We start from the raw sequence: 139,706 nt of genomic DNA on the forward strand, positions 1-139,706 counted from the left end.
CAGCTACAGAGTCAGTTCAGCACTGAGACGAGTGGCCATGGTAACAGGCCACAGCTGCAGTCAGTTCAGCACTGAGACGAGTGGCCATGGTAGTAGGCCACAGCTGCAGTCAGTTCAGCACTGAGACGAGTGGCCATGGTAGTAGGCCACAGCTACAGAGTCAGTTCAGCACTGAGGCGAGTGGCCATGGTAACAGGCCACAGCTACAGAGTCAGTTCAGCACTGAGGCGAGTGGCCATGGTAACAGGCCACAGCTGCAGTCAGTTCAGCACTGAGGCGAGTGGCCATGGTAACAGGCCACAGCTGCAGGCAGTTCAGCGCTGAGGCGAGTGGCCATGGTAACAGGCCACAGCTACAGAGTCAGTTCAGCACTGAGGTGAGTGGCCATGGTAGTAGGCCACAGCTACAGAGTCAGTTCAGCACTGAGGTGAGTGGCCATGGTAACAGGCCACAGCTGCAGTCAGTTCAGCACTGAGACGAGTGGCCATGGTAGTAGGCCACAGCTACAGAGTCAGTTCAGCACTGAGGTGAGTGGCCATGGTAACAGGCCACAGCTGCAGTCAGTTCAGCACTGAGACGAGTGGCCGTGGTAGTAGGCCACAGCTACAGAGTCAGTTCAGCACTGAGACGAGTGGCCATGGTAACAGGCCACAGCTGCAGTCAGTTCAGCAGTGAGGCAAGTGGCCATGGTAACAGGCCACAGCCACAGAGTCAGTTCAGCACTGAGACGAGTGGCCATGGTAACAGGCCACAGCTACAGAGTCAGTTCAGCACTGAGACGAGTGGCCATGGTAACAGGCCACAGCTGCAGTCAGTTCAGCACTGAGACGAGTGGCCATGGTAACATGCCACAGCTGCAGTCAGTTCAGTGTGGAGGTGAGTAAACCTCGCAGAGTAGTGAGCCCTTGGCCTTGATGCCTTGATTAAATCACACAAATAGTTTAAGAAAAATAAAGGAAAGCACATGGAATACGAACTGCAGTGTCCCCAAAAGTCAGCTCACAGCTGCAGAGTACGTTCAGCACCCAGGCAAGTGAAGCACATCCAGGAGCCCGATGGCTGCAGAATGATGACTACTTCCGAACCTGGTAGTTTGGGACCTGCCCAATAGTAGTAGTGAGAAAAGAGGGAGACTGATCAAACACAGACAGATGGCACTGAGCACCTGTTTGTTTCCTTGATGATTTTAATCTTGCGCGACGCTTTAATCAGCATGGAGCAATGAAGCTGACTGAGGGTTTGTCTTCCGCTATCACGTCTTGTTGCAGTGTCCACCCCAGCGATGGTTTTCCTGGTCGTACCGGCACTCTTGTGAGCTGTCTGCACAGCGTCACCATTGGTCACTGGCACCATCTTGACACCTCTACATGTTTTCAGCCAACCTGACAACTTTGCACTCACTGTTTCTACTTAATGTCCACTGCTTTCCTCAGGGCTTTTTGTGTCAAAGTCACAATGGGGAGATTTTACACCATGTGTATGAAGATTTCTATAAATCATTGTTGGAACAAACAAAGACACCTGCAATGAACTGACAACTTCAATTTTCTTCTGTCTGTATATTTCCCGCCACTGCCTGTGAGAAGTTTGTACGTTCTCCCCATGACCACATGGGGTTTCCTCTGGGTGCTCTGGTTTCCACCCACAGTCCAAAGACATACCAGTTGGTAGGTTAATTGGTCATTGTAAATTGTTCTGTGATTAGGCTCGGATTAAATCAGGGGACTACTGAGGCAGAGTGGCTCAATGGGCCTATTCTGCACTGTGTGTCAATACATAAATAAATTTCAATTATGTATGGATTCGTGAACTTTTTTGGATATTGCCTTTAATTCAAAGGGGAGATCATTGTGATCTTTTGATAATGTAAACCAGGTGCAAGTGCAGCAGTCAATCCTCAGAATAACTTGTAAACCCATGTTCCTAGGTTTCAGTGAGTTCTGGGCACAATATGACCAGAACCTTCACCTTTATGCCCACTTCCTTGGCAATAAATTTTTCGGCAGCACCACCACCTTCACTGACTCTCACATCTCCACTTGGGAAATGCTGGAGATCATCAATGGTCTCTATCCCGGGCTTGTAGTTTGTCATTTCTAATTCTGTACGTGACATTACCTTTGCCTCAACACTCTCCCACCCTTCATGCTACATCTGGCTCTATCTACCTGCAGCTTCACTCCTGTCCCTCACCTGGTTCCTCCTATTGCCTACCGGCCTCTGCCTTACCCCTCCTCCTCATTTCCAGATATTGTCTGACACTCAGTCCTGGTGTGGGGTCAACCATCCATCTGCTTCCACGGTTGCTGCACGACCAAGTTCCTCCAGTAATTTAGTTTTTGCTAGAATACTAGACTGATTTTCATAACCTGGTTTTCACTTCCATTCAGGCCTCTAAATCTGCAAAGCTAGAAATAATTGTGATGTTTCTTTTTCCAAACAAGCAACTTGAATATGGATTTTAAGCACAACCTAATTTAAAACGGTATGTAGTGCTGGAACAGGTTTGGTCTAGCAACCTGTGTTGAAATTCTAGTTAGCTTCTGAAAGGAACCTTTTCACGCCAGGGCTAACTGAAAGATTATCAATGAAAATTAAACCAGGGCTTTCCGTTTGTTTAGAGTTACCATTTTTTTGTTCATTGATCCTTTGGATAATATCAGATTCCAGTACCTCGTCGCAACACAATTGCACTTCAATGTTATATTTTAGTTAAACTATTTTAACTTGTAAAAAACCACTGCTATTTCAAATTTATTAAATACTCTAGTGTCACATTAAGTAAGTTTTTTGGGAGCCATTGATTTGACCTTAACACAAGACTTTCAAAGATCTTACAAAGAAAGCATGGCAGTGCCTCTACTTCTTTAGGAGTTTGAGAAGATTCCACGTGACATCTAAAACTTTGATAAACTGCTATAGACATGTAGGGGAGAGTACAGTATATTGACTGGCTGCATCACTGCCTGATATGGAAGCATCAAAGCCTTTGAATGGAAGACCCTACAAAAAGTAGTGGATACTGCCCCGTCCGTCACGGGTAAAGCCCTCCCAAACACTGAGCACATCTACATGAAATATTGTCACAGCATCTATCGTGAGGGACCCCTCCATACAGGAGAAGCTCTCTTCTCGCTGCTGCCATCAAAAGAAGGTTCAAGAGCCTCATTGCACACCACTAGATTCAGGAGCAGTTATTACTCCTCAACCATCAGGCTCTTGAACCAAAGGGGATAACTTCACTGGTCCCATTATTGAAGTGTCCCCACAAACAATGGTCTCACTTTCAATGACTATTCATCTCATGTTCTCCATACGTCTTGATTATTTATTTCTTTTTGTATTTCCACAGACTTCGGCACTCTGGTTGGTGTTCTTTCAGTGACTCTGTTATGCTTTTTATTCTATAGATTTATTGAGTATGCCCACAAGAAAAAGAATCTCAGGGTTGTATATGGAGACATATATGTACTTTGATAATAAATCTGCTTTGAACTTTGAAGTGAAAGAGGTAATCAAACACAATGCAAAGCTCTTGTGAAATTAAGTGCACAGTTCCTTATTTGCATGTATGTACTTACCCCTAGCAACAAATTCTCCTTGTGTTTGGTCACAGACTATACAATACAGGAGCTTACCTGTGATTAAAGATTAACCCAATGGATCATTATTGTTTAGTGAGTTCTCAAGTAACTAAACATGTGTGATATATCAATAGACATTTTACTTTGGAATTATATAAACATGATGCATCAAAACAAAATACTAAAAGGTGGCAGATATTACATTCATTTTAGAGGATGTAGGCAAGGCAAACACCTATTCTCATTGCTAATTGCTCCTGTGAAGTCTGTTGTGAAACCACTTACTGAGAAACTGCAAACTCTTTGTTAAGATACTCCCACACTGCTATAGGTTAGTGAGCTGCAGGACTTAGGGCCAATCCAAAAAAAGAACGATGATTTATTTCCAATTCAAATGGATGTGATGTTTGGAAGGGAACTTTCATGGGGTGGTATTCCCAAGTGATTGCTGCCTCTGTCCTTGGGTCATAGGTCGGGGTGGCGATTTCAAAGTAATCTTTGAACCACACTCCCTCCATCAAGAATATCTTGCAGAGGTGAAACCTCAAGAAAGTGGGATTCATCGCTAAGGATCCTTTCCCTTCAGAACATCCCTGCTTTTCATTATTACCCACATTCAGTGAAACAAAAGCAGCTTCTTCTCCTCCACTATCAGATTCTTAAATGGTCCTGAATGCTATGTCATTATTCTTTTTTGTGTACCATTTATTTTGAAATTTATAGTAAATTGAAGTCTTTGCAATATACTGGTGCCTCAAAACAAATCTCACATGTGAGGTAATATTCAGTTGACAGAAGTCCAATCGCAATGTTAGTCATTGCTGGACAATTGCATGATCGTAATAAGACAAGAAATTAGATGAAAAACTATTAAATAATTAAATTGATGAGCATACTATTGTGTACTTTCACTAAGTTGGCACTAATTTCTCCTGCAGGGGATTTTAAGGCTTAGAGTTCACTGACGTGAATGCTTTTATAAAGAAGTATCAGTGAAAATATAAGATTAGATTTCCTTGAAGTAGTGAAATCTAATTTTAATTTCAGAGTTCTCAGAAATCTATGATTTGGAAAACTTTACCTGGTTTTCTGACAAGTACATCATAACATACATGTTGAAATCCATTGTTGTATCACTTGATGAAAAGTCACTGATGGCGAAGATGATAATCCTGTCAGTCTTGCCATCTTCTACTCTATTGTCGCAGTAAACTAATGTCCCTTTAAACTTGAAACAAACTAAATTCTGCTTTCTTTTGCTATCCTGTTTGCTTGCCTATGGTTGATGTAACACAAACCAGTTTAGCAGGCTAGAAGTACATTTGGAGCCAAATAAGGGACAAAACCCATTTTGTTTTAATACGGAGATGAGAAGATCCCAGTGTTGGCCTTGAGCCATTGTTCCCATAGCAACTGGCCAATATGCAATTGTAGAAGCGAACAATGCTGAGGTTATTTCATCTGAGTCTTTTTTTAAAAGATCATTAAGGTATCATGTTCCTTACTAAAGAATTTGAAGAAAGTGAAAACAGATTTAATTAAAAATTAAACAAAGATGTTTAATTGCTTCCAAGTTTTAACATCTGTGAGGAAATTTCAACAAATTGGTCATGCTTGTACAAAATTTTAAGTCAATGTTGTATAGTGATGTTTTCTTTTAAATGTGAACAAATAAATATAATCCTATAGCTGCAGCAAATTTGGTCATCAAATACAGGTCGACCTTCTATAATTCGGCCCTACTGGGACCTAAAGAGTGCCAGATTAGTGAAAGTGCCGAATTACAGAAGGATCACATTAAGCAATAGCTAACTGCCTCATCATACCTTTAAAATATCATGTAAATAAGTACAAGTTAGATAATAATGAAACAGAAATATTAAATGAGTAGCAAGTGAAATTTTAATAAAGTAATATACTGTACAGGCACAGATAAAATAAAGGGTACAGGTAAATGTACAGGACTTAACTTATACAGAACAGTTCCACTTCTAAAGTGAGACGTTTAATATACCTTCAGGCAAAGTTACATGTCTGCAAGTGTGGGGTTGTCAGGATCATCAACATCTTCATCTTGAAAAATGAGTGAAGCATCAGGAACTGGTGCTGAAACTGGCACAACAGTTTCTTCAAAAACTGTTGATGATGGTGGCAGCACATCTGGGTGAGCAGAAGCAGAAATTGGAGAAAGGAGGCCTTCTATACGCCACATTTCACGCGACCGCCAGGCGGCCGGGGATTTGGCACTAGATCTTCCCTCTTCACTTGCAGTTACTGAGGAAATCCTCGTTAGTTTCATTTCCTCCGCTTAGTAATATGCTTAAATTCAACCGGTCACCACATCTGATCTAAGGTCGTGGGCAGAAGAGAACGGAACGCCGGATGGGCAATGCCAGAGGGTGGTGCGCAAATGCCGGCAGGCGTGTGAGAAGGCGGACTGAACCCCCGCCGCTGTGGGTGAGATGGGTGTGTGCTGGGTGGCTGTGCCTCACGAAAATGATATTAATAAATGCAGGAAAACAAGCAGGAATCACCTGTCTGTGCTTACAAGAGTGCGCCAACACATGAACAGATCTAGCGCAACCAAAACAATGCGCAGCAGATTGGTACGGTGGCCTGGGAAATTTGAAATTACAGTTGCGCGGAAAATTTGAACTCAGTGCCGGATTATCAAAGGAACCGGATTACAGGTAGTCGGATTAGTGAAGGTCGACCTGTATTTTCTTTAACAATCATCTCCGAGAATTTGCCATAAAATATTATTCACAGCCTTGTTCATTCCTGCCATTTCCTAGGTTCCTTATCACAAATCTTATCAGAAGTTTCAACATTATTGATTTAAATCTTTTAAGAAAATTTTATCCTAGGTATAGTATGTTACTAAGCAGATTTTAAAAGGAGCATTTTATGTAACTCTTAAAAACATTGTTTTAAAAACAAACCTGTATCCTGACTCTGTATCTTTAGTACCTCTCAAATAATATAGTGTGAGAAATTCTGGACCTCAATCAAGGATTCGGTGTCCATGGCATTACTTTTCAAATGTCTTCACTTCCTGCCTATGACTTCATTCAATTTAGTATAAATTTTAACGTTCAATGAGGATAAACATGTAAATGTATAATCCATCTAATTAAAACACCATAAGACGCTTTTTAAAAACGTCTGAAGTATAATTGATGACTGAATCCCACAACATGGTAGTTTGTTTAATTAATATAATTACCATTCAAAATCCTCCCAGCACGAGGAAGAATGCATCTGGGTAATACAATATTAAAACAAACAAGTCCTGAGTGATGTGGTGCAAATGCACATGGCACTTTCCACTTCGGGACGTTTTACAGATCCTGCTCTGACCTGTGAGTGGAAAGATTCCTGAGTTCTGAATGCCTTCAAAAGACTGATGGTTTGTGAAGAACAGTTTAATGCGTGGCACTTGAGGAAATGTAATTCCTGAAATTATGCCTTAGAAAAATAAACCCGTGCATTTCACCTTTCTGCCATTTGGTGCATTTGGCAGTGGGAACAATTTGATGTATATGTGATTATTTGTTTTAAGCCTGGTAAAAAATCTCAGGGTTGTACATGGTGACATATATGTACTTTGATAATAAATTTCTCTGAACTTTTGAACCTTTTCTTTTGAGAAACATGTAATTATCCCGAAATTGTCTACTTCAATTGTCTTTCCTGGGCAACTGATTTTGTAACAATCGGATCTTTAAGAGGAGCCTCCTGTATTCCACTTCTAACCTTCTAATTGGAGTGCTTGGTTCTTTGAATGATTCATCATTATAAGCAATTTAGCTGAACTAATTTGTCAGATTCTTTTGTAACTGGAAACTTCAGTTAGGTCACTTCAAAGTCTCCCTTCCAAATTGGGTAAGCCTAATTTACTTAATCTATCTTCACTAATTAAATTGCTGACACATGAAATTACTTTTAATGCTTATGTCAACTGTAATAGCACTTTCCCCATGAGTCTAACTGACCAAAGACTTAAACTGCATAAGAAAACTGCAATAATCCATTTTGCATTTTTTCTTTTAACTAGCTGTACTGATTAGACCACTGTGGATAGTTTATGATCATTACACATTAATGGTAAACACCTTGTTTTTAACACATTTCTCAAAGAAAATGTTTAACAAGTATACTTTGTTAGTCCAATTAACGCTCTCATGAAAAATAAACAATTCCAATTGAAGTTAGATACGAATCAGGTTTGATGAGGTTTTAGCATGCCATTACTTCCTACAAGCTGAATCTTAACATCACGAAAGGCTGTGATGCTTCACTCCCAAGTGAGCTAACCATCTGTTATGCATGCTTTTAAAAGGAGAAAATAAAACTACATTTGTAAGAATCGCCACAGCATCTGGAGACCCTGTAATCTCTGCCTTGGAGGCCGACGTCAGAAGGTGAACCCTCTCAAGGCATCCAGCCCAGATGGTGCACCTGACAGAGCATTAAAACTCTCACTGCTGTAGTCGGAGGTTCCTAGCTACTTCTAAAGGAAGACAACCACACCAGTGTCCAAGAAGACTAGTCCCGTTGCACTCACACCTGTGGTGAAGTGCTTTCAGAGGCAAGTTATGGCCAAAGTGATTATGGACTTCAGGAAGGGGACGTTGAGGGAACACATACCAGTCATCATCAGCAGTGGAAAAGGTGAGTACTTTCAAGTTCCAGGGTGTCATCATCTCCAAAGATCTATCCTGGGCCCAACATACTGATGCAATTACAAAAAAGAAATGACAGCAACAGTATTTCATTAGGATTTTGAGAAGACTTTGGTATGTCACCGAAAACTCTCACAAATTTCTACAGATGTACCATGGAGAGCATTCTAACGGGTTACATCACAGTCTGGTATGGAGGAGCTGCCGCACAGGATTGGGAAAAACTGCAGAAAGTTGCAAACTCATGAGCACTAGCCTCCCCAGCATTGATGACATCTTCAAAAATGATGCCTCAAAAAGGCAGCATTCATCATTAAGGACCTCCATCACCAAGGACATGGCTTTTCTCATTCCTACCATCAAGGAAGAGATACAGGAGCCTGAAGACACACACTCAACATTTTAGAAACAGCTTCTACCCCCACCAGCTTCAGAGTTCTGAGAGGCGAACAGAAATGGGGAATGGTGAAGGCCAAATACCAGATGTTTGACAAATCAATGTTCATGCCATCAAGTTGGAGGCTACCCAGATGGAATATAAGCTGTTGTTTCTCCAACCTGAGTGTGGCCTCATCGCGACAGCAGAGGAGGGCATGGACTGATTCCTGTTTCCCCCTTTCATCTTATCTCCTTACCAGAGGAAGGTGATGGGCTCTGGTACTCCTCCTCCTTACTTTTCTTCCATTGTGTTCTACCCTCTCCCATCAGATTCACCCTTCTCCAGCTCTATCTTTTTCACTTCCCAACTCTTTACTTCTTCCCCTCTCCCTCTCCCGGTTTCACCTATCACCTACCACCCACCACCTTGTACTTCTTTCTCCCCTTCCTTCCCCACCTTCTTACTCTGTCTGCTCATCTTTTTTCCAGTCCTAGTGAAGGGTCTCGGCCCGAGACATTGATTGTTTACTCTTTTCCATAGATGCTGCCTGGCCTGATGAGTTCCTTCAGTATTTTGTGTGTGTTGCTCAGATTTCCAGCATCTGCAGATCTTCTCATGTTTGTATATGTAGGATGTTTATTTTGAAAATTTGATGGTGTGCTACACAATTTTATATTTGATGTCAAATTTGATATTGCACTTGACTTTTACATGTTTCTGCTTGTCGTTGTAATTTACCTTTCAGTGCATTAATAGTATCTACAGAGGGTACTGACTCATGAAGGTTACATTCATTATCAAAGATCCCCACCCTCTGGGCTATTATATCTTTACACAGCTACTATTGGACAGGAGGTACAGAAGCTTGAAGACTCACTCCACCAGGTTCAAGGACAGCTACTTCCCTCCAAGACCTTAATCACTACAGAGGACTTCACCTGTGAGTCGGCTGGTGTGGTATACTGCATCCGGTGCTCCCGGTGTGGCCTTTTATATATTGGTGAGACCCAACGCAGACTGGGAGACCGTTTCACTGAACACCTACGCTCGGTCCGCCAGAGAAAGCAGGATCTCCCAGTGGCCACACATTTTAATTCCACGTCCCATTCCCATTCTGATATGTCTATCCATGGCCTCCTCTACCGTCAAGATGAATCTAAACTCAGGTTGGAGGAACAACACCTTATATACCGGCTGGGTAGCCTCCAACCTGATGGCATGAACATTGACTTCTCTAACTTCTGTTAATGCCCCTCCTCCCCTTCTTACCCCATCCCTGACATACTTAGTTGTTTTCCTGTTCTCCATCTCCCTCTGGTGCTTCCCCCCCACTTTCTTTCTCCTGAGGCCTCCCGTCCCATGATCCTTTCCCTTCTCCAGCTCTGTATCACTTTCACCAATCACCTTTCCAGCTCTTAGCTTCATTCCACCCCCTCCAGTCTTCTCCTATCATTTCGCATTTCCCCCTCCCCACACTACTTTCAAATCTCTTACTATCTTTCCTTTCAGTTAGTCCTGACGAAGGGTCTCGGCCCGAAACGTCGACAGTGCTTCTCCCTATAGATGCTGCCTGGCCTGCTGTGTTCCACCAGCATTTTGTGTGTGTTGTCACTACAGGGGAGCAACTTTGTGATCACTTTGGCAATTTCACTAAAATGGACATCTAATTTTGTTCTAATTGTATTCTTTCTTGTAAAAATTGTGTATGATTTATGTTTCATTTATTTTTTTTCTTCTGAACGCAGCTCATGTGAACCCACAGTATATATTTGTGATTCTACTGCAAGTAAGCTTCTAATTGCACCTGAGCATACATTTACTTGTGCATATGACAAGGTTGGCTGACTACCTAACTACTCGAGCACAGGTAATGAATTTAAACATACGCACCTTGGGCAAGGCACTTGCAAACATCTTCAATGTTATGGTGTAGATGTGTGCATTTTTTTAATGTTAAGATGAAAATGGGCGTTGGGGCAAGGGGACAGATGAGACTTTGGCTCTTCAACTTAACTCCAAATTATCTTCACGATTCAACACTGTTTATTGTCGCTCTTCGGTATTCGAGTGTAAAAAACAAAATGATTGTTGCTCTGGATCCGACACAGCACACAAAAACAAAATAAGCATAAAACACAATAAATAAAATATAAAAGCAATTCTATAACACACAAACTGTTGAGTGTGGTCTTATATATATAAGATTAGCTTCAATACATGGTCTGATTGTAAGTACATAATGTGATGCCGGATGCAGGAGTGTCTGTACATAATGTGAGTCTGACAGTAAAGGGCAGGTGGGTAACAACAGGACATATGAAAACTCAGTAGGATAGTGATTGTGTCAGTGTAGGTGTGAGGTGTGGAGCGTAAGCTCAAAGTGGCAGTGCATAATGGAGGAGGAGGGTTGAAGGGTGATGATTGGCTGATGTGGATGCAGTGGTGGTGGGGTGGGGTAATGGGCAGAGGTGTTGATCAGCCTGATGGCTTCGGGAAGTAACTATTTTTGACTTTAGTGGTCCTGTCGTGGACGCTACCTAGCCTTTTTCCTGATGAGAGGGACAAACAGTCCATAAGCAGGATGAGTGGAATCCTTCATGATATTGCTGAACTTTTTATGGCACCTTTCTGTATAATACATCCTTGATGGTGAGTAATTTGGTGCTAGTGTGTTTGACAGTTTTAACTATCCATTGTAGAGCCTTTCTATCGATCTCAGTGCAGTTTCCATACACACAGTGATGCCCTATGTTAGGATTCTCTCAATGGCACATCTGTAAAAGGTTATGATCGATTTTAATGTTTTATAAAATTAATTTTAATGTTCAAAACTTGCCTGTTATTATCCTAATATGATGTCTTCAGGACAGACTATTGCAGAAAATCCTTTAATTAACATTAGAATGCATTGTTTGCAAGGGCAAAGCATCGCCGCAGAAAGCTACACCAGAAGAAGTTTATAATGTAAGTTTAGCCATGGGTGTAACCAAGCACTCTGACAAAGAACCACACAGTTGATAATGAAAGGGTGAAGAAAATTGACAGTCAGCCAGAATTGGAGGAACAAGAGGATCTAAATTCACGTTTAAAGTGCTACAGGGATAGGAATAAACCCAAAGGTTGTAGGCACATTTGAACATGAATTTTTTAAAAATTATGCCATTGGAAATTATTAAGGCTTAGCATTTTCCATAGGAGCTTAGAACATTGGAGACAATGTATTCTTTTCATTTAAAAGTTATTGGCTTTCTTTTACTAATCAAAAGTCAATTAAAGGCATGATGAGTTTGATATTTTTCAATTGTATGATTAATCACAAGTTTTCTAAATCTCTTGACAGACTGAATTTGAAAGCAGACTTTAATCTTCACGAATGACAGTGGGATTCTCATCTAAAGTGTTAAGGAATTTCCACAGCTTTGGCTGGAATCCATGGGAACTCCCTATGACAAGGGGAGCAGCCAATTTTTAACCCTCAGTTTTTAACCCTTTGTGTGCCCTCTCAGGTTTTATGTGGAGAGAGGGAAAAGTAAATAAATCATCACAAAATGTTTTTCGTTTTCAACTCACATTTCTTGAAACATGCTCAGCGACATTGCTTCATGTTATGAAAAATCATGTTAGGACCCATTTTCTAGGAACATGTCCCAATCCCTCCTCCATGTAACCTGAGGATCCCCTGTGTAGTTCAATGGCTATTCACGGTTCAGCTGTACTAGCCACCATTTCCTAGCAAGAGATTTCTATGTTTATTTAAAATAAAATACATTCATGCCAATTAATCTTATTTGCAAAATATTTTAACTGAATTTGGATAAATTATTAGTTTTCATTAGCACTGTAAGAAATAACGCTTTCTTTTATAAATTGTAGAGAATCATCAACATTTTACTATATTTCGCTAAAGTCTACAACATTAACGTTGTTTTATAATTTTATATGTAAATGTCTGTAATATCAAAACTTATATTAATTGTTCTTAAGTCCTTCATTTGAGATAATCTGCTACAGATTCCATTCCTGAAAATTTAAACCTCAGTTTGTGATCAAAAGACATTTTTTTACTATAAGCAGAAAAGTTTTGTTAGATGAGCCGTCAATCCCTTTTAAGTGTTCTACAGCTGAACTATATCAGCTGATGCACAGATACCATAGCACTGCGTCCCTTGACAGATAGGACACCATCTGTTAGATAGATTTCCAGTTAGCATTATATTAACCCAATTAGGAAACTCAAGCTAACTGAAGCAGATGCACAAATGGGTCCTCTTGAGTCATCGTAAGCTCTACACAACATACAGAATCCCGTCTTTCTGCACTGCCATGACATCTGCATTTATATTAGAGAAAGGTCCTGTCTGCATTGCTCTGGACAAAAACAACATTGCAAGAATAATTTAGGGGGTGATTTTAACACTCCTTCAAACATCAGGAGGCAGGGAGTTAAACATCCCAAAGCAATTTGCCAGTTCTGGAATTAACAAGATGATATCGACTTGTGACTTTCAACTTACTGTCCAGAGAAATCAGAAAGGACGCTTGGTTCTTTTGCTAGGAAGGTATCTCATGCCCAGGCAAGTGAGTTGATCCTGCTGTGTGCATAGCAATGAGCAGTCTGACTTCCTGTTTGTTTGGTAGCCAAACCTGTCGGGAGATGGACCAGCCTTGTAGTGCAACTGCTCAAATTACATTACTTTTGGCCTGATCTTTGTGACACGAGAGTAGATTTTTAATTCTCCTCACCACCTGTAATCTGTACTGGGTCAGATCATCTGCAGAATCTCTTGTGTTTGTATCAGATATTGCAAGGCAAAGTTCAGTTCTCCATGTTACTGCAGGACTGTACAAAAGTCAGCAAGTCTGAGATTTCTGCACACACAGGTGATTTCCCAAGTTTACCTTGCTTAGACATTGGCAGTTTAGCATTCAAGCACAATGTTCCTGCAACTCCCTATCTTTATATTTTGGAAACTCAGCTCAACAACTGAAGACAGACAGTCATAATTTGGATAAGTATTACTATTTCTGATATTTTGTTTCTGAGTTTTTCAAATGTTAAGTGCTTTTAAATAATTTTCCACACTTTAAATGTTTCTGAATGTCTGAAATATTCTAAATACTTTATCAGCCAGCAATTCCGAATCATGTCCATTCACATCACTATTTCATGCAGCCACCAAAGTGGCAACACGTGAGGTGGTCAAGTCTAACCTTGTACACAAGATCGGGAAAAAGAATCTGACAGTAGGCACTGGCAGTATCAGATACGACTTGAACTACTAGGAGTATGAAGCACTCAAACTTTTTCATAAAACTGTCGAAGTCTAAGTTAACAAATGACTGGAAAGAGACTTTTTTTTAGATTTTAGCAACCAGAAAGGTAAAAATCTTTCTGAAGTAACATACTGTTTATAATCTGCTCTCTGTGAGAGAGGACTCTTTGTTCCTCCTTGTATTTGGTGCGGATGGTTTTGTACCAAAGTTTTGTGCTTGTCAACTTTATAAATATTCAGTAATTAGCAGAAGTCCATGCTCCCTCACTCAAATCACACTGATTTGAATGTCAGAACACACCCTGTGCATTTGCTTTGAATTGCTGATTCATAGCTGCAGAAATGTTAAAATTGTTGTCAGCTCATTTTTGTCATAAAATGCAGGTCATTTGTTAATTTCATTGTTATAACATAGAAATCTTGAACCCCAATGATTAATGAATTTTGTATTTCAACTTCAGTGACAGAAAATTATCCTTGGTATTGATGGATTCAGCCATTATTGTGTATATTAGTAATCTTTACTTTATTATTAGTTAATATTATCATAATATTTATTATTTATTATTATTTCTGTGTTTTTTTTAATGTTACTGCTGTAACAAAATAATATCCCACTCGGGATCAATAAAGTACTTATTATTATTATTATTATCCAGACCATTATTATGGTGTGTGGATGAATTGAAATGATGCAGACAAGCTTTGACTTAATAAATTCATTTTAATTAGTAATACCCAGAACAGAACAATAAATCCAAATTTCAGAATTTTCTTAAAAAACTAAATGTCTTCCACATTTGATTGTAAAAATGTGTATAAAAATAAAATTAAATACTAATAATAGAAAAATACATCAGCTATCAAATTTAGCACTGTTCTACAGTATAAAAAGAAATGATCTGAACAAAGATTCACACACAAAATTAATTTTAAACATTATGTGATTCATCAAACACGTTTTTAAACAGAAATACAAATAGAAATAAGCTATCTGAAAAATTTGGGTTGTTATTAACTCAGGTTTGGAGCAGGGGAGAGATAAAATATCAATTAGGAAACTTGGATAAGTTTTCAATGGTATACCTGTAAAATATTGAATATTAATTCGAGGATTGGTGTGGACCTGTATGTCACAATATCAATTGGAATATTTAAAGAAGCAGTCCAAAGTTGGAATTTGCAGGAATTGAGAGAAATAAGATACTTTCTGGATATAAGGTGGACAAGGCTCTCCTCAGTTTCAAAGATGTATTGCTTAATGCAGTGAGGAACTTCCATACATTATGATAACTATGCTTGCTGTTGTACCAAATACAATGTGGCTGAGTAGCCATGAAGCTTCCTCTATCGAAACATGTGCCACAATCTTGGAATTGTAATGACCTGGCTGACTCAGAAAGATGAATACAGCGACTGGTGACTGTGTCCTGTCGTCCAACCCCATCTTTCCACAACACTGCTTTGTCAATTCCATTCCATCAACAACTTCCTCAAACCAGCTTATCTTGCAAACACAACCATAAGGGTCCTTAGAAACTTTTCTTATATCTCTTTGTTTGACCTTCCTCGAATTTCTATTCATGAATTTGCTCCCAGCACTTGCTCTGATCCTCATACAGTTTGATGCATTTTGTTGGTGTTCTGCCTGACCAATTGTACAGCACTCATTAGAACGTGTACTCTTACACTCTCCAAAAACCTGTTATTTCTCCCAGGAGCAACGGGCAAAGCAGGAGAGAGGTGAAGAAATCTTCAACTGTGGAGAGTAGCATAAAAGAGGGAGCTGGAGATTTGTGGCCCTTGGCCAACAGAGTTGGAGAGATTGGAGTGTCCCCGTGATCCAGGCTACACTGCATTGTCATGTTGACTTGATTTTTCATCATGAATTTGGAATGCTTTAATTATTTGACATCTCCTTGTCTTCCCTCCAGAGCCTTCGTATGCATATAAGTAGTCAGGGGTTTGGAAATTCCATTCAAAGTACTCCTACTTCTCAACCCTTCATCTCAGCTCCACCATCTGTGCAGGCTGAAACCTCTCTGGTGGAGGAGTCTGCAATGATGCATCCACAAGTTGCTCCACCCAGTGGGAGGCTGGGAGCATCATGAGCAGAGACCCAAGAAGCCTGCTTTAATCTGTTGAACTACAGGAGACTAAAAGGAAGAATAAAGCTTTGCAGGTGCAAAAGAATTGCTCATGATAATTTTTGAGTGGATGCATATCTGCTGAATAGCGTGGCCATTGAACCACTTACTGTTTATGAACTCTCCTGGTTTATGCGAGGGAGCGCAGGATGTTACTTATGTTGTCTGTGGCACCCTGCCCCAGTGCAAGTCAATCAGGGGTACAAGTAGTCATGGAATTGTCCATCCTAATGTTGAATGTTGGAACTCAGTACACAAATCATACTTGCACCACAAGTATTTTCCACAAACTCTTTCCCAGAGGTAACTAAGAAAATGATTGTGAGCACTTAATATTAATTGCTGCTATGGATCTGTCCTTTACTGAAGACCATGCACTGGTTTTCCATTCCCATCTTACTTTCAAAGACAACCATCGGAAAGTTTGGGGAAAACCAAGCCACTGGCATTCAATTTAAATGCAAGCTAAATATAATTGTAATACATTGCTTTAAATATTCCAATTGATAACCCAACTCTCTAGAGGATGTTGCATGCACACAGCTGAAGTTGCTCATATTAATGCAAGCAATTGGGGTAGATTCTGTATGTCCTAATGGTTTTCAGTTCATTTAACCTCCTACCCACCTCAAACACGTGCTCATCAATGTTAAAGTTCTTCACAATCCCTCTTGCCAGATTCGTGTGGTTCAAAGTGCTTGGTGTACATTAAGATTGAACAATCAGAATAAGCAGGTTCAGTAGTCAGAGTTTGACCTACAAAACTCTGAGAGGTAGATAGAATTGTTCCAAACCCCAGTGATGCCTTTAGGTCTTCTCCTACAAATTTATATCTTTAGTTCAATTCTGTGATCATCAAACCTACATATTAAATCTATAGAAACAGCTTAATTTACCAGATAGTTCTTAAAAATTGAATATATTTCCAGTAGATTGAGATTTAATTTCAGAATCAATTTTTGGATGAAATCTGCAAAATACAAGAACAATATTAATTTCTAGTGCACTTTTGTTTTCATATAGCTCTTTCCTCCTAACTCTCAGTCAGTGGAAATAAAACTGATGTACCAAGATAGAATAAATTGTGACCATAGGTTACAAAATAATCTCTTATGCTGGAGAATTCCCAATCTTAGTTGAATTCTTCTATAAAGGAATGAAAAAGTAGCCAAAACCTAGGTACGAAAGAGGGCAGGGTTCAAATACTACATGGGTAAGATGTTTGGAAAGCTAATGCTGAAACAATAACAATGAGCTTAGTATGGACACAAGAGACTGCAGATGCTGGAAATCTGGAGCAACACACAAGAAGCTGGAGGATCATGAAGGGTCAGCCATCATCTACAGAAAGAAATGGACAGTTGTTTAAGACAAGACATATCATCAGGACTGGAAAGAAACAGACGGAATAGCCAGTAATTAAAGAGGTGGGAAAGGGGTGGAGCAAGAGCTGGTGGGTGGGTCATAGGTGGATCCAGGTGAGGGGTTGCATTTAATATGTTTTGTTTTGGCTGCAATTTTTTAGGATTCGTTACCAGGCCTAGTGAAGAGTGGGCCCCTGAGAGGCACTTAATACCAAGGCCTCCTTCTCTCATACTGGCTGACTTGGGATGACATTGCAAAAGGGCCGCAAACTAAATGCTGATCAGACTATCCTATCATCCAGAATAAGTGCAAAATTTAGATGAAACGTTTGCATTAGCACACATAATATTGAACATTTTCACAATTATATCATAAACAAAAGACTTTGGTGCATTGACAACAACACAGTTGTTCATATCAAGCTTTTTTAACATTCAAGCACAATGTGAAATGATTTTATTACGATAACTAGATTTAACAAAATGTGGAATCAATAAATCTGTAGTAACCTAATTAGGTTTGTAGGAAATGTTCTCCCTACCCCCTTCATTGCTTTTGAAAATGGGCATGCTCCATACATCATGTTTAAAAATACACTGCAACAAGAAATAAAATCCAACTTTGATTTTGATCTTGTATAAATATGCTATAAAGTGTTCTTTTATAGCATCCAGGAAAAAGTACCACCTCTCCATTCCTACATTTTAAATGATCATAAATACAGTTTCCCCTCACAGTAAAAGGAACATTAAGCTTTTCTACTGAGAAACTGGGCACTCATAAATAGGAGCACGAGATCTGTGCCTGTTCATGCAGGTATACATTAGAAGCAGTGTTCAATATGCCCGATGTGCCTGTTGTGTTTGGAATGTTACCTTAAATGGCAACTTATTTGGGCCTGAACATTTTTTGCTTGGATTGAAAACAACTGCAGGCTCATTCCTGCCACAGCTGATATCAAGGCTCCAAATCTTAAGTCAGGGCACTGGTTGAAAGGCATTTTGAAGGAGGAAGGGAGCAGAGATCCATTTTTAAGATAAACTTTATGGATGTGTGGATTGCAGGAGGCATCCTCTCTTAGCTGGAGTGGAAGAGACAGCCTGTCAATCAGAACTGATGTGAGAGAAGATAGCAGGAAGTCATCTGTGCTATCTTCCTGCAAGTAAACATAGGACAACTGGGAGCAATGTCAGGCAGAATTCCCTGACTGGACCAGAAACGTCAAGATGAGTGTTCAGGGCTAGAAAATGTATCTGCTTGCACTGTCTCTAAGCACAACTGGCTGCAATCTTCATCCCTATGAGGCATATATCATCTAGGTTTGAAATTCTCCACTGAAATGTTACCATTTACCCTTATCGCACAAGCTATTCCACAAATTCGCAACAACTACTTGGAAAGAAAATGTTTTTTTTGCCTACGTCGTTCAGGACTCAGAACCAGTTGGGCTGGAACGCTGAAAGTGCAGAAATATGAAGCTACTGTGTCATTGCAAATCGGATTAAAGTCCCAGCTTTAATACCAGTATTGCCAGGCCAAAACAAGTTGGACTATAGAAGAGGCAGAGTGGCTGCAGTTAGACAAAAACATTTGAAAGCTAGTGTGTGATCTCCATAGAGGAAGGAATCACACCTACATACTGCCCTCATGGACTCCGATGGAGACTACAGATGGAAACAGTGATATGGGTGCCTGGCTGAGAAAATCCCAGGGTGGTCAAGAAGCACGGGAGCATGCTTCTCCAAGCTCTCACAGGAGTCTCTGCAGAGCTGGGAATGTAAACCTGATTCTGATTCGGATACTGGTCTTGTCATTCCCAAGGGGCAATGGGTCAGAGTAATACAGTATGGAAACAGGCTATGCCAGTAACAGCATCTTCCCTGCTCGTCCCAGTGCCCACATTTGGCCTGTAACTGATCAAGCACGCTCCCTCCCCCCCCCACTGCCGTTTACCTATCCAAACGCCTCTTAGCAATTTCCTACTACCACGAAAGCACAAGAGGAAGCCATCCAAAAGCTTTGGGTTTCTGTGAATTCTCACGCCACTTCCATTAGAATTCTTCTTAGCACTACCCTAAGTAGGTAGTTCTTAACCAAAGGTAATGTACTAGCTGCTGGGAGCAGGCTTCTGCAGGAACAAAAAGTTCAAGTTGGGTGCTGTTTGTCCAGAGCACAGCAACTGTCCCATCGTATTGTTTAAAAGTTTTAGTTTCCAGATCTACGTGCTCTGGATTGTTTACTCATGACGAAGCTAAAGAGGTAACATCTTCCAGAAATAAGTTCCCACCTGTGTTCTGACATGAAAAATCAATTCTCTTTCTCTTTCCACAGATGTTGCCTCACCAGAGTGTTTCTTGCATTCTGGTTTTTTTAAATTTCAAGTTCCCTATTTTGCTTTCAGCAGAAGGAAGCAGAAGCCTAAATTCAATAGTCATAAAAAAAATAGGAAAGGGGAGATCGCTGGACAAGTAAACTCCGTCTGCTCGTTGAAGTGCAATCTAAACTTATGTTGTTTTATAATGTTGGCAAGATATATGGATTTCCTCTAAAAAGATATTCAGAGGTGATGTTATGAGATATTCGAATACAAAACCTATCACTGTATCCAAAATAGATTTTTAGACTTAAGGTTTTGAAATTAATGTAATATAAACTTTGTTGTTACACAACTAATTATGACATATGTTGGAAAAAGAAACATTTTAGCAGCTCTCTGAATCTTTTCTCGCTTTGGACACTTTAGAAAGAGGAACACAAGCACATTACAAATCTGCAAAAAGGATAGGAGACTAACAAAGAGAATGTAACTCTTTGAGTCTGTTGGTGTGCATGGGTAAATAGTTTATGAAATGAGTCTGGTTGCGATGTCTTTTCTGGTAATAAACTGGGAGCCCAAGCTGACCGTGGCCATTATGGGCCCAGGTGGTTGTGAAATTGCTTCCATGCCCAACTCAGTCATTGCTGGGTGTATAGCATTTACAAGGTGCTGTTTGGCTAGGGAGCTCATTCTATTCTAGATGTCTCTGACCACTTTTTCTAACTTAAATTAATGCAAAGATTAATTCAGTCAATAGCAAACACTATATCCTGAAAGAAATGATAATCAGACAAAAACACAGGAGAAGTTAAGAGCATAACAGCATGAACAGGGCAAAATAGCAGCTCACACTTAAAAATGCATGTGGTCTTAATTTGTACACGGACAGGTGGGTGAATCTTTCAACCAGAAAGCACAGAAATGTATTTTTCTTTCAGCAAATAATATAGTGAAAGTGATTATATGCCTGCACAATAAAACCATCTACAGGATTGTTAGAAATCTATTCTATCTAAATAGATTCTGATTTGTACATTCCATTAGCAAATATTTGATGGTAAGTGAATAATAACCTGCTTGGGAAAGTAGAGTAAAATTCACAAGATAATTTTAATAGCTAAAACTTCTGAAATTTTGGAGATACACCAATAGAGAACTAGGAATTAGATGTTTGTTGAGGCTCTGAGTGAGAATATGTTTGTGTTGAAAAACGTGTCTCAACATGGTTTTGACATTTTATCAATATTTTCTGATTCTCCAAAGATTTTGGATCTTGATATGAAATTGTGATATCTAAGGAAATGGTTGAGAGGAATATTAAAGAACTTCATATTGTGCAAGCTACAAAAATGACAAATATTTATAGGAATGGAATAGCAGGGAGGGCTAGAGTTCCAAAGCGGAATCGGAAACAAGTAAGCAAAACTGCTGTGAACTACTCTTCTTTCAGTAATAGTATCCATTTAAATCAGATTAAAACAACACAATGTTCTATTCCAGAATAAAGGGCACTTATCCTCAGCAGTGAGTAGTTAACCAAAACAACTCCTGCAGTGTGAATTTTCCTAAGAAGAAGCTATGGAGAGCAAGTAGATGAAGCCAGTGTGAACAATAGAGAATTGAGCTGACATCACGTTCATACCACTGAAGTCTATGGAACTCAAAAATGTATTCAGGCGAAACATTACTTACATCACAATGGTCACAGCTGATTATACTAATCTATCATCATCAAAGGCCAAAGATTGGCTCAGAAAGGTAAAGCTAGACTAGGAAAATGTATACAGCCAGCATGTGTGCTACAAAATGACACTTACACTTGCAGTTAGAAAAGTCTGCAGGAGAGCTCACAAACCTTACACTTCTCAGTGTAAACCTTGAAGGTCCAAAGAAAGAAGAGTTAGGTGACTGGGCAACACCAACTGTGGCAATGCCAAACGTGGACATTCCTGTTTGACACTGGACCAAGAAGTTGATGATGAGCACCATCTATTGCCTGCTTTGTAGGACTTGCGTACAGAGCTGACATGAGCCCAAGTTTTCACCAGACTAGAACTTCCCAATGTAGCTACTTTCTGCTCAGCTGAATATAGATTTTTTAAAAAGAGTGAAAAATATGTGGCTATTAATAAATTTCAGAGAATGTACACTAATATAAAACTACTTTATGATATGAAATTATCAGAGATATTTTCAATCAAAAAAGAGAAGGTACTACAAGATATAGAATGCTATCTATATAATCAAGATGATACACTAATAGCCATATGCACCAAGGAAAATCTTCAAACGTTCAAAGTTTTCCAATGGCAAGAGAAACACTATGTAAAATTCTAAAACATGTAGCTTCATATAGAATGTGGTTAGCCTTGAATTTAAAATTGCAAAGGTATTGCAACCAGTTAAAGAAAAAGCGGAAGCAATTGCAAAGAGAGGAAACAAGAAGTTAGATCATTTTATGGTGCTATCCAGACTGTTGCTGCATCTTCCATCGGTAGTGATGCCATTATGAGTTACTAAAGACAACAAAAAGAACTGGGGCAAAGAACAAAAAAGTCATTTTGACATGTACAATGGAAAAATAGGAAATGAATCTGGTAACTTAGTACAATATAACAAGCATACTGAAACTAGTTCTGTATTATTGAGATGTTCTAAATAATTTGCATGACTGCCATGAAAACAAAATCAAACGCATTCACAAAGTGTGTAAGAAATGCTCAAAGTGAGAAAGAGGCATCAGGACTTGTCTTTGAAGTCAAAAAAAATCAACATATCTGCTTTGGGCTGAGAAGGGAAGAAAAGGATCAGCCATGATTCAATGGTGGAGCAGACTCGATGGGCCAAATGGCCTAATTCTGCTCCTATGCCTTGTGGTCTTAAGTCACAAACCATAATTATTTTGTTAACAATCTTTAGTGCAAAGTCAGCCAATAATGATTGCATTAAGAATACAAAGGTGTACTCTTTTCTTAGCTCAGTATGGTGCACAATCAAGTCTACAACAAAATGTAGGTTCAAGTGTGTTGTAAGTGAGAATTCAGTCGCAGGAGGTACAGTAAATCTTCATGTTGAAAGAAGCAGAGGATGGACTTTCTGTTTACAGCATCATGAGAAAGCCAGGTAGGCACAAAGATATTATTCCCAAAAGAGTATGTAGGAAAGTTTTAAAAGTATGGACAGTAGTCCAGACGAAGTTGTAGAATGTAGTACGGTATCCATAGAAGAGTTGAAGAACAAGGTTGTGCTAAGTTGGGACACAGATTGCATAACATCTCAATAGATACATTAAGATGACAATGTTTTGAAATATTTCACTAAAATTCAGTCAGAAGTTTTATTGCCTGCAATTGGGCAAAGATTTTAAATCATTAATCAATTAGAGTACTAAGCAGCATTGACATCTTTACAAACCCGGAAATGGCCAACGGGTCTTTTTGTAAGTAAACATATCAATTGTTGTGAGGAGGGAAACTGATAATTTCTTAATAGACACTTACTTGAAATGGATCAGGGTGATAAGTGTTGGTTGCTCCACCACAAAAGACTGGTGTCAAAGAATTGAGCTCCATTTCCTATGTTACAGCTTAGTGGAATGACTTATTTGAGATAACAGTTGAGGACTTTATAAAACAATGATCATAGGCTCATATTTCCATAAGACCACAATATATACTGTAGGAGCAACATTAGGCCATTTGGCCCAGCAAGTCAGCTCTGCCATTCCATCATGGCTGATTTATTATCCCTATCAACCCCATTCTCCTGCCTTCTTTCTGTAATATATGATATTTATAATGTTATTTCAAAATATTATCCCACTTCAAATGACGCAGCTGTGGTTTCGGTATGAATTACCAGTAAAAGTGTGATGGGGAGCTTGTTTTATAATAAGCAATTGATTAGTTCACATTTTAGTAAACTACCGAACAATCCAGTTTATATTCCTGCTGAGTTACTGATGTGTAAAAGACTCAACGTGACTGAGCTTCAATTCAGTAAATTTTGAAGATAGAATGCAGAAGAGGCCATTAAAAAGGAAACTAAATTATGGCTCGGGATGGCAAAGTGGAGATGCATCTCTACCAAAGGAGGTGTAAGGCATTCCTTCCCTCTGCTAGCCTGCAGGTCACCCTTGGGCAAGGTGCTTAGCCTCCTGATCAAGGTCGTGTGAAACCAGTGGAGCAGGTGGTGCATATTACAAGTCCTGGTTACGTGACCACTGTCACCAGGTGGACAACGTCTGAAGAGTATTGATAATGGCTGGGTTACCCGTCTTGCAAAGGCACTGCCCAGAAGAACACGCTTCTGTAGAAAATTTGCCAAGAACAATCATAGTCATGGATAGAGACAGATTAAAGACAGATGGAAGACCATGATCACCCACGCAATGTGACACAGCACATAATAATGATGAAATTATGGCTCAAGCTATGGAGAGAAACAGTTTAAACAATATGATAGATTGCATATTATCATGATTTAGGAAATCTAACATTCAGAAAGGAGATATTTTGTGATATGTAGAATATGAAGTATAGAAACTCCTTGTACATGGGAAATAAAGTCAAAGCACACACATAAATTACTTAGTTCCTACAAAGAACACTCAAGAGAATATGACAGAATTTTGTGATTGAGTGCATTCCAGAAGTTGATCCATTGGAAACTGAAAAAAAATGACACGACACTCTACTGACATCATCAAGTTAACAAACGGATACAATCCACTTAACACACATTCCTTTGAGATAATAAGAAAACCTGTGAATTGATTAGATCTGTAAGTACTACATAGGTATGAATCTGTTGTTCTTTTCAAAAAGGAGAAAGCAATGTGGGCTGTACACCAGTGGCCACTTGATTAGCTACAAGAGTAGAACCAGCTGTGGTCTTTGGCTGCTGTAGCCCATCCACTTCAAGGTTTGATATGTGCATTCAGAGATGTTTTTCTCACATCACTGTCGTCATGTGTAGTTGCCTGAGTTACTGTCACGTTCCTGCCAGCTTGAACCAGTACGGCCATTCTCTTCTGACCTCTCTTATTAACAAGGTGCTTTTTCACCTACAGAACCACCACTCACTGGGCACTTCTCATTTTTCAGAGCATTCTCTGTAAACTCTAGAGACTGCTGTGCATGAAAATCCCAGGGGATCAGCAGTTTCTGAGATACTCAAACCACCCTGTCTAGCACCAACAATCATTCCACAGTCAAAGTCACTTAGATCACATTTCTCCCCCATTCTGATGTTCAGCCTGAAAAACAACTGCATACTTTTTATGCTTTGAGTTGCTGCAACGTGATTGGCTGATTATATATTTGCATTAACAATCAGGTGTTAAGGTCATAGAGTCACATAAAAGTACAGCACAGAAACAGGTTCTTCAGCCCATCTACTCCATGATGAACTATTTAAACTGCCTACTCCCTTTGGCCTGCACTGGGATGATAACCCTTCATAACCCCACCATTTATGTACCTGTCCAAACCTCTTAAACATTGACATCGAGCTCACATGCACCACTTGTGCTGGCAGCTCGTTCCACACTCTCACAACCCTCTGAGTGAAGTCTCCTTTCATGTTCCCCTTAAGTGTTTCACCTTTCACCCTTAACCCATGACCTCTGGTTGTGGTCCTGCCCAAACTCAGTGGAAAAATCCTGCTTACATTATCCCCTCATAATTTTGTATACCACTATCAAAGCACCCCTCAGTCTTCTACATTCCAAGGAGTCAAGTCCAGACCTATTCAATCCTTCGTTATAAATCAGGTCCTCCAGTCCCAGGAACATCCTTGTAAATTGCCTTTGTACTCTTTCAATTTTATTTACATCTTCCCTGTAGGTAGGTGACCAAAATCATGTGGTCACTTTTTTAAGGTATATTTAATAAAGTGACCATTGAGTGCATGTGCATAGAGGAAAAACGTCAAAGTTTGAAAAAAAATCCCATGGCCAAAGTTCTGGCAGCACTGGTTGGTTGATGTTGCTATATTATCTGCATTGTTTGGTGCAAAATAAGGAATGTGTGAGCACATAGACACATCACAAACAGCAAACGTTTCACACTATGGGGATAAAATATTTGAACTTACTCTTAGATAATACTACATGTCTTTGCCTGATTTCTGGAAGGTTCTGGATCTTCTGTAGGTTCAGGTTCTCTGTGGGAACAGTGAAAAACTGAAAATGCAACCTGTTCCGCGCTAATTAGGTAGATTAGTTGGTCTATAATACACAAATAAATTGGAACATGATAGAAGGTAGGTAGAACATCCTCAGGAGGAACACGTAACTTTGAACACAAGTACCCACAGCTTTCAGCCTGCCTAGTTTTCCTTCTTAAGTTAGATGTAAAACCCTTGTAAAGAGACTGATTGCCATATATAGTCACCAACTCAGTTACGCAAGCACTAGAAACTAAGCAGCCAAATGCGATGGACCTTGATCTTTCCTTATTTATTTATTGTCTACAGCCCCTATGGTTCACAAGCTCTAGAACTCTGGTGGAAATGTTTGTTCTACCTCATAATTTACCAGCTTTAATAAGTATTTAAAACAAACTTAATATTTCCAAAGCAGGAAATAAACCTAACTGTTGAAGGACTAAGGTGATTTGTAATGATCGTAACTCCTGTGTTTGATACCCTGCAGCTCCTTATAAAAAATAATTTATTAAAATTCAATTTTATAAGGTCCCATATATCAAATTAATTTTAATTTATCCATCTCAGTTTGACAGAATAGATAGTCATTATTTTCGATAATCCATAAATGCATTGTGTTACTCCAAATTGATTTTATGACTAAAAACACAGGATCCAACTTTATTCTGAAGGAAATCACATTATTTTACCTCTAAGGGCTCAATACATAAACCATCAACAATTCAGTCCTTGCTAGCAAGGATCTGATTATATCATAGATGATCTTCAGAGCGTAAAAATGAAACATTTTGATATGGAAAAACTGGATGGTACAAGGGATCAAGAGTTAGGGGTCTGAAACAACACAGTCTTTAAGTTGCAGCCCTCCTCTCACAGTAATCAGAAAAATGAGAGCTGAAGGTAGACCACATGACTCACCTGGCTCTCTTCTGAAAACTCAATTTACTTTCTCTATTATTATGCTTCGTAGATGAGACAAATGCTCAAAACATGCAAGATTATGTAAATTTGTACTTTATATAATAGCAACGTAATACTGATGATGCAAGAATTCTTGGTCAATGAATGTGTGCAACAGAGAGAAAATCAAAGCTTACAGGAAAATAAATTTCCAGATTGTTGGAATAAACTGTATTTAATACTGTTTATTCAACAGATTAATTGCAAAGAGTATATTAGTATGTACACACAAGTGGTTAGTTGAATTTTCTGCATTTTTTCCCCAGTTTTACTTGCTCATTTTCTGCAAGAAAAGCTTGGAAATTTAGGACCACAGGCACATGTACAATCCGAAAGCTCTCTAGGCAGTCAAAGGAGTAATGAGTGGAGGTATTTATATTTGTTAAGCCATGACAAAGTTCATCTCAACCTTCAGAAGTTTTGCTTGCCCCTTCTGAAGTTGGAATTAGTTAAAATTTAGTTTATTTTTAAATTGCTGCAGTATATTAATTCTTCAGGTTTTAATTCTACAAATTTTGTAAGCTTGTCTTATTGCTATATCCAATAGAGAGAAGAAAAATTGGGATATGAAATAGTTGGGAGCCAAGTTAAAATGCCATTCATGTCAATGGCGATTAATTGTAAAAATAATGTTAGGGCATTTGAGGGGATTTGATTTTGAATGCTGTTGAGATAAGAACGAACATTAAGATACTCAAGTGGAAGCTACCTATTTCTCTGGTCACAATAATTGTTGCAGGGAATAGTTCCCCAAATCCAAGTTTCAAGAAAATCATTTACTGAAAGAAATAGCTTGCAATTGTATTTAAAAACTAGTGTTGAGAAACAATATAACTACAGTAATAGAGCAACCAAATTTGCAAGAGTCAATGCAATGACAAGAAATAGATATCCCAGAAGATTTGTGCAAGGAAAACTTGGATTATTTCTTTTTAATAACTGAAACCTATATACCATGTAATGTAATAATAGCCTAGAAGCATAGAGGTAATATGAGTCTTAGGCCATGAATCCAGGTACATACAAGGTGTGTATTCTATACATGGAAAGAAATATTTTTGCCACATGATCAAAATTCTAATCTACAAAGCTTAATACTAAATAGGGGCCAACGTGTAATGAAGTGATTTAAGATTTGGAAGTATATGAGCAAAACTCTACATGTTAACCTGTTACCAGTGTAACTAAATAAGATGCCCATAAAAAAGACAAATTGCTTCTTGTGCTCTTTAATCTATTTTTGAACACTATTGTACTTCCTCCAGTCTTTAAGTATGGTAAATTCTTGCTAAAGGATTATTTGATTCAAGAACTGAGGAAAATGTGGTTTAAACTGAGAGCCACATTGCCTTGCAATTAGCACAGAACTGGATAATTTACTTTAATAAACCTGTGATTACTTAGGCCATCATGCAGCCAGGGTTTTTTTTTGGGGGGGGGGGTTAAGCTACCCAAATAGAACAAAGGAAGGAACTGTATATCAAGATTGAACTAGAGAAATGGTTTCCATATTTGAGGGCACAAGGTGGTATGATTGGTTATTAGGTAAGTATCATAAATACAAGTCAATGATAATTAAACAAAAAATGTTCTTTTCAGAGAGCAAGACTGAATCTTCCTTCCAAGAATAGTTAAGTTGAATATCAGAAGGGAAGTTAGTGCAATGGAGGAGGGAGAAAATAATAATGGATTACACTAGTAGGGAGACACGAATTAACATGTTAGAGGCAATTTATGGAATATCAGCACTCAGACCAGTACAGTGAATGTCCCATTTCCATGTTGTTAATATACTGCCTTGATTACAGACAGCACTTGTGAAGACAGCTTAGAAAGTTAATTTTGTTTTAACACTGACCATTGTTAGACAGGAAGCGATTTAAAGATAGATGCTAACACCACCAAGTGTTAAGTTGCAAACACTAACAGCAGATTAACCACCAAGGATAGGTTAACCAAGTGTCTAAGAAAATTACTGTGCACTCATTTGTACGGACCAAAGTATATTTATTCATTTTTAATTCATCATCAGCAACAACAATGCAATGATTATATCTTCAAGATTTCTACTACATTTATGTCAAAGACAAGGTCCCCCCCCCCATTCCAGGCTGGCATCTTAAGGGATATTTTTATAATATTATACAATATATCCAGTGAATAGGTTAGAAGTTACGTGATAAAGTGACTTTACTTCTGAGCTGGGATAAGGCTGTCAATGGCCTGGCCTTTTTCAAGGCATTTCTCCATTTCAATTAGCAGCTTTACACCATCGACCACCATTTGAACCAATTCAACTTCAGAGAAGCCTAGGCGGTCAGCATTGGAAATATCAAAAACACCACCAACTGCAGCTGTGTCAACTCCACCTAGCAAGAAAGAAACAGCAAATCGTTTAGTGTACTTGTAGTTGCTTTACAGAAAGAAGCCACTTCAATACAAAAATACTAAAAATTGTCTTGCACACGAATTTTATCTTAAACCTGGATGATTTGCATGTTAAAACAACATACCAAAAGTGAAAGTTAACAAATGCCAAGTTATTTAAAAACATTCCATGTTCCTTACTTGTACTGTAGTGAATGCCAGAAAGATTTGAAATAACTTATCTGCGGTGGGTTTGGTTTTAAAAAAAAAAAAACATGTTTAGTTACCCCAGTTAACAACTGAGGAATTGTGTTCTTTTGCTGTATTCAGGTCATCTTGTGCTAATGTACATGAGCACAGGCAGGAAGAGTAAAGAGGAACATTTGAACTTTGAGCTCCAATGTTTCCTAATGTAGGCAGAAATGCATCACGCTTTAAACATGTGTGTTTTAAGCACTGGAAATAAAAATAGCAACTAATTTATAACAAGTCAGAGTTATGGTGGGGTGAATGCCAGAACTCAAGTGATAATCCAAACAGAAGGGGTTTTGATCTATTTAACAGAGTCCAAATTTGGCTAAAAAGCTAACTGCTTATTTAAAAAAACTGAAATACAAAGATAGTACTTGGAGAATGGCACAGCATGATGTGTCCAGACCACTTGCACACAACTCTTAGAGGTTTGAAGTCACATGAAAGTTTGATTTACTCCTATCCACACACAAAAAGCTATAGTTTTCCTTCTTAAAAATTAAAGGATCATTTTAGGTCCTTAATTGTGCCAGAAAGTGGAGCAAACCAAGAATATCATTGAGGCATTAGTAATCTGGAGCCGGATTTATGGGTAATTTTGAAAGGCTATGTGGATAGATTGCATCTGTTCAAAATTCTTCCTTAAAAAAAGTAAAGTTGTGCTTCTGACAGAATGCAGGAAATCAATTGTTCCAGCTTTTCATGATCAAGAAAATTTAGAGTGGTGATCCAGCCATTTACTGCCAAATCAAGTGCCCTGCACCAGGACATACTGTAATTCCACTGTCAGGTAAAATCCAACTCACCTGTGCCACGCTTCTGCAGTCGCAGTCGTTTCAGAACCTCGCCAAACTTGTCGTGTTTGCTGAGATTGGGCAGTTTCACGTGCACACCAGCACGCAGGCCAGTCCCCAGGTTAGATGGGCATGTCAAGATGTAGCCAAGGTGCTCACTCCACATAAATGCATGGCCATTGCTTTTAAAGAGATTTTCAATCTATGATTTAAAAGAAATAGTTCAAAGAAAAATACAAAGTAGTTTTAGACATTTATTGACTCTCAGCAACACTCAATTGTACCTTTGATAGTCCAGTGCAGAAACGGGTGAAGACCTCCCTCATGTTTCCACCTTTCTGCATGGAGATAACACGAAGATGATCTTCTTCATTTACCCAAACTAGGAAAGTCTTATTGTTATTATGCCTGGAAAATAGGTTTAATTTGGAGCAAGCAAATTAATATCCTGTACAAAAAAAAGTAATTTTGCTTTGCTATTAAGAGTAAGCTTTTGACAAAAATTCTATCAAAATACAATTCCTTGAGGCGTTATTTTTATCTAAATCTGCATCACACTAGAATTCTTTGGCCAAAAGACAGTCCTCAATTTGCCAACATAGCTAAGGTTGTTTGAGGAAAGTGAAGAGAAGATAGCTATTTTGTTTTAATATGACAAATATTAAAATCCATGAAGGAATGGGCTACATGTTGCGGCACACAACTAATACAATTGTCAAGGAAATGGAGTCATCTAAATAGGTTAGGTACAGAAATATTATCTTCCACATAAAGCCAACCTAATGGAAGTCATCAATTAGCTAATTACACAATGGCCAACTTCCAAGAATTATAAAAATGCACTCATTCAGTAAAGAGAATTTTTAAAAAAATTATATATATATATATATATATAAAAATAAAAAAAAGTTGTTTGTTGACTCTCCAAAAAAGGACTTCCAACTAATTCCACTCCAGCTGGTCAGTCAATTTCTCCCCATCAGATGCAAAGCTTCCAGCATGCTGCAATAAAATAAAGCCATTCTCAATCTTTTACTCCCAAGCCAGGAACTAACCAAATGCCTCTGCCATCAGGCCAGTCACGACCCATCCCAGAGGCTAGCAGCAGTGGAGACACAGGCTTGTCAAACAGGAAGTGGTCATCAATTAGGTTCTGCTGTTCCTCATCAGTCATGTTCTTCAGGGCATAGTATTTTCCAGAAAATTCACCATCTAGACTTTTCAAACCTAGAGAAAAGGAAAATTACATTGCAAGAACCGTTTTAATGCTAAGAATAAATCACCTTCATTTTATAACTTTTTTTTTTAAACAACTTGATAAGTTAGTTCCTCAAAAAGGAACTTTTCCTTTAGTTTAGATAAAAGGAGTTGCATTTATATGAAATGATTTGTGAATTTCTAAGCATCTAGATATACTTATGGCTTAAAGTATCTATGAAGTCTCTGGGGATCAAGCTAAGCAGTCACCAAAACAGCAATGTGACAATGATCTGTTGAAATGTTGATGAGAGCACATCTTAAAAATATGGTTCTATAGGGAATTAAAGAGCTTCACTGAAATAATACCGAACCTGTGTATAATGTACACCTTGAAAGCCTGTGTTTAGGTGACATTAGATAAATTAGTCACATCTTAAGATTGGTTTATATCAAAACTGTAGAGATTATGCACTTTAAAAATCATAATCATTAGGGTTATCAGAAATATACCAAGGGCAGTGACCGAGCAGGAGCAGAGGCACACCCATGTACAACTTATTATGTGGCAAAAGATTACAGTGACAAGAACAGGTTCTTTTGTGCTTAGAAATGAGGAAGCTCACATCAATTTTTTTAAAAAAAAAAAGGAACTCCAGTTGCAGGCAGTGCCAGAGCACCTCAAGAAATATTTTAAATTATGCAATCTGTCCAAGATTCCACTATTGGTACTCAGATGTGGGCCATTTGTATTATCAGGTTAGCTGCTTGTAATTATAGGTTCAGTCTGAGCATTTCTTGGTGGCCAGAAAAGTAACAACCAAAATAAAACTCATCTTAAAACACTAAAATGGCAATAGTTAAGTTAGGGTCGAGCATGGACCAGAATTCCTGGTGTATACTGGGATGCACCATGTGCGTTTTAACAATGCACATTGAAGAATTTTACCATCTGATGCACAAGATACCCAAAAACAGTGAGGCTTAAACATTCTGAAATATATTATTCTTGTTAACTTTGGCCAGAGTCATAAATTTTTTTTGGGGGGGGGGGGGGGGGGGGGAGTAACAGTTTTTCCCCAGACCTTGAAGTTGAAGTGTCTCAAGTAGAAGATAAATGGAGATTACAACTTGGTGTTATAAAATCCTTTTTGGCCAAAATAACACATTTAAAAATGCCAAAATATACATAGTTTTGAAAGACAGTATAATGAGAAATTAAGATGTAGCAAGATGTAGTGAGATGGCATCCCCTCAAAGCTTTCTACACAACTTGATTTTATAATCTGAAACATATGGTCCAGAAACTTTCCTGAAGTTCTACAATTAGTCCCCCTCCCCATGAGTTACAGTAACACGTGGCAGTTCACAGTTTATCCCACAATTGCAATGTTATTGGACACATACTTGCAATTCAGAATACACATTTTATGTACTGACTCATTTTCTGGATAAGAGGAAATACTTGGTGAGAGCCCAAGTCTTCACTTAAAGGCAACATTTCAGTTTCTCAGAACTAATTTCCTTTCAAATATTAAAACAATATGTAATTGAGATGTACACTTCCTTGCTCAGTCTTAAAAATGAAACTACATTAATTTGTGTACAAAATTGGAGCCAGTAGCTGATATTTTAAACACTACAGAATTTGACAAGAGGTCACAAGTTAACAGTAGAAGTATTCATTTCCATAAATGGTTCAACTATGCGAGTTACTTTCCACAAACAAATGGAAATAGCTTTACCAGCAAAGCTGAAACACCAGATTAATTTGAAACTTGTGGGTTTTTGTTTAAGGAAATGAAATAACTTGGTTCCCATTTCAGGCAAGAACCATCTCGTGTTCAGGGATGATTCAGTTAACAAGACTTCAGTTTCTTTGGCAGAAATAATCCTTGTGTGGGGCTGGGAAAAAGGGTGCAGTATGGCAATTCAAGAGCAGTCGATCGTTTATGAAGATAACACAATAGTGTAAAATCCAGGCAAAAGGAAATGCAGGAAACAGTAGAATAGACATTACTAAATATTCAGTAAGAATATTCAGCAAGCTGGTGTCACAATTCCCTTCTGAATTATCAGTGCTCATTTTCTAGAAGTGTGTGAAGACAAGGTCTCGGATTCTGTTTTAAGGAAACTTGATCTTCAAAAACCTTATCAGCTATTTAAAGATTAAAGCACATTATGCCCTTTTGACTTTACCGTCCTCTGAAAGTTTCTCAATAGCACGGCGCTCCCCTCGGCTACAGTGAGGGGGGAGGCAAAAGCCACGAATACTGCGGCCAGTGCGGACTCTGCTACTAAGCACATAGTTAGGATCCAGGTCATCACCACCCTAAAAAAAAAACAAATCACATTTATTATTCCACTTTCATTAACAAAAAACTATTCAATTTTCTTAACCACTGAAAATCATGCAATTGTCTATAATCTCAGATCAGATTCATCTTGGACTATTGCCCAGATTAGAATACACCATAATCATGTAGGCAAACAATAAAATTGGGAAGTAACATACTTTAAGGCATCTTTACATTTGGGACGAAAATGAGTTTAAATATTCACTGCATTTTCATTTGGAGTTGGAATGCAAGCTCAGACCTGAACAGAGCAGGTGCACTTTCCATAATAAATGCAGTTGTAGGCCAGAGGGAGAACAACGAATCTAAGACGAGCCACTTATGAGACTGGTACAATGCTGACACGAGGGCACCTTGAGGAAGGTCACCTTGCATTTTCAAAATGTCAAATGCAGATGTGGGGGTGGGGGCAGGGACAGAATTCCAATGACATAATTCCAACCACTACTAGGCAAAACATTGGGGAGAGAAGAACGCTTCTGAGGTCCAGATTTGATAATATAAAATAATGAGAGCCGTAATTTATATCTTAATGGAGGATATTTTAGGATTCCACTTACTAAAACAAGTTTTCTACAAATTATCCTATTATCTTCCTATCACAAGCAAAATTTTTAGTGAATGGAAACTCATTATCAAATTGTTCAAGGGTATTTAAATCTAATCATCCTATTTTACAAGGCAAAATAATATTAAGGTATTGAATCAAGAATCCTGGCTGGATTCAACAGATAATTACTGGGTGTTAGAACACTTCCCATAGTCTTGTTTTTACTATTTATGTCACCTTTCATAATCTCAGGATGCCACAAGACATTTACATCCAACCCCACACTTCTATATGGTCACAACTGCAGGAACTGTGCATCCAACTTAATGTGCAGCAAATCCCCACGGAAAACATTTAAAGTAGCATTTATAGAGGCAGATTCTAATGTTTTATTATGCTCCCTGCAGAGATTTATTTCTTGTGCTATGCATTCCAAATATCAACGTGGAACATAAACTAATAATTACAGCACTTCATTTAAAGTTTATTCTGAAACCATTCTCACCCCACCCCCACCCCCACCCCCGTCCCGCCAGGAGAGGTATGGCGCCGGCAGGGTTACTTGGAAAGAGAATGAAAGGCACTCAACTCCCCAGCTTCACTTCAGAGTCCCAAAACCTTTTAGGAGCTCACAACCACAGGGATGCCTTCTTCCCCTTCTGCGCTAAAATGTCAACCAGACTTTTGTGCGCTTAATTCTTTGGAGAGTACTTGAACCCACGATTTTATGACGGAGGCAAAAACTAGATCAAAACCACTAAGGCTAGTATGTTACTTTATTCTTTAAAATGCATTGGAATTCAACCTGTACTTATGTTTAGTAAAGAAATGAAACCATTGTCTAACCTTGAGCTTCTCTGAGTCAAGGTCAGTTTTGTGCTTGTCAGTGGGTTTGTAGCCACCGTGACGGTCCCGAATAACTGGATCAAAAAGATCTTTGAAAACCTCATAGCTTTCTTCATCGCCAGCAACACACCCTACTGTCATAATAAACGGATGACCTAGATACAAAAAAGAACAATTACAGGTAGCGCTTCTTTCACCACATCCGCTTAGATTGTCAAACTACATCCGCTGACCTTTGAAAGGAGTACTCAGCTGTATTCATTTTAAAATGGGAGGGAAGAGAAAATGGCAAGGGCGTCACATCATTCAGTTCTTTTGCCTTACGAGTTACTCAAGTTAAATCTTGGGGGGGGGGGGGAGAAGCAAACATTTTGCAATGCGAGTATTACAATAATGAACAGAGACAGGCATCTTGAAACAACAGACAATAGGTGCAGAAGTAGACCATTCGGCCCTTCAAGCCTGCACCGCCATTTTGAGATCATGGCTGATCAATTACTATCAATACCCGGTTCCTGCCTTGTCCCCATATCCCTTGATTCCCCTATCCATAAGATACCTATCTAGCTCCTTCTTGAAAGCATCCAGAGAATTGGCCTCCTCTGCCTTCCGAGGCAGTGCATTCCAGACCCCCACAACTCTCTGGGAGAAGAAGTTTTTCCTTAACTCTGTCCTAAATGACCTACCCCTTATTCTTAAACCATGCCCTCTGGTACTGGACTCTCCCAGCATCTGGAACATATTTCCTGCCTCTATCTTGTCCAATCCCTTAATAATCTTATGTTTCAACGATTAATTAATACGGCCAATTTAGTGAGTTATTTCAGGAGTACAAAAATAACAGGCAGTGCGCTTAAATCAACGGCAATCGGTTTTGGACATGGTGTTCATTTGGGAGGGACAAGCCAATCCACAGTCCCGCATTCTAACTGGATTAGTAAATCTTGCGTCAAAGTAGAGGGATTTTATACTATTCTAGGCAATCTAAGTGTTTTAGCAGGATTACCAGTCCGTCACCCAAGATGAAGCCACTGGGGATCGACTTGCCCTCCCGCTCCTTGCGGAGGTCGGGAGAGCAGAAGCATGTGGCCATCGTGCGGACTCAGAGCGGGAAACTCCTCTGCTCGCCACGGCCTCTCCAGCCAAGCGGCAGCGACGTGCGAGGGCTCACAACTACTTGAAGGAAATCAAACGCGAAAGTGAGCAGCACCACCCACCAACCCCTGCCTGCACAGAGAGTCCTCGGCTGTGATCCATTCTGGTAGCGGGAAGCCACAATCGTGGCTCCTTTACTTGCTATTTATAACATTTCCCGTAGCTCTGAATCAATGATACCCTTTATTCTGTGGTGGGCTGGATAAAAACTAAGCGCCAAGTTAATTTGAAAATCTCCCCAAACTAACTTCTGCCCACCTAATGAAGCAACACTTCTACAGGGAGGAAAGCAGGTGGGGTTTACCTGGGTTGTCCACTCCAGTCTGAATGATATCGTCAAGGGTAAATCCACTGGGGGTCTGCTTATCTCGCAACTTGCTGTACATCTCCGGGGTCAGGACTTTAGCCATGTGGTTGTTGTGCTTGCTCAAATCTGGATATTCGTCCTTCGAAGAGTATTTCATTTTCAGGAGGTTGTGACTGTTGCTGAATGGCATGGTGACCGCTTCACTGCAATGCAAACAGCTTTAGGAGTTAGGTTTGATCGACGAAAGAAATGGCCTCTCGAAGCGCGGATTTGATTGAATGGGTTGGGTCCAGTTTACCAGAAATACACTGAACGCTATATGACGAACACGAATTCATCTCATTTGCAGACTTCTACTTAAAGAAAATAGGCCATTTAGCGCGAACTTTGAAGCTGCACAATTATTCGAAATTATCAAAGTGATTGGAGTCCGTGATCGAAATAAACTTCTGCGCGAGTATGGCAAAGTCTCTTGCACGTTTTATACACTTTAATATATTGCAGGACGACGTAGGTCGTGGCAGTACTCCAACCCGCAAAACTCAATATAAAGGATGCTTTTAAACGAAAATCCGACTTTTGACATTAAAGTCCCTAATTGATGGTCATTTCCGACATTTGAGAAAAATATCTCGATTAACTGCCAGCATTTCCTGGGTACTTTTACAGTTCTTTGGCGTGGCTGAAAACCACGGGATTCTCAAATAGCGTTACGATTACGTAAATTTCTCGTCCTTCGTGACCCTATCGCGCTGTATTTCATACAAGATTTATGAAGGACAATCCAAGTACATTAAATTTGTGATAACGTCTACAGATCTTGGATTAGAAACAAGGCATTTACTCTCAACGGATTAGTGTAGTCATCATTCACAATTTTTAACAAATATCTTATTCGCAATTTAGGTGCATACGATAATGCAAGGTTATTAGAAAGATTAAACTCATTCCATTGGCATTGATAAATTGTATAGGTTTTCATCTAACACACATTCCTTCAATATTGTATTAGAATGCAAAGGTTGATTTACCAATCAGTAAATACTCCGGCTAATCCTTACGTTTAACGATGCGTCTAAATAGATGCTTCAAGATTAGACTTAACTACTATTACGTTTAATACACGTCTTATTCCAACTGAACTTCGTTATGATATTCATCTTATTTCATCTACTCGTGCTTTTGTCTTGATGCAAGACAATGCATTTAATTTGCATTAGGTTACTTTCCACTTAATCCAAAAATAGCGCTGAAATAAACATTTTTCTCGAAGCAAAATAAATAAAAATGCTTTAATTTTACTTTACTAGCTAATTTTGATTTTCATAAAGATATTACCTGAATAAGCAAGGAAATTGAGGCACCAATTTAATTCTAAGCCTGTGCTTCCCACTTTATGCTGATCTCCACGCCACCCTGATTGGTGTCCGAGCGGTCGGTGAGTTCCCATTGGATTATATAGTGCACCAGGGACGCGATCTCATTGGCTGCTAAATTTAGTCCCATTCACGGCACGATTTGTCAATCAAAGCGGAGCGTGTCGAAGAGGATGTGTCCAACGTCATCGTCGAGCGACGAATCGAAGAAGGTCGAGACGTCATATTCGCGCGTCCAGACTCGGGGTGCATGTGTGAGGTTGTCGGTGAGTTTTGGTTCTTGTTGAAAGATCCTCCGAGATTTAACGAGTTATTGGTTTGATTGTGTGTTGTCCGGTCGTCGGAGCTTGTGTGCTGAGTCTGGCAGGAACAGATCACGGCTAGTGAATGTACCAGTGTGTTAATGGCTGGCATCTTGTGCGGCTGCTGTCCCGCCTTTTGTATAGAAGTGCATTACTTGATAAACAAAGTACAGCAGCATTTCTACACACATGTTGTAGAGCGCAAAGTGTACTCTGCTGTTATTCAGATTAAATGTCTTTTATTCTGCTATTAAGAGATCATTCGAGTACAAGAAATTCTGCAGTTGCAGCAATTTTGAGCAACACACACAAAATGCTGGAGGAGCTCAGCAGATCAGCCTCTGTGGAGGGAAATGAATATTCGACTTTTCCTCCCGAGACCCTAGTGCTGATTGAAGAATCTGGCCCGAAACTTTTACTGTTCATTTCCTTCCATAGATGCTGTACGACCTGCTGAGTTCCTCTAGCATTTTGGGCGTGTTGCTCATTCTTCCTTCAAGATTATGTTCCCACTTGATGTCATTATAAAATTACATCCTGTTCAAAGAAAAGGCTGGTGATTAAAATTCTGTTTGCAGTCCGGTGACAAGGAATACACGAAATACACCATCACGAAAAAACAAGCTCTTTGACCTGAAGTTCTTCTCTTCATAGAGAACTGCCTGACCTGACCATTTGTAGCACATTGTTTATTTTTTTAAAGCATATAATCTGCTATCTTTATTATCATACTGGAAGAGCTTTTGATTGACTTTCCTCCCTCTGATTTGAGTCATCTAAAATTATGTAAATTTTGTCTGCACCCGCGTGTATATCATTGAAATGTACATTAAAGATTGAACTGGTTCTAGAACTAACTCTTGGAATACTCTGCTATGCACTTTTCTCCAGTCTTTCACTATTACTTAGGGACAGTAATTCCTCAAAGTAATGAAAGGTGATCTTTGTGCCTTCTTTAGATAGAAGACAAGGTTTTAGTTTAACATATTTGAAATCTGGCCTCTCTTGACTCCGGTTTTATGAAGGTGTCATTCCTGGTTATTGTCCTTGAGTATTTGGAGTGGGAGTTGAACCCACAACCTTCTGGTTCAGAAATGAGTGTTCCATCATGTTCATAGTGTTCTGGCAATTCAGTTGTTACAATTGGTCAACAATAATTATCTTGTGTGTGAATCAGAACAAGATCTTTTGGTCTTGTGATAGTGCTGGCACTTTTAAGTGAATCGTGTTGCAGAAAATCAAACTTAAATGGCTCTGATTCTGTGAGTTGTGCTTTCAATCATAGAAAAGCAGAGCACATAAGGAGCTAATGGAGGCATCACATTCACACTGGTAAAAAAAACGTTGGCCTAATCATATTTGGTTTTGGTCTGAAACCTTCTATCTTGCACTGACAAGTGCATATCCAATGACTTTTCAAATGTGTTGAATTTTTCTGCCTTCACCATCTTTGACACATGATGTCTGTGCCAACCATGGGGCCAGTTGAGACTAATCTCATCTGCTGGTACATGATTCATATCCCTTTAAATCAGGAATGTTCATGTATCTACTTGAATGCCTTTCAAACATTACTATCATATTTCCTTCCATCACTGTCTGATTCCCCAGCTCCTAGCAGTAAGTTCCAGGCATCCACCATTCTGTTTTTATAGGAAAAAAACTTGTCCCACTTATCTCCATTAAATGTTCTCTCCACCCCCCCATACCATAAATGTATGCCCTCCAGTATTTGCGCCCCCCCCCAGGAGAAAGACACTGACTATCGACCATAACTATGCTTCTCATGATTTTATATACTTTGCTTAGGTCTCCTGTCAGCCTCCACAATCCAAGCTAGTCTAACCGCTCCTCACAGCTAATACAATTTAATCCTCTTCTGCACCCTCTCCAAAGCTTCCAGTCTGTCTTGCAGTGACCAGAACTGCACAGTGTTCCAAACATGGCCTAACTGAAGTTTTATAAGGCTGCAACACAACTTTCAAACTTTCTACTCGACTGATGAAGACGAGTATGCTCAACGTGTTCTTTACCACCCTGTCTATTTTGCCTCTTTTGGGAGCTCTGGATCTGCACTGCAAGGTCCCTCTGCACTTTAATGTTCCTAAGGGTCTGTCATTTACTGTATACTTTCCCCTTGCATTTGACCTTCCAAAGTGTAACATCTCTCACGCCCACCAGCTGCGTTTCTGCACCCATTCTCCAGCTGATCTATGTTGTGCTCTGTCCTTTCACAACCTTCTTCACTAAACAGAATTTTTGTGTCGACTGCAAACTTACTAATCTTTCCATGCACAGTTTCATCCAAATCATGTGTACATATCGCACACAGCAGAGGTCCTGGCACTGATCCCTAAGGAACACAACTACAGATGATCTTTCTAGTACTGTCTTATGTCTTCTGTGGCTAGTCAGATTTCAATCCAATCTACCAAGTCACCATGAAGTCCAAGTCTTTATTTTCTGGATCAGCCGATCTTATCAAATGTCTTCCTAAAGGCCAATGTCATCCACTGTCCTAACCTCATCAATCATCTTCATTATCTCCTGAAAAAACTAAATCTATTTGTAAGATGTGACCTACCCTGTGCAAAGCCATGTGACTGTTTCTAATAAGCCCATGCTTTTCCAAATGCCAGTAAATCCCATTCCTAAGGATCCTCTCCAATAGCTTCCCTAAGGCTGGTAGGCCGATATTAAGCTGGAATAACCATGTTGCACAGGTTGGCTCTGTGGTTAAGAAGGTATGTGGTGCATTGGCCTTCATCAACCATGGGACTGAGTTTAAGAGCCAGGAGGTAATGTTGCAGCTATATAGGACCCTGGTCAGACCCCACTTGGAGTACTGTGCTCAGTTCTGGTTGCCTCACTATAGGAAGGATGTGGAAACCATAGAAAGGATGCAGAGGAGATTTACAAGGATGTTGCCTGGTTTGGGGAGCATGCCTTACAAGAATAGGTTGAGTGAACTCAGCCTTTTCTCCTTGGAGCAACAGAGGATGAGAGGTGACCTGATAGAGGTGTACATATTGATGAGAGGCATTGATCATGTGGATAGTCAGAGGTTTTTTCCCAGGGCTGAAATGGCTAACACGAGAGGGCACAGGTTTAAGGTGCTTGGAAGTAGGTACAGGGGAGATGTCAGGGGTAAGTTTTTTATGCCCTACTGTTCACTGTGTAAGATCTAATCTGGTCAGTCCTCCCAAAGTGCAACACTCACACTTGTCTGCATTAAATTCCATCTGCCATTTTTTAGCCCATTTTTCCAGCTGGTCCATATCCTGCTCCAAGCCAAGGTAGTCTTCCTCACTTTCCGCTACACCACCTAATCTTGGCCTTATCCACAAATTTGCTGATCCAGTTAACCACACCGTCATCCAGATAATTGACAATGAGTGCGTGGAATAGGCAGCGATGGTGGTGGAGGCAGATACGATAGGGTCTTTTAAGAGACTCCTGGATAGGTACATGGAGCTTAGAAAAAACAGAGTGCTATGGGATAACCCTAGGTAATTTCTAAAGTAAGTACATGTTTGGCACAGCATTGTGGGCCGAAGGGCCTGTATTGTGCTGTAGGTTTTCTATGTTGCCCTTAAGCAGAGGAACAACATTTGCTATTCCTCGTCCTCTGGGACCTTGTCTGTGACTAGAGAGGATAGGAAGATCACTTTCAATGCTCCAACAATTTCTTCCGTTCCCTCTCTGAATAACCTGGAATAGATAGCATCAGGATCTGGCAATTATCCACTTTAATGTTATCCACTTTAGTGGTGGGTAAATTAATGGTAAGTATTCTTAGAGATGGTATATATAATTATCTGGATAGACAGGGTCTGATTAGGAACAGTCAACATGGATTTGTGCGTGGAAGGTCATGTTTGACAAATCTTATTGAATTTTTTGAATAGGTTACGAGGAAAGTTGACGAGGGTAAAGCAGTGGATGTTGTCTATATGGACTTCAGTAAGGCCTTTGACAAGGTTCTGCACGGAAGATTAGTTAGGAAGGTTCAATCGTTAGGTATTAATATTGAAGTAATAAAATGGATTCAACAGTGGCTTGATGGGAGATGTCAGAGAGTAGTGGTGGATAACTGTTCGTCAGGTTGGAGGCCGGTGACTAGTGGTGTGCCTCAAGGATCTGTACTGGGTCCAATGTTGTTTGTCATATACATTAATGATCTGGATGATGGGGTGGTAAATTGGATTAGTAAGTATGCAGATGATACTAAGGTAGGTGGTGTTGTGGATAATGAAGTAGGTTTCAAAGTTTGCAGAGAGATTTAGGCCAGTTAGAAGAGTGAGCTGAGCGATGGCAGATGGAGTTTAATGCTGATAAGTGTGAGGTGCTACATTTTGGTAGGAATAATCCAAATAGGACATACATGGTAAATGGTAGGGCATTGAAGAATGCAGTAGAACAGAGTGATCTAGGAATAATGGTACATAGTTCCCTGAAGGTAGAATCTCATGTGGATAGGGTGGTGAAGAAAGCTTTTGGTATGTTGGCCTTTATAAATCAGAGCATTGAGTATAGGAGTTGTGATGTAATGTTAAAATTGTACAAGGCATTGGTAAGGCCGAATTTGGAGTATTGTGTACAGTTTTGGTCATTGAATTATAGGAAAGATGTTAACAAAATAGAGAGAGTACAGAGAAGATTTACTAGTATGTTACCTGGGTTTCAGCACCTAAGTTACAGAGGAAGGTTGAACAAGTTAGGTCTTTATTCTTTGGAGTGTAGAAGGTTGAGGGGGACTTGATAGAGGTATTTAAAATTATGAGAGGGATAGATCGAGTTGACATGGATAGGCTTTTTCCATTGAGAGTAGGGGAGATTCAAACAAGAGGACACGTTGAGACTTAGGGGGCAAAAGTTTAAGGGTAACATGAGGGGAATTTCTTTACTCAGAGATTGGTAGCTGTGTGGAATGAGCTTCCAGTAGAAGTGGTAGAGGCAGGTTCTGTATTGTCATTTAAAGCAAAATTGGATAGGTATATGAGCAGGAAAGGAATGGAGGGTTATGGGCTGAGTGCGGGCCAGTGGGACTAGGTGAGAGTAAGCGTTCGGCATGGACTAGAAGGGCCGAGATGGCCAATCACCTCTGATCTGGGCCGACATTTACGTGCCGGGTGGCACCCAAGTAATTAGCTTGTTTATTTCGGCATTTTTCTTAAAGATGTGCTGGGTGCGCCCCGGCTAGTGCTGCACCCCTGCATGCTTGGCAGATCAGTATCGGTCTGTGGCCTGGAGGTTGGGGACCACTGCCCTACTGTTCACTGTGTAAGATCTAATCTGGTCGGTCCTCCCAAAGTGCAACACTCACATTTGTCTGCATTAAATTCCATCTGCCATTTTTTAGCCCATTTTTCCAGCTGGTCCATATCCTGCTCCAAGCCAAGGTAGTCTTCCTCACTTTCCGCTACACCACCTAATCTTGGCCTTATCCACAAATTTGCTGATCCAGTTAACCACACCGTCATCCAGATCATTGACAAACAACAATGGATCCAGCACTGATCCCTGCAGCACTCCGCTAGTCACAGGCCTCCAGTCAGAGAGGCAACTATCTACTCTCTGGCTTCTCCCACAAAGCCAATGTGTAATCCAGTTTACTACCTGATCTTGAATGCCGAGCGACTGAACCTTCTTGACCAGCTTCCCAAGCAGGACCTCGTCAAATGTCTTCCTAAAGTCCATGTAGAAACCATCCACAGCTTTGCCTTCATCAAGTCATCGACTTTCTGGTAGTTTCCCTGAAAAACTCTTAAGATTGGTTAGACATGATCTACCACACACAAAGCCATGTCTATGTCTATTCAAATACTTATATATGCGATCCCTCAGAATACCTTCCAATAACTTTCCCACTACTGATGTCAGGATTACTGGCCTATAATTTTCTGGTTTATTTTTAGAGCCTTTCTTGAGCCTATTTGAACTTAAACTCTATTTGAGTTCTTTCAGCTTTTTTCAGGGTCCTGTCTGTTTTCAGCTTCCTAAACCTTACATATGCTTTTTTATTTTTGGCTAAATTTGTCAAATCTCTTCTCATCCAATGTGCTGGTCCTGAATTCCAAGAAGTTCATACTTAAGTGACTCCCACATGTCAGATGTGGACTTGCTCAATCACAACAGCAGCCCTGAGCCTACTCTCTCCACCTCCTACCCAACTATGTTGTAATTTGCCTTCACCCAATTTAGTACTCTCCTCCAAGATCCAGGATTGTAGCTATTCTAAAACTAATGGGGTGTGTATATATATATATATATATATATATATATACACACACACACACACACACACACACACACACACACACACACACACACACACACACACACACACACACACACACACACACACACACACACACACACACACACACACACACACACACACACTATGGAGTAGTTGGCGATACATCAGAAGATGTATAGCTCGAGTGGTAGATGGCTGGGTTGAGTTGTTCTCTGATCTTGGCAATTTACTTGCAAATGTTTCATCACCTTGTGAGGAAACTTCGTCAGTGCACTGTTGATTGTGATGTGTCCTCCGAATGCTTGGTCTTTATAGACTTTTCAGTCAGCTGATTGGGTGGTATTTTGGAAACAGTTTTTTTTAGTTTAGTTTTAGTTTCAGAAATTAGTTTCCGGATTTAGTTTCTGAAATGACATCCAATCAGCTGATTGAGAAGTATATAAAGGACAAGCATTCCGAGGACACATCACAATCAACAGTGCACTGACGGTGCCTCTTCGCATGGTGTCAAAGCATTTGCAAGTAAATTGCCAGGATCGGAAAAACAACTCTACCCAACTATGGTACAGTCTTTCCTTGGTTTGATTATCTACATACTGTTTCAATAAACCCTCTTTTATGCACCTAAAAGGTTCAGCACATGGTGGCCAGATCCAAACTGTAGAATAATTCAAACAAGTTTCAGATCTTTGGTATTTGTCCCCCAGAGACTGGAGTAAAGAAAATCATCCTCAGCTCTAGCTCGCTGGCTAAAAAGTGACATGACTCTTGGATAGGACAGACTTGAGGAAGGAAATGTACCTATTTTACTAATGAACAGATGGACCAGATGAATATTCCTGCAGCTTCAATTACTATTACTAGTAATGTATTTTTCTTTCTAGACTTCAAATTGATTTACTCACTTGTACTTAGCATACGAGGTATTTAAACTTGTGTCCAGGCCCTTAGATCCCAACAGGCTCTCTGTACCCTCCCATTTCTTGTCTGTATGTTGTCTTTTTGTCATCCCCAAATACATTACTTAACACTCCTCTGGACTGAATTCCATTTGCTTCATCTCTGCCCGCCCTGCTCATTAGTAGCAGAGAACATTTTGTGCATCATCTATAGAGGCCTCAATCATTTCTCCTATACTTGGGTCTGAATTACTAGTATGTACAATGAAAAGATGCCTTGTACTGATAGACATTTAAAGCAGAGTTAGGTCTAACTTCCCTATGGATCTTGTGCAGTTTTAATAAGCTGTGCCATCATAACAAACAAAATGCTGGGAGGAACTCTGCAGGTCAGGCAGCATCTATGCAAGGGAATGAAGAGTTGACGTTTCAGGCTGAGAGCTCTCATCAGGACTGGACTCTGCCTGAAATGTTGACTCTTCACTCCTCTCCAAAGATACTTCCTGACTGGGGTGAGGGGGGGGTGGGGGTGTCTTCCGATTTTCAGTATCTGTAGAATCTTCTGTGTTTATAGTGTTCCGCAGAGATGCTTCAGACTTAAACAAGACTGGAATTTTTGCCTAGCCATTCATGAATAAGAGTAGAAAAACATAATAATTAACTACTGGACTAGAGTATGATGTGGTAAATTTAAGTCTTTAAGTTGAAAGGAAAACACATGACCAGTAATGGTAATTGCAGCTGCAGGAATGTTGGAAAACACATCTGGTTTATATATATATATATATATATATATATATATATTAGTCAGGAAAGAAAATTTGCCTTCTATACTCAATCTGCCTATGCGTGACTTCGAATCTGTTTGTTTGCCAGCCCTATGGGATCAAGGATGATTTTTTTTCACTCTCAGTTCTGAAGGAGATTAATGAATTCTGACTCGGATGCTCTCTGTTACAAATTGTTTGGATTAATATTCAGTTTGTATTTGCTCTCAATGTGCTACTGTCAGAGGCTTGAAGCACCTGGTGCCTTTAAGGATACTTCTCAGTTGTTCTAAGAGTTGATGGACCAAGGATTCTGGTATAATGATGAGAATGTTATGGAAGCTTTGACAATGTGATTTTTTTTTTAAAGTGTTTCTTGTTCTTTTAGGACGTTGCTTAGACTAATGAGACCTTCAGATAAAATAATTGTTTCTGGTGTCGGGCATGGACTTGCTGCGGCTTGCTTATTGGAATTCACTGAGTATGATTGGGATTGGAGTCTCTGTTGGATTTCCTATCCTGCTAATGGATAATGTATCGAGAGAATACTGTGGTACTTCAGTAATCTGAGGTGATGATTTGTCCATGTCTCTGAAACGACGTGCACACTGTTGCTCAGTTATGGTTGATGCTGCTTTCCCCGTTCTTTTTGGATTTGCTTTGTGATGAAGATCATCTCCATTATGCCTTTTGCTGGGTGGAATCTGCATTGCAGCTGCGGTGGAGCTCTTCAGTTTATGGAAGAAGGCAGCTGAGGAAGACTCTTGCCATGTTTTCTCTTTGGCAGACAATGCAAAGCCTCCCTCCCATTTGCGTAATTACTGCATCCAGATGTTTCCTTTGTGGAAAATGATGCTGACTCCAACATCTGAGATCACCCTGTGTAGTCTCCTAGTGTCAGATGAGAGGCATGAGTCATGAATTTGCCACATAAGTGCTCTGACTGCATGTTAGTATTTTGGCAGTGCTTTGATCTGCTCCAGAGGCCTTGTTGTTTTTGACTTTTGCTGGGCTGGGGGTGTGATGTGATTACAGTGGATAGCATACTGTGGCACAAAGTGAAAGACAAGTCAGTGACAGAGACCTTTTACTTCTATGAAGTGCTCCTTCAGCAGGCACTATGTGTCCTTGATTAGCTGTCTTTGGAAGTGTCATAGTTGCTTGAGCCACATGTTCTCGACAGTGTGAAGAATCCATGAATCTCAGTTAGCTTCTGCATCTCCTGCAGTGACTTCACCTACCATCTGTTGTATAATTGAGGATATTTTGTACTTGGTCATGACGGTAGTTGCCAGTCTAGGAAATCATGACATTTACAACTTATTAACACGTCTGTCATGATCATTCTTACCTGTGCAGTTCTGCTTACTGGGACAGAAACTGAGAGATTCTTTGCAAGTGCTAATTTGAAAAGGCTCTTGTTAGTTGCGACAGCACAGTGGCTGTTGGTCCAGTGGTCATGAACTCCTGCCATGGTGCTGGTCTGTAAACATTCAAGCAGTCCTTCACAAGAGAACTGCGCTCTTTTGAGCATTGTATCTCAAAGGATGTGTTTGTTTAGAGAAGAGTGCAGTGCTCGATGATTCACAAACTCCGGTAGTTAAATTACAAACAATAAAGCTGTGCTTATTGAAATTTAAAATGTTAAGGATCAGAATCAGATTTATCAGCACTAACATACGTTGTGAAATTTGTTTTACCTCAGCACTACAAGTGCAAGACATAAGCTACTATAGGTTACAAAAAAAGACTGAAATTCCCAATATTTTGAAGGGAGCTAATTAGATCTAGATTCAAGATTGTTTAATGTCAATTCCAGTACATAATTGTAAAGGAAATCGAAATAATTGTTAATCCAGATCAGATGCATTGCTGAAAAGAACACAATAATAATAAAATATAACACTAAATACTGAAGACTCCTGTCCTGAGGAAGGGTCTTGGCCCGAAATGTCGACTGTGCTCTTTTCCATAGACGCTGCCTGGCCTGCTGAGTTCCTCCAGCATTTTGTGTGTTGCTCAGATTTCCAGCATCTGCAGATTTTCTCTTGTTTGAGCTAGCTTATATACATTGTTTTCTATGACCATAAAGTGACCTTGTATCTGTATATAAGGTGACTGATGGGAACCTAATGGTGGTTGGGGATGTAAAATAGAAAAACTATTTTTCAATTACTTAGACTGTCTAGGATCAGAGCAAGAATCGGCCCAGGAAGTAAGCAGGTAAAGTGATTTCATTAAACAGTGGAACAAGCTTGAAGCCCACACCTGTTTCTGAATACCTATGTGTAATTTTAGAAATGACCATGGCATTGATTTAATCCATTTAGCATTGTTGGTTCCTTCCCAGGCAGTTGCCTCTATTTCATTTCCTTAGCCAAGTTTCAGCTACAGCCATTGTGAAATGTTTCACCTTGTTTTGCACCATGACTCCGGTTTCTTAACGTAATGTGATTTGTCTCTTAAGCAAGTTGCTTCCTCAGTAAGCTCTGCATTGGAAGATATTCAACAATCTTATTATCTCTTGATGTTTCAGAAGCACTTGCAGTCCTGAGGCTAGTCTCGATGTACCAAACTGCTCTACAATATAAATGCTTGTCACTTCATTAATCATTTACATGTGAGTTGGCTGATAATGAATTGGTGTTATTCTCTGTTCTCACTTGTAGTGACTTCTGTTATTGGGTTCTTTATATAGTAGATTAGCTCTAGCATTCTAGTATTTGCCTTTTTGATCAAAATAAGTTGTGTTGCAACTAGTCAATTAAAAATTTGAATGTGGTAATCCTCTAACAAAATATCCTGTGACTGTGGGTATAAGATTCCAATGTAAGTGTGATGCAAGTTAATAAAACACCTCATGATTAAAGTTTCTCCAGGCAGGACAGCTTTTATTTCCCATTCCAAGTTGTTCTTGAGAAGGTGGTGGTGTGCTGTCTTCCTCACTTGGTACATTTTGTGTGCTGAATTCCCACAATGTTGGGTACGATGTTCGGAGATTTTAACCTGGTGATGTGGAGAGCATTCTAACTGGCTGCATCATTGTCTAGTAAGGACGGGCCACTGCACAGGATCTGAAAAAGCTGCAAGCTCAGCCAGCTCCATCATGGACACCAGCGTTCCCAGCATCGAGGACCTTCAAAAGGCAATGCCTCATAAAGGCAGCATCCATCATTAGGGGACCTCCCCTCCCCATCAACCAGGACATGCTGTCTTCTTAATGCTACCATCAAGATGGAAGTACAGGAGCCTGAAGACACACACTCAACATTTTAGGAACAGCTTCTTTCCCTCTGCCGTCAGATTTCTGAATGGATGATGAACCTATGTACACTATCTCAATATTTTTTGCTCTCCTTTTGGATTACTTATTTAATTTAAAATACATTTCTTATTGTATAGTTTTTATTATGTATTGCAATGTGCTGCTGCCTCAAAACAACAAATTTCCTGTATATGCCAGTGATATTAAACCTGATGCTGAATTCTGAAGTATTCCAAGTGAGGATAGTGTGTGACATGGAGAATAGTTTTCCCGTGTATCTGCTCCTTTTGCCCATCCTTTCTTTTTGGTGAAAGGCACAGATTTAGGGGATGTTGCTGTGGCAGCTTTAGTGAGCTGTAAATAATGAGTACTGCAGCATCGCAATAGAGAACTGGAGAAAAGCAATGCTTAAAATAGTTGATGGAATGCAGACTGCTCTGTACTGGATAGTTTTTGAGCTTTTAATGTTCTATTAGAGCTGCAACTGTCAAGGTACAGTGAATCACATTTGTGGGTGGCAAAAAGGCTTTCCAAAGTCAGGTGAAGCACTTCCTTCCTGAATAACAAGCAGCTCCAACTGTTAGATGAGAACTATAGTCAGAATTGATATTACCTAGGTCATAGAAATTTAGCTATAAAAAATTATTAATTCAGGTTCTGTTGTGTGTGTGTGTGTCTTGAGTTTGCAGTTTCAGGAACTATTTAGTAAGGTAATTTTAAAACACTGCTTGTGCTTTTTTTAAAAAAAAATTATGCTAACTTTGTTAGGCCTTCAGAAAATAGATTTCATTAGATAAAGTTGGGTTTAGCCCATGCATGGCATTGTGTACTGTGACAGGATCTGAATGGTATCAGTAGCAAGAATTCAACCTAGGTAAACCAACTGCAGTAATTAATATGACCTCTAATATCTTGCATGGCATATCAGAAATAACTCACCACTTCTATAGGGAGTGCATATATGGATGTTGTTTTCGACCAGCTTTGCTCCAGCAAGTTAATTGGATGAAAAGCTCAAATGTTTAGGTGAGGTGACAATATGTTGATTTTTGGATGACTAATTTGGAGTGCAAGAGAAAAGCCTATTTATAATTTGGCTAGCATCATTCTCTACAGAAGTATATCACTTCTTAGGGAAATTTGTAACAGAAATGTCTGAAAATGTGCTTGAATACTTCTGCATCATCTAAGAAATAAAAGTAATTGAGCCATAAATTGTATCCTTGCTTCTTTGTAAGATTTCCAATTAAATTTCTGCCTTGATAATAAGTTCCCTGGACCGTAGCGTTTGGCTATTGCCTTATAATGCATGGGAAAACATTTCATACTAGGGACAGACACCACTGCCATTATTTGACTGTTACATCACTGTCTATCTACTAATGGTCCTAATGAATGTTTTAGTGCATTTGATACTGGAATTGAGCTTCCCAAGCTGATTAAAGCACTTACATTGGCTCTAGTTTCCTGCTGCAACAGAAAACGGTGCAAAGTTTTGTTAACATGTTCATCATGGTAGATATTATGTTCTAAGCTATGATAGACAGAAGTATGCTTAATAATTTGTATTATTAAGACTGTCTTTAAAAATAATACCAGGCACCAGCTTTCACCTGCAAAGTGCATTTCTTTCTAGATTTTGCTTAATTGACAATGTTGTGTTTTCTAGTTAGTGAATCAGAAATTATTTAATTTTTCAAACCTGACTATAGCAAGTCCAATAGAGCTATTTAAGCATTGCTAGCAAGAAAAAATCTGCTATTAAAATATACTTCAACTTTCCTGATTACTGATCTAGTGTGCGCAACGTGCTGCTGAGTCATAAGATTAGAAAGGTCACATTTAGTTCTTAATCTGTCTTGAGTTATTTTATCTCAGCAGAGGGCAAGGTAGGAGTTTTACAGTTTTTCATTAGCTTTGAAATCACAATTTGAAGTCTATAATTACATGATTGCTATTCAGTGCGTCAGTGGGTGGAGAAAGGGTAGGGGAGGGTTCAGCTGAGCTGATTTTTGTTTTACCTCCCCCCCACCCTCAAGTAATATAATAGTTTGTTGAAAATTATCTTTTAAAAAAAACCAGCACCAGAGCAAGGAGGGAGAAGCCAGTTAATTATGAGCAACTAAATAGGTCAAGGTGATTTGAGAACACGAGTAATGAGAAGTTGCATAATTCATTGTACCTGCTAGATTGAATCTTGTTTCATTTGTTCCACTATTTTCAAATTCACACTTTGACCTCACTAGGCTTAAAGGTGTGGTTGTATTAAGCAAAATGGGAAGTATATTACTGTTCTTTTTCAATTGGATATTAATGTCAGCAGAGGGTTTATGTGCTTTCAGAGTACATAACTAACTGGTTAAACCCTAATTTCCGTACATCTTCCTTTGTGTTACTTGAAACTCTGCCAATGCATTTCCTTTATCTTTTCCAAACAAAAATAGGTGTTTACTTGACTATTTAATAACTGTCATGGGATAGCAGCCTTCCTACGTTGTGATTATGTGTGCTGATTCTTCCGCTCCCAAATGCAATTGGGAAATTTAAAAAGTGGTATTTGAGATTGCATTCAATATTCTGATATTTTATTTCATGATCTGTTTTTGTTCTTTAATGCCCTAGACACTGCAGACGGTGTCCTTGCTACTAATATTGAACGATATGTGTTCTAATGGGCACAATGCATTTGATCAGTCACGAGTACTAGGGAATGGTGATAAACTGGTGGCATGTTGACCATTGTATGGAGAGGAATATAAAAACTCAGCACACCATTTGGGATAGATCTAAAAAGGAATCTAAAAAAAAATTTGGATCTTGAAACCATTATTCTAAACAAAATACAGAGAGGTGGTTCAGCAAAGATTACGACTTGGAATGCTTTTGAAAATGCCAGCGAATTCAAGCAATTTTCTTTGTGTGTGTTTTTAATAGCAGGATTAGACTGCAAAAGGCTGAAGTGTTTTCAGTTTACTCCCATAATAAACAGTGAAGATTACCACAGTAGACTGTATGGAAGAACAGTCTGTCTATAGTTTTTGGATTTCACAATAATGATTGCTTAATCATTAAGTTGAATAAAGTTGTTTAAGATTTTCTCCTTTATAATTCTGAGTACAAATAGCCTTGCTGTTAGTCACTTTGGAAATTCTTGGAAAACAGTCATCTAATTTTTCCGCCTAGTTCTTTCTGTATATTTTTAAATCAAGGGTTAAATGTTGATCAGAGCACTGGCAGAACCCCCAACCCATCTTAGCATGACCAGTGGCACAGCTTCCCTTTACCCCCGAGTGAGAGGAAAAATGCAAAACAAATCAAAAATAATAACAATGAACACAAGAAAATCTGCAAGTGCTGGAAATCAAAGCAACACACACAAAATGCTGGAGGAATTCAGCAGGTCAGGCAGCATATAGTAAACAGTGAACGTTTCAGGCCAATACCCTAATCAGGACTCAAAAATCATCAGTTGCTCATTCCTTAAGCATGTATTTTATTCTCATATAATGTAAAACAATTACCTACAAAGCTTGGAAAAAGTGAACTGTGTTTCATACACAACCCGTTCTACAGGATCCATTCAGATGTTTTGATATAAGTTTGTGTTATGTTGGAGCAGTAAGGAACATTGAAAAGTTTAGTTATGTTTAATTTGATTTTTTTTAAAAAACGTTAACTATGTTATTTTTTACGTTATTGTTCTTCTCTAGGTTGTCAAGGTTCTAGCATTCCATTTGAAAAATGAGTTTTGTGGAGTACAAAGACATCATTCAGAATGGTGACACTGCCATTGTCTTCCTGGGTCATGACTCTATGTTTGCGATTAAAGTTCAGCAAGGTGGTGCAACACAGACTAAATATGGCGCCATCAAGCATTCAGCAGACCTGATTGGAAAGAGATATGGCTCTAGGATTACATGCAGCAAAGGTGGATGGGTGTATATACTTCATCCAACACCGGAACTCTGGACAGTGACTCTTCCACACCGGACCCAGATCCTTTATTCCACTGATATCTCAATGATCATTATGATGCTCGAGTTGAAGCCAGGATCAATTGTCTGTGAATCGGGTAAGCTACACAAATAACATGGAACCTAAGCTCTCAGACTTCAGCTTGTCCTCCATCTGTTCTTGTACATAACAAATGTGTTCACTAATATAGTTTTGCAGAAAAGAATTGAACCCTTGACTTAATGATGTTTTTTTCCCTCTGGTAGATGAAGATTCCCTCTAGTCTGTTCAGCAGCTGTGTTTAATTTTTTTAAGGATGGCAGTTTTCAAAATTGTTAAGGAAGCTTTATTCTTCTGATCTTCTCAATGTGGTACATTTATTCTGAAATTCTAAGCTTCTTGCATGACACGTGTGTAGTTATATCCTGCAATCTATACGTCTGGCTCAAATATTACAGCTCATTTCTTTGTTTAAAGGTGGATATTTAAATTTTTTTGGTGCTAATGAAAGAAAAAGATGGGTTCCTTCTCCATCTTTTCCTCGGTTGCTTCAGTGGTGCTCTGGTCACCCTCCAAAGGCACTTTATCATGTGAAAGGCTTGAAATATTTCCACAAGCTGTAGTGCTAAATTATTGCAAGTGTTTTCTTGGGCCTTGTGAAATCAGTGAAATATATTTTATTAGGATATTCAGTATGCTTTGTAATCTCATGTTTTGACATTTAATGAAGGCTAATATGTGAGGTGCATTTAACTGTACTGATTTGCTGACTGCTACTTCAGAAACATTAAATGATTTTCATTGAGGACAAGTAAGTACTTCTTAAAGATAGGATTTTAATATCAGATTGAGTAGTTGAACTAGAAGTATGTTATAAATATAGCCTGATGCGGGGAAAGCTTTGAAATGGATAAGGGAGAATACCAACGTTACAAATTTATGTTTGTGGTTAGGCAAAGATACTTGGTGCCAAAATTAAAGGAACTTTGAAAGAAATGTTTGCAATCTTCGAGCATGAGTTTGAGTATCATTGAAGGTGTGGACCAAGTTGTGTGCTTGTTATTTATTTAATAAACTGTGTGTGATAAAGTGACTAAGACAATCGAGTTTGGAACAAGAAAACTAAATGTTAAGTGTAAAACAGTCAGGATAGGAGAATAGCAGCACCTAATGGAAAAAATGAAACTCATTGTGCTTAAGTGTATACTTGGAATACACTCTGCAGCAGTGCGTAGATTTTTATAGTTGAATTGGTTGCAAGGTCATCGGTAATTAATTTATTGTAAAATATGCTGAGATATAATGGGAAAAAAACTTTGTGCATGCCCCATTCATACAGATTACTTTGAAACAGGAGTATGTTAAGGTAGCACAAAGAGAAGGGCAAAAAGTCATAATTTGATTTGAGACTCTTAGACCATAGCCTCAATATCTTTCAATTCCATGAAAGAGAGAAATTAGTACTTCATTTTGGTAGATGTGTTCTTGATGCTGAGATACATCCTAGGATGCATTGGGACATAGCATCAGTGATGTAGCCTGGGGTCATGGGGTGTTTGCGGTCAGACATTCTCGCCTAGAATACTTAGCCAGGGCTCATCAGGCCCTGGCATGTGTCCCAACAGCATTGGTCCACGGGTCACACCTCTTGATCCAGAGCCATCTGGAGGCCCACTCAAAGCCTCTGAGAAGGTCCTGATGGCTTTTTTCTTTGCAGCCCCTGTAATGCCAATGAGAGAGTAGGTTCTGCCAGGAAAACGTCTACGCTCCAACTCTACAGGCTCACATCATACACCCCACCCGTCTCTGGCACTGCTGTACCTACTCCTGGTATTTGGCTTTCTTGCGTTCAAATTCCTCTTCAGTCCAATCTTCCCAAGAAACTGTCAGTTGTACCATGACCACCTGCATCGAGGTTTCTGACAGAATGACCATGTAAGGCCACAGGGATGATGATGCGATGAAGTCGGGGAACTTTAATAGCTTGCCAAGATCAACTTTCTGTTGCAGTCAGATGCCTTGGCGAGCAGGCCTGCTGGTTGTCTGGGCTGAGGCTGTGCTTGGTCTTGTATACAGCTTTGACAAAGGCTACAGGCAGTCTCGGTTGGTGGAGGTGCATACTCAGTAATAGGGTCAAAGGTTATGTGGAGAAGGCAGGATAAGGGAGTTGAAAAGGAAAATAAATTGACGATGATCAAATGGCAGACCAGCCTTGATGGGCTGAATGGCCTAATTCTGCTCCTAGGTCTTACTGTCGTATTATGTTCTGCCCATTTTATGGAGAAGAAAAAAACAAAGACAATAATATTCAACATTATTTAAGTACAACTCGGAGAACAGCTTGCATTATGTGCAGTTAAGTGTGAAAATTTGATGGTGCTCTGCCTGGTTTACTGCTGCTCCAGTAGACGTATAGAACGCATATATTGCCTCCTGGTTTCTCCATTTGATTATTTTTTCTCTAGGATATATTTTTATTAAATATACACTTGTATAGTCCAAGATGTTGTGTTGTCCGTTCAGTATACCAAGTATATGTTTACATTTGCCTACATTATGGACATTCTTTTGACGTGGCATCAAACTTATATTCCCAAGCAACATTCATCATGATTAACTTGACGGGTTTTTACAGTTCTGTTCTGCATTTTCCAGTGGTGGGAGAACCTAACCCTGACCTTTTCCCCTGAAGAATCATTGTGGCAGCTTCAGTGTCTTGATGAGTGCATTCCTGCACATTGGAATGTTTGATGTGGCTTTTTGCTGTAACCAGTTCCTTGCACTGGAAGCAGGGCAGGTTTCAGACAGGCTAAAGTATGTCTTCCAGCAGCTGTCAATGTTGTCTTATTTTGCATCTCTGGGAATGGCCAGCAGAGCAGCCCAGTGTTTCAAAGTCCAAAGTAAATATACTATCGAAGTACATATACGTGACCATAAACAACCCTGAGATTCATTTTTTTGTGGGCATTCTCAGTGAATCCATAGTAGAATCAATGAAAGACCACACCAGTATGCAAAAGAAACAAGCTGTGAAAATCCAAGTAGAAAGAAATAACAAAAATAAATAAATGAGCAATAAGTATTGAGAACATGAGATGAAGCATCCTTGAAAATGAGTCGATAGGTTGTGGGAACATTTCAATGATGGGGCAAGCGAAGTTATCTCCTTTGATTCAAGAGCCTGATGGCTGAGGGGTAACAACTTTTCCTGAACCTTGTTGTGTTAGTCCTAAGGCTTCTGTACCTTCTTCCTGATGGCAGCAGCGAGAAGAGGGGATGTCTTGGGTGGTGGGAGTCCCTGATGATGGATTCTGTTTTCCTGTAACAACATTTCATGTAGATGTGCTTAATGGTGGGGAGCGCTTTACTTGTGACGGACTGGGCCATATTCACTACTTTTTTCTGTAGGATTTTCTTTTCAAAGGCATTGATATTTCCATACCAGGCTGTGATGCAGCCAGTCAATATGCTCCTCATTATACACATCTAGAAGTTTGCCAGAGTGTTAGATGACATGCCGAATCTTGGCAAACTCCTAAGGAAGTAGAGGCGCTGCCATGCTTTCTTCATAATTGAACTTGCATGCTGGGCCAAAGAGTGGACCTCCAAAATAATAATACTGAGGAATTTAGAAGTTGCTGAACCTCTCCACCTCTGATCCTCCAATGAGGACTCCTCCAGTTTCCTCCTCCTGAAGTCAATAATCAACTCCTTGGTCTTGCTGACATTGAATAAGAAGGCACCACTCAGCCAGGTTTTCAATCTCCCTTATTCATTACCGCATTTGATTTAGCCTACGACATTGGTGTCATCAGCAAATTTGATTATGGTATTGAAGCTGTGTTTAGCCACACAGTCATAAGTGTAAAGTGAGTAGAGCAGGGGGCTAAGCACACAGCCTTGTGGTGAACCTGTGCTTGTGGAGGTTGTGGAGGAGATGTTGTTGCCAATCGGAACTGACTGTGGTCTGCAAGTGAGGAAATCAAGGATCCAGTTGTACGAAGAGGTATTGAGGCCAAGGTCTTGAAGCTTATTGATTAGTTTTGAGGGGATGATGGTATTGAATGCTGAGTTGTAATTGATAAAGAGCGTCCTGATGTATGCACCTTTGCTGCCCGTGGATAGCATCAACTGTGGACCTGTTGCTGCAGTAGGTAAACTAGAGTGGATTTAAGTCGCTTCTCAGCCAGGAGTTGATATGTTTCATCTCAAAACACTTCATCACTGTGCTACTGGATGACTGTCGTTGAGGCAGGTCACCACGTTCTCCTTGGGCGCACCAGTATTGAAGCCTGCTAGAAACAGGCAGGTAACTCAGACTGCCAAAGTGAGAGGTTAACAATCTCAGTGAACACTCTAGCCAGTTGATTAGCACAGGTTTTCAGTACTGGCCAGGTATTTCGTCTGGGCCAGATGCTTTTGGTGGGTTCACCGTTCTGAAGGCATGTTGACCTCAGAGACTGACATTACAGGATCATCGGGGCTGTGAGAGGTCGTGAAGCCCCGTTGTCACCTGTGCCACTTGATTTAACTTTATAAGAGGTGATAGTATTCAAGCCCTGCCACAACTGTCAGGTGGAGTCTGGAATTACCGCTTTGCCTGTGAGATGGCTTTCAGACAGACAGACAGACATACTTTATTGGGTAATTGGGTTTCATTACAGTCGCAACAACCAAGAATAGTGTAGAAATATAGCAATATATAACCATAAATAATTAAATAATAGCAAGGAAATTATTCCAAGTGGAAATAAGTCCAGGACCAGCCTATTGGCTCAGGGTGCCTGACACTCCGAGGGAGGAGTTGTAAAGTTTGATGGCCACAGGCAGGAATGACTTCCTATGACGCTCAGTGTTACATCTCGGTGGAATGAGTCTCTGGCTGAATGTACTCCTGTGCCTAACCAGTACATTATGGAGTGGATGGGAGACATTGTCTAAGACGGCATGCAACTTGGACAGCGTCCTCTTTTCAGACACCACCGTCAGAGAGTCCAGTTCCACCCCCACAACATCACTGGCCTTACGAATGAGTTTGTTGATTCTGTTGGTGTCTGCTACCCTCAGTCTGCTGCCCCAGCACACAACAGCAAACATGATAGCACTGGCCACCACAGACTCATAGAACATCCTCAGCATCGTCCGGCAGATGTTAAAGTCTCCTCAGAAAGTAGAGACGGCTCTGACCCTTCTTGTAGACAGCCTCAGTGTTCTTTGACCAGCCCAGTTTATTGTCAATTCGTATCCACAGGTATTTGTAACCCTCCACCATGTCCACACTGACCCCTTGGATGGAAACAGGGGTCACCGGTGCCTTAGCCCTCCTCAGGTCCACCACCAGCTCCTTAGTCCTTAGATTGTAACTGGATGCTCAGGATGACAAAGATCACGGCATCCCTTTCCGAGTGTAAAAGGAGACAGTTGAAGGCCTTCTCACTTCAGTTAGCTTGAGGGCAGTAGGCAATGGCACTGAGACTAGCTTTGCATAAAGGGTCTGCTGGGAGGAGCTCATCTCACCATTAATTAACTCAGGGGTTGGTGCTCGTTTAAATGTTTTGGTGATCGAGCATCTGGGCAGGGAATCATCCAAAGACTCCACTTACTCATCGAACACACTGTGCAGACTGTATGATTGATATGTCAAGTGCTCTGTTTGCACAACTTGTTTTCCTCCAAGGGTCAGATAGTACAGTATGGTGCAACAGAATGAAGTGCTCTGTGGGAACAGTGCCAGGCCCATTCTTTGCCACAATGGGTCATCTGGAATATCAACATTTAATGATCTTTGTACAAAATGGAAGATGGATCAAATGAATGCTGCAGGACAAGGGAAGGGAATACGAACTCCACTTGCACCATGTACGTTAGCATAAGTTCAAATTCAATTATCATTCAACCAAATATGGTGATCCATGAATACAGCCAAATGGAACATCATTCTTCCTGGGTCAAGGTGCAAAACACAGTACTAATAGTCATACACAGCACAAGGCAGATATAGCACACATAAGGTAACAAGTAAATGGACATTCACACAAAAATATATAGAACCCAAGTCCCTGAGTGACATGTCCTGTAAATTGATGGCACTTGGGTGTTATCAGCAAGTACAAGCAATTCTCAGCAGCCTGCAGAAGAACGTATGCCCGCAATCCAGCTTGCTTTCCACCGAGCGAACACTGGAGGGCAGCACTGCTGGAAGAGCCAACTGTCAACCCAGGATAGACGCTGTGCTACACCGCCTTCCGTGTCTACTCTCCTGGACTGTCAACAGGTAAGAACCGAAATCATGCAGCCATCCCACCCACTGTCTATCTCACTAATATACAAGGGAAACAGACTTGAAGCATTTTATCTTACCAATATCCAACAGGGTTTTGCAGTCGCAAGAGGGATGTCAGGACAAACATTTGCTGTTAGACTGCACACCATGCACCAACTCTGATGCCTTTCCGTGGCGGGCAGTAATAAGGTACGCACCAAGTCCAGCTTCTCCACCAACGAGCAGCTCACTGATGGGTAGACCTGCAGTTACTTGAAGTTCTTAATCTCTAGCATTGTCTTGAGATCCTAAAAAAAAGATGTTTAAAATAGACGAAAACACCTTTGGTTGGCCCCCGCGAAGCCGCTGCATCCGAACGCACCACCATCCTACCAGAAGAGAGCCGCACCTTTTATCTAATAGTCAGTTTCTTTTCTGCAATGCCATTTTCAGTTTTTCGTGAATGCCCTGGAGTGCAGCTCAGCTCCATAAAGCATTTTCCGAGCACTCTCAGGTAATCTGAACCCTCCTCATGGATTCTGTCAAACTGATTTTCCAACAGAACTAGCCTGATCCAGCCCCAAATAACCAAAAACAACTCAACCAGTAAGCCATTGCTGCAAGGAGTTCTACTTCACTCAAGAGAATGCATAGACCAAGTTAACATCCAGAGTCAGCAGCTGGTCTGCTGCTGATGTACAGGATGAACAACTTTACAGAAGTTCTACAAAGCTTCTTTGAGAAGCACTCTCAGAGTCCGTAGGAAAAAGAAACATACAGAGGTTTTATCGTGCACCAAGGAGAACACTCTTAATTAAGAGGCTTTGAGGTTTGCTGGCTCGTCGAGATCCTCTTTGACCTCTATTCCTGATGCAGGAGCAGAGTCTGCATATTTTTAGGAGTTGACATATTTACTCTTGACGTTCTGAACATTCTTGAGCATATAAAAAAAAGCCTACTGTTTGATTTGCTTTCCACCAGTGTGCTAGGGAATAAATAGAGGTTTTATGGTTCTACTACTTAATCCCTTTTCGATGTTTTTGGGAGCTTCTATTTCTCCATATCAACCTTCTGATCTTTCTTTAGGAGGCATTGACCTCAGACAAATATGATATCTTGAAATGTGACCCACCTGGTTAGCTTGGACACAAACAGGAAGCCATTTGGGACCAGATTGATCTTGATCAATTATAGTTATTCCATCTGCAGGGTTGCCGAAGGCATTACACAGCTCAGTATTGTTTACAATTTCAGTCAAAAGTGTGGAGGTGGCCTCCTGTTTACTGTTGACTCTGCTCAATCAACTAGTCTCATCACTGTTGAGGCCCTCCGTCGCTCGGGGTCAACCTTAGATATTGCATCCTAACTGTACATGATATGCAAGCACAGGCAGTATGATATGGAGAGCAAGCTGCTACCCATGCAGCAGGCTCCCCTCTTCAACAACTGATGAACCCAAAGGAAATACAGTGTCGCAGAAGTTGCCAGTCAGTGTTGAACTCAATGTAGGACTGCCTTAGGGACTCTAGTTCTGGATTCTTCCTCAGAGTTTACTGCCGAAGCCTTCCCCATGGGTGTTTATAGCCACAAGGCAGCAGAAGTTTGAGGCCAGAGTTTTCCTTCTCCAAGATGAGCTGCCATCCACGGCTGATGATCCCCATCTGCCAGAAGCAACAGCTTTTTAGGCACCAGTAATCAGTCTTTGCCCCTTCTCTTTTCAGTAGAAACAGTTTCATCAGGCTTAGTAGCTAAGCTACACCTGAAAGCCAGGAGCTAGACTTGGTTGTCAGAGATTATTTTAGACCCATGTTATTATGAGCGTTTAATAGGTCGTGGGGGGCTTATCCACACTACTTTCCCTGGCTACCTTAAGGAACTAGTTTCATCACTGAAACACAAAATCCAGCCAGGAACTTGCAAGTGGCAGTTGGTGTACTGGAAGACAGCCAGGCATTTGTCCTCTGGGATGTAACTTGTGCATTGAACTGGACTGGATCGACTTTTGTATGTCACGTCTCCTACCAGCCATATCTTTGACTTTTGTTGATGGTGAAGTTGTCTCTCTGCAGCCAATACCCAAGCTACAGGACAGCAGTCACCATCTGACCACTAGGTTGCCTGTGGGCCCATCACTGCAATTGCTGCCAAAAGTTACTTAGTAGGGCAGGTCCTGTTCCTGATGAAACAGCAGGTTGGTCTTTATGTTGGTGAGGTATTCCAAGGATGCTTTTCACATTGTGTATGTTAAATAATACAATTTTTAAAAGCGTTGTTTTATTTTATTTTAAAATTCAAAATTGCATCACCATAGTCAGCTATTCTGTCCCAGAATGTCCACTGTTTCTGTAAACACCAGGCTGAGGCACTGGTCTTGATCTCTCCCAAAGACTGAGTTGAACATTGAACCTGGTGGGGTGACTGAGGGAAGACCATTGTGTTTCTCCCTCACTGTGTCACCACTTCTGGTTCTGGGCTTCTAGATGGATGCTCCTGGATTCATATTTGCTCTTGAATTTCTGGAGCTGAGCTGTGTTGGGCAATGTGCTGTTTCTGGTATCCAGAAGTTTGGGTTGGGTTGGCTGATAAACTGCTCCCAGCCTCCTCTAGTTAAGGTGAAATGGACTTTGCTTCTCACACAGGTTCTTGACTGGGAGTTCTTTTCTGTCTCCTTTTCATCCCTTTTGTTTAGTGCTGCCTCATCATTCAAAGAGGTGCAGCTGCTGATGTCTGCCTGGGACATTTGTTGCTTTTTTTTTGCCACCGAGCTCTCAAGGACCACTTGACAAATTGTTGAAGTGAAATGGGAAACAAAAGATTGCTGGAAAAGCAGTCTCCTGCTTGCCTTTGCCGATCATTCATTGATGGTGGTGGGGGAAGGGTCTCACAACTGAGGTTTAGCAGCTTGCTTTGACTGCATTTTTTCTCTTTCTTTCAGTAGCCTCGTTCTCAGCTGGAGGAGGCAAGTTGTATTCTCTTGGGGAGAGCTTGTTGTCAGCTCTCTTCTGTGTATCTGAAGAAACATTTGAGGTATCCCTGTGGGAGTGGCTTCCTTTTCCATGTTCATTGTTCCCCTTGCAGTCTTTTGCTTGATAGTTTCAAGGCTGGATTTACTGTAAAAGGTGTCATGAGCCCAGGTTTGCTGTAAATATGATGCATTCTGGGATGTCCTGCATTGACTAAGTTGATGATGCTTCTCCCCAATAGCACATCTGGAGGGTGGAAAAATAGTGGCTCCTTTTCCATCTACTTTAAATGTTATCTCAGCCTGACAATTGTTTTCTCGCTGTCTGACGAGATAGTCAGTGTTGACAGTGTTTCTAACTCCCTCGATATACCCAGAGCTAGAATGTGGGCCTTGCACTGTGCACTGTTGGGAGAATGTACAAAAATGAACAGTGCTCCATTTTTTCTTCTTTTTTCTCCTTTTTTTTAGAAGGCCCGGAGCAAATTTAAACAGGGTTACCATAGGTAGCATTGAATTATTTAGAAATTCTGCAGATAGGAGGTTCCTGTGGCTTTGAATCCACTGAATATTTTCCTGAGGGATGACATGGCCCTTCTTGATATCCCTTCTGTCACAATGGTTTAACTTTCACGTTGATTTGCTGGCATGACTGACAAAAGAGCAAGTACTATTGCTGGCTACGCTTTCAAATATTTTGAACTCTGGGGTTTTGCATTGCAATGTAAACCTGACTTGCAGGAAACAAAATTGGGCTTTTTATTTTGCGAATCCCATTTAAGGAAATTATTTTTTTAATTTGTGGAGAGTTTTAATTGTGGGCAGATGATCTCTGGTAGAGAAAATTAATCTCATTTGATCAAGTCGATCTCATTTCTTCAGCATTTTATTAGTGTTGAAAATTTCCAGAGAAGAAATTTTGTCACACAAATGGTCTTTTTTATAATGTCTCTCTTCTCCCTTTGTCACTCAACATCGCTATAAGATCTTTCCTCCATCTATACATTGTTTTGGCAACTATGTTCATTGAATTTATTCTAATTGACTCTTCCTTGTTAAGTTTTTTTTTGGGGTACAAGCATCGAAAAAGGCAGGAGGATAAATAATGTCTATTTTATCAAAAATAAATACAAGAATGTGCTCCATAAATATTTCTTGTTCCTCCAAAGTAATAAAGAAAAAATCTGCTTTCATTGATATTGTTCAATCAGAAGCAAAATATAGTCATTATAAAGACACACTAGTATTAATTTTATAATCTATTCACTTCACTTTTAAAAGTAATACAGTCCTGATGCATCTTTCCTGTGGTGTCCTGATTAGAATTCTGCGTTGAATTGTAAGCAAAGGATAAAAGGTACAAAAAAATGTGCGTTGAAGCACACCTCGTGGAATTATATTGATCCTGATCTACGATGACATGAAGTTGATTAAATCGCTAAAATCTGTATGTGCCACCAGATCACTACCTACTTCCTCAGAAGCCTTGAGCTTCACAGAGCCAATGCACAAAGGTTAAAATTTCTCATAAGCAGGTTAGCTTTTTAAAAAAACTGATGCAGCATTAGTCGAGTCCTTGACTGCTGCGCAGTTACTGCAGGAGGGAAGTCATGTGACTCCTCTGATCTGATGAGCAATGTGGTGTAATGCAATGACTTTCATAGAGCAATTGTATTTGCTTTATTGAAAGCTGACAACCGGTGGCAATGGATATCCTTAATAACTATGTTTTATATCTACTGCCATCCCATTTTATTCAGTTTTTTTGTGATTTCTCAAGCCTATGAAAGATTAAGGCAGTCATTGTTCAATAATACATCAGGAAATGTAGTCCTCTGGTTTAAAGGATCATTAGCCAACTCATCTTTATGTTGTTATTATATCAGCCACTGAAAATTCTTGCGTTTAAAACAACTATTTGCAAAGTGGACCACATTAATATTCCTATTTAAAAGGTTGAGGTAAACCTATCTCATTACAGTAGAGATTTTGTGTTGCACTTTTGAAAGTAAATATGAAAGCACGATAGTGACTTTGTGACAGTGCTGAGGTAAAATATTGTTCTGTTCAGTGAGTATGGAATGTTTTGGTCATTTTTAACATCCTTTCAATGATACAATGTAATTAGGCTTCTTTGGTTGCAATATCATATCAGAAATCTTGGTATAATCTATTTTGTATAATGTGTATTATTTTATGCTATAATGTGTATCTAATCTAGGACATACTGAATTATAATGCTGAAAGCCTCTATCTTGATAAATACTATTTAGTTTCATGAAATATGAACTTAGAAAGTTAAATTGTACCTTGCAGTCTTCAGATATACTGCAACTTCTACCCATTATCTGAAATCCCAAAATCTGAAAACCTCCAAAATCTGAATTTTTTTTGGATTGCTGACATGACTTAGCAATTGGATAATTCTGCAAGGCACAAGGAAGGTTCCCAGGCGATGTGTAGGTCTCTGCACACCACAGACAGTTCTGAGAAGTGACCTCCACGTGTGTAATGAACAGAACTTAATGAAACATAGAAAAACACTGAATAAAGTGAAAAATGAAGATCTCTATCATGTATTGAAAGAGTGGATACATCAGCATCAGAGCGAGTGTGTGCTGCTTAAAGTATGCTGATCATGAAACAAGCAAAGATCTATCACAACAAATTGAAAATTGAAAGTAATTGTGAATATTCACAGAAATTAAAGAAAAGGCATGGCATTAAAATTTTAAAGGCTTGTGGTGATAGAGACTGCTGATCACGAGGTAGCAAAGAAATTCATTGAGTTTGCCAAGGTCGTTGCTGATGAAAATTTAATACACTGAATGGCTGCATCAGTACTGTACATGTGTGATGAACAAGTTTAAGAAAAAGACTACTTAACAGCAGCCAAGGCTGTGGGAGCTATTAAAAAATATATATAAAACTACTTTCAGGGTATATGTACATGCTGTATATGTAATGTAAATGGATTTCGTATTTAGACTTGGGTCTCATCCCCAGCCATCTTAATTATATAGCTGAAAATATTCCAAAATTGAAAAACTATCTGAAATCTGAAACGCTTCTGGCTGCAAGCATCTTGGATAAGGGTTGCTCAACATGTATTAATACAGTTGAACAAATTTGTAGAAGTACTTTTCTCACATAATATCATTTGCAAGGTGGTGCATAATGGATCTCATTTGCTATCAAGCAGTTAGTGCCTCGCAGTTCCAGAGTCCCATGTTCAATCCTGTCATGGGATCTGTCTTGTGTGGAATTGGTGCATTCTTCCTGAGGTCAAATAGTTTTCTGCTAGGTGTTAAAAGTAATTTAACCCTTTAGCATATTAAATTCCAAACTAATCCAAAGGGAACTGATAGGCAAGCCAGATAATTTTAGGGAAAGGGGAAGGAAGCCAATGAGATTGTTCTGTTGGGAATCATAAACACAGGAGATCCTGCTGATGCTGGAAATCCAGAACATCACACATAAATTATTGATTACCTGACTGGCAGACCACAGTACGTGCGCTTGCAACACTGTGTGTCAGACAGAGTGGTCAGCAGCACTGGGGCCTCCACAGGGGACTGTTCTGTCTCCCTTTCTCTTCACCATCTACACCTCAGACTTCAGCTACAACACAGAGTCTTGCCATCTTCAGAAGTTTTCTGATGACTCTGCCATAGTTGGATGCATCAGCAAGGGAGATGAGGCGGAGTACAGGGCAATGGTGGGAAACTTTGTCACATGGTGCGAGCAGAATCATCTGCAGCATAATGTGAAAAAGGCTAAGGAGCTGGTGGTGGACCTGAGGAGGGCTAAGGCACCGGTGACCCCTGTTTCTATCCAAGGGATCAGTGTGGACATGGTGGAGGATTACAGATACCTGGGGATACAAATGGACAATAAACTGGACTGGTCAAAGAACACTGAGGCTGTCTACAAGAAGGGTCAGAGCCATCTCTATTTCCTGAGGAGTCTGAGGTCCTTTAACATCTGCCGGACGATGCTGAGGATGTTCTACGAGGCTGTGGTGGCCAGTGCTATCACGTTTGCTGTTGTGTGCTGGGGCAGCAGGCTGAGGGTAGCAGACACCAACAGAATCAACAAACTCATTCATAAGGCCAGTGATGTTGTGGGGGTGGAACTGGACTCTCTGCCGGTGGTGTCTGAAAAGAGGATGCTGTCCAAGTTGCATGCCATCTTGGACAATGTCTCCCATCCACTCCATAATGTACTGGTTAGGCACAGGAGTACATTCAGCCAGAGACTCATTCCATCGAGATGCAACACTGAGTGTCATAGGAAGTCATTCCTGCCTGTGGCCATCAAACTTTACAACTCCTCCCTCGGAGTGTCAGACACCCTGAGCCAATAGGCTGGTCCTGGACTTATTTCCACTTGGCACGATTAACTTATTTAATTATTTATGGTTTTATATTGCTATATTTCTACACTATTCTTGGTTGGTGTGGCTGTAACAAAACCCAATTTCCCTCGGGATCAATAAAGTATGTCTGTCTGTCTGATAAAATGCTGGAGGGACTCAGCAGGTCAGGCACTACCAATGGCAATAAATAAATAGTTGATGTTTTGGGTCCAAACCCTTCTTCAGACTGGGAAGAAGGAGGATTCTGGTGACTTCCTCCTTGCCCCTTGCACTGAATATTATGAATGTTGAAGTTGCATTCCCAAACAGGTGTCTCTTTCCAAGACACTCTGTATAAGGGGAAAAGCCACCTGCATGATGCTTTGTGCCTGGGGTGTCCTGGCGATTTCCCCCCCCCCCCCAGGTCCTCCTCGAATTGGGCTGTCGGCTAAAGGACGTGAGTGCAGTCTATCAATGCAGGCACTTTGGGGAAGTATGCAATGAAGCCAACTGCCCATGTCTGCTCTGCATTCTCCTGGGCTGAAGGAAAAACTGATGAGGTATCTCCTTCACTGTAGGTTTTGTGATGACTTGAGGCTTTCAATGACATACTGAATGCTCCTTCTCACACGCCAGGAACTCCCAAGAATGAAAGGGAACATTGCCTTTTTGTTTGAAGGAGGCTTTGAGAGCATCCTGAAATTGTTTCCTCTGTCACATTGATTGAGCTTGGAGTAACATGTCTTGTTTTATAAGTCTGGATTTGTGCAATGTGGCCTTTGCCAACTGAGGCTAATTGGGAGAGGATTCATACACTGATTTCCTACCAGTGAATTTGGAGCATATTTTGGATGGTAACTTTTTTCAAATGCCTTGATATACCTGTGGTTGTTGAAGACTCTGAGCCATATAAAGGGGGAGGAATATCAGCTTTTTGATCGATGGTTTGTGCCAAGTTTGAGTTCTTCATCTTCAGGGTTTTCTGCTCAGTAGAAATTAGTATATAACCATATAACAATTACAGCACGGAAACAGGCCATCTTGGCCCTTCTAGTCTGTGCTGAATACTTACTCTCACCTAGTCCCACCTACCTGCACTCAGCCCATAACCCTCCATTCTTTTCCTGTCCATATACCTATCCAATTTTTTTTAATGGCAAAATCGAACCTGCCTCTACCACTTCTACTGGAAGCTCGTTCCACACAGCTACCACTCTCTTGAGTAAAGAAGTTCCTCCTTGTGTTACCCCTAAACTTTTGCCCCTTAACCCTCAACTCATGTCCTCTTGTTTGAATCTCCCCTACTCTCAATGGAAAAAGCCTATCCATGTCAACTCTATCTATCCCCCTCATAATTTTAAATACTTCTATCAAGTCCCCCTTCAACCTTCTACACTCCAAAGAGTAAAGGCCTAACTTGTTCAACCTTTCTCTGTAACTTAGGTGCTGAAACCCAGGTAACTTTCTAGTAAATCTCCTCTGTACTCTCTCTATTTTGTTGACATCTTTCCTATAATTCGGTGACCAGAACTGTACACAATTCTCACCAATGCCTTGTACAATTTTAACATTACATCCGAACTCCTATACTCAATGCTCTGATTTATAAAGGCCAGCATACCAAAAGCTTTCTTTACCACCCTATCCACATGAGATTCCACCTTCAGGGAACTATGCACCATTATTCCTAGATCACTCTGTTCTACTGCATTCCTCAATGCCCTACCATTTACCATGTATGTCCTATTTTGATTAGTCCTACCAAAATGTAGCACCTCGTACTTATCAGCATTAAACTCCATCTGTCATCTTCCAGCCCACTCTTCTAACAGGCCTATATCTCTCTGCAAGCTTTGAAAACTTACTTCATTATCCACAACATCACCTATCTAGTATAAAGGCATAGCTAGATACTTGTGCTCTTCTGCTTCTATTCTGGCCTCCTACCTTCAGCTATTGGCTGCCAACAACATGTCTGTGCATTGGCAGGGTATATGTGGTAGGAATTTCACCGGGGACAGGGCAAGGTCTGTAGATGTGCATGAAAATAGGAACGTGATCTTCCTAATAACTGAACACATGTCTGTGTTGTGCAGAAATTACAGCATTGGTCTGAAACGGTCCTGAGGGTGGGAAGCAGAAAGTGTCAGTAACCCAAAGTTTGTGGGCAAAGCAGTTAACATGCTTGAAGTCATTGGATGCCACAGTTGTCCTGCAGAACAAAGAATGCAGCAAAAATAATGACCCTCTAAGTAGCACCAGTTAAAGGGAAATTCAGCAATGTTCAAAGTAAAAAATTTCCAATCAGAGTACATAGATGTCACCACATACAACCCTGAGATTCTTTTTCCTGCGGGCATACTCAGTAAATCTATAAAACAGTAACTGTAAACGGCATTAATGAAAGATCAAGAGCATAGAAGACAACAAACAGTGCAAATACAATTATAAATAAATTGCAATAAATAACAAGAGCATGAAATAACAAGATAATGAGTCCTTAAATTGAGATCGTTGGTTGTGGGAACATCTCAATAGATGAGTGTAGTTATCGACTTTTGTTCAAGAGCCTGATGGTTGAGGGGTAGTAACTGTTCTTGAAACTGGTGGTGCAAGTCCTGAGGCTCTTGTACTTTCAACCTGAAGGCAATACCAAGAAAGAGCGTGGCCTGGGTGAATGCTGTTTTCCTACAACAGCATTTCACATATAGTAGGCCCTCCTTATCCGCGGATTCCGCATGCATGGATTCAACCAACCACGTATCGGGAAAACCCGGAAGTTCTTTCTCCAGCACTCGTTGCTTGAGCATGTACAGACTATTTTTTTCTTGTCATTTTCCCTAAACAATACAGTATAACAACTATTTACATAGCATTTACATTGTATTAGGTATTATAAGTAATCTAGAAATGACTTAAAAGTGCAGGCAGTCCCCGGCTTATGAATGAGTTCTGTTTCTGAGTCTGTCTTTAAGTTGGATTTGAAGTCGGAACAGGTACATCTGGTGTTATTTAGCGTCAGTTAGTCAAACGTTTTTCTTAGTATATAGTACATATTTTACCTTTCTATGCATATAAAACACTTAAGAAACATACGTATTTCAATAATTAAATCACTGCGTTGCTTAGTAATAATTATAGCTTTCATCGGGGCAGGGCCTTTCACATGCTCCATTAAAATTGTTCTGATCGTTGACCGACTGTAGCCTAACACTTTTCCAATGACTGATGGCGTTTTACCTCTTTCCGATCGGTTTATTAATTCCACCTTATTTTCAATCATGATCATGATTATTTTCGTGAACAGAAACACTGTGGATTCAGAGCTGCACCGCCAGGTCCTAATGTCCACCACACGGAGCATGTTAAATAAAGTCCGGGGTTCCGCTGGGTCCTAAAGACCTCCACACTGGGACAGGTTAAATAAGGGACTTGAGCATCCGCGCTTTTTGGTACCCGCGGGGGTCCTGGAACCAATCCCTCGTGGATAAGGAGGGCCGACTGTACAGGTTCCATGAAGAGCATTCTGACAGGCTGCATCGCTGTCTGGTATGGAGGGGCTACTACACAGGACTGAAAGAAGCTGCAGAAGGTTGTAAATCTAGTCAGCTCCATCTTGAGCACTAGCCTACAAAGTACCCAGGACATCTTTAGGGAGTGGTGTCTCAAAAAGGCAGTGTCCATTATTAAGGACCTCTAGCACCCAGGGCATGCCCTTTTCTCACTGTTACCATCAGGTAGGAGATACAGAAGCCTGAAGCCACACACTCAGCATTTCAGGAACAGCTTCTTCCCCTCTGCCATCCGATTCCTGAATGGTCTTTGAAGCTTTTGACCATACCTCACTTTTTAAATATACAGTATTTCTGTATCTGTTGTCCTCTGGTTTCCCTTTCCTGAAGGCTACAGTCAGTTCCTTGGTCTTGCTGACATTGAGTGAGTGGTTTTTGATATTACAGCACTCAGCCAAATTTTCAACTTCCCTTTGGTATGCTGATTCATCACCAGCTTTGATACGGCCCACAACAGTAGTTGGTAGCTGATTGGATGGTTGGTATATGAATTAATTAAAACTGTTTCATAAGCTGGTTGGTAAATGAATTAATAAGAAGTGTTGTTTTCCAGAACAGGTTGCAGACAAATTTTGTACTATTGTAATGTCATTAAAAGGTGTTTTTAATCACATCAATATATCTTAAAGAAAAACAAAACTCCTTCCAAAGATGTGTGTGAATTTCTAATAAGCAGAAAATAACCAAGCAATGTGTGGATAGTTGTTTTGTTCTGAGTTAACTTCATGTTTGAACTGCACATTTTGGAGTTGAGCAAATGAATTTCTGCTCTTCACATCATGGGCTTGTGAACATGGATTTTTTTTGCAAACTGACCAATTTTGTGCAGCATGCTTCCTGTGCCAGGGATTGGAAATGGGCTTCTCTTGGAACTTCAGGATATGGCTCTGATTCAGCTGTGTGTGTATATTAAGACTTTATATAAATATATACTTTATAAAATATGTGGAGTATTTAAATTAAATCCTATGTACGTAATGAGCAATCCATCAACAAATAAGTTAGTGTAAAAGGGTTGCTCTTTTCTCTCTTTAATGCCAATTGACATCCTGGCACATTTTTCTTCTGTAATTTGGAAGATTACAGGTGAACCCAATATTCCTTACATTTTTATCTTGCTCTCAGTTCCTTCCATTTGGAATTTCCAAATGCAAATCATCAGAAATCAGTGATCTGTTTACCTCCAGTTTGGGTGTTGTCTTTTGTATTATTTCTGTTTTATCAGCCTTCAGTGATAAACATTTCTGGTGATTCTATAATTGCAATATATGCTTAGCCTCTGAAAGTTCAGACAAACAAGTGTAGTTCTGCTTGTCCTTTTATTTATTGTCTCGTATCCACTTTGAAGAAACAAAGGCAAGAAAATAAGGAACTTAATTTCCTTTACCTTTAATAATTTATTTTACACTTCTTCAAATTTCTTTTAGCTTTCCTCAAATTTCTGCCTTTATTAATCTCAGCCTTTGCATTTATTCTGCTGGCATATGCTAGGACTGATTTTTTTAAATTTACTAATTCTGTTGATACTCAGTGCTTCTGTCTGTTTTTCATCTTGTTAACTTTTCTATCTTCTTTTTCTCCTGACCTCAGTGTAACTTTATCTTCCAATTGTCCATTCCTCTTAACATTCCATTACTGAAGTTAATAATGTTATGGCCATTACTCAGGAATGGTGATGGAAATGTAATGATGCCATTCCAGATCTAGCAAAATAAAGTGGTTTGTAATTGTATATGTTTTAAAATTTGCTTTTTGTCCTCCTGTCATAGTTTAAATTCAGGGCAGCTTACAAATGTATCTTGTTTTCTGTGGTGTGGACTGCTCAGTTGCTAAAAGTGGTGCTCAGTAGCTGCTGTTCATCGTCCTGGTCCTGAGACAGTGCTGTTCTATCGCAGTACTATTGGGACAGTGCTGACTGTTTCCCTGTAGGCAAAGTTCCACCATGTATTAATAAACAACTGTGGTTGCATAATCATTTTATTAAAGATAAGCATCAGCTTATTGTCTGTCTTCTTGTACCTCCTGCAATTTGTTTGTGACATGGTAAATCAAGTCCTTGCCATCACCTGGTGAATGATGAACAAAGCCTGTTCTCTGAAGCCAATACTACATATTTAAATTTTTGCAGTAATTGCATGGGAGGACAATGGTTACCTTTACTTATACGATTCAGGATTTTGAGCACTCCATTTTTCTGCATTTATGGGAGGTATTGTACCTTCATTTAATTCTCAGTCATTAGATGGTGGTGATGGGTACCAGCTTAAACCTCAGCTCCAACAGCTTGTGCTTGAATTTTGATTCTCAGTGCAGGCTCTTCACAGATCCAACCTGATGCTCTGGGCAAGTGCAGAATGGTCATGCAGCAACTGGCCAGAGGGAGTATGGGGAATTAAGTGCTGAATCAAAACTGTTAATTCAAAGATCATATTTTTCAAATTCATGTTATTTTTAATCAGATCTAATTATTTTGTTTCATACTTTTTTCAACATCCTTGAAGTTTGCATTAAAAATTGTGTTCGTATTCAAAGTTTAAGATTGTTTAATATCACTTCCAGTACATTAGGGTAAAGGAAAATGAAATAATTGTTACTCCACATCTGATGCAACACCAGAATCACAGTGAGATAGAGAACACAGTAATAATAAAAACACAATAAATATAAATACGTAAGATAGCTTATATCCATTGATTGTATGTCCATAAAGTGACGTGAGGTACAGGAGCATCTTGTTGAGGTTATTTGCCTGGCACCAGGCCTCAAGCTCTTCCACCTCCTCTCTGTAGGCAGTCTCATCATTGTTGGTGATGAGCCCTAACCACTGTCATGACAATGTGATTGCTCAGCTGCTTGGCTGTGCATTCGTGTGTGAGCAGGGTGTACAGCAATGGGCTCAGCACACAGCCCAGGGGGCAACTGTGTTGAGGATGATGAGGAGGGAGGATCAGCTGTGCATCCTGACTATCTGAGGTCTGATGGTTAGGAAGACCTGCACCCAGTTTATTTAGACTGAGGAGTAGGAGTTTCTTCAACAAGGTCAGTGGGACATTTTGAATGCAAATATATAGAGTTGTGATTTCCTGATGTACTTGTAGTATGGTTTTCAGGGATACGAGTAGAATCTGTTGCGGCATTAGCACGTTAGGAATGATTGTAGTTTCTTAGGATTAGTTTATTTTCAGTACGTATAAAAATACCATGAAATACCTGTTGACCAATTTCCAGTAGCTAGTTGAATTGTGGGCTTTCTTCTATTACTAAAAACTGAACTATTTTCTGGTTTAATTAAATCTAAGTACTGCAAATGGAGGGAGGCATCCATTTTTGAATAGCATCAGAAAACAAAAGTACAAGAGGCTGTCTTGTCCTGTTCCAAACTGTATCACCAACCCAGTGAAGTATTCTGTTGGCAAGTCAGTGTGTTGTGCCAGCCCAATAAGATGCTTTTAAGTCCGTGATTTCCAAGCTCACTCTTTGCTGGGACATCTATCACCAATACCTTTGCCCTGCTTTCTGTCCGTAACACTAATGTTATCACCGCAATTAACAGTTAATCCACTTTTCCTTGAAACCACAGGATGATAGATCTTGCTGCTACGTATTCGTCACAGTTGCCTTGCAGATTCATCCTGATCAGCATAATAAAACCCTAAGGGAAAGGAAAGATATTTTCTCACAGCAAAAAAAACACGCTGGAAGAGATTGGGATCATGGCTTAGTGAGGAGCTGACTTGAATCTGGTGCACGTTTTCTTGTAAACCAATGAGCAGTTCTGTTATTAGTGCACCTTTTTAATGTTATTAGATTGCGTATAACATTAAAATCTGACAATATTATTAACAAACGAGATTTAATTAGGAAAATATTTAAAACCATTTTAATAGTTCCATCAAGTTATTTAAAATCTAAAAATGCAGTGTTCTCAGTTAAGCATGATTATGCTTCTTGGTATTGGGTCTTGTTCTGAATAAGTACCTAAATGGGGGGGGGGAGGGGAAGGGACAAAGTTGAATTCTTTATTTCATTTGTACAGAGTCCAAGGCTTGAAAAGTAAACCTATGGAATCTCCACCTGCAATTTAACAGAATCAGTTTGCAGGTATTGTTTTTGTTTCATGATGTTTGATATCAGGATTAGATTAAAAAAGACTTGTGATTAAGGTTGACTGATTATGCAAACATATGCAGGCAGACATGATGTCAAGCGGTTTTTTTGGCATTATCATGTGATTCCACTGGAGATGTGTTCAAATGGTGCTTGCAGATGGTGCTTTCAGAAGCAGCTGACTTATAAAGTCAACAAGCAGCCTCTTTTGGAATAGGATGAGTTTTCGCAATGTTTGAAAAATATTTTAAGGATTAATGTATTTCTGAAGTTTAGTTTGAGTCTTAAATGTTGAATTTGGTGAACTACAGTCTTATCCGCGAATTCCGCATCCGCGAACTCAACCAACCGCGAATCGCGAAAACCCAGAAGTGCTCTTCCAGCTCTTGTTGTTTGAGCATGTACAGTCTTTTTTTCTTGTCATTATTCCCTAAACAATGCAGTATAACAACCATTTTACATAGCACTTACATTGTATTAGGTGTTATAAGTAATCTAGAGATGATTTAAAGTATATGGGAGGATGTGCGTGGGTTATCGTGGATCGGGATCGAAAAAAATCGTAAGTTCTCTTAGTAAGTCGGAACAGGTACATCTGGTATTACTTAGTGTCAGTTAGTCAAACATTTGCAATCGTATATAGTATATATTTTACCTTTCTATGCATATAAAACGATTAAGAACGTATATTTTAGCACTGGGCTTGGGAAGTTCCCGAGTTCGATCTAGTGACAGATAGCTCCCGAGTGCGCTCTCCACCAGGTTGCCAGGTTGATGTGGAGGATCAAAAACCCAAAACCCAAAAATTAAACTACTGCGTTGCTTAGTAATAATTGTAGCTTTCATCGGGGCAGGGCCTTTCTCACTTTATCCTTTAAAAATTGTTCCGATCGTTGACCGACGTAGCCTAACGCTTTTCCAATGACCGATGGCGTTTCACCTCTTTCCGATCGCTTTATTATTTCCACTTTATTTTCAATCGTTATCATGATTACGTTCATGAACAGAAACACTCCGATCTCTGCCGCTGGGTCCTAATGTCCACGGCACTGAGACAGGTTGAATAAGGGACTTGAGCATCCGCGAATTTTGGTATCCACAGGGGGTCCCGTAACCAATCCCTTGCGGATAAGGAGGGCCGACTGTACTTCATGATGTGCTATGACTGGTCAGAGTTCATTTGCCAGGTCCTGACTCAGTCCTGTTATGTCAGTACCAGGATGGAAATAAAATGCTTTCTTCAAATTAGAACATACATAATTGTGCAAGGAATAAATTTGGACTGACATTGTAAGCAATTATTTTTATTCAAGAATTTGCAGATATTCATTTTCCTGAAGTGCCTCCCCTCCTCCCACCTCCCCCCTCCAATTCAACGCATGGATGAACAACACAGGATACCACTGCCTACAACCCCTCCTTGCCCTGCACCTACCATCCACACCTCCACATAGCAACTGCTATCGTCCCGTTCTTCACCTCCCACCAACTCCCCAGTCACCTTCACTAGTGTGGTGAGAAGGGCTCTGGGGAAACTCAGACACGGCGAAGCATTGGGGCCGGATGGTGTGATCCCTGAGGTCCTGAAGGAGTGTGCTGAGCAGCTGTGTGCAGTTCTCCAGCGCATTTTCTCAGCCTGGAAAGGATCCTGACTTTGTGGAAAACATCATCTGTGGTCCCAGTACCCAAGAAGGGCCAGCCAAAAGTCTTGGATGATCACCGTCCAGTGGCCCTAACCTCACACATCGTGGAGACCTTAGGGAGGCTGGTCCTGGCTTACCTCTGGCCCCTGGTCAGATCAGCCCTCGATCCCCTGCAGTTTGCCTACCAGGAGTACATTGGATTCGATGATGCTGTCATCTACCTGCTGAACAGAGCCTACTCTCACTTGGATAAGCATGGCAGCACCGTGAGGATCATGTGTTTTGATTTCTCGACTGCCTTCAATACCATAGAGCCCTCATTGCTGGAGAAAACCTCTGTTCAATGCAGTTGGCACTTCTATTATTACCTGGATAATGGACTAACAGAATGGCAGACCACAGTTTATGCAGCTTCAGAGCTGTGTGTCAGACAAGGCTATAAGCAGCATTGGGGCCTCACAGGGGATTGTATTGGCTCCCTTCCTGTTTGCCCTGTATACCTCAGACTTTAGATACAATTCTGAGTCGTCATCTGCAGAGACTCTCTAATGAATCAGCAATAGTTGGATGATTAAAGGGAGGATGGGCGGATGTATACAGGGCCCTGTTGGAGGACTTTGTCAAATAGTGGAGGCTGAATCATCTGCAGTTCAACATAAGTAAGTCCTGATGGTAATGGACTTTAGGAAGATCAAGCCTGCATTGTTCCCTGTTACTACTGATGGTGAGGATATGGATGTGGTGAGGTCCTACAAGTACCTGGGGGTGCACCTGGTTAACAGACTTGAATGCAGCACCAAGACAGAGACTGTGTACAACGAAGGCCAGAGTTGCCTCTACTTCCTGAGGAGACTGAGGTCCTTTGGAGTGTGCCGGCCTCAGGTGTTCTACCAGTCTGTTGTTGCCAGTACTGTACAGCCTTCCGTGCAGTGGTGTGCTGGGGCAGTGGCATCAACGTGGCAAGAGGCTCAACAAACTGTTTAGAAAGGCTAGCTGTTGTAGGAGTCAAACTGGACATACTGGAGGCTGTGTTAGAACAATGGACTCTCAGAAAAATCCTGGCCATTCTGGACAATGTTTCTCACCCTCTGAATACTACCTTGGCTAAACAGAGGAGCACTTTTAGTATAGACAACTGCGCTGCTCCAAAGAGCACTATATGAGGTCATTCTTTCCCTCAGCTATTAGGTTCCTTAATGAGTCAACCTATAGCCTGGAAAGTGATGATCTCCTCCTAATGGATTGTTTGAGGTAAATTGTTTTCTATTCTTTCCTTCTTCTAATATTTGTATACCATTGCACTTGTAATGCTACTGTGAGATTAATTTCCTTAGTGATTGATTGTCTCCCTCCCCCTCCCCTCTCTTTCCCCCTCCCCCTCTCTTTCCCCCTCCCCCTCTCTTTCCCCCTCTTTCTCCCTCCCCCTCTTTCTCCCTCCCCCTCTTTCTCCCTCCCCCTCCCTTCCCCTTCCCCCCTTCCCCCTCCCTTCCCCCTTCCCCCTCTCTATCCCCACTCCCCCTCTCTTTCCCCACTCTTCCCACTCCCCCTGTCTTTCTCTTCCCCAGCTATTTTGATAGTTTATAAATTATTGAAATATAATTTCAAAGTATGCAAGTAAATTTGTTGCACTTTCCTTAACATCAAAAATGCTTTCGTGGTTCCTGTGGTAAATTTTCAATTTGCTTCAGAATGGATTATTTTTCTCAGTGGCGGTCTTGAACTTCATTCATACAGAGATTTGCATTTAAATGGAAGGTTGTTGAATTGCCATTGTATTCTTGTCATTAGGGAGAACAAGAATCTTGAGGTCTGCTGGACAAAATGTGAGAACAAGATTTACAGAAGTTGTAACATAGTGAGAAAATGTGGATTCTATACCTACTCTTGCTATTACTTCACAATTAATAGTCCACAAAAGGCAGAGAAAAGCCACCATTTCCCCATTTCAGCTTGCATTTAGTATTTCTTTAGTTTTATATTTGGACAGGGCCATTGCATTTCTATACTAGTCTGTGATGCAACCAGTTAGGATATTCTCCACAGTGCACCTGCGGTGGTTTGTGTCATGCTGAATTGAAGCAGACTTCTAAGAGGGCAGAGGTGCTGTTGTGCCTTCTTAGTAATAGCACTTGCATGCTGGACCCAGGGCAGATTCTCTGATATGTTGATGCAAGGAATTTAATGCTGCTGACCCTCTCCACCTCCCTTCCCTGATGAGGACTGGCTCATGGACTTCAGGTTTCTTCCTGCTATAGTTGACAATCAGCTCTTTGGCTTTGCTGACGTTGAGTGAGAAGCTGTTGTTGTGGCACCACTCAACCAGATTTTCAGTCTCTCTCTACTGTGCTGATTTGTCACAACCTTTGATTCAGCCAACAACGACGGTGTAGTTAGCGATGTTAAATATGACATTGGAGCTGTACTTAGCCTCACATCATAAATAAAAAAATAGGTGGGAGAGAGGTCTAAGCACAGAACCCTGTGGTGTGCCTTCAGCACAGGTACTTCTAGTCGGTCCGTCAACATATTACTTCAAATACTTTCTTGGACATGCAAATTCTACCACATTTATTCCCTTAGCACTGAGGAAATCCCAGTCAGATTTAACGAAATTAAAATCACATACTATTATAACCTTATTATTCTTCCACTATTTTGATATTTCTACATATTTGCTTCTCTAATTCCCACTCACTATTGGGAGGTCTATAATATAATACCTTCAAAGTGATTTTTTTTCTAAGTTCTACCCATCTGGACTGGCCAGACATTCCCCTCTGGGATATTCTCTTTTAAGCAGTGCCATTATCCTCACTCTAGTCAATAATGCAACTTCCCTCCTCCCTTAACTCCACCAATGTCATGCTGGAAACACTGGTATCCAGAAAGTCGGTTATTTTGAGCTTTCTATTTGTAAGGACTTACTAATTGAAGCTAGAGTCTGAGTACTTGGCGGGATATGGATTATATTTGTCAGATTTGGGTATTGAACAAAAGTCCAAGCAAACAAAACCCATTCCCATTCTGACATGTTGGTCCATGGTTTCCTCTATTGCCATGATGAGGCTACTGGCAGGTTGGAGGAGCAACACCTCATATTCCATCTCTGTAGCCTTCAACCTGACAGCATGAACATCAATTTCAAACTTCCAGAATAATTTCCCCCTCCCTCTTTTCCTCTTCTTCCATTCCCACTGTGGATCCCCTCTTACCTCTTCTCTTGTCCTCTGCTACTTATCATCTCCCTCTGGTGCCCTTCCTCCTTTCCCTTCTCCCATGATCCACTCTCCTCTCCTATCAAGTTCCTCCTTCCTCAGCCCTTTATTTTTTGCACCTATTATCTCCCAGCTTCTCACTTTATTCCCCTCATCAGGCTTCACCCATCACCTTCTAGCTCGCACTCCTTCCTCTTCCCCAACTATCTTATTCTGGCTTCTTCCCTCTTCCTTTCTAATCCCAATAAAGGGTCTCTGCTCAAAACGTTAATTGTTTGTTGCTTTCAATGATTGCTACCTGAACTGCTGAGTTCCTCCAAAAAAAGGTCCTCTAGCTTAAGTCAGAATGACTGGTTGGGCCAGTTTTTGACTGGACTTAAATTCCTGTTTTAGTGAATGCATTTTAATAACACTTCAGAAACTCAACATTACCCACCATCCTTCTTCAGCCTTTAAACCTTTCCCACTCATTTGGCTTCACCTGTCACCGTCCAGCTAATCTACTTCACCTACTCCCACCTTTTTATTCTGGCTTCTTTCCCCTTCTCAGTCCTGAAGAAGAGTCTCATCCCGAAACATTGACTGTTTTTTTTTTCAATTCCGTAGATGCTGCCTGACCTGCTGAGTTCCTCCAGCATTTTGTAGGTTTTGTTTTGGATTTACAGCAGCTGCAGATTTTGTTGTGTTAGTTATTCACCATCCATTCAAAATCTTGATTGGCATCCAACCCCCAATCTAGTTTTTCTTCCCTCTTTCTCCCTTCCATCCACAATCACCCATAGCTCCCACTACCCATCACCAGTGTATCTATTCTCTTCCTAATCAGAACTTTGTACTGTATGTAGGATCTGAAATCCTTGTTTTGACTCTTCCATCTCCCTCATGCTTCAGTTATTGGTTCACAGATCTCTTAAATAGCATCCTTTGCTAGGGAGAAACTGAGATTGTCTAAATGTGTTAAGCTTGGAGTATCCAGAAGAAAGGATTAGCTTAACCTTCTTGAAGCTTGCTTTGAATTTAATTTGATCATACGGAATGCTACAAGTCCAGCATTCATTGCCCCATTCCTGGTTGCCAGAATAGGTGGTGATAAAACATCTAAGACATTTCAGCAAAGACTGAACCACAAAATCAAAAGCAAGTTATTGGAACTGGTGGAATTTTTCTGTTTGCTGTATGTGAGATCACAAACAAAGTCAAGGTTTATTGCCCATCTTTCTGGTCCTTGAAGGGTTGCAGTTTCTATGCCATACAGACTCTCAGAATGCAGTGCAGTTGGGAGATTTAATACGTAAATGCAGCAGTGTTGAGTAGGGGCTATATTTCAAACCAGAAATAGTGTTTCTAGAAATTGTGCAGTCTTTTTCCCCTTCTTTTTCCAGAAATGGATCGTAGATTTGGGAGGTGCTGTAAATGAAATCTTGCCAGTTTTTTTTTGTGCTACATTATGTCGAAATACTGCTGATGGCAAGAAGGAAGAGCTAGAGTGGAGGAATGGGTGACAACCAAACAATGTTTTGCTGTCTGATACCGTTTCTTCAATTGACAAATATTATTCTGGCAAGTGGAGATTATTCTGTTACATTCATTTGTGTCTTGTCGATGACAGCATAATAATAGGGAGTTGAGCGCTGCATCGTATCCAGATCCAGTTTCTGAACCTTCGTACACATGGTATTTAAATAACTGCCCAGGTGCGCTTGAAGAGGATATAGTTTCCAGGATCCTTCTAATGGCAATGCCTTTTCACTTCGAGGAAGCTGTTATGGGGGTGGTCCATTGTTGTGCTCTTGTGTGGTGCAAATGTACTTTAGATTGCTCAGCCTTTCCCTGAGTCATATCTACGTTTTAGAGTACCCTGAGCTATCATCTGGGAAGTTTCCTGCACAATCGAATAATGCACAATTAGCGGTGAGCAAAACATTTCTGACCTCTTGATGGAAGGAAGGTCACATAGGCAGCTAAAAGTGGTTGGAACTACTTAGCTGAGAATCTCTTACAGAAAGCTCTGGGGCTTCCATGTTTAACCAATACCAACCACTGCCACCTTGATTGCTCCAGAAATGGCTGCAGTTAAAGCAGAACCAAGGGGGAAATTGTTCACTAGTTTCAGTTTTGCCAAGCCTACACTTGTTCCTTTTTGTCAAGGATATTCCTATTCATCTTGTCCATGCATTCAGTTTGTTTACTTGGAGTAAGGCTGACTTTGAGCATTTCTGGCAAAGTACAAACTGATTGTTAGAACAAAAGTTAGTGATAGATGAGTGCTGCATGCAGATTTTCATGGAGAAATATTTGTAATGTATTTTTCACATTGTTTTGTATCCCAATGTGCACTTTATAGTGTTGTAGACAATGCCAGATCCTTGTCAATCTTGCTGAAATGACCAGGATAACACTGCCCTAAATAAACTGTATCCATTGGCCAAATGGTGGTTCCCCATATCTCATGTTTGCCACAGTAAGTTTTATTGTAAACATTGAAAATTATCTTCGTCATGTAAAATATACTTTGGTTGTGAACCAAAAATAATCTTTTCCTTTGTGTTGTAGGTACAGGGAGTGGCTCTCTTTCCCACGCCATTATTCGAACAATTGCACCAACAGGACAGCTGTATACTGTGGAATTTCATAAACAACGAGCAGACAAAGCTAAAGAGGAGTTTCATGAACACAAGGTAGATCATTTGGTCACAGTGAAAACACAAGATGTATGTAAAGAAGGCTTTGGAGTGACAAATATTGCAGATGCTGTTTTTCTGGACATTCCATCACCTTGGGAGGCTGTTAAATATGCAAAATCTGCCTTGAAGATAGAAGGTAAGACAACAGTCCCAATGAATTATCAGATTGCTTGGACGGGGAGAGAGAGTTTAAAACAAGCGAGTGGGGTCAGTCAGCATATTTTGCGCGCCACAGTCCCCATGAGTCATAATAAGGCACTTGGCAAGATCCAATAAAAAGAAGTTGGGTTTAAGTGGAGCAGCTATTGTGTGAGTGGTCCAGTGCTAGAGTGAGGTGTTGAGGCTTTAGCTCACTGAGGAGACATGTACACCATAGTAGATTTTTTTTTGTTGCTCTTTCTTTCTTTTCTTCTTTCTTGTTGCATGTTTAGAACAATGGAATGCTCCTCTTGCGGGATGTGGGAAGGTGGGGAGACACAACAGTGCTCAGTCAGAACGGCCAGGTGAGATTGCTGAGACTTAATAAGAAAGGTATGACCACATTAATGGGATTATATTATAGACCACAGGATTTAGCAGAACAAATTTGGAGAGAGATTGCAGACCATTGCAGGAAACAAAAGGTTATGATAGTAGGTGATTTTAACTATCCTTATATTAACTGGGACACCCATACTGTAGAAGGGCTGAATGGGAAAGAGTTTGTCAGATATGTTCAGGAAAGTTTCCTTAATCAGTACACAGAAGTCCCAACTTGAGATAGTGCAATGCTAGGGAATTAGACAGGGCAAGTGGCAAAAGTTTGTAGGGGTACACTTCTCATCTAGTGATTATAACGGCACTAGTTTCAAGGTAATTATGGAATAGAATAGGTCTGGTCTGTCGGTTGAAATTCTAAATTAGAGAAAGACTAATTTTGATGGTATCAGAAAGGATCGGGCAAGTGTGGATTGGGATAGGCTGTTTTCTGCCAAAGCTGAACTTGGTTTGGAGGAGGCCTTTAAAAATGAAATTTTAAGAGTATAGAGTTTGTATATTCCTGTCAGAATAAAAAGCAATGATAATAGCTTTAGGGAACTTTGGTTTTTGAGAGATATTGAGGTCCTGGTTAAGAAAGAAGGTGCATAGCAGGAAAAGGCAGGTAGGAACAAATAAGGTACTTGGGGAATATAAAAAATGCAAGAAAACAGTTCAAATGGAAATCAGGAGGGCTAAAAGAAGACATGACAAGGTAAGGAGAATCCTAAGGGCTTCTACAGATAAATTAAGAGCAAAAGGTTAGCAAGGGACAAAATTGGTCCTCTGGAATATCAGAATGGTAATCTGTGTGGAGCTGAAAGAGATAGGGGAGATCTTCATTGGACTTTTTTTTCATCTGTATTTAGCCAGGAGACAGACACAGAGTCTATAGATGTGAGGTATATATGGGCAATGTGGCAACGAGGTCATGGACCCTGTATAGATTACAGAGGAGGAGGTGTTTGCTGTCTTGAGGCAAATTAGGGTGGTTAAATTCCCAGGACCTGATAATATGTTCCCTCCGTACCTGTGGGAGGCTAATGCTGAAATTGCAGGGGCCTTAGTAGAGTTATTTAAAACCTTAGCCATAGGTGAGGTGTCGGAGGATTAGAGAATAGCTGCTATTATTCCATTGCTTAAGAAAGGCTCTAAGAGTAAGACAGGAAATTATGGGGCCAGTGAGCTTGAAATCAGTAGTAGGAAAGTTATTGGAAGTTATTCTAAGGGACCGGATATATAAGTATTTGGATAGACAGGAACTAATTAGGGATAGTCAACATTGTTTTGTGTGTGGTCAGTACTGTCAAACCAATCTTACAGAGTATTTCAAGAAAGTTGCAAAGAAAGGCTGGGTCTTACACAGTAAACAACAGGGCACTGAGGAGTGCAGTAGAATAGTGGGATCTGGAATACAGATCCATAATTCTTTGAAAGAGGCATCACAGATAGAGTCATAAAGAAGGTCTTTGGCACATTGGCCTATATAAATCAATGCATTGAGTATAGGAGTTGGAATGTTATGTTGAAATTTTATAAGACATTGGTAAAGCCTAATTTGGAGTATTGTGTCCAATTTTGGTCACCTGCCTATAGGAAAGATGTAAATAAGTTTGAAAGAGTGCAGAGAAAATTTACGAGGATATTTCCAGGACTTTTGGACATGAGTTATAACAAAAGGTTGAATAGGTTAGGATTTAATTCCCTAGAACATAGAAGATTGAGGGGAGATTTAATGGAGGTATACAAAATTATGAGGGGTACAGATAGAGTAAATGCAAACAGGGTTTTTAACTGAGGTCTGGTGAGACTACAACCAGAGGTCACAGGTTAAGGGTGAAAGGTGAAATGTTTAAGAGGAATATGAAAGGGAACTTTTTCACTCAGGGTGGTGAGAGTGTGGAATGAGCTGCCAATGCAAGTGGTGGATGTGGGTTTGGTTCAATATTTAAGAGAAATTCCGATAGGTACATGAATGGGAGGGGTGTAGCGGACTATGGTTTGGGTGCGGGTCGATGGGACTGGGCACAGACTAGATGGGCTGAAGGGCTTGTTTCTATGTAGTGGTGTTCTGTGACTCTATAATAGTATCAAAAAAATGGGATCTAAAGCTGAGGGGAAAGATTGTTTTGAAATCAGAGCAAGTGATAACTATCTGTTTAGAACCGAAGAAACGGAAGTTACAAGTTGCTGATTAGAGTTGAAAAATACTTGTATAAAGTTGCTAGCTGTGATTTATGAAATTGTATAAATAGATTCCTACTCAGCTCTTAATTCCTTAAATATTAACAAAGGCATAAAAATAAACAAGAGAATGTGGAATAAATCTTGCATTTCAGCCAAGTGACTGGAATGTGATAGTTGCTTTAACAGAGCATTTCATCCTTGCATGTCTGCATTTGATTATGTCTTCTTCTATAATGGAGCTGGTATTGATACAAATCATTACACCAATTTATACATTTCCTGGATATCCAATCCCTTACTTCCTTTCCCTTTGTAAACATCCTTAAATACCTTGGATCTCAGATGCCCAAACTTTCCCTTTATTTTAAACAGTCCTTGTAAATTTAAGACATCCTCATCATTTCTCTGTATTCATGAGATCATTACTCCCCTGAATCCTATTTGCAACTGCTCACCCTGGGTACTTCCATGAGTATCTGAAGATAAATCTTGTTTGTGTGCACAAATACACATGGTGAGATCTGAATAATTGCTTTTGTCATCCATGCTTTGTTTAACTGTTGAAGGTTTAAAAAGTTTTAAAAATCTGCTGAAAATGTGGCAACACACAAAATGCTGAAGGAACTCAGTAGGACAGGCAGCATCTATGGAGGGCAATAAACGGTCAACATTTTGGCCTTCAGGGCTGGAAAAGAAGGGGCAGATGCCAGAGTAAGAAGGTGGGGAGGGGAAAGAGTACTAGCTGGCAGGTGATAAGTGAAGACAAGTGGGTGATTGGGAGAGGGAGGCTGAAGGAAAAAACTGGGAGGGGATAGATGGAAGAAGTAAATGGCTGATGAAGAAAGAATCTGATAGGAGAGGACAGTGGACCATGGGAGAAAGGGAAGGAGGAGGGGCCCCAGAGGAATATGGTAGACAGGTGAGGAGCAGAGAAAAGGGGAGAAGGAAACTAGAATGGGGGAAAAAGAGGAGAGAGAAACTGATGTTCATGACATTAAGTTAGAGGCTACCCAAGCAGAATATAAAGAGTTACTCCTGCAACCTCATTGTGCCTCATTGAGGCAGGAGAGGAAGGCAAAACTTGCATTTAAATATTGTGTGCAGTGTGACGACCCCCCCCCCCCCCCCCCAGCACCCTTGTGTAAGAAAGGATGTACTAGGATTTAAGGTGATCCAAAAGAGATTTACTGAGTTAATTCCTGGAACAAAAGTGCATTTGTCTAAAGAAAATGTATCTGTATCCTTTGTTGTTTACATGAATGAGAGGCAGAGCTGATCTTATTGAAAACACAATATACCATGATGGACAGGTTAAATGCTAAGATGCTTAAGCTAGCAAGAGAGGCTTGAACTGGGAGACAGAGGTACAAGATTAGGTTGAATATAAAACCAACATGCATAGGAATTTCTTCTCAAATGGTGGTGAATTTCTTGAATTTTCTAACCCAGCGTTTGTGAAGACTAAATCACTGGAAGCTTTTAAGGAAGAAGTACAGTACCGGTACATATGCTTTTGAAAGATGGAGGAATTGAGGACTCTGGGGAACTGGCTCGGAAGAGTTGATGCATGGGCAGATCAGCCATGATTTTATTGAAAGATGAACAGGTTTCATGGACCAGATACCTTGTTCCTGCTCCTTTTTTCTTGTATCTCACTGTCAGGTGTTACAGGAATCAAATAGAAAGATAGTTTTACATCTAAGTGTGGTGAGTAGATGTTCAATGAGAAAAGAATTAAGGTTGGCAAGATTGGTTTCTCTTTGGGCTATTTGTAAGCATTGAAGTAGTAATAAATTTATGTGCATGAGAATGGTGAAATTTATTTAACAATAAAGGGAGGTTGGGATGGGGAGAGAAACCAGGAACTTAAAATGAAAGTGTATGGCATTGCTACAAACTTTCAAATACTGCAGAGTGATGAAACTATATCAGAGGCAAGAGTGAATTGTCAGGTTGAAACCATCATCTGGTTCAGGGGTTCCCAACCTGGGGTCCACGAACCCCTTGTTTTAATAGTTTTGGTCCATGGCGTAAAAAAAAAGGTTGGGAACCCCTGATCTCGTTAATAGTTTTCAGGGTGAAACCTGATGTGTTAGATGCTCTTTGTTAGTTTTCTGAATTAGTTTGCCGGAGTGTGTTATTTCACACTTCCGATACAAATTTGAAATGTGAAGACAAATGTAATTGATTATTTTTTGTTCATATTGATCCATTGTGTCCATGTAGGTGAAGAAAGGTTCTATCCATTAGTACGAAATGATATTATCTCAAGTGTTAACTATGCAATAGTGGTAACTATCGAACACTTCGTAAATTGTCAAAATAAACAAAATGCTTTGGAATTTGTTTAATGCAAGTCGAATGATTGAAGAATAATGTTTCTTTAAACTTGAAAATATTTAATGTAAAGACTAGATTGCAGTTGGCAACATAAAGATATTTTCTAAATTTTGATTGGGCTGGTTTAAATACAGCTTTTGGGGGGGGGAAGCAATAATCTGAGATTGCATAAAGAAAGATATTAAATAAATAGTAAAGCTGAAGTTTGCCTAGGTCGTAGTACTGAAGGTTAGTAACAATGTAGTTCCTTTAAGAATTCACAGGAAATTTGAGTCACAAGCCTAGGATTTGTTTCTTGTTTCACCCTTACTGGTAAATCTTGATCTGATTTGATCGTGCTTTGAGTAATCTCCTTTCGTCAGTCACCCTGAAAAGGTGATTTATGGATCAACAGAGGAAAATTTAAACCTGTGTTTAATAGACGTTGAAGTTTCCACTAAGGCTCGTAACTGTGAATAGAATTCTTTCTACTTAGTTATCTATTACCTCAAAAATGGACCACACTTGCAAATTTTAGAAATAACATTGCGCTAATTATTTATTTCACTTATTGTTAACAGGATGAGAGATAATCATTTAATCATACAGGCCATCTGTATGTGGATGATTGCATTGGACTGTTTGACACAAATTGGAAAATATTTGACAATGTGGCAGATTATGGAGGTGCTCCTCAAATAGGCTGCAATATTTATTGCTGACATTATCTTAATCGAGATTGCACTATGAACTGTCATCTAGGCAATGTTACTGCTGACACTTTAAGCACTAAGAATCGATAAAGTGAGGTGGATGTCCCACTATTCTGAGGCTGTGCCCTCTGGTTCTAGACTCACCTACTATAGAATACAACCTCTCCAAATCAAGACCTTTTGATATTTAATAGGTTCAATGAGAACCCCCTGCCCCTGACAACAAACACTGGCCCAGAGCCAACAAGCTCTCTTTAGGGGTTAACCCTGTCATTTGCAGAATCATTCTTGTGAACCTCCTCTGGACCCCCTCTAATGCCAGCACATCTTTTCTTAGATAAGGTGCCCAAAACTACTCATAATACACCAAGTGCGGTCTGAACAATGCCTTATAAAGCCTCAGCATCGCATCCTTGCTCTTATATTCTAGTCCTCTTGAAATGAATACTAACATTTCATTTGCCTTCTCTACCACCAACTCAACCTGCAAGTTAACCTTTAGGGAATCCTACACAAGGGACTCCCAAGTCCCTTTGGATCTCTGATTTTTGAGTACTGGACTTGACAAAAGCCTGCATTTGTGCCTGAAAGTCCCTCATATTTCTAATGGAATTCATAAATAAAGAACACAAGATTAAGAGGAATAGATGGAGTGGACAGCCAGTGCCTCTTCCCCAGGGCACCACTGCTCAATGCAAGAGGACATGGCTTTAAGGTAAGGGGTGGAAAGTTCGAGGAGGATATTAAAGGAAGGTTTTTTACTCAAAGAGTGGTTTGTGCGTGGAATGCGCTGCCTGAATCAATGGTGGAGGCTGATACACTAGTGAAATTTAAGAGACTACTAGACAGGTATATGGAGGAATTTAAGGTGATGGGTTATATGGGAGGCAGGGTTTAAGGGTCGGCACAACATTGTGGGCCGAAGGGCCTGTACTGTGCTGTATTGTTCTATGTTCTACAAGATATCTGGCACTTATCTCAGCTGTGGTTAAGCACAGCTCTAATGCCATATTAGTTTGTTGACAACGCCGATGTTATAGGCTGAATCAATGGAAACTTCATCTCATGTTCTCGATATTTATTGCTTATTTATTTATCTGCATATAGGAAGGGGAGGGAAACTGACTGAGTGGTACCTCAACAATTTCTTATTCAGTGTCAGCAAGACCAAGGAGCTGAATATTAACCTCAGGAGAAGGAAACAAGGTCTGTGAGCCAGTTCTCATTGAAGGATCAGAGGCGGCGAGGGTCAGCAACTTAAAATTCCTTGGTGTCAATATTTCAGAAGATCTGTTCTGGACCCAGCACATAAGTACAGTTACAAATAAAACATCGCAGTGCCTCTACTTCATTAGATGTCATGCCAAATATTTGCAAGCTCCTAAAACTTTGACAAACTTGTATGGATGTGTGGTGGAGAGTATATTGAATGACTGCATCACAGCCTAGTATGGAAGCACCAATGCCCTTAAACAGAAAATTCTAAAAGAGAGTAATAAATACGACCCAGTCCATCACAGATAAAGCCCTCTTGTGAAATGCTGTCACAAGAAAGTAGCATCCATCATCGAGGACTCCCACCACTCAGGATATGCTCTCTTTTTGCTGCTGCCACCATCAGGAAGAAGGTGCAGGAGCCTTGGGACTCACACCACTAGTTTCAGGAACAGTTATGACCCCTCAACCATCAGGCTCTTGAACCAAAGAGGATTTCACTCATCCGTTGATTGAAATGACAGGATTAACCCATAAGGAGAGTTTGTTGGCTCCAGGCCAGTGTTTGATGTGGGGAGGGGGTTCTCATTGAAACCGATTAAATATCAAAAGGTCTTGATTTGGAGAGGTTGTATCCTATAGTAGATGGGTCTAGAACCATAGGGCACTGCTTCAGAATAGTGGGGCATCCATTTAAAACAGAGATGAAGAGTAATAGCTTCTCAATGTGGACCTTCTGAGGATCCCAGGTACTCACATTTAATTGACTCTGCATCCCGTTGTTTCTCCCGTTAAGCTCTGAAGGCAACACTCTCCGCCATAAGAAGGTACCTGGTGTCCCTATCACAATCCAGGCCGGGTCTTCACATGCTGTGATTGTGTCTCCCGTCTCCCCTTCCCCCACCACCACTCTGCAATCCCCCCTCCCTCAGATCCCATCATCAGCTCCTGGGCCCTCAGAGGCTCCATCTTCCTCTCACCCCAACCCTCCCCTCTCCACCGACACTACCAGCCTCCCTCCCCCCCTCTGCTCCCATCTCTCATCCGTGCCGTGCCTTTACCGTTCCCTCCGACCTTCAACTCGCTGAGGGAGAGCGCTCTGTCCTCAGTAAGGGCCTCAGCTTTGTCCCCCTTCGCCCACACCTCAGCGAGTTCCGCGTACGCCATGACGCTGAACTCTTCTTCCGCCAGCTCCATCTCCGAGCTTACTTCTCTGACAAGGACTCTCCTACCCCCACCGATGACCCCTTCTCCCATCTTCAACCCTCCTCCTCTTCATGGACACCCCGCTCTGGTCTTCTGCCTGCTTTGGATCTCTTTTTTGCTAATTGCCAACGGGACACCAACCGTCTCGACTTCACAACACCCTGTTCCAATTCCAGCCTAACTCCTTCCGAACGCTCTGCTCTCCGCTCCCTCCGCACCAATCCCAACCTCACTATAAAACCTGCTGATAAGGGGGGAGCTGTTGTTGTCTGGTGTACTGACCTCTACCTGGCCGAGGCACAGCAACAACTCTCTGATACCTCCTCTTATTTATCCCTTGATCATGACCCCACTAAGGAGCATCAGGCCATTGTCTCCTGTACCATCACCAACCTTATCAGCTCTGGGGATCTCCCATCCACTGCCACCAACCTCATAGTTCCCACACCCCGCACTTCCCATTTCCACCTCCTACCCAAGATCCACAAACCTGCCTGTCCAGGTAGACCTATTGTCTCAACTTGTTCCTACGCCACTGAACTCATTTCTGCATACCTTGACACTGTCTTATCACCCCTTGTTCAATTTCTTCTCACCTATGTTCGTGACACTTCTCACACTTTGAATTTTTTCAATGTTTTAAGTTCCCTGGCCCCCACCGCCCTATTTTCACCATGGACATCCAGTCCCTATATACCTCCATCCCCCACTGGGAGGGTCTCAAAGCTCTTCGCTTCTTTTTGGATTCCAGACCTAACCAATTCCCCTCTACCACCACTCTCCTCCGTCTAGCAGAATTAGTTCTTACTCTCAATAATTTCTCCTTTGGCTCCTCCCACTTCCTCCAAACCAAGGGTGTAGCCATGGGCACCTGTATGGGTCCCAGTTATGCCTGCCTTTTTGTTGGCTTTGTGGAACAGTCCATGTTCCAAGTCTATACAGGTATCCGTCCCCCTCTTTTCCTTCGCTACATCGACAACTGCATCGACGACTGCCTCCTGCACGCATGCTGAGCTTGTTGACTTCATTGACTTTGCCTCCAACTTTCACCCTGCCCTCATATTTACCTGGTCCATTTCTGACACCTCCCTCCCCTTTTTTGATCTTTCTGTCTCCATCTCTGGAGATGGCTTATCTACTGATATCTACTATAAGCCTACTGACTCTCACAGCTACCTGGACTATTCCTCTTCCCACCCTGCCTCTTGCAAAAATGCTATCCTCTTCTCACAATTCCTCCGTCTCCACCGCATCTGCTCTCAGGATGGGGCTTTTCATTCCAGGACGAAGGAGATGTCTTCCTTTTTTAAACAAAGGGGCTTCCCTTCTTCCACCATCAACTCTGCACTCAAACTCATCTCTCCCATTTCCCGTACATCTGCCCTCACCTCATCCACCTGCCACCCCACTCGGGATAGGGTTCCCCTTGTCCTCACCTACCACCCCACCAGCCTCCAGGTTCAACGTATAATTCAACGTAACTTCCGCCACCTCCAACGGGATCCCACTACCCAGCACATCTTTCCCTCCCCCACTTTCTGCTTTTCGCAGGGATCGCTCCCTATGTGACTCCCTTGTCCACTCCTCCCCCCCCATCCCTTCCCACCGATCTCCCTCCTGGCATTTATCCTTGTAAACGGAACAAGTGCTACACCTGCCCTTACACTTCCTCCCTCACCACCATTCAGGGCCCCAGACAGTCCTTCCAGGTGAGGCGACACTTCACCTGTGAGTCGGCTGGTGTGGTATACTACGTCCGGTGCTCCCGGTGTGGCCTTTTATATATTGGTGAGACCCAACACAGACTGGGAGACCGTTTCGCTGAACACCTACGCTCGGTCCACCAGAGAAAGCAGGATCTCCCAGTGGCCACACATTTTAATTCCACGTCCCATTCCCATTCTGATATGTCTATCCATGGCCTCTTCTACTGTCAAAATGGATCCAAATTCAGGTTGGAGGAACAACACCTTATATACCAGCTGGGTAGCCTCCAACCTGATGGCATGAACATTGACTTCTCTAATTTCTGTGAATGCCCCTCCTCTTCTTACCCCATCCCTGACATATTTAGTTTTTTTTTCTCTCTCTCTGCCCATCACTCTGCCTGTTCTCCATCTCCCTCTGGTGCTTCCCCCCCCCCCCCCCTTTCTTTCTCCCAAGGCCTCCCGTCCCATGATCCTTTCCCTTCTCCAGCTCTGTATCACTTTCGCCAATCACCTTTCCAGCTCTCAGCTTCACCCCATCCCCTCCGGTCTTCTCCTATCATTTCGCATTTCCCCCTCCCCCCACTACTTTCAAATCTCTTACTATCTCTCCTTTCAGTTAGTCCTGACGAAGGGTCTCGGCCCGAAACGTCGACAGTGCTTCTCCCTATAGATGCTGCCTGGCCTGCTGTGTCCCACCAGCATTTTGTGTGTGTTGTTTGGATTTCCAGCATCTGCAGATTTCCTCGTGTTTGCTATGAAGAGGAATATCATTAGCCAGAGGGCGGTGAATCTGTGGAAGTCATTGAGTATATTTAAAGCAGTGGTCAATAGGTTCTTGATTAGTTAAGGCATCAAAGATTGTGGAGAGAAGGCAGGAGAATGGGGTTGAGAGGGAAAACAAGTCAGCCATGATGGAATAGCAGAGCAGACTTGTTGGGCCAAGTGTCCTAATTCTGCTCCTATGTCTTATAGTCATATCATATGCTGACAATCTTTCCTGAATTCTTTCAGTCCTGATGCAGGACCTTGACCCCAAATATCAATTTGCCCCTTTAGCCTCTGCATGCACTAATTGACCTGAGTTTTTCCAGCTTTGTGCTCCAGAAGCCAGATGGATGTCCAATCTGCTGAAAAGTGTTCATTTCCAAAGGTCTGAGTTGTATTTGCATCTGGTTCATACCATATCAGCTTGCCACTTTCATGTAGTGTTAGAAGAAAGCTGCTTCGGGGATAGAACCATAGAACATTACAGCACAGAAACAGGCCTTTTGGCTCTTCTTGGCTGTGCCGAACCATTTTTCTGCCTGGGCCCACTGACCTGCATCTGGCCTATATCCCTCCATACACCTCTCATCCACGTACCTGTCCAAGTTTTTCTTAAATGTTAAAAGTGAGCCTGCATTTATCACTTCATCTGGCAGCTCATTCCGCACTCCCACCACTCTCTGTGTGAAGAAGCCCCACCTAATGTTCCCTTTAAATTTTTCCCCCTTCACCCTTAACCCATGTCCTCTGGTTTTTTCTCCCCTAGCCTCAGTGGAAAAAGCCTGCTTGCATTCACTCTATCTATACCCATCATAATTTTATATACCTCTATTAAGTCTCCCCTCATTCTTCTACGCTCCAGGGAATAAAGTCCTAACCTATTCAACCTTTCTCGGTAACTTAGTTTCTCAAGTCCCAGCAACACCCTTGTAAACCTTCTCTGCACTCTTTCAACCTTACTAATATCCTTCCTGTAATTCGGTGACCAAAACTGAACACAATACTCCAAATTCGGCCTCACTAATGTCTTAAACAACCTCATCATAACATTCCAACTCTTATACTCAGCACTTTGATTTATAAAGGCCAGTGTACCAAAAGCTCTCTTTACTACCCTATCTACCTGTGACGCCACTTTTAGGGAATTTTGTATCTATATTCCCAGATCCCTCTGTTCTACTGCACTCCTCAGCCCTACCATTTACCTTGTATGTTCTACCTTGGTTTTTCCTTCCAAAGTGCAATACCTCACACTTGTCTGCATTAAACTCCATCTGCCATTTTTCAGCCCATTTTTCCAGCTGGTCCAGATCCCTCTGCAAGCTTTGAAAACCTTCCTCACTGTCCTCTACTCCTCCAATCTTTGTATCATCAGCAAATTTGCTGATCCAATTTACCACATTATCATCCAGATCATTGATATAGATGACAAATAACAATGGACCCTGCACTGATCCCTGTGGCACACCACTAGTCACAGGCCTCCACTCAGAGAAGCAATCCTCCACTACCACTCTCTGACTTCTCCCATTGAGCCAATGTCTAATCCAGTTTACTACCTCACCATGTATATCTAGCAACTGAATCTTCCTAACTAACCTCCCATGCGGGACCTTGTCAAAGGATAGTGGTGGAGTGGGAGAGGGATTATTGGTGTGGGGTGAGCACACCGCTGTCTTGTACACCAAGTTAGTATGAGTCAATGCCTTGAAAGGGTGGGAGATGGGAACTTTGAAAATTAAATGCCAATTTTGGTGTGTATATGTGATGACTTTAAAAGAAAGAAAGGGGAAAGTAATTTTATTTGCAAAGAGCAAAAGGAACATACTGAATTTTAATCATTTTTATTTTTGCCCCATCAGGTGGAAGGATCTGTTCTTTCTCTCCCTGCATTGAACAAGTGCAGCGCACCTGCCTTGCTATGACTGAGCAGGGATTCAATGATATCAGTTCGTTTGAAATCCTTCTCCGGGTGCATGATGTCAGGACTGTGAGCCTGCAGCTCCCTGACTTTGGTACGGGAGACAAAAATAGCCTGGACAAGCCAGCTGACACTGTGAGCCAATCAAAGGGAAAATGCTGTACAGATTCACAACAAGGAACTATCCAGTTTAAGAGTGGTGCGCCTGTAAAAGAGATGGCAGGTCATACTGGATATCTGACCTTTGCTACCAAATATCTTTCCTAAGGGACAAAGAAATATTATTTATGAATATATTTTTTTCTCACTAAGGGAGGTACAGTGTAGAATTAAATTCCACAGAGATGTGTTGACGTGTGATGTCCTGTGGATGCATGCCTTAATTATGGCATCTGCTTAACATTCTACTTTTACAGAAACTTACTGTGAAAGAAATAGCATACAACTTGATGCAAATTCAGTACTTGGGCTGTAAATGGAATGAGCAGTGGGATCTAAACCATTTATAAATTCCATGTGGGCATACTGTATTGACCTTCTTTCATCAATGCCTTGTTCGTTTAGTTTAATTGACTTTCTAATAAATATTCTGTATACTGAAGAATATTAAGTGACTTGTGTTTATAACGTAATATTGAATACAGTTAGATCTTTATCAGATCGGGCTACGTACATGCAAATGTGATTTAGATGGAGAAGGATCTTAATGGCTGACTTATGATGTCTGTACTTGTTAATTAACAATGAACATTTGTGAAATAGTGATGTGAAGCCATTCAAATATTCCGTTGTCATAACACAATTTGAAAATGTTGACTAACAAGAAAATTGATTTCTGAATCTATAGTTTCTATTTGTTTAAGTTATTAATATTGTAATGCAGAATATTCTGCTGTGTTTTATTTAAATGTCTCCAAAATGAACCAAGCCAAAGTACTTGAAGTTTTGGGTAGTGCTGTTGAACCCCCCCCCCAGTCTTCCCTGGTAAGCAATAATCAATATCTGTTCTGGTCTGCCTAAAAGAACTTTGTAACATTGTACGGTACAGCAGAGACTTAACATGTCACAGTATTTCAGATACCTCATTGGACAGACAAATGGTACTGAGCATTTGTTACTTAAGCCCTCAGTACCTGACTTTCTGTCTTTGGGCTAATAAAAATGTGAGATCCCCATTATGGATTCCCTCTAAAAACTTAGCTTTTTAATATATTTGTTGGTAATGAATTCAGTTATTGACATAATTCAAATGCTGAAGTTTGACTTGACTTTCTGTTACAGCGAGCACTTAATATTGTGTTGTGAAAATCTTTTTTAAAAAAGTTAAAATTTTGAAGGATAGAAATGAAGTTCGACCATGTCATCGATGTATATTGTGCATTTCTTGGTGACTCAAGAAAACAAAGGGTCAATGGAGAGAGCAAGACAACAGTTCTAAAATATTACTGGATTATCAGAATTTAGTCATTTCAAGGATTTTGTGTCTAATTTCATATATATAGAGTCATGGAATCTTAGAATCACAGAAATAGGTATTTGGTTCAACTTTCCTTCGTCACCAAGTTGTTTACCTGAGCTAGTGTGTTTGTCTCTTTGTCCAATATCCCTCATCCTCTCTGAATCATGTACCCATCTAAATGTTGCTTAAATGCTCTTATTGTACTCATCTCTACCGTTTCCTGTGGCAGCTTGTTCCACATGCCCACCATACTCTGGGTGAGAGGTGGACCTTATCTGTAAGATTCTCTTTAAATCTTTCCCTGCTCAACTTAAACCAATGCCCCCAAATTTTAGCCTTCCCTGACCTGGGTAAAAAGACCAACCATTCACCTTACCTATGCCTGTCAAAATTACCTCTCAGCCTTCGACACTCCGTAGAAAAATGCCATACCTTATTAAGACTCTCCTTATAGTTCAGACTAGTAACACCCTCATGAATCTTTTCTACACCCTTTCAAGCATAAGAACACCTTTCCTCTAACCAAGAACTGCACACATTACAACAATACGTCGTACAACTGGTATTTAAAAGCCAAACTGCTGTACTCAAAGTCAATGAAAATTTATTACCAAATACGACTGTCACCATATAATACCTTGAGATACATTTTCTTGCAGGCATTTATAGGAAAATAAAGAAATTCAATTGAGTTTATGAAAAACTGTACATAAACAAAGGCTAATAAATAATGTGCAACCTGATGGTGTGGGACCTAAGGCTTTACTGCTCCACTGCAAAGTCTCTATGAGGGATGCCAACCCTGAAGAAGGTTAAATCTTCCCTTTGACAGGAATTCAGTGAAACCCTCTCTCACTGCTCCTCCACTGTAATTTCTGTTGCCCTCTGACTCTTCGACCATCTGTTCACCCAGACCTGTTTCTACAGCCACGTATCCTTCCTGGGAGCTTGTCTTCTCCGCCATCTTGTGATGAATATAGATTTCTTCCTCTGGTGAACAGAATTTCCCGCCTCTACCTCCTCTATTCCTCGCTCTGACTTTTAACTACTTCTCACCTGCTTATCACCTCCCCATGGCTCTCCTTTCCTTTCTCCTATTGTCCACTCTCCTCTGCTATCAGATCCTTTCTTCCCCAGCCCTTGACCTTTCCCACCCACCTGGTTTCACCTATTACCTTCCAGATAGCCTTTTAATTCAGGCAACTCTTTCCCCTTCCCCATCCCCCTCCCTCAGTCCCAATGAAGGGCCTCAGCCTGAAAATTCGACTGTTTACTCCTTTCCATAGATGCTGCCTGACAGTCGGACAGAGGGAAAATAGCCTTGCTACTCTGTTTTGTCTGCCAAATAATGAGTTTGAAGGAATATTGATCCATCAGACGAGAGTTGTAGCTAGTCATAGATAGGAGGTTTCCTTGTCCATTTTCTTTTCCTGCAGTAGAATATGATACTGTATGTCTATAATGTTAGTTAGGTGGCTTGGTTGATGCACTGTTGCTTCAGTAACCTTTGGAACCACTCTACCAATTTACAGGCAACTTCCCTAATATGTGTAGTGAGTATTTTACATGGCCAACTGGATTTTCCATGTTTGACTGAATTGAGTACATCTTTTTTGTCCTGTTAGATGTCCAGTTTTCATATAAGGTTTCCCAGGGCATTAAAAAGTAAACCGCATTTTTTTGATTTAGCATGGAGGCATAAAGACCAGAGTAGCTAAGAGCAGCAAAATTCCATCCCTAAGGTTCATTAGTGAAACAGTTGCCTTTTATGGCAGTTTAATTTGATTGGTGACTATCACTGCTCCAGTCCTGAGGAAGGGTCTCAGCCTGAAGCGTCAGCTGCTTACTCTTTTCCATAGATGCTGCCTGACCTGCTGAGTTCCTCCAGCATTTTGCTTATGTTGCTTTGGATTTTCTCGTGTTTGTAATTTACTGCTGATAGTAGTTGTTTAAAATGTTACTCAATTAACTACATTTAAATCTGAAGTCAGGCAACATTACCAACAACAGAGCATTCCTATCCAATGAGCTTAAAGCATTTTATGTAAGTTTTGAACAGAAGGAGATTGGAATGTCACCACCCACACCCTCCAGTGCACCTGAACCTTCATTGCCGGTGTAAATCAGTCTTCCAGAGAGTGAACTCACAGAATGCATCAGGCCTGGGCTGCCTCCCTGGCCATATCCTTAAGTAGATCTGATCCTTCTGCAGATCAGCTGGTGATATTTGCAGACTTTTTTAACCTTATCCTGCTTCAATCTGTAGTATCCACCTGCTTTATGAAGACAACTACCATCCCAGTACCCAAGAAAAACAAGGTAACATGCCTTAATGAATGTCGCCCTGTGGCTTTGATATCCACTGTCACAAAGTACTTTGAAACACTGGTTATGGATCACATTAAGTTCAGCTTCCAGACAAATTTGATGCACTACAATTTGTCCACCATCGAAACAGCTCCACGGCAGGTGCTGCCTCCCTGGTTCCTCTGGACGTGAACAACACTGCACGCTGTGGCCACTTTACTATGTATGTCTAATCAGCCAAAATCATGTGACCGTAACTCAATACATAAAAGCATACAAACATGGTCGAGGTTCAGTCGTTGTTCAGAATAAATATCAGAATGGGGAAGAAATTTAATTTAAGTGACTGGTTCAAGCGGACAGAAAGGTGACGGTAACTCAAATAACTACACATTACAACACTGGTGTGCTGAAGTGCATCTCTGAAGTTTTAAAGTACATTTATTATCAAAGTTTGTATACTATATACAGCCTTGAGATTCATCCCTTTGCAGGCAGCCACACAACAAGAACAGCTGATATGCGGAAAAAAGAACTAATAGTGCAAGCAGTAAATAAGTAACAGAGAACATGAACCACAGAGTACCTGAAAGTGAGTCCACAGGCATGAAACCAGTTCAGCGCTGATGTGAGTAAGCCTTACAGAGTACTGAGGTGAACACCAGTTGTCCTTTTCCCTCGGTCCTGCCCTGATGCCCCAATCTCGCTTGGCATTTAAACATATTTTTTTGCTCTCGGGCCTGGAAGCCGCCGCTTCCCTGTCCCAAGTCCGTTCCAAAAATGACTGCACGTGCATCCTCGAAAGTCTAGTCCGCTGATTTCCCTAGGACACTGCAAAAGTGTCCGGTCATATAGACAGCTTAAAAGCACAACTTCCAAAGGGAAACCACAGACTGCAGCTTGCAGTGATCACAGTCCAGAAAAAGTGTAATTAATAGAATAGTTAGTATTTTTGTTTGCTGCTTGCAAAGCTTCACTGTGTCCCATCAGTGCCATCTTTTACAAGTTTTATCTTTACAGCAGCAGAGGACCATAAACATACAGAAATACACTCAGTGGCCACTTTATTGGTATCCCCTATACCTAATAAAGTGGCTACCAGGTGCATGTTAAACTATTGATGACAGCTCCACCTTCAATATGATAATTCCAAGCAACCTTATCTCCAAACTCCTAAAACTGAATCTCAACACCTACTTTTGCATCTGGATCCTTGACTTCCTGACTAAAAGATTGGTCAATCATGAAGAACGGGTAGCAACACCTTCACCACAATTATCCTCAACACTGGTGCCCCAGGAGGCTACCTCCCAGCTCTCTAATCTACACCCCATATACTCACAATTACGTGGCTAGATGCTACTCTAATTCCATCTACAAGTTTGCAAAGGATACCACCATATTAGGATGTATCTCAAGTAAATGACTCAGAGTACATGAAAGATTAGAGAGCCTAGTGACATGTCGTAACAACAACCTTTCCCTCAATATCAACAAAACCAATGAACTGGTCATTGACTGCAGAAAAGGGGCAGTGCACATGCTCCTGTTTTTATCAACTGTGTTGAGGTTGAGAGTTTCTCAGATCCAAAGAAGACAGTTGTCTGTCCTGGTCCAACCTTGTTGATTCCACAGCCAAGAAACCCCACTGGTGCCTCTACTTCCTCAGGAGGCTAAAGAAATTTTGCATGTCCCCTTGACCCTGACCAAGTTTTATCAATACTCTATATGAAGCCATGATGCATCCTCTCTGCGTGTATCATGCCTTGGTATGGCAACTGCTATGCCTTTTGTCTGCAAGAAACTGCAGTGATGAGCACAGCTCAGCACATCACAGAAACAAGCCTTACTTCTGCAGACTGGCTATACAGTACCTTGATTATTATACTGGCTTCATTAAAGCAGCCAGCATAATCAAAGACACCACCCACCCCAGACATTATCCTTTCTCCCATCCTCATATCAGGCAGAAAATACAAAAGTCTGAAGCCACATACCTCTAGGCTCAAAGACCCTCTTCCCCAATGACCATTGCTGCTCTAGAATGATGAGATGGACTCTTGACCTCAGTCTACCTTGTTATGACCTTGTACCTTATTGCCAACCCATAGAGCACTTTCTCTAAACTACAACAGTGTATTCTGCATGCTTATTGGTTTACCACGTACTAGCTCAATGCACTGTTGTAATGAATTGATCTGTATGTACAGTATGCGAGACTTTTTCATTGCACCTCTGACAATAATAAAGCAGTTATAATTTCCCAAATTCCTTCCTCAGTTGGTAGATTATGAATTTATAATCCAGAAGCCTGGACACTTCAGCGATTCTTTTATGTTTAAAATAGAACATGGTGGTAGTCATGTTTGAGGAAATGAATACACAGATGGTGGCGCCGTCTGTTTTTTTTTCAGTTTCCACTGTGTCTGCTGAGGAACCATGTGGTCAATTTATCTGAAATTCTAAAATTCCTGGAAAAGCTAAAAGCTATTTTAAATATGTTTATTTGATTCTAAGAATTATTCAGCAAAATGTTTTCTGCTGTTGACAATTATGTAGAATCACTTGCATTGAAATAGTCATCATAGCAGAGCAGTTTCAAATGTTAACATTAGATTCTGCAGTCTTGGAAGTCTTGCTAGATCAAATGAAAACTTTTAAATTGCATCTTTAATTAACTTGATATATGAATAATGCATGAGTATTATTAAACAGCTCTGACATCAATGTTAATGTGCATATTAACTGAATTCCTCTCAAAAGGAGTGTATATTTGGGAGAGAAATAGATGCTTTCTTTTTTTGGAATTTTCAGCAGCAATTTAAATTCATCATACTTTAGTACAATATGGCGGATTAGAACAGTTTCTGTTGAACCAAAGAAAATCAATCTTGTACTCTGCAGCTAAATTATGGTGACATAATAAATCATCTGTCATAACTCCAGTGATATCTATACATAGGCATTGCTTCAACTTGCTGTACCAAAGTTCACATAGTTAATGATTGCTATATCATCAACTTGAAATGCCTATCTCTTATGTAGATGATTTATTTGCAGTAATAACCAGCAAATTAGACTTCCCTGGAAGAGATCTAAAAAAAAGACTGATCAGCTAAATATAGAAGAAATAGAATTCATAAATTAAACTAGAATGAAGTTGGTTTTGCTGGGGTCTACAGCTCATTATATAATTACGTACTCACCAATTACATGATTGTCATGTCCGTATTTTCTCCATCTGCTTATTTCTTTTTGTAAATGATTGGTTAATAATGGCACAGGTAAAAAAAAAGATGAAGTGTTGCAACGTGATTTGGTGAGTTAAGTTGCATTCTCAAGTTCAAGTTTGATTGCCATTTAACCATACATGAATACCCATGAATACAGCATACTGGCCTGGTTTTCCCAATCCACTTTCATGTTAAAATTCCCAACGATTATCAAGACATTGCCCTTTGACATGCCTTTTCTATCTCCTGCTGTAATTTGTAATCCACATCCTGGCTGCTGTTTAGAGGCCTGTATACAACTGTCATTGGGGTCCTTTTACCCTTGCCATTTCTTAACTCAACCCATAGAGACTCTACACCTTTTGATCCCATGTCATCCCTTTCTACCTACTAACCTATCTTTCCGATACACCGTATATCCTTCGACGTTCAGCTCCCAATGGCAGCCATCCTTTAGCCAAGTTTCAGAGATGGCCACAATATCATACTTGCCAATCTCTAGCTGAATTTCAAGACCTTCCATTTTATTTCTTATGCTGTATGCATTCAAATTTAATATTTTCAGTTTAAAATACTTTGTTTTAACTGCACTACCACCTCTATTGCCCTGTAACTCATCCCACTGGCTGTGATTATGCCTCATCTCCTGCCTGTCCTTTCATATTTGTTGCACGCTATCTTTCATTTATTTCTGTTTTCCCCCTCCACAATTTCAATGTGAAAGGACAGGAACTGGCAAAACCGGTTGGAGAGCAGCTACTTGCATGTAACTACGTACAATCAGTGCGAGTCATTCTCAAATGGAATGCTCCCAATCCAGGATAACTTGTGAATTAAGGGTGAAAAGCATGGGCATCAAAAAGAAATAACTATGGATGTCAAGGGGGAAGAAAGAAAAACCAAGGTCGTTTATAGCAAGTATGGAGAGCTGGAAATGGGAGAGGCTGTACAGAAGTGTGAGGTGGTTGGGGGAGTAAGTTCAAACAGCAAATAGGAAGCAAAGTCATAAAGTGACATTGGTTGATGAGATCCCAAAGCATCTGAGTAGCATATTAAATGCAAGAGGCAACAGGAGAAGAGTAGGGAAAGAAGTGGCATTCTGCACGATGCTGAAGATAGGTGAGGTTGTAATAATTGGCTTTACTATGGAAAAGGGGATTATAGCTGAAGAATTCAGGGAAAGGCAACAGTGGAATCTCAGAACAAAGGAAGCCATTATAAATATCCTAGTGGGCTGACAGTGGGTAACTCCGCAAGCCTGGATGTTCCTATGGAAGGCAAGGGAGGACATGGGGAGATTACTAAAGCCAGGTAATTGCAGACTGGTAAATTAACATCACTGTTAGGGAAATTCTGTGAGTGGTGAGGTGTGGGGGAGGAAATTATTAGGGACAATTAATTTGTATTTGAGAAGAAAGGGATTTATGTGGGTTAGTATAAGCATAGCTTTCTTAAGGGGAAGTTGTCTATCTGATTATATTTTGACTAAATGTATTAATGATATATCTACATTGATTTCATTACAACCTTTGACAATATTCTAGACAAAAAAACTGGTCAAAAGGCAAGACCCATAGGATCCAGGGCAGTTCGGTAAATTGGATCTGAAATTGGTTTAGTGATAGGAGACAATGATTATCTGAAGTTGTTTCTGCAATTGGAAGCCTGTGAGTGGTAGTGAATGCCAGGAAATGGTGCTGACACCCCTGGTGTATGCCTTTAAAGATTTGGATTGGAATGTGGGAGAGGCATTTTATGGAAGTTTGCAGACATCACAAAAATTAGTGGTGGCATTGATAATGAGGAGGATAGGTTCAGCTACAGAACAATATTAATGAGTTGGTACCATGGGTAGGCCAATGGCAGATGGAATTCAATCTGGAAAAAAAGATGTAATGCATTCTGGGTTGACTAATAAGGCTAGGATATACATAATGGATGTTTTGACTGCTGGAAATACTGAGGATAGAGGACCCTTGGTGTACAAGTCCAAAGATCCTGAAAGTGGCAGCGTAGGTACATAATGTGATTGTGAGAAGCATAAAGGATATTTGCTTTCATTAGCCACAGGATAGTGAACATGAACACGAGGCTTTGAGACAACTAATTAAAACATAAGTCAGGTTACAGCTGGAGTATGGGGTGCAATTATGGTCTTCATCCAGTAGGAAGGGCATGATTATACTTCAGAGGGTGCAGAGATTCACTCATGTTGCCTCCAATGGAGCCTTTCAACAATGAAGAGGCATTGGAAAGGCTTAGGATACATTTAAGATAAGAGCAGAGATCAAGAGGGGATTTGAGGAAGATCTTTCAAGAGGAAGAAATTTGGAGCTCAACTTTGGGGGAGGTGGAGGCTAATCCTCTTACATTTGAGAAGTATTTAGATGAGCCTGTGAAACACTGAGCGTAGAAGGCTACATGCCAAATGCTGGCAATGGAATAGTATCATAGGTATTTGATGACTGGCACAAGGTGGGGTAAATAACCTCTGTCCAAGCTCTTTGACAGTGCATTTTAATGCATATATTGATTACTGTGAGAAAACCTAGAAACTGTAGGTTGGCAATCAATATTCTATAGAAAATTCAAATTAACCTTCATAGCTTGGGAGCATCTAATTGTTTATAAAATTTTAATGTCAGTAAATTAAGAAAAACATTTTGGTTATTTATATAAATAAATTATATAACCTTTATGAAACCAAATAATTTTAAGCTGGGTTATTTTTACTTGAGCAGAATATTTTTTGCACAACTGCTTTTGTACCTTTTGTAAGCAGAGTTTACTAGGTGTAGCCACTTGACTCATTACATTAACTGGTAACTGTTTAAATGTTGCCAAGCCAACTTACTTTACAATAACACAGGAGTTGCCAGGAATTTGTTTTACATCTTGTGATTAAGGTTGTAATTTAAACTTTTCTATTAAATGTTCCTTACTTCCCCAATCACCCCAATAACAAAGGTAACTTTCAAAGGTATTGTTTTAAGTGCCACAGTATTATATTTTTCAGTACCATTATTTTTTTCCAGTTTGCCAATGCCTTTTTCACCCTACCTACTTGAGATGCTGCTTCCAGTGAACTCTGCGTTTGTACTCTGATCTGCGACACTCACCGGGATCCTTTTATTCACTGCACCAGCTTTACAGTACTTTTACCTCCCTAAACGCAATACCTCTCCAATTATTTGGTTTAAAAGCCGTTTGCCAGTCCTCACCCACATACCTAACTGATGAAGATCCTCCTCCTGAGCCTTGGAGCTGGTCACAGTACCACTGACCTGGTTACTGGTGTACTCTTTTTATGGCCAGAAAGAGACCCTGCACTGTCTGTCTCTTACCCTTGCTTCTCCTGTTGGTTGCTCATCTATTTTCAGCCTGCACCTTAGGTGTGACCACCTCACTAAAACTCTTGTCTCTGATGCTGTCTGCAACCTGGATGATCCTAAGTAGATAAAACTCCAACTCCAGTTCCTTAATGGGCTCAGTCAGTGTTTAGCCTTACTGTGAAATGAGTCACATATGGCTAAGTCAAATAGTACCTGCATTTTCATATATGACCAAGGATCTTTTCATTCATTTACAGGAGGACTGTGGATGTCATGCACAACATTCATTGCCAATTTCTAAATGTGTTTAAAGATAAACAAAGACTTATTGAACTACTTATAGTGTGGAGAGTGGAACCTTCCAGCCTTTCACGCCAAAATGCCCAGCAACCCCACAACCCCGATTAACCCTAACCTAATCACAGGACAATTTATAATTTACAAAGTTTGAAACAATTTACAAAGGCTTAAAGTAATCTGGCAGTGTGGTGAGAACCAGGATGATAGAGCTGAGGATGAGCCAGCAGGTTTACAAGTAAATGAAGGGTGGATGTAACTTGAATGTAAGGAAAGACAAGCCAATGATTGGGTACAAATGCAGACAGGGCAAAGAATTAAATTGTACCACAGAGGCAAAATTCAAAAGGATGAAGGATGCAGGATGGAAGGTGCTGCTTTTAAATGCACATAGCATTCAGAATAAGGTGGACAAACTCTTGGCACAATTAAAGATTGGTTGGTATGACGTTGTGGGCATCACTGAGTCGTGGCTGAAAGAAGGCCACAGTTGGGAGCTTAACATCAAAGGATATACTTTGTATCGAAAGGACAAGCAGGAAGGCATAGATGGTGGTGTGGCTCTGTTGATAAGAGATGGAATTACACTTTAGAAAAAGATGACATAGGGTCAAAAAATGTTGAATCTTTGTGGGTGGAGTTAAGAAACTGCAAGGGTAAAAAAACAGCATAATAGGAATCGTATATAGGCCTCCAAATAATAGCCAGGATATAGGTTTGAGATTACAAGGGGAACTGGAAAATGCATGTAATAAGGGTAGTGACACAATTGTAATGGGAGAATTCAATATGCAAAAGGATTGAAACTCAGGTTGGTATCAGATTGCAAGAGAGGGAATTTGTTGAATGTTTACAAAATGGCTTGTTAGAACAGCTGGTGCTTGAGCCTACTTGGGAAAAGACTATCTTAGATTGGGTATTGTACAATGACCCAGATCTTATTAGGGAGCTTAATGTAAAGGAACCCTGAGGAGGCAGTGATAATGATATGATTGAATTCATTCTGCAATTTGAGAGGGAGAGGCATAAGTCGTATGTATCAGTGTCGTAATGCAATAAAGGGAGTTACACAGGCACAAGAAAGGAGCTTGTCTAGGTGGATTGAAGGTGGATAGTGGTGGGGATGACAGCAGAGCAGAGAAGGCTGAAGCTTCCGGAAGGAAATAATTCCATAGGCACAGGATAGTTATGTCCCACAGAGGAAGAAGTTCTCAAATGACAGGGGTTGGCAACCATGGCTGACAAGGGAAGTTAAGGATTACATAAAAGCCAAGGAAGGGACATACAAGGTAGCAAAAGTGAGTGGGAAGCTGGATGATTGAGAAGCTTTTAAAATCCAACACAAGGCAACTAAAAAAACTATAAGAAAGGAAAATATGAAATATGAAGGCAAATTCACCAATAAAGCAAAGCAGGATACTAAAAGTTTTTTCAGTTATATAAAGGATAAAAGAGAGATGAGAGATAATAATGGAAAATGATGCTGATGAGGAAGCAATGGAGACAAAGAACTGGCAGATGAACTTAATGAGTATTTTGCATCTGTCTTCACTGTGAAAATCACTAGCAATGTACTAGAGGAAAAGGTGCTAGGTAAGCTCAAAGATCTTAAGGTGGATAAGTCACCTGGACCAGATGGACTACATCCCAAAATCCTGAGAAAGGTTACTGAAGAGATAACTGATGCAATCTTCATGATCTTTCAAGGATCACTTGATTCTGGCATAGTCTTGGAGGACTGGAAGATTGCAAATGTCACTTCATTTTAAGAAGGGACGAAGGCAAAAGAAAGCAAATTATAGGCCAGTTAGCCAACCTCAGTCATTGGGAAAGTGTTGTCCATTAAGGATGAAGTTTTGGGGTACTTGGAGACTAATGATAAAATAAGCCAAAATCCGCATGGTTTCTGTAAAGGGAAATATTGCCCGACAAATGTGTTAGAGTTCTTCAAGGAAGTAACAAGCATGGTGGACCACGGAGAGGCAATGGATGTCATTTACTTGGATTTTCAGAAGGCATTTGATAAGGTGCCACACATGCGGCTGCTTAACAAGATTAAATCCTATGGTGTTACAGGAAAGATACTGGCATGGATAAAGGAATGGCTGACAGGCAAGAGACAGTGAGTGGGAATAAACGGGGCCTTTTCTGGTTGGCTGCCATTGACTAGTGGTGTTCCTTGGGTCAGTATTGGGGCCGCTACTTTTCAGATTGTTTGCCAATGATTTGGATAATGGAACTGATAGCTTTGTGGCAAAGGTTGTGGATGACTTTGGGTAAACTCTAGTTTAGGAGCATAGTTCAAAAAAGCTGACTTGTCAATTATTTTTTGATAGAGATTGTTTAAATTTGAGAGACCAGTGGAAGAAGATCTGAGAGCTCGAGCAGGATTATAAAACAAAAATAATTCTATGATGTACTCCAGTCCCAGACCGTTAATATCTGTTTTTTAAAGTAAAGACTTTAAAATTGATTCTAAAAGATACAGGAAGCCAGAGTAGCTAGGATGGGAGTGATATGTTCCCTCAACCTGGTTTTGGTTAAAAGTCTAGCAGCAGTGTCCAGAATGAGTTGAAGTGTATCAATAGGTTGTTTTGGAAGGCCAGTAAAAGTAATGTAGTCTGTTCGATATAAAGGCGTGAATTAGTATTTCAGCATCATGTAATAGAAACGAATGTACCTTTGCCATATTCCTTAAGTGTAGAAATGCTGACCTGGTCATTTTCTTTATGTGGGATTTAAAATTCAAACCTGAATCAAGGGCAACACCCAAGGTGGTTATTCCTGTCTTTACAAGGGGAAGTAAGTTCCTTAGATTATCAAAAAGTGTATCTCTTTTGGCTTTGGAAGTATTTCAGTTTTCTCTTCATTCTCTCTAGTCTACAATTTACACATAGTATTCTTGAGAAGAATATTTATTTATTGCATATCTAAAATTGTTCCAACTGTTTACATCATTTTATATGTTTTAATTGCAAGGAAGACATTTAAAAAATCTTTTATGGGGAAAAACTTTATAGCCACAATCTAGTGATTAAAGTGATTCTGCTCAAGGACAACTCTGTTCAAAGATGAATAGATGAAAAGTCTGACAATGTGGAAGACACATTATGCAATATACTTACAACATAATTTTCCCTGCATTTGGATGAGTCAACTTTGTCAGGCAATGAATTGTTGCTTCTTGGTTATATTCACTTCAGAAAAGATGAAAGCATGGTTCTAGAGGTGTTATTTGCAAGGAGACTAGAAACTGATACGAAGGGAGAGTCAATATTTTGGGTTGTTGAGCAATTTTTCAAAGTGAAGGACATTCTGCTTGCCAACATTCTTGCTTGTGCAACAGATGGGCACCACCATCAGAGATTGGACACCACTGTGGGTTCATTACTTTTCTGAAAATGGGTGTACCTATCATTTTCACCATTCACTGTGTAATTCACAGGCAATAGCGTTTTGCAAAAAACCTAATTGATCAGCTGCATAAATTATTAATTACTGTTATCACAGCAGTAAATAGAATCAAGTCCCCTGCTCTCAATTCTAGACTATTTCGAGGGCTTTCTATTGAGAATGGTGGAATGCTTGAATATTTGCTGTTGCTCATAGAGGTCAGGTGCCTCTCTAAAGGAAACTGTCTGAGACACTTATATGTGAGTTTTGAAACTGTGATTAAATTATTTGAAGACTCAAAGGACTTCATTCAGTAATCAACTCAAGAATATTAGGAACACACAAAAAATGCTGGAGAAACTCAGCAGGCCAGGCAGCATCTATGGAGAAGAATAAACAGTCAACGTTTTGGGCCAAGACCCTTCATCAGGACTGGAGAAAAAAGATGAGAAGCCAGAGTAAGAAGGTGCGGGAGTGGGGGGGGGGGGGGGGGAGAGGAGAGGTAGAAATACTAGGTAGAAGGTGATAGGTAAAACTGAAGGGAGAGGGTGAAGTAAAGAGCTGGGAAGAGATAAAGGGCTGGAGAAGGGGAAATCTGTTAGAAGAGGACAGAAGACCATGGAAGAAAGGGAAGGGAGAGGAGCTCCTGAGGGAGTTGATGGGCAGGTAAGGAAATAAGGTGAGAGAAGGAAATGGGAATGGGAAATGGTGAAGTGGAGGTGGGGAGGTTACATAAGACATAGGAGCAGAATTAGGCCATTCAGCTCATCGAGTCTCAACAGCTATTCCATCATGGCTGTTTCTGGATTCCACTCAACCCCATACACCTGCCTTCTTGCCATATCCTTTGATGCCCTGACCGATCAGGAAATGATCAACTTCCCTTTAAATAAACCCACTTGGCCTCCACCAGAGTCTGTGGCAGTGCATTCCACAGGTTCACTACTCTCTGGCTAAAAAAGTTCCTCCTTACCTCCGTACTAAAAGGTCATCCCTCTACTTTGAGGCTGTGTCCTCTAGTTCTGGATACCCCACTATAGGAAACATCCTCTCCACATCCACCTTATCTAGTCTTTCACTGTGCATCATAAATCAAAATTCTTTATAGATTTATTAATGGTGGAAAGGGAGAAGGGGGCACTTGGGCAACTCACACAAAATGCAGGAGGAACTTAGCAGGTCAGGCAGCATTTATGGAAAAGAGTAAACGGTTGACATTTTGGACCAAGACCTTTCCTCTGGACTGGGGAGGAAGAGGAAACAGGCCTGAATAAAAAGGTGGTGGAGGGGAAAGAGGCTAGCTGGAAGGTGATAGATGAAGTCAGGTGGGTGGGAAAGATCAAGGGCTGGAGAAGAAATAATCTGATAGGAGAGGAGAATGGACACAGGAGAATGTGGGGATGTGGTCTGTGAGCCAAGGGAGCAGTAACCCAAAATAGTTTGTGAGCCACTGATCTAGATTCTGTGGTGACTCGTCATTCCCCCCATTGAGATTCTTCAACTTGTACAGAAATGAGCAACTTGTTACAGTCATAGAATACTACACCACAGAAACAGGCTCTTCGGCCATCTAGTTCATGTCACACTATTAATCTGCTAGTCCCATCAACCTGCATGTGGACCATAACCCTCCATATCACTCCTGTCCATGTTCATTACCTATCCAAATTCTCTTAAATGTTGGAACCTGCATCCACCACTTCCACCGGCAGCTCATTCCACACTCTCACCACCCTCCGAGTGATGAAGTTCCCCTCATTTTCCCCTCAAATATCTCACCTTTCACCATTAACTCATGACCACTACTTCTAGTCTCAATAGGAAAAGCCTTGCTTGCATTTCCCTGTCTATACCCCTCATAATTTTGAATACCTCCAAGAAATCTCTCCTCATTCTCCAGTGCTCTAGGGAATAAAGTCCTGCCCTAGTCAACCTTTTCCTTTAATTCAGATTGTCAAGCAAAAGCAACATCCTTGAAAATTTTCTTTGCACTCTTTCAAACTTATTAATATCTTCCATGTCGGGAGGTGACCAGAACTACACACAAATTGGGTCTCTCCAATGTCTTACACAACTTCAGCATAACATTACAACTCCTGTGCTCAGTCCTCTGACTTCAGAAGGCCAATGTGCCTAAGTTCTCTTTATGACCCTATCTACCGTGCCACCGCTTTCAAAGAATTATGGATCTGTATTCCCAGATGGCTTTGTTCCACCATACTCCTCAGTGTCCTACTGTGTAAAGTCCTACCCCAATTTATCCTCCCAAAGTGCAATGCCTCACACTTGTCTGCATAAAATTCCACCTGCCATTTTTCAGCTCATTCTCCAGCTGGTCTAGGTCCTGCTGCAAGCTTTAATAGTCTTTCTTGCCATTAACTACGTCCCCTATCATGGTGTCATCCTGAAATTTGCTGATCCATTTTACCACAGTTAATTGATACAGATGACAAAGAACAATGGACCCAGCACCAATCCCTGCAGCACACCATTAGCCATAGTCCTTCAGTAAGAAAGTCATTTAAGTTCTGCCACTTTCTGGCTTCTCCAACAAACCCAATGTTTAATCCAATTTACTACGTCATCCTGAATGACAAGCATCTGAAGGTTCTTGATCAACTTCCCATGTGGAACCTTGTCAAGGGCCTTGCTGAAATCCATGTAGACAACATCCACTGCCTCACTTCCATTAACTTTCTTGGTAGCATCCTTGAATTGGTTAGACATGGCATACCATGCAGAAAGGCATATTGACTATCCCTAATCTGTCCCTGTCTATCCAAATACTTGTATATCTGGTCCCTTAGAATACTTTGTTCCAGGAAAGAAAAACTCAAAACTTTGATTCAGTGCTTTGAAGTATTAACAACTTATCATTTATTTGAGTGGTGAAGACTTCATGCTCAACAAAACCCTAAATGGGAACAGCAGATGGGCAGAAAGGGAGGAGGGACAAGTGGAATACAAATAGAAATGTTACATTTTGCAATCCTTTCAGTCTGGCATACACCTTAGGTGTAACCTTCAACAATATTATGTCAACCTACACATATTTCTATCACATCTTTGATTCAAACTCCAGCCAATAGCGTTAGAAGATGCATTTGAAAAGCTTTACGGCTTCTTTAAGGAGACAATAGCAATAATCTAGAAGAGGTTTCTCACCTCAGTCACTTCTATCCATTGTTTTTTTTCTCCTACAGTTTTGTTTCCTTATTTTATCTTCACTCTTCTCCTTCATTTCATTGTTTTACCTCCTGTTTGTCTTTCATTTTCTTAAACTTTTGTTTTATTTTGCTTTGCTCTATTTCCTTTTATAAATCTGTTATTCATCAAGTCAGAGAACAGAGAAATAGTCTCTTCAGTTGATTGTATCAGTGCTGAGCATCAAGTACTTATCTACACTAATCTTATTGCCCTTTGCCTTCTATGGTAGACATTTCGAAGACTCATCTAATTATTCACTAAATGTGAGAATACATGCCTCCACCACTCCCCTCAGACAATGCATTTCGTCCAATCTCCAGCTGAAAAATAATTTTCCTTGAGTCTCCTGTAAAACAGAGCCTTGCTTTAATCCCATGTCCTCTGGTCATAAGCATCCCTCATACATAGAACAAAAATAAAAGGAGCCCATGAGTGCAGAGTTCTGAGGTATAGGTTTGCAGTTCTTTGGAGATAGCTGTTTGAGAAAGTGGTTACAAAAGGACACAGAATCCTAGGTTTTATAAACAGAGGCACTGAGTAGAACGTTAAGGTATAACAACGAACCCTTTAAAAAAATGTTGGTTCTACTACAACTAGAATAATGTATCTGATTGTTGGTGTCCTCTCTAGGATTTACAAAACATGCAGAAGAGATTCTTCAGAATGATTCCCGGGATGAACGGCTCTGGTTAGGTGGATAAACTGGATTGTTCTTAGAACAGAAGATGTTGTGAAGTACTTATAACCATGGTGAGTGTAGACCAAAACAGGTAGAAATATGCTGGCAGATGGGATGAAAATAATTGAGAAAAGAACCAAAATGACATGAGGAAAAATCTTTTTATTCAGTGAATGAAGTTTTACTCCCTGGGCTAGTCTGGGGCTTAGATTTCAATTGTACTGATTAAAAGACAGCTGGCGTGTTTGCTGAAAGGAAAGAATTTGCAGGAAGTGGGCACTGATGTGAGACCTACTGGGCTGCTGTTGTTTGCAGCCAATACAGACCGTATGAGTTGAATGGCCACTTTCTGTGCCAGAACCATTCTGTGCTTCTGTGATCCATTAGAATAGGATTTGCATTCTACACGTGTAAAAGCATCATCCGGGGTCACCAAACAATTGCGCTGTTTAGATGTTAAATTGAATAATGTTTGGACAAAGATGCAGGGCTTTGCGAGAGAGTATGAGTGGGATTCGTTTTATATAAATCTAGCAAAAAACCAGGGAAAACACAATTAGCCAAGTAGCCTCATTCTGAGTGGTTTCTGCACTGTTTCTTGTCAGAATCTACACTGGACTAGTGACAAAAGAGGACCTCATCAATTTTTTTGATAAAAATATTCAAAAGGAAAGCTGACACTACAAGGAGTCAATAAATTAAATATCTAAAGACTGCACCCTATCACAGCCATTCCCCCTGTTTCATAACTAGGCATAAAGCCTTAAATGTTAACTCTGCCTCTCATTTCACAGGTGCTGCCCGGCCAGCTGAGTGTAGCATTTTTTTGTATTTTTTTCAAACAGGAAGTATTATACATCAATTACACTTATAAAAGTAGTATGTCTAATATTTTTGAGATTTTAGACAGTATTAGTACAAAGAAAAATTTTAAAACTATTTTTCTAATGAAGAAACTGTGTAAATTGGATTGAACGAGAAGTTCAGTGCCCATTATTTTGCACCACTGTGGAAGGGGCATGTTTCCTGGAAACGTTTCTGATTTGATTTTTGTATTCACTTCCACCCTGCTCTATGTGCTTCATAACTTAAGTTTTAGAAGTCTATTTTTGCAGCTTTTACTGTGCATATTTTTAAGTATTACGTAAGCACAATATTTAACAACGGGCAATTTTCATATTCGAATTTCTTGTATCTCTGTTGACCTTGACAGGCTGTGTTTTAGATTTCCACAGTTTCGAAGAGATTTGAATTTTTTTTATTGCCGTACAACATGCATAATTTCCTTGATAACAAACAGAAATGTCATGCTATGTGACGAATGCCTGGAATGTCAAGTTCAAACAAAGTCATGAATATAGAACCATAACACCTGAGCAGATTTTCATTCTCAGACAAAACCTCGACAGATTAATTATCATTGGCAATGCATTGTTGATTACGTTCTTGATTTACATTGTAAATTGAAGCCCAGGGAACAAGCTGCTTGACTAGAATATAATTATAATGCAAGCAGGCAGAGACTTCTTAAGGGGTTTAAAGGAAGTGCTACCAGAATGGTGTACTGCAACAGAAAAAAAGACAGCGAAAATAAGTGATCTTCCAATAAAAGAGAGCAGTCACAGAATTTGCCTCCTCAGAAACAGCAGAGTAAAAATCAAGCCTTTTTAAATCTGAAATGCTGGATGTTTAGATTAGCATAAACATTATCACAGAACATTGAATAGTACAGTACAGGAATGGGTCTGTCAGCCCACAATGGTGTGTTGAAACAGCTAAAAAGTAAATAAATAAAACCCCAAAACTAATCCCTCCCACCTACACAATGTCCATTTCCCTCCATCGTCCTCATATTTTTGTACTTATGTAAACGTCTCTTAAAAGCTTCTAATGTATTTGTCTGTACCACCACACCAGGTAGTGCATACCAGGCATTCACCACTCTCTGAGTAAAAAAACTTGCATCCCCTTTCACCTTCAATGCACGCCTTCTGGTATTAGACATCTCTATAATCTTATAAACCTCTATCAGATCTCCCCTCAGCCTCCGCTTCTCCAAAGAAAATTAGACGTTTATCCAGCCTCTCATGATAGCACATGCCCTCTATACCAGGCAGTGTCCTGATAAACCTCTTCTGCAGCTTCTCCAAAGCTTCAACATCCTTCCTATAGTGGGGCGATCAGAATTGCATGTGATACTCCAGACATCAGAAAATCTGCAGATGCTGGAAATCCAAAGCAAAATGCATTTTGTCTCTTTGTGCCCACCATTACGCCGAGCTCTTCTTCCATTGCCTTCATCTCTGTTTCTACTTCTTTGGCAAGGACCCTCCAGCCTGCACTGATGACCCTTTCTCCTGTTTTCAACCCTCCTCCTCTTCATGGACACCCCCACTCTGGTCTTCTGCCTGCTCTGGATCTTTTTATCACTAACTGCCGATGAGACAGCAACCATTTTGACTTTAAAACTCCTCTCTCTGGTTCTAACCTCTTCTTCTGAGTGTACTGCTTGCCACTCTTTCCACATTAATCCCAATCTTATCATCAAGCCTCAGATAAAGGATAACAGTCTGGCAGACTAGCCTCTACCTTGCTGAGGCCAGGCGGCAACTCTCAGACACCTCCTCTTACTTAACCATTGAATAAGACCCCAGTAAGGAGCAGCAGGTCACTGTCTCCCACACCATCACCAACCTCATTAACTCTGGGGATCTGCCATCCACTGTCACAAACCTCATCGTTCCCTTACCCTGCACCTCCCATTTCTACCTCCTTCTCAAGATCCATAACCTGCCTGTCCAGGTAGACCCATTGTTTCAGCCTGCTCCTACCCCATTGAACTTGTGTCTGCATACCTCAACTCTGTTTTATCCCTTCCTACCTGCCTCTATGACACTTCACACATTCTTGATCTTTTCAATGACCTTAAGTTCCCTGGCACCGAACATTTCATTTTCACTATGGATGTCCAGTCCCTATACACCTCCATCCCCCATCGGGAGGGCCTTAAAGCTCTCTACTTCTTTCTGGTCAACAGATCCAACCAGTCCCTCCACCACTGCTCCCTTCCATCTGGCAAAACTGATCCTCACCCTCAATAATGTCTCCTTTTGTTCATCCCACTTCCATCAAAGCAAAGGTGTAGCCATGGGCATTTACATGGATCCTGGCAATGCCTGCCTTTTCGTCAGCTACGTGGAACAGTTCATGTTCAAGGTTTATACCGGCATCGCTCCCCAACTCTTCCTGCACTACATTGATGACTGCACTGGCGCTTCTTCCTGCACTACACTGCACTGCACTGGTGCTTCTTCCTGCACTCACACTGACCTCATTGATTTTATCAACTTTGCCTCCAACTTCCAGCCTGCCCTCAAACTCCAACACATCTCTCCCCTTTCCCGACTACTCTGTCTCCATCTCTGGAGAGAGTCTATCTACTGACATATTTTATAAACCCACTGACTCTCACAGCTACCTCGACTATACCTCTTCTCACCCTGCACTTGTAAAAATGCCATCCCTTTCTCTTAGTTCCCCCATGTCCAGTGCATCTACTCTCAAGATGAGGCTTTTTATTCCAGAACAATTGAGATGTCCTCCTCCTTCTAAGAAAGGGGCTTCCCTTTCTCCACCATCAACACTACCCTCACCCACATCTCTTCCATGTTGCATACCTCTGCCTTCACCCCATCCTCCTTCTGCTACACCAGGGATAAGAGCATAAGACATAGGAGCAGAATTAGGCCATTCAGTCCATCAAGCCTGTTCTGGCATTCCATCATGGCTGATTCCAAATCCCACTCAACCCCATACAGCTGCCTTCTCCCCATATCCTTTGATGCTCTGACCGATCAGTAATCTATCAACTTCCACCTTAAATATACTAATGTACTTGGCTTCCACCCCAGAGCATTCCATAGACTTACTACTCTCTGGCTAAAAAAATTCTTCCTCACTTCTGTTCTAAAAGGTTGCCCCTCAATTTTGAGGCTGTGCCCTCTAGTTCTGCATACCCCTACCACAGGAAACATCCTCTCCACATCCACCTTATCTAGTCTTTTCTGAGAATAGGGGCCCAAAACTGTTGACAATACTCCAAGTGCAGCTTGACTAGTGTTTTATAAGGGATCAGCATTATCTCCTTGCTTTTATATTCTATTCCCCTTGAAATAAATGCCAACATTGCATTTGCCTTCTTTACCACAGACTCAACAAATAAATTAACCTTCTGGGTAGGGTTCCTCTTGTCCTCACCTACCACCCCATTAGCTTCCGCATCCACTACATCATTTTCCATAACTTCCACCATTTCCAACACAGTCCCACCACAAAGCATATCTTTCCCTCCTCCCACTTTCAACTTTGAAAGTTGAAAGTTGATTGCTCCCTACACGATTTCCTTGTCCACTCATCCCAATTACTTCTCGTAATTGCCCACCCCCTCTTGTTTCCCTGTCTCACCTTATCTCCTTACCTGCCCTTTACCTCCCTCTTGTGTTCCTCCTGTTTTTCTTTGTTCCATGGCCTTCTGTCTTCTCCCGTCAGATTCCCCCTTCTCCAGCCCTGTATCTCTTTCCCCAACTTCCCAGCTCTTTACTTCACCCCTCTGCCTCTCCTGCTTTCTCCTATCATCTTCTACTTTATATTTCTTCCTCCCCTCCTCCCACCATCTTCTTACTCTGACTTCTCCCCTTCCTTTCCGGTCTTGATGAAGGGTCTTGGCCAGAAATGTTGACCGTTTACTCATTTCCATAGATGCTGCCTGGTCTGCTGAGTTCCTCCAGCGTTTTGTATGTGTTGCAATACTCCAGATGTGACCTAACCAGGGCTCTATAAAGTTGCAACATAACCTTTTGGTTGTTAAACTCAGGGCCTCAACTATTAAAAGCAAGCATTCTATATGCCTTCTTAACCACCTTATCAATCCATGCAGCCACTTTCAAGGAGCTGTTAACTTGGGCCCCAAGATCTCTCTGCTCAGCATCATTGTTAAGGGTATTTCCCTTAACAGTGTACTCTGTTCCTCTTGATAATAATTTCATTAGCAAGTCAAAATTTTATACAGTAATTGCCTTAGATCTGCTTGAATTATCTTCATAAGTAGATGTATACCATTCTGATCTGGCCCAGTTAGTTCCAGGATTTCCTTCTTCGATGATCAAAGGGAAAGATTATCTTTTCCTCCTATTGAAAAACCATAAGGTCTAAATCACCTTGAATGCTGCGATCATGTTGGTTACCAAAGGTTATCAGAAGTAGAGACAGAAAGTTTCTTATTCCTTGGTGTTAGTTGTTAAAATTATTTCCAATACAAAGAACATTGTCACTTTTCTAAAGATGTGATCAATCTTATGCATTTCTAACAAATGTCCATCCATTTGCCATCAGCGTGGCTGGGTTCATTGGAGAGTTGTCTTAACCAGATGAGACAGGACATTACAAAAGCATGAATTCATGTGAGTTAAAACATTTACACACTCAGGGAGCTAATTTCATGTCAAAGTCCAAAAGGGTGCAGCTCATCTGGTATCTCGAGTTTCTATATCACCTTGTGCAATAAGTAGTGTACTGTATTGTACTAAAATCAAACTGTGTCTGAATTATTTCCATTTTCAGTATTTTTCTTATTTTTGGTCATGCTGCAGGGATAGAACTGATTAGTTGGTTCAATGAGTTTCATGAGTGAAAAGTATTTTGATATTGCCTGTACTGTATGTACCTTATTAATTTGTACCTTTTAAATGTCTGATTTTTATTTCCCAGATATAAATTAATATGCTTCCTTATTTGCATGTATTGAAAAGTCCATGACTGTCAATGAAAATTAAACCAAGTTTCAGAAAGTCTTTGAAGAATTAAACTGTAAAGTCCTCTACCAAATGTGGCCCAATTTTTAGGTCACATTTGGGAGAGGCCAATTGTTGTTTGTAAAATTTTAGTTCAGTAAATTAAGAAAAAACATTTTGATTATTTATATAAATAGGTAATAATCTTTATGAAAACTATTCTTGTGTAACTTTGGTTTTGGAGGCTCAATAATTCATTTGATAGCCATATTAGTAAATGCAACCGATAATGCAGGAATCTAAATTTTTCTACAATTGCTTGACCCAGTTCTAAGCTTAAATCTATCATCACAAATTATAAATTTAGTAAACTAACCATGCTTTCTGCAGGGCACCTTCACAGCTGAGTTAATATCAGTCGAACTGTGCATTTACGCATTTGTAACCTGCACTGGTGATTTGAGTTACTATGGCAACAAGGGGACTAACCCGAGAGATGAATAGTTCCGTACTTGCGGTCGGTGCCTGCAAAGTCATTTCAGCTCCAAGCTCATGCTGGGGTAATGTTCCTTTGTATAAGGAAGACCTGTGTTTCATAGAGCTTATCACTTAAATTACTTTGCACTAATCTATATTTTATCATTGAACTGAGAGCTGCAGTACAGTCGGCACCTGGCATAGACTGTCGAGATCTGTAGAATGTGTCCTATTGAGAAAGCAATGTCGTCTGACCTGTGCAAGCTATTTAAACAACTATCAGTATTTTTAGAAGTGAGCTAGATGGAGAAATAGGAGCAATAATTTTAATGTACATTGACAAAAGTATAAAAAGGAGGCTGTTCATCTGAGAGAAAATTACTCTATAGATCAGTTAATGTCTCTTATTTTGAGGTTGCTAGTTAACAGGAAGCATTCTCATATGACATGGGAGGACAGTCAGCCTATTAAGTCTGCTCTCTGGGTAATGCCTTCACATCCGTTCTCTCATTTATTTTCCGGTAGTTCATTCTCTCTCACACCCCATCATGAATCTCCTGCCACCTTCTGTTACAAGGGGTGATTTGCTGTTACAGTTGACGCTACTAATTAGGATGTTCAGGAATGCAGGACCCGACTGATGCCCATGTAGGAAACACACACAGTCACAGACAGAGCATGCGAATGTCACGCAGGGTTCAAATTGCACCTGGGTTGCTGGAACTGTGAGGCGGAAGCACCACCTGCTTTATTCCTCCGTCCTCCAAAATATCAAAAGGTTTGGGGTGCAATGAAAAGCTTTTTGTTTTGAAGCCACAGTGAATATAACTATGAGATGCAACAGCTATACAACCAGTTTGAAGAAAGGCTTGCCTCAGCATGAGCAACTGTGAACCATGAATTATTATTAAAACCCCACATAGCTTCCAGTCTGCCATCCTGTGTTGTCTGGCCTAGCTGTGACACCAGGTTCACTAGTGTGGATGACTCTTAACTGCCTAAGCATCATTTAGGATTAGACGATAAATACAGGCCTTACTAGAAATGTTTACAAAGAGCACTGCATGAAAAAAAAGTCGAGAAAACATGTCTCTGAAGTTAAAAAAAGCCTATTTAAACCTAGAGTCTTGAAAAATTGTACTGTGGAATCGTAGTGACCTATACTAGGAATCCGAATGTCAAACAGCTTGGCTAAAGGTACTGTTACATGACTTTTTACAAGTCATAAAGTCCTGCCTAATCAACAGCACATAGTCATGTGCTAGATTTGTTTGTTTGGAAATATATAACCTTATGCTGATATGTTTTTAGTGCAGTGGGCAACCTAACACCAGTGAGGGATGTCTGTATCCATGGATTAATTTATTATCATTAATTATAGATTAATATGTTTAAGAAAATTCAGAAATGAAGCTGAACTGCTGATCACTTGTGTAGAGATCGCACGTGAATCTAACATTTAATACTCATAGTTTTCTTAAACTCCATGCTTTTTGTTTTAGAACTTATTTATATTAGTTAGGAATTTCATTCCAGATTTTAGCCACCATTTTATTTTATTAGGGCTGTGCTACCATAAAATGCCTTGAAGTTGCACCTTTAATATAACTAGCGGTAAAGAACAGAGTGAATAACACTCTCCCTATGCTTTTGGATAGAGCTCCAGAGTTTTTTTGTCGTCAGTATTTTCTTCTGTCTCATGCTGACCTGGAGGCATGGATGCTGGCTGGGGAGTGTTTCCACGGACACTAACCACCTTCCGTTGCCTTACCATTATCCATGCATGACTTTTAATAATGGGCTTTGGCAGGAGGAAACACATTGGTCCAATCCTGCCCTCACTCAACCTCCCCATAGTCACATTTCCAGCAGGGATTTCTAGATAACACTTATGAACAGCATAAGGCTGTTAATTCCCTTCCCGCCATGGGTAAAGAGGCAAATTATAGCAATAAGCTAACTCACTGAGAGCTGGTGGTTCAAGTTATAACCTTTACTAATCAACGGGTAAACTTGATGAACCTTGAGGGAAGCCCAGTTGTAATGCTAACTAATTTCTTTATAATGCAAGTATTGTCCTTGCCAGTATGCTTGCGCTGAAAGATCAGATAATGGAATAAAAGAGCAAGGGTAATACCAAGTACAAAAGGTCACCACACACGAGACCCCTCAGCTCAATTCTGCAGGCTGTTTTCTCTTTCCCTTTAAAGCCCTCATATTTAGTCTTTGGGTTTTTGATGTGTAAGTGGAATAGCAACAAACCTCAGCCCTCTTCTAATCTCTCCCCTCTCCCCTCCCCAGTGAAAAACAGCTAACTATGAGAGGCTGATTTGACTCTTAAGTTGCCCTTAACACAGAGAAGCTTCACTTCTCTACTGGGTGCCTCAATTAAGTAGGTTAGTTAACAACTACAGCCTACGCCATCGGAATCTTTGGCAGTAGCTTGAAGGTGTCCTAATATACAGATTATTTTCTGGTGTGGAAGAACTAGTGATTTGCATATTCCATTTAGAATTATATTTAAGGAACTTTATAAACTATACATCTTCTTCCTTGATTTGGAGCATAATGAAATAGAAATATTTCATAAGTTTTTTCCAGTGATATTATGTTTACCTCCATTTATAAAATATCTGAGAAATCTGACTTCTAAATAAGAAGTGGTCTCCACTATATTGGGGGGGGGGGGTGTTGCACTCCTAAAAAACAAACCATATTGTGATTTTCCGTGATGCAAAAAGAAACATGACTTCAAAGAATGTGGACTACAAGATCCTGTGCAAGGCTATCGCCAACAGGGTCAAGTCTGCACTGGAGCAGGTGATCCTGTGCTGTACCGGGCAGGAAGATCTCAGACAGCCTCGCGCTGCTGAGGGACACCATCACCTACGTGCAGGACGGGGGGGTGGACGCCTGCCTGGTCAGCTTGGACCAGGAGAAAGCCTTCGACAGGATATCGCACACGTACATGGCGGATGTACTCTCCAAAATGGGACTTGGGGAGGGAATCCGGAATTGGATCAAACTGCTCTACACGGACATCTGTAGCGCAGTCCAGGTCAACGGGTGGGAAACAGACAGCTTCCCCATCAGGTCTGGAGTCAGGCAGGGCTGCCCTCTCTCCCCTGTCTTGTTCGTGTGCTGCACAGAACCCTTTGCCGAAACCATCAGGAGGGATGGGGGCATAAGAGGGGTGACGCTGCCAGGCAGCGGAGGGACCCAAGTCAAAACCCCCCTGTACATGGACGATGTCACCGTCTTCTGCTCTGATCCGAGGTCAGTTCGCAGGCTGATCAGCATCTGCAAACAGTTCGAGCAGGCGTCGGGGGCCAGGGTCAACCGCACGAAGAGCGAAGCCATGCTCTTCGGCAACTGGCCCGACCGATCCAGCGTCCCCTTCACCATCAGGTCTGATCACCTGAAGGTGTTGGGGATCTGGTTCGGAGGGGCCGAGGCGTGCAACAAGAACTGGCAGGAGCAGACTGCCAAGGTGAAACAGAAACTGGGACTGTGGGGAGGGCGCTCCCTATCGATAGCGGGCAAGAACCTGGTCATCAGGTGTGAGGTGCTCTCAGGGCTGCTGTACTTGGCGCAGGTGTGGCCAGGCCCCTGCTCCTTCAGCTCGGAAATCACCTGAGCCGTCTTCAGATTCGTCTGGGGATCCAAGATGGAGCGGGTGTCAGACAGACCACCATGCACAAGTCGCTGGACAACGGGGAGAAAAACGTCCCCAATGTCGCCCTCACCCTGATGGCCAGCTTCGTGTGTGGCTGCATCAGGTTGTGTGTGGATCCCAGGTACGTGGGCACCAAGTACCACTATGTGCCCGGGTTCTACCTGTCGCCCTGGCTACGAAGGATGGGTCTGGTCCCTTTCCCGCGCAACACCCCTGTCAGCTGGTCGTTGCCGCCATTCCTGTCCTTCGTAGAGAAGTTCTTTCAGGTCAATGCCTTTGACCACGGGGCCATCAGGCAGTGGTCAGCACGTAAGGTCCTGCAGGCACTGCAGGAGAAGGACGAGATGGACACAGTGGGGTGGTTCCCTGAGCAGACTGTCCAGTTCATCTGGCAAAATGCCTCATCGCCAGACCTCGCCTGGCTGGCGGTGAGAGGGGCCCTCCCAGTCCAATCCCTCCTGTACGCCCGGAACATCGTCTCCACACCCCTCTGCCCACGGGAGGACTGCAGTGAGGAGGAGTCGGGGACCCACCTCTTTGCACACTGTGGGTTCGCGGAGAAGGTGTGGAGGAGGATGGAAGGGACAGTGTCGAGGTTCATCCCCAGCAGCTGCGTAACAGAGGACTCTCTGATCTCCGGGCTGTTCCCAGGGACGCACAAGGACAGCATCTGGTGTTGCTGGCAGATCATCAACTCGGTCAAAGACGCTCTTTGGTCGGCCTGAAACTTGATGGTCTACCAGCACACGGAGATGTCCGTGGGGGAATGCTGCCGACTGGAACATTCTCGGCTGCAGGAGTACGTGCTGAGGGATGCATTCAAACTCGGTGCAGCCACCGCAAGGGCCCGGTGGGGAAGGACCACAGTCTAGGGTCCTTCTCCCGTGGGAGTTGAGGTGTGAGGGGTTGGGGGTATACCCCCTGAATGTAAATATGAAACAAATAAAGTGCCACGTGGGTGGCAAAACATTAGAACTTTGAAAATGTAAAGACAGTAATAGTACCAACTGTAAAGAATTGAAAGTCTTTGAATGGTTATTGTATATAATTTTATTTTGGAATAAAGTATATTTTGTTTAATAAAAAAAATGACTTCAAAGACACATTAGAAAAATAACTTTTTTAATTTACTTTTTCCCACATGAATTCTGAGGGAGCAAGTTTTATTCCATATGCCAAAATCTTAGGCAGAAATTTGTGAATTCTGCATGGTAAATTTCCATTCCTCAGCTGCCATAATGCAGGGGTCACCTCTAATGAAAAGAGAGACTTGTATTTCTAATATGCCGTTCACTGCTTCCACTAATCCCAAAGAAATTTTGCAGTTAATGAAGTTCTTTTGATATGTAGTCTGTTGTGATGCAGGATCGTCATTGTTTTGGTTTGTAATTCGAAAAACTAATCAAAAGAAAAACTCCAGAGCTGGGATGTTTTGTCTACATAGTTTTTCTTCAGTGAGGCGCTCACATATGACGCAGTGGCATAATGACATATGCCATTCACGTACTTTTACATACAACCTGTGTTAAATTATGTAAACAAAGAATGCGTAATCAAACAAAATATGTACAATATTACTGAAATATTAAATATACAACACTGTTCCTCCTCCTCATTTAACTATAAACTCCAACCCAAATGCATCTCAACTCAAATTTGTAATGTATTCCTCTCTAGTCACCTAAGTATAAATATTAAACATATACTGTATACAGATACACATACAGTATACTATATAATACAACTACTATCTAGATATCCACAGTATAGTAAAATTTAAAATTGCCCCATTTAAAGCTAAAGATTTAATCACTGTGGAGGATTTCCTACTCTTGTGGGTTAACATTTTTCCTGACAAGGTGGGGGGTGGGGGTCACTCTGCTTGGCAGGTGAGACTTGTGGCTGTGAACCAATCTCACGATCTGGGGCACCCTCCATGGTGATGGTAGGAGTTGACTCCAGGACTACAGGAAGTGGTTCCGACAGCTTTGGATACCTTTCTTCTGGATGTGTTGCCATCCCAAACAGTACATAGCAAGATGCTAGATCTTCTGATCTAACCCAGGCCACCAGACAAAGTTTCAAGCCAATGCTTTATTTCAACCACGTCTAGATGACCAGCATGTAGCTCCTCCAACACTTTAACTCTGAGCTTGGATAGTACAACAGCTCTCAGTCCCCAGAAGTCGGCATCTTGGACCTCCAGAACTAGTCCACAGCAGGGGTGATTGATAAGTTCGTGGCCTAAGGTAGAAGGAGATGAGTTATTAACCTCAAACTTTCTGCATTATCACTCAAAGAGTTGAACTGCATGTGCATTTAACGAGAGCTGTATAACATCTCCTTCTACCTTGGGCCACAAACTTATCAATCACCCCTGCTGTGGACCACCTGGAGGTCCAAGACGCTCTCGTTATATGCACGTGCAGTTCAACTCTTTGAGTGATAATGCAGAAAGTTTGAAGTTAATAACTCAACTCCTTCTACCTTAGGCCACGAACTTATCAATCACGCCTGCTGTGGACCACTTCTACAAAGAAGGGATCCGTAAGCTCCACGACCGCTGGACTAGGTGTGTACATGTAGGAGGGGACTATGTTGAAAAATAAATGTGCTAGGTTTTCTAAAATTGACTCCTTCTACCTTAGGCCACAAACTTATCAATCACCCCTCGTAGCAAGGGTAACCAGGACAATCCATCAGCGTTTCCATTAGTTGTCCTCTTGAATCTGATCTTGTAATTGTGCCCTCCAAGAAAAGCCCATCTCTGCATTCGAGCTGCTGCTGTTAGTGGAACACCCTTCTGTGGATTGAAAATGGACACAAGTGGTTTATGATCAGTAACGAGATTAACCTTTCTCCCATGCAAGTACCCTAAACCAGAGAGAATGGCATGACTTCACTCATAACAAGTGAAGTGACTGCATCTACACCATAAGGCGAGGTTTCACAGCCAAGCTTCACTGGACAATGTGGATCATAATGTGTGAGTACAGTGTCTGCTATCACCATTTTCTTTGCCTTTAGAAAGCCATCTCACATTGCTTCGTCCATTGCCATTTCTTCCCAATCTGTGGTAATGAGTTCAAGGGGTAGAGCACAGTAGCCAGGATTGGTGGTAATGAGTTCAAGGGGTAGAGCACAGTAGCCAGGATTGGTGGTAATGAGTTCAAGGGGTAAAGCACAGTAGCCAGGATTGGCAGGAACCTGTTGTAGTAATTGACAAATCCTAAAAAGAGCCAAACTGTGACATGTCCTTTGGCCTTGGGGCATCCAGCACTGCATGAATTTTATCAGCACATTTGTGTAACTCTTGTGCGAAAATAGTGTGACCACAGTAAGTGATGCTTGCTTTAATTAAGAATTCACACTTGTTGCATCATGCTTTGAGCCCATAATCTTCTAATTTTTTAAACACTGTCTTCAGATTTTGGAGATGTTCCTTACCATCCTTACCATAACAATAATATCATTCCAGGTAACACTGGGCGCCTGGACTGCCTTGCAGCACCTGATCCGTAGCTTTTTGTCAGAGTGCATGTCCAAATACAAGCCTATTATAGTGTTAAAGCCCTTTGTGAGTGTTTATAGTGAGGTGGACCCTTATTCCATCTCCATCTGTAAGTAGGCCTCAGCTAAGTGCACTTTGATGAGGTGTTTTCCTCCAGAAAGGCTTGCAAAGATACCCTTTATTCTGAGAAGAGGTATTGATCTACTTTCAGTACCGAGTTGATAGTGACTTTAAAATCACCATTGATCCTGACAGACCCATCGTTCTTGGCAACTGGGGCATTACCTTTGAAACAATTCCTTCAGCCTCCATGCGATCTAGCTCACTGGCTATATTACCACGGATGATATAAGGATCCAAGCAGGCTTTGTAAAACTTGGGTGTGCCATTTTCATTTAACACTTGATACGTTTGAGTTTTCCAATGCAATCTGCTGTGGGATTATCCAGTTATTATCAACATGTGCCATATTGTTTGACGTGGGTGCTCAGGGTCTCCTTAACCAAGATTCATCTTGGCAGATGTTTCTACTGCCCTTCTTCTGGGCAGTGTCTTTACAAGACAAGTGATCTCAGCCATTAGCAATCATCTTCAGAGGCTGTCTGCCTGCGTCAGTGGTTGCATAGCCGGGGCTTATGATATGCAGCACCCGTTCATATGGCCATTCACCACCTGTTCCAATGGCTTCACATCACCCTGATCAGGGGTGCTAAGCAGGTGCTACACCTTGTCCAAGGCTGACCTGCTGGGTAGCAGAGGGAAGGAATGCCTTACACCTCCTTTGATAGAGACTTAACTCTACCCCACTACACATTCCTTGATTTCAGTTGACTCTTTTGCACGGGATGTGACATGCAAGTGGTCAGTCATGGCCCTACAATGCTGGTCCTTCTGGTTTTATCACATACAAGCCCAATGTGGCTTGTTGGTTGTTGTATTTCAGTGTGACAAATGTCATTCCCACCTGAGTTATCTTTTCCCCAGTATAAATTCTTAGTTGGATATCTTCAGGCTTCAGTTCAATATGTTTGAAATGCATTTCAAGCTCATTTTGTGGAATTACTGAAACAGCTGAGCCAGTGACCAGTTCCATTTTAATTAATTTGCCGTTCACTTCTGGTGTAAGTCATGTTGCTTGTCTCCTGTTAGTTATCACATTGTAAATTTTAAGGCTATCCAGTCCTATGTCACTCTCGTCATTGTCAGATTTTTTGTCAGCAACATATAGATTAGTGCTTGCTTTGAAACTGCAACTTGACTTTCTCTTTTTTCCCCTTCCCTGGCCAAGTTTGTGGATGCTGAAGATAGGTGGAGGGGCAGGTAGTGTTGAGGAAGCAGGGAGTCTGCAAAGGACTTGGGCAGGTTAGGAGAATGGGCAAAGAAGTGTCAGATGGAATACAATGTATGGAAGTGTATGATCATGCACTTTGGTAGAAGGAACAAAAGTGTAGACTATTTTCTAAATGGGTAGAAAGTTTAAAAATCTGAGGTACAAAGGGACTTGAGAGACCTCATGCAGGATACCCTGAAGGTTAAACTGCAAGTGCAAGTGGTGGTGAAGATGACAAGTCAAGTCACTTTTTATTGTCATTTTGACCATAACTGCTGGTACAGTACATAGTAAAAATGAGACAACGTTTTTTCAGGACCATGGTGTTACATGACACAGTACAAAAACTAGACTGAACTATGTAAAAAACACAGAAAAAAAATTACACTAGACTACAGGCCAACCCAGGACTGCATAAAGTGCACAAAACAGTGCAGGTATTACAATAAATAATAAACAAGACAATAGGGCAGTAAGGTGTCAGTCCAGGGTCTGGGTATTGAGGAGTCTGATAGCTTGGGGGAAGAAACTGTTACATAGTCTGGTCATGAGAGCTCGAATGCTTCGGTGTCTTTTCCGAGACGGCAGGAGGGAGAAGAGTTTGTATGAGGGGTGCGTGGGGTCCTTCATAATGCTGTATGCTTTGCGAATGCAACGTGTAGTGTAAATGTCTGTAATGGTGGGAAGAGAGACCCCGATGATCTTCTCAGCTAACCTCACTATCTGCTGCAGGGTCTTGCAATCCGAGATGGTGCAATTTCCAAACCAGGCAGTGATGCAGCTGCTCAGGATGCTCTCGATACTATCCCTGTAGAATGTGATGCGGATGGTGGGTGGGAGATGGACTTTTCTCAGCCTTTGCAGAAAGTAGAGATGCTGCCGGGCTTTCTTTGCTATGGAGCTGGTGTTGAGGGACCAGGTGAGATTCTCCGCCAGGTGAGCACCAAGAAATTTGATGCTCTTAATGATCTCTACCGAGGAGCCGTCGATGTTCAGCGGGGAGTGGTTGCTCCGTGCCCTGCTGCGGTCAACAACCATCTCTTTTGTTTTGTTCACATTCAGACACAGGTTGTTGGCTCTGCACCAGTCCATTAGTCACTGCAACTCCTCTCTGAAAGCTGACTCATCGTTCTTGCTGATGAGACCCACCACGGTCATGTCATCGGCGAACTTGATGATGTGGTTTGAGCTGTGTGTTGCAGCACAGTCGTGGGTCAGCAGAGTGAACAGCAGTGGACTGAGCACACAGCCCTGGGGGGCCCCCGTGCTCAGTGTGATGGTGTTGGAGATGCTGTCTCCAATCCGGACTGACTGAGGTCTCCCAGTAAGGAAGTCTAGGATCCAGTTGCAGAGGGAGGTGTTCAGACCCAGTATGGCCTGAATGTAACATTATCATTAATTTCAAGAGGACTGAAATATAAAAGCAAGAATGTAATGATGAGGCTTCACTGGTGGGGCCTCACTTTGAACTTCATGAGCAGTTTTGGACCCTTTATCTAAGAAGGGATGTGCTGACATTGGGAAGGGTTCAGAGGAGGTTCACGAGAATGTTTCCAGGAATGAAAGGATTATCATATGAGGTGTGTTTGATGGCCCTGGGTCTATACTCATTGGAATTTAGAAGAATTGGAGGGGGGCACGGTAATCTTATTGAAACCTCATCTGACATGGTGGCATAATGACATATACCATTCATGTACTTCTTGCAGATAACTCAGAATGAATTATGTAAACAAACAAAGAACACTAAATCAAACAATATATTTTCAATATTACTCAAATATTGTTGAAATATTAAATACACTAACTTTAAAACACTGGATGCAATCACCTTTGTAGGAATGTTAGTGCATTGTTACCTTTTAACATACAGTACAGAACAGGCCCTTCAGCCCATGATGTTGTGTCGAGCTTTTAACTTAGTTCAAGATCAGTTTGCAAACTTACTAAGACATCCTTCCACTTCATTAATAAAAATGACGAAGAACAGGAATTCCAGAAAAGATCCCTGCAGAACACTACTGGTCACTTGGTGGAGTGGTAGGTAAGGACAAGGGGAACCCTATCCCGAGTGGGGTGGCGGGAGGATGGGGTGAGAGCAGATGTGTGGGAAATGGGAGAGATGCATTTGAGAGCAGAGTTGATGGTGGAGGAAGGGAAGCCACTTTCTTTAAAAAAGGAAGACATCTCCTTCGTCCTGGAATGAAACGCCTCATCCTGAGAGTAGATGCAGTGGAGACGGAGGATTTGTGAGAAGGGGATGGCATTTTTGCAAGAGACAGGGTGGGAAGAGGAATAGTCCAGGTATCTGTGAGAGTCCGTAGGCTTATAGTAGACATCAGTAGATAAGCTGGACTTATAGACAGAAAGATCAGCAAAGGGGAGGGAAGTGTCAGAAATAGACCAGGTAAAATTGAGGGCAGGGTGAAAGTTGGAGGCAAAGTTAATGAAGTCAATGAGCTCAGCATACGTGCAGGAGGCTGCGCCAATGCTGTTGTCAATGTAGCGAAGGAAAAGTGGGGGACGGATACACCCACATGGACTGTTCCATAAAGCCAACAAAAAGGCAGGTATAGCTGGGACCCATACGGGTGCCCATGGCTACACCTTTAGCTTGGAGGAAGTGGGAGGAGCCAAAGTAGAAATTATTAAGAGTAAGGACTAATTCCGCTAGACAGAGGAGAGTGGTGGTAGAGGGGAACCAGTTAGGTCATATCCCATTCTGATATGTCCACATCCCATTCCAGTTCTGATATGTCCACACATTTTAATTCCACATCCCATTCCCATTCTGATATGTCTATCCATTGCCTCCCCTACTGTCAAGATGAAGCCACATTCAGGTTGGAGGAACAACACCTTATATTCCATCTGGGTAGCCTCCAACTTGATGGCATGAACATTGATTTCTCTAACTTCTACTAATGCCCCTCCTCACCTTCTTACCCCACCCCTTATTTTTTTTTAATTTATCTATTTATTTATTTGTTTGTTTGTTTGTTTATTGTTTTCCCCCTTTTTTCTTTTTCTCTCTTTTTTCTTTCTCTGCCCCTCTCACAATTACTCCTTGCCTGCTCTCCATCTCCCTCTGGTGCTCCCCTCCCCCTTTCTTTCTCTCTAGGCCTCCCATCCCATGATCCTTTCCCTTCTCCAGCTCTGTATCCCTTTTCCAGCTCTTAGCTTCATCCCTCCCCCTCCGGTCTTCTCCTATCATTTTGGATCTCCCCCTCCCCCTCCCGCTTTCAAATCTCTTACTATCTCTTCTTTCAGTCAGTCCTGACAAAGGGTCTCTGCCCAAAACATCGACTGTACTTCTTCCTATAGATGCTGCCTGGCCTGCTGTGTTCTACCAGCATTTTGTATGTGTTGCTTGAATTTCCAGCATCTGCAGATTTCCTCGTGTTTGTGTTCCTAAATCTTAAGTAAGCTTCTTTCTTTCTTCCTCTTGACTGACGTTCCACTTTTTGTGTCAACCATGTTTCCTTCACCCTACCATCCATTCCCTGCCTCAATGTGACAAACCTATCCAGAACCCCATGCAAATACTCCCAAAACAACCATCACATTTTCATTTTGCATTTCTCTGAGAACATCTGTTCTCAGTTTTCCATCCCAAGTTCCTGCCTATTCACTTCATAATTCACCCTGTCCCAATTAAATCCTTTTCCATACTATCTGCTCCTATCCACATCCAAGCTTATTGTAAAGAACAGGGAGTTCTGGTCACTGTCTCACTGGCTCATTGCCTAGTACTTTGATCAAGTATGGCCTGTCCTTGAGTCGGCCTGTCTACATATTGTGTCAGGAATCTTTCCTGGACACACCTAACAAATTCTGACTCATCTAAAGCTTTTGCACAAAGGAGGTGCCAATCAATATTAGTGTAGTTGAAGTCACCCATGATATCAATCCTTTTATTTTTGCACCTTTCTAAAATTTGTCTCGCAATCTGCTCCTTGGTATCTGTTGCTTTGGGGTGGAGTTGGGAGGGGTTCATCTATAGAATACTCCCAATGAAGTGATTGTTCCCTTCCTGTTTCTGACTTCTACACATACCGACTCTGTAGATGATTTCTCCATGACACCCTCCTTTTCTGCAACTGTGATAGCATCCCTGATTAGCAATGCTACTCCCCACCTCTTTCATCTCCCACCTTTGTCACTTTTGAACATCCAGCAGTCTTTCCTGTTCTTGTGACAACTATTTCTCTGTAATGGCCACAACTTCATAGTTTCATGTATTGATACTTCTTGCCTTAAAATAAATACATTCCAACCCATCCAACTGACTCCAATTATACCCAACTTACTGCCTGTTCCTCCTCACAGATTTCCTACACATTGCATCAATTTTTTACACCAACTGCTCTATCCTATGACCTATCAATTTGGTTCCTTTTCAAATTAGTTTAAACCCTTCCCAACAGCTCCAGCAAACTTGTCCAAAAGGACATTGGTCCCCTCAAGTTCAGGTGTAACCTGTTCATTTTGTACAAGTCATAACATCCTCAGAAATCATCTACAAATCTGAAAGCCTTCCTTCTGCACCAATTCTTTAGCCACGCATCTTATTCCTACCCTCATTAGCACATAGCGCAGAGAGCAATCCAGAGATTGCTACCCTCACAGTCCAGCTTTTCAGCTTTCTACCTCGTCCCATATATTCTCTTTCAGAACCTCTTCTGTTTTCCTACCATGTCATTGGTACTAGTATGTACCATGACTTCTGATGCTTAAGACTGCTGTGGAGCCAATATGAGATATCCCTGACCCTGGCACCTGGAAGGCATCATACCGTCTGGGAGTGACTTTCACTTCATAAAACCTCCTGTCTGTTCCCCTAACTATTGAATCCCCAATCACCACCACTCTCCTCTTCTCCCCCTTCTCATCTGAGTTACAGAGCCAGAGACCTAGTTGCTGTGGTTTTCCCTGATGGGTTGTCCCCCACGAGAGTATCCAAGGTGATATGCCTGTAACTGAGGGGAACAGCCACGGGGGGCACAGTGCCCTGTTCACCTTTTCCCTTTGCCTCTCCTGACAGGCAGACAGCTACCTGCTCCTGCAACTTAGGTGTGACTACATCCCTGTAGATCCTATCTATAAATTCCTCATTCTCCTGAATGATCCATAGGTCATCCAGCTCCAGCTGCACTTTCCTCAAAGTTCTATAAGGAGGTGCACCCAGATGTACCCCACAGATGAAGCATTCAGGGAGACTGGTTGTCTCTCAGGTCTTGCAAAAGAAGCACACCACTGCTCTGGGATCCATTCTCACTGCTCTAGCTAAGGCACTAATAACGAAAGCAACAGAAATTTGACAGAAACCTCAGTCTAGTCTCTGCCTGCCTCACTGTAGCTTCTTGAGCCAAACCAACAATAATATTGTCCCATTCCAACAATGGCCACTCCACTTAAAGCCAGCTCCTTTTTATAGGCTCTTGACAGGTGCATAATAACCCAAATGATCTCATGCTCTGCAGAAACTCCTGACAGGCCCCGCTTACCATAACTTATAGCTCCCATGATCTCAAACTCTGCATTTTATTTGATCTTAAATAAATTACAAAAGGGATAGAATAACTAGATTTAACATTTATGAATATTAGACAATTCCAGTGCTAATGAAATTGTTGCAAAAACCAACTGTTCTCAACGCTGGTACCACACAAGACTTCATCCTTAGCCACTGACTCTATTTCCTGTACTCCCCATGACCGGATGGCCATATTTTGCTCCAGCTACAACTGCAAGTTTGCAGATGATACCACCATAATGGGCCATAACCAGCATATGAAGGGAGATGGAGAGTCTTATGACATGGTATCATGACAATAACCTTCCACTCAATGTCAGCAAAACTAAGGAGCTGGTCATTGACTTCAGGAAAGGGGGTGGGGCACCAGCTATCTCCTGTCTACATCAACAGTGCTGAGGTCGAGCAGGTTGAGAGCTTCAAGTTTGCTGGAGTAAACATCACCACTGGCCTGGCCTGGTCCAGCTATGTTTATGCCACAGCCAAGACAGCTCTCCATTTTCTCTACTTCCTCAGAAGGCTAAAGAAATCTGGCATGTTTTGGTATTAGTTTGTGATTATTATGTATACCAACCTAACAGAGAGTAGCTTGCCTTATATACTGTTTATTCAGATCAAATCATAATACACTACATTGAGCTAGAACAAGGTAAAGTAATAACAATGCAGAATAAAGTGTAAAAGCTACTGAAAGAATTGCAGTGCAGGAACTGGTAAAGTACAAGATCATAATGAGATGGGTTGTGAGGCCAAGTGTCCATCTTATCACACAAGGGGTCTGTGTAAGAGTCTGTAACGGTGGGACAGAAGCTGTCCTTGAGCCTGGTGCTTTCAGGCTTTTGTGTCTTCTGTCCAATGGAAGAGGGGAGAAGAGAGAATGTCCAGGGTGATTCAGATCCTTGATTATATTAGCTGTTGCTGCCAAAGAGGTATAGACAGAGTCCATGAAGAGAGGTTGATTCCTGGGAGGTGCTGAGCTGTGTTCACAAGTCTCTGCAGTTTCTTGTGGTCGTGAGCAGAGTAGTTGCTGCACCAAGCCATCACGCATCGTGTCAGAATGGTGTATCAATAAAAGTTGGTTCGAGTCGATGGGGGACATGCTGAATTTCTCAAGCCTCCTGAGGAAGTAGCAGCTTGGGGAGCTTTCATGCCATGGTTGGATCAGGATGGGGTATTGGTGATGTACAGACCTAGGATCTTGAAGCTCTGAACCATCCCAACCTTTGTTCCCTTTGACTGCCACCAATTTTTATCAATGAACCTACCCAGATGCATCAGAGCTTGGCATGGCAACGCTTTGTCCTTGACCACAAAAAACTGCAGAGTTGTGGACACAGTTCAGCACATCACAGAAATCCATCTTCCCTCCATTGACTTTGTGTACGCTTCTCGCTGCCTTGGTAAAGCAGCCAGTATAATCAAAGACCCCGCCCACCCCGGAGGTTCTCTCTTCTCCTTCCCCCATCTGGCAGAAGATACTCATAACACCAGGTTCTGCTGTTATAAGACTGTTGCTTGTTTCCTTAGAGTGATAGGAATGCCTCGTGACCTCTCAATCCACTTTGTTATAATCTTGCACAGTATTTTCTATTCTGTTACTGTTTTTTCTGCAATCTTTTATTGTTTCATCTTATATTACCTTAATGCACGAATTATAGTGAAATGATCTGTATAAACCGTAAGCAAGACAAACTTATAATAAACAAATTTGACAATTAATTTGCCAATTACTGTAAATACAAGGAACGATAAATGAAGATCTGAGAAAGAAAATGAAGATCATTTTAAAAATGCATTGATGTACTACAAAAGCATTCTTTCCTATTTTTAAATTTTTGACCAAAGGCAAACAAATGTTTTATTCTTTGACTGGCTTTTCATTGAGGCTTCTAGTTCTCTTTGTTTTCATTTTGTACAGATTGCTAATTTACATCTGTTGTATATATTCCGAGTTTAGTCACCAGTTGATTCAAACTGAATAGCTGTGACCTTGTTTCTTTCCAGCTGCGTACAACCAAAAAGTACTTTTAAAATTTATAGTTACACAGATGGTGAGTGACAGGGTTGCTTAGCGTTAATGGGTGAGGATTTTTATGACAAAGGATTTCTGTAGGGTGGAAACAATCAGGGCTCATTAGCAATTTTATTGCAGATTTTTAAACAGATGGTCGTCTTAACTAACACACAACTGTCTATTCGAATTATGCCCAATGAAGGTTTAGTTAAATTCCTTTTATTCTTCAATACTTTAGACTTAACTCCTTATAAATTGATGAATAATCCTCGTTTTTACACTTTTCCTCCAGTAAACTAAAATAGTAGGATTATCTCATTAGGCTTAGTTGAAACTCAATCTTTGGACACGTACAATTTTTAGCAAATTTCTTGAGAAAGAGGGATGGCAGTTTTACTTTTATACCTTATGCTTTTGCAATTAATCAAAATATGTTTAGAGTAGCTATCAGTTAAGTTAAATGAAATGGAAAAGCAATCCTTCAGTAGATTTGGAAAGAATGGGGAAATATTTTACACTCTCATGTGTGTGTAAAGTGGCAGAATTGCAAATTCAGGGAATATGTGAAGCCTGTTACTCTGCTGCCACTTTCTCCTATCGTAAGAAATAATGGGCTCTATACTTAGAAAAAAAAAATCATATCAAAAACAATTGCAATCACTTTGACAGAGAACTTCCTTGCCCAGAGTAACAAGTATTATAAGGAACACGCACACAAAATGCTGGAGGAACTCAGCAGGCCAGGCAGCATCAATGGAAAAAAGTACAGTCGACATTTCAGGCCGAGGCCCTTCGGCAGTCCTGTCAACTGTACTTTTTTCCATAGATGCTGCCTGGCCTGCTGAGTTCCTCCAGCATTGTGTGTGTGTTGCTCAGATTTCCAGCATTTGCATATGTTCTCTTGTAAGTTTATAAAGAGATATTTGTATACTGTATAGTTTAGTTACATGTTCTTCAACTGCATGCTAAAAGCATGCTGGGATAATTCATTTCTCTTGTTCAAGTGCTTACAGCTGGTGTCACAATATATCAAAATGCATTCTACGTAATGGTTGCTGAAATGTAGCTTCTTTTGCAACATTAATATTATGGCACAATTAATTATTAGTACCACACAGGAAAGAAAACAAATGACCAAGTTCTACCAATTGTTGCAGTGTATTCATCAGTAACTTTAAAGATTTGGCTTATGGAAAGAAAATCGTTTGCATTTGTATAGCATCTCAAAAAATATCAAAATGTCCTTAAGTATTTTATAGCCAATTAAAAAACTTGATAAAGTTTAGTCACTGCTGAGGTACAGGAGATTGCCATGTTACAGCTAGACTAAAATTCACCCTTCTGGAGTTTACAAATTACTGCCCAAAATTTGAGATAAGGAATAAAATTAGTTCTCATGGAATTTATGTTTTTAAATAAATAAACAATTATTATTTTCAACTTGTGTTTCTTGACACAGCTTCATGTTACAGTAATTCATGATACAAACAAAATCTTGGAACACAGTAATACAAACAAAATGCTGGAGGAACTCAGCAGGTCAGGCAGCATCTATTGAAATGAATAAACAGTCAACATTTTGGGCTGAGACTCTTCTTCAGGAACACAGTTCTTCCATGATGCAGAGTTCACCTGTATAGAATTCGCCATGTTTTATCGTATTGTTCAAAGGATAAACATGAACAATAATCCCCCTCCTCTTTACAGCAGTGCTATGGGATCTGAGAGTCTGCGAGTCCGCTAGGGAAGTCTGGGCCCAGCGTGTGCGAAGCCTCAAGTCTGCTGGTAGGTTAAGACAGTCTGTCCTGGGCTTAGAGGATTGTATATGTGCATGTGTTTAGGAGGGAGGCAGGAAAGGGGCTTGTTTCACTGTTGCTGCTTTGTCACTAGGCATGTTCTGTTCGCTTGTTTACTGTGATGTTCTGCTGAGCGTGGTGGACATGCTATGTTGGTGCTGAAATGTATGTCGACACTTGCAGGCTGCCCCCAGCACACCCTCGGGTGCGCTGGTTGTTAGTGCAAATGGTACACTTGCAGGGTGCGCTGGTTGTTAGTGCAAACGGTACACTTGCGGGGTGCCCCCAGCACACCCTCGGGTGCGCTGGTTGTTAGTGCAAACGGTACACTTGCGGGGTGCCCCCAGCACACCCTCGGGTGCGCTGGTTGTTAGTGCAAATGGTACACTTGCAGGGTGCGCTGGTTGTTAGTGCAAACGGTACACTTGCGGGCTGCCCCCAGCACACCCTCGGGTGTGTTGTTTGTTAGTGCAAACGGCGCATTTCACTGTTTGTTCCAATGTTCATATGACAAATAAATCTGAATCTGGATTGATGAGAATGTAGCATCTTATCTGCAGAGTGGAACCACTGACAGAGCAGCACTGTCCTAGCCGAGTCGTTAGATAAGGACAACCCTATAAACTGATGCAGCCATTAGGGAATGCTAGTGAATGACCCATCTTTAGGTATCTGCCTGTAATGATTGCTGATTGTACTCCACGCTCCCTAAGCAGTAAACTGGACTCATCAAACTGGCAAAGTGTTTCACCCATTCAAAAATTCAGTTCGAATGAATGACTAGTTCCACCGCTCTTTGATCTGGGTAGAGCCTGTTACACTTTAGCACAGGGGTAAAATTAGTCTGCATGTGACCTAGAATTACAAGTTGTGTTTGTACCTGTTACTGAACACCATCACTGCTGTAAATGAGCCATTTACATGTTTATTTGACACATCGCACTTCTCAATTTAAAACTATATTTTCCTGTAGATATCAATATCAGGAACCTATTGATACAATCTCATGGTTTTCATTCATATTTCCAAACTGATGAATATTTAAGCAGATTGTGGGCAGGTTGGTTGTTGAAGGGTGAGCTTGTACTGCAGTCCCTGATACCCTGCTGCCAGCGACATGGCTGGTGAATTACTTCACACCATTCACTCACAACGGTCTCACTGCGGCTCCTCGGACGTGACTGCTTTGTTACAGGAGCAGCTGCAATGCTGTGGTTGAGAATCCCTGCTCGTACAACGGCAGTGCAGGCATTGCAGTAAAACATTAAATTTAACAACCGCGCTTCAATGTGAGCATTGGTACGGAGGTCTCTAATATTCCCATTTGTTCTAAGGGTCTGGGAATTTCTGGCAAGGTCACTGATGCTTCTAGGGATCCGGCTGGGAAATTACTACACTGTAGGCCTTCTGGTGACAGGATTTCCACACTGCTGTTGAGTGGGGGCTCGCAAGCTGTAAACACAGCTATAGTGAAGGAATGGAGATGTATTTCGGTGTGATTTGGTGAAGAGCTTGCAAGGATAGTGTCCTATTCACCTTGAAGCTTTTGTGCTATTTGCTGATTGAGGTTACGGGTCTGAGAGGTGCTGTTTGCAATACTAAGCAAACAACTGCGGTCGGTTTATAGACGATAAACTCTGCAGCCAGCGGTGGAGGGAGTGAATGCTGCTGCAGGGAACCACTAAACCCACTCACTGCATTAACGAAGGCTTTTAAATGTCAATTACAAACTCCAGTTCCAAAACATAGTAACATCAATAGTTGAGAAAGAAGCAAATGTTTTGTGCTTAGGGCCCAGCTGAGAGGAAATTCCACTGCACTTTAGTTTCTCTGTTACACTAATATTCCTCCTAATGGGAAGACATGACAGTTTAGGCTTTATGGTGATGCTCTGCAGGGAAAAAATAAATCTGCAATAGTCTGAGTAAGGGGTAGATGCAGCATTGCTATTGATTGCAGCTAACAAGGATTCCTTAACTCTCTCTCTCTCTTGGGTTGCCCTTTACCAGCATTTCATTCACAATCTTAAAATAACTAGATTACATTTTGCATTGTATAATTTCAATGAGAATTGCTTATAGCTACTCAGTTTAGAAATAGCAAAAGTTACAACAAAGTACAAAGAAAATATACAATTAAACTAATTAACCAGTAACCCTTCAATCTTCTTTATGTCATTTTCTCTGCATTATACAAGATTTTGTAGTTCTTGCATCTCATTACATTTTAGAAGCACATGAAACTTTTATCATTTCTAACATAAAACTTGAAAAAGAATTAAAATTTTTTTTAATCCCCCAAATTTCTCTACAAATAGGTAATCGTTTGAGTGTGACTTCGCCAAAGCTTGTAACGTCTTTATAGCCATGTGGACAAATTTAAAGGGGTACTGCATTCCTTTCGATTTGGTTGTTGATGAGATGAGGGAGGAGAGGTAGTAAGATTCAGGTTATGGTGAATCAGTAAACAATAACATTGACAATCAGACTCAGAAATAAGTGGTTGGTCATCCATTGCTGTCAGATTAGTACATATATGCTTTGTGAAGCATCAGTCTAATTTTGGAACAGCAATATCTGCTAATTGCAGAGAAGACTTCTTGCACTTGTAATTTAAATGTTGTACAAGCACAAGGTCTGTAATTCACTGGCTTTTAATTTACTCTATATATGTTTTCAGTTTTTCAATGGAAGTGAGGTAAAGTAGTAATTTTAATTTGCAATGAAAAGCTTTATTTAAGGTAACTTTTAGCTGATACAAAATCCTATGTAGATTTTTTTTAGTGTTCT

At 40.9% G+C, this 139,706-nt stretch overlaps 2 protein-coding genes across 2 annotated transcripts; one reads left to right on the forward strand and one right to left on the reverse strand.

The window, feature by feature from the left end:
• Positions 1–28,864: 28,864 nt before the first annotated feature.
• Positions 28,865–38,187, reverse strand: LOC140724927 (creatine kinase B-type). The gene is made up of 8 exons (XM_073039741.1): positions 38,042–38,187; positions 36,701–36,906; positions 35,242–35,396; positions 33,688–33,820; positions 31,347–31,518; positions 30,576–30,699; positions 30,304–30,493; positions 28,865–29,247 (listed from the first exon to the last, which is right to left on the reverse strand). The coding sequence occupies exons 2-8, from the start codon at positions 36,891–36,893 to the stop codon at positions 29,069–29,071; spliced, it is 1,146 nt and encodes a 381-aa protein (XP_072895842.1). The 5' UTR covers positions 36,894–36,906; positions 38,042–38,187; the 3' UTR covers positions 28,865–29,068.
• A 39-nt stretch (positions 38,188–38,226) lies between these two features.
• Positions 38,227–95,478, forward strand: trmt61a (tRNA methyltransferase 61A). Its single transcript, XM_073039742.1, has 4 exons — positions 38,227–38,345; positions 53,285–53,646; positions 82,200–82,466; positions 94,823–95,478. The coding sequence occupies exons 2-4, from the start codon at positions 53,316–53,318 to the stop codon at positions 95,146–95,148; spliced, it is 924 nt and encodes a 307-aa protein (XP_072895843.1). The 5' UTR covers positions 38,227–38,345; positions 53,285–53,315; the 3' UTR covers positions 95,149–95,478.
• Positions 95,479–139,706: the final 44,228 nt, after the last annotated feature.

Source organism: Hemitrygon akajei, chromosome 3, assembly GCF_048418815.1.
Source record: "Hemitrygon akajei chromosome 3, sHemAka1.3, whole genome shotgun sequence".
Taxonomy (NCBI): domain Eukaryota; kingdom Metazoa; phylum Chordata; class Chondrichthyes; order Myliobatiformes; family Dasyatidae; genus Hemitrygon; species Hemitrygon akajei.

Excerpts from the sequence above, each read along its gene's own strand:
- trmt61a (XM_073039742.1), top strand. The coding sequence starts at position 53,316 with ATGAGTTTTGTGGAGTACAAAGACATCATTCAGAATGGTGACACTGCC. Across the intron at positions 53,647-82,199 it reads ATCAATTGTCTGTGAATCGG|GTACAGGGAGTGGCTCTCTT; the intron begins GTAAGCTACACA and ends TTTGTGTTGTAG. Across the intron at positions 82,467-94,822 it reads ATCTGCCTTGAAGATAGAAG|GTGGAAGGATCTGTTCTTTC; the intron begins GTAAGACAACAG and ends TTGCCCCATCAG.
- LOC140724927 (XM_073039741.1), bottom strand. The coding sequence starts at position 36,893 with ATGCCATTCAGCAACAGTCACAACCTCCTGAAAATGAAATACTCTTCG. Across the intron at positions 31,519-33,687 it reads TGAGAAACTTTCAGAGGACG|GTTTGAAAAGTCTAGATGGT; the intron begins GTAAAGTCAAAA and ends CCTTTTCTCTAG. Across the intron at positions 30,700-31,346 it reads CCTGATGGCAGAGGCATTTG|GCATAATAACAATAAGACTT; the intron begins GTTAGTTCCTGG and ends CCTATTTTCCAG.